We start from the raw sequence: 144,179 nt of genomic DNA, 5'->3' as shown, positions 1-144,179 counted from the left end.
TTGGACGGCTGCAACTGTCAAGAGCTTCTGAAGCTTATGGTTTGACCTTAACAAAGTCCAAATTACAATTCACGATTTAGATATATGCTTCTATATGAATGATTATCTTATATTAAATAAATCTATTACGATATATTTCCTACTTAATATGAAAGTACAAATTGTATCCCTTTAGGAACATCTATTCTATACAAACACCCTCTTAAAGTTCGCATAAAGGAAAACGTTATTCACATCAAGTTGGTGAATAAGCCACCCTCTAATACAAGCAAGAGTGTGATGATTGTTTTAAATATTTATGTTTTGTTCTTTCTACATATATGATAATAATTATTACTAATTTTTTTTTTAAATTGTCCCTACTAAATTCTAAATCTTAAATTTTAAACTAATCAAAGGTCTTAAATTCGTAGCTGTTTGTCAAAAGGAGGTGACTTAATTGAAGTCAAGTTTTTAAAAAGTCAAATTAAATCTTAAAAGCTTATATATAATAATTAATAAATTAAGTTCAAACTTTGTAACAATGATTCAAGTTAGACTATGTCTTAGGAGACTCGCTTGTACCCCTGAATGCCTACTATTTTTGTTCTTAATTATAATATTTTTTTAACTAAATTACACCTTTAAAAGAATTAATTAATTTAGTTAACAACATTAAATGTATCAATAATTTAAATTATTTTTTTAAAATTACATTTAATATCTTTTAAATTAACACTCTCTTTTTTCATATAATCATTTTCAACATAATTAATTATTATTTGGGGGAGGAATATTTATGTATTTAATTATCTTCTATAATCCTAATAAGAGGGAGAGAGAGAAATTCTTTATCCAATTAATTAATTTCCAGTATTTAATATCTTATGTCTAAAAGAATGTTAATTAATTATTAATAATTAATTTCAATGTTAATATTGCCTTGTGATATATCCTTATTTATTTATTTATTAATTTTTTTTAATTTCTATAATATTTTATTCTTTTTTAGTTATATCCTTTAAAAAAGTTAGTAAGATTAATAGCAAATTATTTCAACATTACATGGATAAGAAGAAGAAAAATAAATATATCTTAAAGACTAAAACAAAATAATAAAGAACACATTAAAAAAGAGAAATTTCATAAGAATTATTAAAAAAAAAAAAAAAAACTTATAAAGACCACCCAAAAAATGCGTATACTTCAAAGCACAAAAATATATTAAAGCTTTTTTGCGTTTACTGGGTTTGCTCCCAGCTTGGCACTGGCAGCATCCATGCATCGTGTCTTAAATCTGAAAGTTCCAAAACAATAGCATTTCCACATGATGAGAAATTGCCAAACGGTCAAAATTGGACTGATGCATTATGGAATATTTCCTTTTTATGTATGACGGATGGACATGGACCCCATTCCAAAGAAGAAGACAAACGAATTTGGATTATCTCATTCTCATCCGTTAAGAACATGGCAATATAAAAATTATATATATAAGATCATTATTTGTATAAGTCCTATTAGTTTAATTTAATTTGCATCTTTCTCTTTAACAACATAATATTATCATATTTTTTACTAACACGAGAGAATCCTGATAAAAAAAGTTTACAGCAGTTTTGCTTCTGCCTGAACATTTACGTTGGAGAGCATAACATTTCTTTCTTACTGCTTAGAATATTACACCAGCAAATTGTGGTTAGAACTTAACGTCTCCCTCGACTAAGTTGGCAGACTAACTTGTGAGTTGTACAATAAGTTTGTTTTCTTAATTTTTGGTACAATAATCTCTTTTTTTTTTTTTTTTTTTTAAGTTTTTATTTAAGAATCAGCTCTACACATGACAGTTACGTCATTACACTCCTATAGTAAAAAGAATAAGGATCAATTGTTATTCTAATAACTCATAAAAATCTCTCATTAGAAATGACCTTACAAGTAAAGCAAGAGACCCTTATTGAAGCATTGCCGTAGCAGCCACCACGATTTCTAAGAATCATTGAGCAGTGGGATCATAGAGTGCATGATTAATTGATTACAAGCTTTTAGCCAATTCAACTTTCATTATGATTTGCGTGGTCATGTTAGTCTGATTTCTCCTAGACGAAAGTCATTATAGATATAGGCCAAACACTCCACATAACCGCATGAGCTTTGCAGTTTATATTTGATAATGATTATTCAAACAGTTAGTTAGCTTATCATCAGGACGAGTAAATATTCATGTTGTATTTTGTGTTTTGAATATCAAGTTTACTATACTATTTTTCTTCCGATATTTTATATACTTGACTATCAAGCTGTAGATACTAGATACACATCGTAATGTCCCATGGATTTTTTTTTTATCTATTAGAATTATAACGATAGCAGAAAAATTTATAGACAATTTTAGAACAGCAAAGTACATGACGCCTTGAGTTAAATTTAACAGACAACTCAAAATAAAAGAAATGATTATAGACAGATCTAACATCGAGAAGGCCTATCATAAGTTGGAGGAAGAGAAGGGCAATACTCATTCATGTTGGCATATGGCTTCAAGGTGTTATAGCCAGGAAGTTCCATCTTATATTCACCAAGAATCTGGCAGAATGGAAGCTGGTCATTCTCATTGTTGCACCAACTTGGTAGGCGTGTTTGGTTGTCCTCGAAAATTCTGAGCATGTATGCATCGCGAATCTGCAAATAACAAGACAGAAGCATTAGAAAAAGATATTATAATTCTGAAGGTGAAGGATCACACACATTTTACAGAGACATCATGACTTACAGTGAACTCAGTCACTTGGATGGAACTAGAAATTGAACCAAAAACTCCGGCCTCTTTATACATTGAAAGGATAAAGGCAACACAAGTTGTTGACTTCCCATCACTGTATACCCATTCATCTTGTTCTGGAATGGTGAGTAATTCATCGAAAGGTATCCCACGCTTCTCAGTTTCTACAATAATATCATGCAAATCCAAACCCTGAAGGCAAATAAAAATGAGAGATCCCATTACTAATGAACAAGGCAACTAGATTATAGTTCAGCAAAACATGCCACTCGAGTTTTGATGCTATCCTGAAACTTGATGAGCTGATATTTCAGTGGAATTTGGCCATGAGGAACTATTTAAACATTCAATTTCAGGAAGAGGAACACAAAAAGTTACAAGAAGTTTATTCAAACCAGCATGTCCTATTTATAATCGCAGACATACATCTCACCAAATAAATTTAAAAGGTTAATGAACATGAAAGATTTCACACGTGACCAAAATTTATCATAATACGAAAAAGTCTAGCATTATGTGAAGAAGTCCTCGTAGAACAATTTTGCATTCAATAAGCAAAATGAGTACTGAACAAAAACCAAGGCATGTAGAATTTGTATCTTGAATCTATTGAAATTATAGAACAGCAACAGAAACAAACTTTGAAGTCATTGACAAAACTAAATATCAGAAAATAAGTCCATTTCTGGTTTTGACGGAGTTGGGTTCCCATAAAGTAAAAGAAATCAAAGAAAGACTACTTTTCACTTCATTTGATTGGCGCAGAATTGACGGACTTTTAAGGCCAGTTATTTTATTTTTGTCAAAGAAATAAAGAAAAAGACTACATATAATTAGAGCAAATGGATACTCTTCATCCGACTGAAAGGTTAAACCAGCACCAAGACTTACCTGAGTCCCTAACCGCTTATTCAATGCTTCATTCCACATATTTGCAGAATAATCTGGCTGCAATCTAGTCCACATGGACATGACAGAAATTACCTGCACAGAAAACATGCCATTCAGAATCAGACTTCCATTGCACTCGAGGTCTAAGTCTAAACCTACAAGGACATTTTAATGTGATGCCATTTGAGATATACAGGGGCAAGGTAGAGATTTTTCTCTTCATGCACCGTAGGGTTCAGCATTGTATAAATACATGTAAGCAAGAACCTTTCTCTAGTAAAGGAAAAAGAAAACATGTATATATTACCACCAGAGTAGTAAGTGTAACATCATCAAAATATACAGTACTGTACTGGAAAAACAGCAGGTTTTCCAGACAACTTGCTGGTTCGATTGTACACTCACAAATTATGATACATTTATGATTTAACCACTAACTAACAAGGACAAGTTTACTACCAAGTGAGCATCAAGAGGTGGTGGGTAGTTGTCAGCTACAGTGTCAATCCAACTGAATATCATATTGTGATAACCATATGGCTTGCCAGACATGCTCCGAGCATACTCCCATGCTGCAGTGGTGTTAAATTTTGCACGTATTTCTGGATGCAGGGGAAGCAAGGCTATCTGTGGATTGGAACTATCTTTGAGGGACAATTCCCACCATTCTTCCCATGGAATAACAGCTATTATTTCTTCACCCTGCACAAAAGCATATCATGCTGTTATGATCAATTAAAATATCACTGAGCTGAATCGCCACCACCAACAAGACAACAATCATGAAACAATTACGAAATTCCAGTTCAACCAACATTACATGATTACATGTCCAATGTTATAAGAAAAAACAAAATTATAAAAATTGAATCAGTTTCATACCTTGTCATTCTCGTGCCCTGATTCACCAACCCATAAATTGCCGAATTCATCCTTCAAACAAACTGCTGTATGACCAGCAAATGCACCAGTCACCCACTTTTCTAGTGTCTCAAAACCTCCCCACCTACCCCGGATCTTGGACACGGCCAAGAAGTCTCCAGAATGAACATCCGCAGGATCTATATATGCACGCCAAGGCTGGCTCCGTTTCTCAAATGTAGCCCCCATGTGCTTCTTCAGGAAATCCAGGTTGGCTTTCTGACCCCAACCAGTGTTTGAGAACAAAGGCAAAACATCAATCAGAGAGACCAACGTTCCCAGCATCCCTGATGGCATAAGAAACACAGAAACCCCGTGCTGCTTCACCTGTTCCGTTCAGCAACACATTAAGAACTTTGAAACAGAATACATACAGAACTACTACTACTACTAATAATAATAATAAAATTACATATTCCAACTCTGCAGGGTCTTCCCAGGAGTCAAATTTGATGGTATGTTCTCGCGAAGTGAAGTAGTAGTCCCACGTAACCCTGTAAGGCGTAGCGAAAACGTAAAGATCCATGCAGGTCCAGCTATGTGCAGACTCTGTATTGAGATAGAGAACAGCACCCTGCAAAGATGGGTTGAGTTGAATTCTGGCGGTGTTATTGTAGAAGCATGCCCCTTTCCAGTGAATGGAGCCATTGGTGGGAGAGAGGGACCCAACGAAATAAGGAAGCAAGTCGACGGCACTGTGCAGGTTGTTCATGACCGGCCACGATATCCCACGTGGCAGCACCGGGAGCACGTCGTTTACTCTAAACGGCACCTTCATGCCATGCCCCTCTTTGCACCCCAACGCTAATGCCATCATCACCCATGCCACCACCACCTTAATTGGAGCCATGGAAAATGCACCTGATTGATTCATCGATTTAGGGCTTTGGCCTAAGGGATTATCTTCTTCAGGTGGGACCCACTGGGTATGGCATACGTGGAGAAAGAGAAACTCTTGGTCTTCGTTGACTCCAACCTTGACGGACTCTGCAATTTGATGTACCGTGCTGTCGGGGAAATCTAACTGTGTGAACACTAACCAATCAGATAATGACAACGCATTGAAGTTTGACGGTTATGAAACAACTAAATACTACGTGATTCTCCGGTGAGTTTGTTTTCAACGCTGGCTATTGGATACGTTTCTACCCTATTCCAAATCACTTGCCATGAAATGATTAATATATTCTTCGTGATTGTTAGTTGTTGATATAAGATAAAAATGTTTATGATAAGGAGACATTATTTTGATAGTGTAATAATACATGTATAATAAAATTGTACCTGCGGATACCCCTTCGGTCACGCAACAGGCCGAGAGGGGTACCCGAACCGAAGGAATATACCGTGTGGCACCCCCTCGGTCAGACGATAGGCCGAAGGGTCATACCATGAGGCGTAGGGGGCACCCCTTCGGTCAGGCAATAGGCCGAGAGGGGTGCCCAAGCCGAACACTTGAGGCCGAACACCTCTTCGGCCTCAGGGGAGGCCGAACACCTCTTCGGCCTCAGGGGAGGCCGAACACCCTTTCGGCCTCATACCTAGCCGAGGACTTCAACAAATCGGCCATCAAGGACGAGTCAAACGCCTCGGCATTGACCTAGGCCGAACACCCTCTCGGCCTCATGGGAGGCCGAACACCCTTTCGGCCTTACGCCTAGCCGAGGACTTCGACAAGTAGATCACAAACAACACGTGGCGAGTTAGATACTTATTATGCGCTGATTACCATGACAGATTAAGAGGAGATTAAGACTAATTCAAGGGTCACCCGTCTCCCAAGACTGAAGGCCCACCAGGCCCAATTGTGTCACTATAAATATACAGGTAGTACGACATAAATGGGGTACGTTACTATTCCACCAACATATTTATTGTTCCAAACCGAACACTGACTTGATCGTCGGAGTGCCTTTGCAGGTACCCTCCCCACACTCGGAGTTAGTAATTCGATCGGCACAGAAGACTCGGAAGGATACGAAGGCTGCTAAGGAGGAAGTAAGGAGACAAGTGTTCTTGTGACAGGAACATTTTGGCGCCCACCGTGGGGCCGAAGCTATAACGGTTTTCGACCCCGAAGTTGGAACGGTCTTCGACCCTGGAGCAAGATGGTACTTACGAGAAGTCAGCAAGAGAACGTAGCCACCGAGCACCCTTACGGGATGCCCCGAGGTACTCCCATACGGCGAACCGGTCAGAACGACGGAATGGAAGAATCATACGTGGACCGATCCCAGCAACCTAATCCCTCCTCGGCCCTCGAACAGTTAAGGGCCGAAATGATGGAACTCAGGAGGCTCCGAGAAAAGGACGCTCACGAGTTATCAGCTTTAAGAAGAGAGAACGCCGAGCTTAGGAGCGATAACCGGACGTGGCAGCCCACGCACGACGCGCAAAATCAGTCAACCCGGGAACACGGCGAATCCTCGGGATGGTACAAGGAAGTTAGTATTCCTCGGCCGTCTGGAGTGCCGACCACCGCAACGCAAGATCAACAAAGAAGGCAGGGAAGAACACCATTCACACCGGACATTGCCGGGTCTCGATTACCCGACAATTGGAAAAACTTAACCCTGGAGAAGTATGATGGAACCGCCGACCCTGAAGAGCACCTCGATGCATTCGTCACACAGGTCGGACTGTACACCGATGACGACGCAATCATGTGCAAAGTCTTTCCTACTTCTCTGAAAGGACCCGCACTCAATTGGTTCACTCGGCTTCCACCCGGGACGGTAGATTCTTTCACATCCCTATCTTCCCGCTTTGTGATACAGTTCGCTACAAGCCGACCTCATCAACTCACGTCCATTGCGTTGATCAATATCCGCCAAGAAAAGAAGGAGCCCCTCAGAGCCTTCATGGAAAGGTTCGGAAAGATGACTTTGTCCATTCGAAATCTAGATCCCGCGGTGGCCTTGCACCACCTCACCACAACGCTGCGACCAGGCCCATTCGTGAACAGCTTATGCAAAAAACCACCTAGAGACTTGGATGAGCTTCGACAGAGAGCCACGAAGTACATGCAGATGGAAGAGTTGGCCGAGTTCCGAAACCAGAACCGATCCGACTCCTTTCTAGGAAGGAAGGAAGTTGAGAAGGAACTCAACCCAAAACCACGCCCGAAGGACGTCCTCGACAGGGAAAGAGCCCACAGGGGGCCCCGGTATACGCAGTACACACCGCTCAACGCCACCAGAGCTAAGGTGTTAGAGCAGGCGCTAGCCACAGAAATCCTAGCAGTCCCACGTCGAGCCATGACTCCGCCCCACACGGATAAAACCAAGACATGCCATTTCCACAGGAACAGGGGACACACCACCGAAGAATGCACGGCTCTCCGAGACCGCATTGAGGACCTTGTCAAGTCTGGCCATCTACAGAACTTCACCCAGCTGTCGGGAAGGAAGAGATACCACAACTCTCGGGAAAGGAGAGGAAACAGTGATAGAACACCCCCAAGGCATCGATCTAGGGAAAGAAGCAGGACCCCCGAAAGAAGTGACCGGCAGCCTGAACGAAGTCAACCCAGGAGGGTGATAAATACAATTGCCGGAGGCTTCGCGGGAGGAGGAAGCACGTCCTCCGCCCGAAGAAGGCACTTGAGAGCTATCAAGTCGATAAATGCCGTGGGAAGAGCAACCATTCACATGCCTCCTATCACATTTACCGACCGAGACTTCAAAGGGGTAGACCCGATACAGGATGACCCAATGGTCATCAGTGTCGAAATCAACAATTGCGTGGTTAAGAAGACGTTGGTTGATCAAGGAAGCTCGGCAGACATCTTATATTGGAAAACATTCGAACAGCTCGGCATCCCCGAACAAGAACTAATACCTTATGGTGAGCCCTTAGTCGGATTTTCTGGTGAACGAGTGGATACCAGGGGAACAATCGACCTGTACACCTACTTTGGGGACGACCACCATAGGCGGAGAATCAAAGTCCGATATGTGGTTGTGCACGCCAACACTTCATACAACATTTTGTTAGGCCGGCCATCCTTAAACAAACTCCGGGCCATCGTTTCCACACCTCACTTAGCCATGAAATTTCCCTCGGAAGAGGGAGCGATCATCACCCTCCACGCAGACCAGAAGACGGCGCGAGAGTGTTACTTTGCAAGTTTAAAAGTTCCACCGACGCCGAGTTCTTCCCGAGATGTTAATGTCATCGGAGACACTAGCCAGCGAGACCTAGTCGATGATTTGGAGTTGGACCCGAGAGTGGCAGACGAGGGCAGGGTCGAGCCGATTGAAACAACAATTCCTTTTCAACTCGGGACGAAAGAGGGACAGGTCACATTCCTGAGCTCCCAACTATCCGAAACGGATGCATGTAAGATCAAACAAGTCCTGGTACAGTACGCTGATTTGTTCGCTTGGACTGCCGCCGATATGCCGGGAATTGATCCCAGTTTCCATTGCCATCGGCTATCTGTGTGTAAGGACGCCAAGCCCGTTGCCCAGAAGAAGAGGAAAGTGGGTGGAGAAAGAGCCCGAGCAGTCAAAGAGGAGACAACCAAGTTGTTACAAGCAGGTTTCATCCGGGAGGTCAGGTATTCCACCTGGCTGGCCAACATAGTAATGGTCAAGAAGTCAAACGGCAAGTGGCGGATGTGCACTGACTATACCGACCTCAATAAGGCATGTCCTAAAGACGCATACCCTCTCCCTCACATCGACGCACTAGTCGATGGCGCGGCCGGCCACTTTAGACTAAGCTTCCTGGACGCTTATTCCGGGTATAATCAGATACCCATGTATCCCCCGGACGAAGCCAAAACCGCGTTCATCACTGATTCAGCGAACTATTGTTACAAGGTAATGCCATTCGGCTTAAAAAAACGCGGGGGCAACCTATCAAAGGCTCATGGACAAGATTTTCCGTAACCAGATTGGGACAAGTCTGGAAGTGTACGTAGACGATATGGTGATCAAATCTGCCTCAGGACCCGACCACCTCCGAGACCTACGTTCCATCTTTGACGAAGTACGACGCCATCACATGCGACTGAATCCGGCTAAGTGCACGTTCGGAGTGGCGGGGGGAAAGTTTTTAGGTTTTATGTTGTCACAAAGGGGGATAGAGGCGAACCCTGACAAGTGTCAGGCTATCATCAGCATGAGGAGTCCGATTAATGTCAAAGAAGTACAACGCTTGGCAGGACGAATAGCTTCATTGGCTCGGTTCCTGCCTTGCATGGCAGATAAATCACGACCCATTATGTCCCTTCTAAAGAAAGCCACCAAGTTCAAGTGGACCGACGAGTGCGAATCAGCCTTTAACAGCTTCAAGGCGATACTCGCTACCCCGCCGTTGTTGGTTAAGCCCGACCCCCAGCTGGACATGATCATGTATATATCAGTGTCCGACAGGGCCATCAGCACCGTCTTGGTGCAAGAAAAATCGGAGCAGATGCCGATTTATTTCATCAGCCGAGTACTGCAAGATGCCGAAGTCAGATACCAACACCTTGAGAAAACGGTCCTCGCCCTCGTCCACACCTCTCGACGCCTCAGACACTACTTTCAAAGTCATCGTATGCTCGTCCGAACTGACACTCCCATAACCAAGGTTCTGCGAAAGCCCGAATTAGCAGGACGAATGGTCTCCTGGTCCGTCGAATTGTCACAGTTCGACATCCGATTCGAACCACGAGGGCCCATAAAAGCGCAGAGCTTGGCTGATTTCTTGAACGAATTCACGTTGACGGCGACCCCCGACGCACAACTTTGGACCTTACATGTAGATGGATCGTCGAACCAACAAGGCAGTGGAGCGGGTATCATCTTAGAGGGACCGGGTCACGTAGTTGTCGAGCAGTCACTTCGTTTCGGTTTCAAAGCGTCCAATAACCAGGCTGAATATGAAGCTCTTTTGGCAGGTCTACGACTGGCAAAAGACTTGGGCATCTCAAAATTACAATGTTGGAGTGACTCACAAGTAGTAATAGGGCAGGTTAGCGGCGCCTTCCAGATCAAAGAGCCGACCCTACTGTTATACTCTCATGCGTTCAATAAACTGAAGGCCGATTTCGAAGATGTTCAAGTCAAGCATACGCCTCGGGAACTCAACGTAAGAGCTGATCAATTGGCCAGGCTAGCCAGCAGCAAGAAAGTCAGCCACTTACGAAGTGTGATACAACAGGATTTGCCAAAACCCAGCATCGCCAAACCAGAGTGCTTACAGGTCCAGCCTGAAAGCCCTGACTGGATGACAGGAATAAAGGGGTACTTAACAGCCGGAATATTACCTGATGACCCATTGGAGGCAAAAAAGATGAGGATTACGGCGGCACGATATACCCTGATCGCGGGGGACTTATACAAAAGAGGGTTCTCGACCCCCCTGTTGAAATGTTTAACACCGGACCAGGCGCACTATGTGCTGCGAGAAATTCATGAAGGCGTATGTGGAACTCATTCGGGAGGCCGAACCCTAGCAGCCAAGGTTCTCCGAGCAGGGTACTATTGGCCAACCTTGGTGGCGGACTGTTCGAATTTCATCCAACAATGCAAGCCCTGCCAACAGTACGGACATTTAAATCATCAACCCCCCGAGGGGTTACACTCCATCTCCACCCCTTGGCCGTTCTCCATCTGGGGTATGGACATTCTGGGACCATTTCCACCTGCAAAAGGCCAAGTCAAGTTCCTCGTTGTAGCCGTCGACCACTTCACAAAATGGATCGAAGCGGAGGCATTGGCCACCATCACAGCCAGCAACATACAAAAATTCTTTTGGAAAAGCGTTATTACCCGGTTTGGGATCCCGTACGCCTTGATCACGGACAACGGACTGCAATTCACCGATCGACGTTTCAATGAATTTTTGAACGGATTAGGAATCAAGCACCGAATGACCTCGGTGGAGCACCCCCAGTCCAATGGTCAGGCCGAGGCAGCAAATAAGGTTATCCTTAAAGAGTTGAAACGACGTCTCGGACAGGCTAAAGGAACATGGCCAGACCAGCTACCAGAAATCTTGTGGGCATACCGATGCACGCCTCAGAGTTCAACCAAGGAGACCCCCTTTCGGCTAACCTACGGCACAGATGCAATGATACCCGTTGAGATAGGAGAGCCTTCTCTCAGGCGAACACAATTTAACGAGGGTAGCAACAGGGAAAATCTCAATATTGAGATGGACTTGGTAGACGAAGCTCGAGAGCAAGCATTGGTGAACATGGAGGCCTGTAGAACCAGGTTGTCAAAGAGAATTCGAACCAAGGTAAAACCGAGGGAGTTTCAAGCCGGGGACCTCGTGTGGCGAGTTACCGGTGAAGCAAGGAAGGACAAAGCTCAGGGCAAACTCGCACCTAACTGGGACGGCCCTTTTCGCATAGTGCATAACTTAAAGAACGGTGCCTACAAGTTAGAAGAACTCTCGGGAAAGGCTATTCCCCGAACGTGGAACGCAACGCACTTAAAGCATTATTTTAGTTAACGGATTGTAATTGTTTCGGTGTACTCTTTTCCCTCCTCAGGTTTTACCCTCTTATAAAAATGTGAAGGAGGTTTTTCTGGGAAAGGTTTTTAACGAGGCACCATATCAAATGAAACAAGCCCCTTCTGAATCATTTATCCGTCCAATTTAATTACAAGAGATAAAACAATTCCCTCCCGAGCAACCCGCTCGGCCAAGGTTGAAAACTTAATTCCCTCCCGAGTCATTCACTCGGCCAAGGTTGAAAATTTGATTCCCTCCCGAGTCATTCACTCGGCCAAGGTTGAAAACTTAATTCCCTCCCGAGTCATTCACTCGGCCAAGGTTGAAAATTTGATTCCCTCCCGAGTCATTCACTCGGCCAAGGTTGAAAACTTAATTCCCTCCCGAGTCATTCACTCGGCCAAGGTTGAAAATTTGATTCCCTCCCGAGTCATTCACTCGGCCAAGGTTGAAAACTTAATTCCCTCCCGAGTCATTCACTCGGCCAAGGTTGAAAACGTGATTCCCTCCCGAGTCATTCACTCGGTCAAGGTCGGAAACTTAATTCCCTCCCGAGTCATTCACTCGGCCAAGGTTGAAAACGTGATTCCCTCCCGAGTCATTCACTCGGTCAAGGTCGGAAACTTAATTCCTTCCCGAGTCATTCACTCGGCCAAGGTTGAAAATTTGATTCCCTCCCGAGTCACTCGCTCGGCCAAGATTAAAAACTTGATTCTCTCCCGAGGAGCCTCACTCGGCCAATGTTGAAATCTTATATTAATTTGAAGCAGTCTCGTTCGCTCCAAGGTATACCTCACCCGATTGAAGTAAATCCTATTAGAAAGGTATCCGTGCGAAATCTCCATATAAATACACAAGAGTAAAGGGGAATCATGAATAGGAACTAAAATTTCATTCAAGTTAAAAATGGCACTAACGGCCGGGGGGGTACAATCAGAATTGGCTCGTTCGGTCAAACGAATCAAAAGAAACAAAAAAGTATACCCTACCCCTATACATCATCAACAAAACAGATGTATCAAAATATGGCAGCCAAAAGCCAACTAGTCGGCATTTGTTGTCTGCTCGGTATCATCGTCGTCGTCATTCAGAGTCGTCCCAGGATCTTCGACCGGGGCCGATCGAGGGGGGGCTGCATTGTCCGGCTCAACGTCATCCGGCGCCTCGGCGTAGTCCATGAATTCCCCCTGGAAAAAGTCCTTGCTCAATTCAAAAGAAAAACCAGGGGGAAAATCACCGAAATGGGTTGCCTGCCGAACGGCATGCCAAAAGCCCTCCTCGTGCTCTTTCACGATCTTGCCCTCGCACTCGGCACGGAAGGCAGTCATAACAACTTCAGCCTCAACCTTCGCCTGTTGCTCCCGAACAATGGCCTCTTCGGCCTCCCGAACCCTCGCTTCCTCGGCCGCCACGGCCCGATCCTCCATCTCTGCAAGGGCTTCCTTTAAGCGGGCAACCTCAGCATCGGACGCGGCCTTCTCATTAGAAAGTACTTCTTGCGCCGACAGGGATTGCTGAAGGGCCGCCTGCGTCTCCTCCAAACTCTTTTGAAGGTTGTGCAGATCACCCATCGGCTCCAAGGCCATCTTCCTAAAAATGGCCGTTGCCCTAACATGCAACTCACAGGCCATAGCCCACCGTGCCGAGGGAGACGCCGCGTCAAGCATCGTGTGACCCTGCGCCGATAGCAAATCCGACGACATCATCCTCGCCGGCCGGATCTCTTCCGACAAAAAGTCTTTGGCCACAATGGCTGAAGGGACCGCCAAATCTGACGAAGATCCTTCCACCCTGCGCTGCTTCGGCCGCGGAACTTCTGGCCCGGTTGTGTCAACCCTTCTCTTCCCTTTGTACTTCCTCTTCCTGTTCTTTGGGTCCGGAAGAGCAGTCGTAGGGGGCGTCGGTTGAGGAGCCTCCATCACTTGAGGCTGGGAATCAATCGCGACACTGCGATGATCTTCAGCCGAGAACCCAGCCGGAGCCCTGCTCCTCATTAATTGCCGGTATGACAAGCCCAAACCTTGCTGCGCCATCCAACCTGCAAAAACACACCAAGTCACAAATCAACCTCACAAGCACGATCCAAGATAAGTAAAACAACACATACCCTCTAGCTCAAAACGGGGCCGAGGTGATTTGGGAAGCAGCACCAGAAATCTAGAAGGGATACACTTCGGCAATCCCTTAAGAACACTTAAGGCCGACAATTCATCCTCGGTCATCATATCCTCGGGGAAGTCATCGTACTTCCGAGGCTGACGAGTCCAATAAAAAGGAAAAAGGGACTTCCCATCGGCATCGTAAAAATAATTTCTGCCGGCAACAGGGTCTATGATCACCTTCACAAACCCTGACTTGAAGCCCTTAAAGGACGATGTAAAGGGTGTCAACAGCGGTCGGTCGGGGTTCCGAATCAGAGACAACCACTTCACCGTCTTATTTGACGGACGCGTACAAAAGAAATGCAAAAACAAACCTACAGACGGTTCTACGTAATGGTATTTACATAACACCCGGAACGCTTGTATATAAGCCCACGCATTCGGGTGCAACTGGGTCGGAGCTACGTTTAAAACACGAAGAACCCCCATCTGAAAATCATCAAACGGAAGCGACATCCCTAACTCCCGAAAGAAACATTCGTACATATAAAAGAAATCACCCTGATTTTCCCGCTTCGCAAGGAAAACCAAATCGAGCTCCCCAGGGCCTTCAGCTCGGCATCGTCGAAGCATGATCGGATAAGGGTCCCAGCCTTCCCATCGGCCCAACGTGCAAAGGCTGAGAAGGCGTATCACGGCGGCCCTCTCATGAAAACGGGAGAAGTAGGCCGCCACTTCACCATCAACCCAGTCGTACCCAGGAACCTCACAGGGAGGAAATTTTTGCCTATAATCACCGGGACTCATTTCGGCATCGGGCAGTTCCGACCCAGAAGAACTCCCCGCTTCTACACTACTTTCGGGGACGGACTCATTAAGACCCCTAATTGTCTCCACTTCGGCATTAAACGCCAACATCTCGGCATCCGGATTTTGGGCCGATCCCCCCTCGCTGGCCGAAGACCCTGACGACAATGCAACACCTTCGGTGGCCATTATCACTAAGACCAAAAATATAAAACCAACCTTTTAGAGTGTTCGGCTCAGAGAAGAAAAGCTCGAAGTGATGAAGGGAAAGCACAAGGAAAAGAGTCCCACCTCAACACCTTATATATAATCCGATCACGGCAACCCAAGAGTCTCAACATGAATGCACCTGCACGCCAAACGACACAACCCCAAAACACGAAACCCTAAGGCGGCGGTGGCATGCCACTGTCCAATCGACGCGACTCCCGAAAATGCACGACCCCCCATATTGTAAACCCTAAATATCACCGAACCTCTCTCATCTAAAACCCCTTCGTCTTTCATCCTCGGGCTTGGGGGGGTAGTGTACCTGCGGATACCCCTTCGGTCACGCAACAGGCCGAGAGGGGTACCCGAACCGAAGGAATATACCGTGTGGCACCCCCTCGGTCAGACGATAGGCCGAAGGGTCATACCATGAGGCGTAGGGGGCACCCCTTCGGTCAGGCAATAGGCCGAGAGGGGTGCCCAAGCCGAACACTTGAGGCCGAACACCTCTTCGGCCTCAGGGGAGGCCGAACACCTCTTCGGCCTCAGGGGAGGCCGAACACCCTTTCGGCCTCATACCTAGCCGAGGACTTCAACAAATCGGCCATCAAGGACGAGTCAAACGCCTCGGCATTGACCTAGGCCGAACACCCTCTCGGCCTCATGGGAGGCCGAACACCCTTTCGGCCTTACGCCTAGCCGAGGACTTCGACAAGTAGATCACAAACAACACGTGGCGAGTTAGATACTTATTATGCGCTGATTACCATGACAGATTAAGAGGAGATTAAGACTAATTCAAGGGTCACCCGTCTCCCAAGACTGAAGGCCCACCAGGCCCAATTGTGTCACTATAAATATACAGGTAGTACGACATAAATGGGGTACGTTACTATTCCACCAACATATTTATTGTTCCAAACCGAACACTGACTTGATCGTCGGAGTGCCTTTGCAGGTACCCTCCCCACACTCGGAGTTAGTAATTCGATCGGCACAGAAGACTCGGAAGGATACGAAGGCTGCTAAGGAGGAAGTAAGGAGACAAGTGTTCTTGTGACAGGAACAAAAATTGTATAACTTACATAAAAAATCAAAAACATAATTAAGGTTTATCCTAAATATATTATTTAGTTTAAATAGATTTTATATTAATGTTAGTTATAAATTTAATTCAAATCTTTAAAAATTAATGATTATGTCTTATAATTATCAACATAGAAATTTTAATTTATTACTCATAATTAGAATTGGTGGTAGTATTTATTAATGATAAAAAGATGTAAACATAGAAAGTAACATTGTACACATTCATTTATACATGGATTATTACTCCTCTTGATATTTCGTTTTCTCAAAAGGAACAAAGAGTATAGATAACGTATGTATACTATATTGGGTGAGTTGCAAGCAAAATAACCAATATCACACCATTATATGCTGACACTTCAGAAAAAATAAATATCAAATATATGGTGACACTTAATTAGAAATTGGGAAAGAATTCTAAAATTGTTGTAATACACTTCCTCGCATTATAGGGTGATACTTTTTGAATATTGAAATAAATGGAACACTCCATTAATTAACACTAATAATTTATGTTTATTTCTCTCTTCTTAACACACATATCATCTATTATATTAATTATTTATCTTTCAAAGTGTAGATGTTTCTTGAGTGTTAAAAAAAAACTCTCATTTTGTAAGTTTTCAACATTTAAGATTTTTTTTATATGTAGGATGGCAATAACAAATTTAGAATTTAAAATTTTATACATATTATTAAATTCTTTACTACTAAACTGAAGTTAGTGGTTACATTAAACAATGTAAAATGTTAATGATTTATTAGCAGTGGTTACATTAAACAATAATGTTAATTATTTATTAGCACATATATGCGAGCTTAGAAAATTCTAGCTCAGACAATATTAATTTGTGGCCAATGAATTATGCGTGTTTCCTTATGTGGAGAGTATTTAATATTGGATTTGAGTGCATGCAACAATGTCTAACTTAAATCAAATACAACAACCCTAAGGGAATATCTTCGTCTTCTTCTTTTTGAAAGAACTAAGGGAATGTCTAGCACTAACAAGAAATAATATTTTGAATATAGTGACCCCATAAGTTTGTCAAATTTTTCTTCTTAGGGCATAGTAGACGTCCACGACACGACTTTCTTTTTCTTTCTTACAGCCTATTCAATATTGGTGATTGTTAGTTTTGATTAAATGTATTAGTTTGGTATGTGAAGTTTTGGATGTAGGCAATTAAGGAAAAATGAACTTTTTTTGGTTTTCGCTTGAGTGATTTCATGGATGTAGTTTCTCATTCCAAGACAAATTTTGTTGGCTAAAATTAATGAAGTTGCAGATGTTTTCACTATTGGTAAATTATTTGTTGGCACCGGAATTAGTTGATCGATTTTGTGAAAATGTGAGCAACAATTATAGTTAACCCGTGTTAAATTTGTGGTCCCTATATTTGGTTGTTCGCTTTATTGCATTAAATTATTTTATTTTGGTTAAGTGATTCTTTTTGCCAGCACATATATGACACACATTAATTAATTAAATTAAAAAATCAATTAAATCTTGTTTTGTTTGTTTTCTTATTATGACAAATATTAAGGAGAAAAACTTGGGCATTTTGGAAAGAAAAAAATTGGTTACTAATTCCTCCTTTTTCCACTTAATTGGATGATTGGATCCAAAACCATTAACAAATTATTGTTATTATTAGAATTACCTATGCTTGTTATTGAAGTTATGTTTCGGTCTCATCATTATTATATCAATTTTCTATGTTTGGATATACTTTGTTTTACTTTTCCTTCGAAGTTTCACTTGAGTAAAACTAATACTTCTTGTGCAAGCACCTTATTAATTAGGCTTCTTTCCCACCATAAGTTTTTTTTGTCCATTAAATTAAAGACGAATTTTATTAATAGTATTGCAATTACTATTAATTTAACAAATTTTTACACACAACAAAAATTGAACATAAATTTTTTGCTAAATAAATAATTATTCATTCTCATAACGTGTCAAAACATGGTGCCTAATCATTGTATCAATCCATCAAGTTTAATGAGCTTAATTATAATATTTAATTAGAAAAATAATAAATCATCCAATTGAGACCATAACAAGTGTTACTAGTTTTTCTTACAGTAATATATTTTTTTAGCCACAGATTTTGGTCACTAATGGATATTTAATTTAAAATTTAAATCAAAATTATTCTTTGTTCAATGTAACCGATTATATCACATACCACTCAATTAATAATTGTATCAACTAGCGAGCTATAAAATTCAACATTTTAGTAGACAAAAAGAATGAATTGAAATTATTCCTTGAATTTACATCAATATATCTTAATTAAGTATTTAAGTTTATAATGTCCTCTTTTTTTTTTTTTTGGTAACATAACAATGTCCTCTAGATGTTATGAAAAAGCAAATTAGTACACCTAATATATAAATTAGTTAAAAGACAATACAAAAAGGATGCAGGCCACAAAAGGTCCAAAAAAATGAACCACGGACTCCTAAAAGTGGCCCAAAATATCTACTTTTCTGTATGGTATTATGATGGTATTTTTTTTGGAAAAGAAAAGGTATTGAGAACAAAATTCTCGAATATGATGAATACATCCAAAGTCCATTACCTTAAGAAATATGTTGATTATGTTCGTTTGACCAAAAATTGTTTGCAACCCACAAAGTTGTTCTAGTTCAATAACTGTGCCACAAATAAACCAAAAAATGGAAAGGGATCTTAATGTTTTTCTTTAATCTTTTGGTCAGGGTTCTCACTATTGTTTCTCTTGCTCGTACTAATGAAAATAGGGATTATGTTAGTGACTTTCATGCTTGTGTTGACAAAGGTATGTATGAGTTGGGTTGACCCAATATAGTACTATGTTTTTATATAGCCATAAAAATGGTTAAGAATGAGGTAAATTTTAAATGGTAATTTGGATAAAAATGTTGTTCATGGGTGTTAAAAACACGAATTGATTTGAATTCTTGATGCATTGCACTTTCTTAGAGAATTTTCTATCAAGTTGTCATAAAGGACATATCCGTAGACTCTTATGCAAGTCCCCAAGATCTTCCAAGTGTTAGCGTAAGAATGCAAAAATAATAAGTTTTTAATCCAAAAAAGAGAGAATAAAGAAAGTAGTGCTCAATACTACTAACTATCACTAATTCTCACTCTAGATGGGATACCAACTATTGTGACTATAATTGGCCGAAATAATTAAAATCAATTAATTTTTAAATGTTTGATAATTAAAATTAATTAAAACTACAACAATCGAGTTATAATATCTCATTAAAACCTATAATTAATAAAATAATTATTTTGAATTTATATTTAAATTTAAAATAATTTCATGAATTTAATTAACCTTTTAAAATATTTTAAAATATACAACAATCTCTTACATATTTCAAAAGGTTTAGAAAGACATTATGGATTCTCATATAAGATTTAATGCATCAAATTTGGTGTAACAAGCTATTGAATTGGACCTAAATTGATAAAACTTGACACACTATGTAATGAGGGTAACAAGCTATTAAACCCAAAACACTTGACCTGTATCATAGGTAAACAAATCACCATACATCCTATAATCCTTATTGTTATCACTATGTTGCACTTTCAAATTATACAATATTTGTGAGTGTTTTAAAGATCTCGTTAAGATCCCATACAGGCAATTCCACTTGATACTCGTAGGTGATTTCATCAAGTATATATTACAAATTATATACCACTCATAAGATATATGAAAATCATTAAAATATTTATATGATGTTGTCTTAAACTTCAAAAATATGTGTTTTTTTTAATAAATGAGTCGTATTTCTTTTTATTTCTTTCCCTTTTAATCTCAAAATCTAAAAAGTAGATTTTAGTGACTCCAAATAAAAATGAGATTAGACAAGCTCAAAAAATTATTGGTATATATAGTTACATGTATGACTTTCTTAATTGCACCAACCATTTTTTGTAAGGGTATTCTATCTTATTTTTACTATACTTTTTTATTTATGAATATAATTCACACAATATTTTTAAATTGATAGTTAATGACTAATTTATACTTATTGATATAGATTAGTGTAAGTTAAAAAAATTATGATGTTTATTGAGTTATATTAGGTTTGTTTGTTTAAAATAAAAATATATATAAACAAAAATGTGATTTTTAAAAAGTAATATTTTAAAAATTAGTAAGAGTTTCTTCTTAAAGAAAATAAATTATACTATTTTTTTCTTAAAAACAGTCTAGACAAATACATAAACTTTTTATATTAAAAAGACTTTTTTTAGTTGAAATAAACGCACCATTATATATTACTTGCTTTCCACGATCTTCATTCATTTTCTCGAACTAATTATTCCGTATTTTTACACCATTTTTCCGTTTTTTTTTTATATCATTTAGTTTTCTTGTTTCTTTCTAACATTAATGATTAAAACAGAAAACTTGGACACTGAATAATTTATATATATATATATATATATATATATATATATATATATATATATAGGGTGCATATCAAGTGAGAGAAATTTATTATGAGAGGGTGAGAGGGTTAAAATATAACCCTTAGATTAATCAAGTGAGAAAATTTGGGATTTAATCAAATGAGAGAAAATTAATTTAAGGGTTATAACCCTCTCATAATAAATTCCTCTCACTCCCTATATATATATATATATATATATATAGGTTTCCTCTCCTTTACATACGCATTTTAATTTTTAAGACATTTTTATCGGTATAATTATATCTACTTCAAATTTCTCTCTCTCAACTGCAAAGTACAAATCACTTACTATATATTTTATTATTTTTATTTTAGTTTTATTTTAAATAAATGCGTAAAGACACTGAGTGTCTGTTTTCTCTTAGTCTATAAAGGCAAAGTATTTTTAATGTATCTTTTCATTTTAAATATGAAACTGATCATCCGTTTATTCTCAGAATTTTCTTCTCTTTATTGTGATTATGAACTTTTTAGTTTTAAAAATGTTTTAGTAAAGAAAAGATGCTGAAACGTCTCTTACCTTATGAAAAGAAAGTTGAAACATGTCAATTAAAAAAAACAAAAGTGAAATAAGAGGTAAATATATTTAATATTCTTTTGAATGAAGTTGATCGTGCATAATATTCTTGTCGATAAATTTTCGCTTAATTTGATCATTTCAGGAAAGAAAAAAAAAGGGGGTTTGGCCTTTTTCCTTAATAGCGAAATATTTCTTATAAAACTTATAAACAACATATATTTTCAACAATTTCATTTTAAAAGGTCATTTAGGAGGTCCAATGATATTTATGATCCTACTAAACATCGTTATTCCCATAATATTATAGCATATCTTTGAATTATACTTTCAGAGTCATGTATCTCTTTTAGTGTTTGAAAAGATGATGCTCCCAATTTTTGCTTTCATATTTTACTTCACATAAGCATAGCATGCTTTGATTACCTGTTTGGTAAAGCAAGATCCAAAGCTTAAATTATATTGCTATTGTACAACCAAATAATAAATAAAAAATACTACAGATCACAATCAAATTTGTAAAAGAAGATTCCAAAATCTGAAATGAGCAAATAAAATATACCAGCTATACGGTGAATTGACTGAATTCCTCTTATTTCTTTCTAAGGCCCTTTACAAAAGGCAAACACTGATTGTTATAATATAGCTCAAGAGTCCAAGGTTCTTTGAATATTTGAACCTCATTCAATTCTATGTCGGATCTAATCTAAACAACTTATATGGTTGGAATAATGCATCCAATATAGTGAATTTGAATATATATGAAAATGTGAGCTCTCAAAAAAAAAAGAAAGGAAAATGTTATGATACTAACGCTTAAGTAAGGTCAGGGGTTCGAATATACTGCCTTGTGTATGCAGTCGCGTTAAATTTTGGGGTCAGCTATCCCACCCTTTGAGGTGCCTCCAACGTAGCGAGGAAATTAGTCACTGCTATCGGCGGTAGATACTTCAGGAACGAACAAAAAATAAATAAAGGTTGAACTTAGTAATAAATTATATGTGATTTTAGGAAGCATTAAGTTTAAATTTTTAAAATTAAGTCATGGTTTAGTCTCACATAAAAAAATGAGAAATATTACACTTTTTGTTAGATAATCAATAAAAAATTTTCAATCATTAATAAAGAGTTAGGAACAAAGAGTCATAAATAAATATGTGTGAACAAAGAGTTTTAAAAGAATAATTATGAAGAAAGAATCTTTCACATAAATGAAACGTCATTCTATCTTTATATATAAGGAGTCTTGTGATGAGATTAGTCACCTAGTGCATGAGAGGGAGTCACCACCCATTCAGAGAGGAAAAGGAGGGGGCACTACCTAATGAGAGAAAGAAGGTTACCACCCAATGTGAAAACACTAGTGCAAAAATTGGATTTAAAATCAGAATTTTAAGATCGGTTATAAGGTAATCGATCTTAAAAGTGACGCGGTGACAATTTTATAAATAATATGAACACTTTTAAGATCGGTTAAAATTTAACCGATCTTAAAAGTACTTTTAAGATCGGTTATAAAATAACCGATCTTAAAAGGTATGTCTAACATAACTTTTAAGATCGGTTACAAAAGAACCGATCTTAGAAGTTGTATCAGACAAATAATCGATTTTAAAAGTATCGTCAAAAACCTTTTATATTTCCCTCCATTCTCATTCTCTTTAATCTTTCCTTCCATTCAGTTTTTTACTCTCTCGCGCTCTCATTTTCTAAAGTCTCCAATAAGGTAAATTTCATTCTTGTTTTTGTTTTCGTCTTCTCATGCTCTTCTTGTGTCTCTTTTCGTTTTCTCATGCTCTTCTCTTGTCTCTATTTTCGTTGTAGGTTCATTTTTTGAGCAAATTACGAAACTGGAACGGGTCGTCCTCCTAGCAGAACGACCCGTCCTCCTTATAGAACGGGACGTTCTCCTTGTATAACAGCCTGTTCTGCTAGGAGAACGGGCCGTTCTTCAGGGAGAACGACCCGTACTCATTTAAAAAAACTTGGAACGGCTCGCTTCGGATTTGGAACGGCCCGTTCCAGATTAATTTTTTTTGCAACCCAGAATTTTAAGATCGATTATAAAATAACCGATCTTAAAATTTAACTTTTAAAATCGGTTATTTAACTAATTTTAAAAGTCTAACTTTCAAAATCGACTCTTTTAAAATCAGTTACGGAACCGATTTTAAAAGTTAAAAATAACTGATTTTAAAAGCCTTTTTTCCACTAGTGAAAGGAATGTTTTTGTAATGAGAGGGTTTAAAGTTTGCCCAGAAAAACTTGTAATGTATTTGAATGAATGAATATCTGTTGAGATATTCTCATGAACGTATGCAAGAGGTGTTGAATCACGTTAAACTTGTATCTTCATTATTTTATATTTATGTTATATTTGTCTATGTCCATATACTTCGATCTTCATTGTGCAAGAAGGGAAATTTTCCCCAATAGTGATATTAGAGCATATGTTACGAGTGGTGACTAGTCATATGAGGAGATTTGAAGCTTGATGAAGTTGATGGTGGATTATCTCAGTCCTTGTGTCGAAAGTCTTCTTAACAAAGAGTCAAGTGGTGTCAAAACAAAAGATAATTTCTAAAAATGGATCTTTAGAAATTTTAATTGAGAGGGGGATTATTGACAATTAATCAATCCAAAAATTTTCAATTATAAATAAAGAGTCATAAGTAAAAAGTCATAAACAAATATATGTAAACAAAGAGACATTTAATATCTTAAAGGAGAATCGTCATTTCTTTTACGTGAGGGCAAATTAAAATCAATTAATATCTTTAAGTAAGAAAAATATCTTCCTGAAACAATTGCTTCTATAATCTTTTTCTATATATAATTTTTTATATGTAACCATGTATGAATCCACTATCTGATCTTATTCATACTACTTTAATCCATGTCACAATATAAATCATAATAATTTTAGGAAAAGAAAAGGTTTATCTTCATTTCATTTGATCCAACAACTTATATATATTTATATATATATATATATATATACTTCAAAGTATAAGTTGGTATGTCTAATTAATGCTTTTATTAAGTGGAACACATGACTGATAATGAGAATAACGAGTACAATCAATACGCAGGTGTACTCGGGTCAATCACTACAGTATATCTGTTTCCTCAAAGTGAAAGACTTACTATATATCATTATTATATAATTACTTTTTCTTTCTTTATCTCATATTATATTATTTATCATATTTACACTACAATAAAATAATTTTTTAGTGGTATTTAATATGATTTTTAGTGATAATAAAAATTGTTATAAAATCTTTTAACAGCAATTCCTAATTAGCTATTGTATGCAGTATCGTTAAAATATTTAACGGTCATTATTTTATATGCTAGTAAAGACCTTTATAATGATCGGCAAAAATGTACTCTCTCCATTTTTTATTCATAGTCGTTTAAGGTTTTGCACGAGACTTAAGGAAATGATTAATATTTTAGTTTTCAAAAATATTTATTACTTACTTTCCTATTCTACCCTCTATTTTTTTATAGTATTTCATTGGAAACATATTGCCCTTTTAAATGTAAAATTAACTTTTCATAGGTAGTTGGAGAAAAAATAGGTAGACATTAGAAATAAATAGACATATTGTTCAGTAAACATGCATTAATTATCAAGAGTAAAAATGAGAAAAAAAAATTAATAAGTCATTGATTTTAGTAAAATGACAATGAAAAAAAACGACAAATTCTGACAAAACGACTATGAATAAAAAACGAAGGGAGTAAAACTTTTTGTGGCATTTTTTATTGACATTTAATATCTTTTGTTATTTCCACTAAAAGTTTAAGAAATAATTCATAATGCTCTTTTATTATCTTATTTTTAGTCGACGTGAGACTTATAAGATGAAGGTTGTCTTCTACTTATATATTCTTTAATTTTCTTATTTTTTTACTTAACACTATTGAGTTTATTAATAATGAGTAATCTAGTATCAACTTAGAATAGTAAATTATAGGTTAAACTCAATCCTACAAAACAAACTTGTAAGGTGAGAGTTATCATCTACTTATATACTCTTTAATTATCTTATTTCTAGTTGATGTGAGACTTAAGTTTTTTCCAATAAATATTGTCGTTAATAATAAATTTTGGTATGATGTTAATATATTTTTAATGACCATTATATATTAGTTATTAATATTTTTATTAAATAATAAAATAGAGGTAATCAATTTATTACTGTTAAATAATTGTCAGTAATAATAAGTTTTGTTGTAGTGTTTTTATTAGTTCTTTCTTTTATATTATATTATTACTTTTTTTTTTCCTTCTATTTATACAGCTAAAAAATGAAGTATACGTTAATGATTTTCCCAAATTGAAAGACACTGTCAGATTTATAGCTGTATCATGACTATTAATTAGATTACTGTCTAAGTTAAAAGAATCTTGCAAAATAGGCATGTATATATGAAAGAAGTGGGAAAAAGATCCCTGATTAGACTTGCCACGGTCTAAAGACTTAAAATTTCCACGAGCTAAAGTCAAAAAGCATTCCAAAAAAGTTTAAAGATCTTAAATTGAGAATGGCTATTTACTGGTTTGGTCCCATCTGCCTAAGATTTGTTTGGGAGTTGGCATATGCATATATATCTCCAATAATTTTCTCCCACTAACGTGTTGCTTATGGATAGATTATCTTTGAATAAAATTGCACTCGTTAATAATTGATTCACATTGTACATATAGCAATATTATGGGAGATTTGAAAAAGAGAGTTTCTTCTCTCTGTAGTCCCTATCATTTAAATTGTTCCCGTGAGACAAGATAAGAATTAAGATAGGGCGCGTGAAAATTAAAAAATAAAATAAGATCGATGATGATAAGATTGTAAAATGAAAATGAGAAAAGCGATGATAGATGGAAAGTGGAGACAATCTTAATCATGTTTGGGTGAATAGTTACATGTATGTTTATTTGAGAACATGATGCATATTCCAAGGACACAATGTGGAAGTAAATATTTGCTTCCGGCCGACTAGCTCTCAACATCGAAAACAAATATTAAAAGTTATGTTAGACTTTTCATGTGAATTGAAATAGATACTTTATGTCAATTTTGAACAGTCATATATCTTCGTGATACAGAATGTCCAAACAATTTTAAATAGATAAATTCTTAATACAAGATGTATGTCTTTAATGTCAACTGTTAATACTTGTCTTAATATGGGTTTTAATGTGGTGTTTTAACATCTTGAACGCTTAGATGTTATGTTAGGTGTAATTTTATTCAATATAGAATGTTTATTTTTTAAATTTAGTGTTATTAAACTTGATATAAAATGGGACATACATTTTATGTTAAGTGTGACCTTACTCGACATAAAAATTACATATTTTATGTTGAGTGAGGTTATATCCAATATAAAATGCTATTTTTATGTTTTTCTATTTTTAATTATTCCCAACCTATATACAAAAAGTATAGTTTAGATAGTTTAATATAGTATGAGGTTGACCAATTTAACATAATCCTATATTATAATATATATATATATAATTTATGATAAGCTAAAGTAAAGCATAAACGATAATAATATATATGATAAACTTTTAATCAATTGACATTATCTTAAAGTTAAAATTGACGATATTAATTATCTAGAATCAAGGTCATGAATAATTTAATCTTCATACATATAATGTAAAATAACTACAAATGATTAAAATAGAGTAAACAAGTGCATAAATAATAAAACAAAGAAGTGTTCATAGAAATTCTAAACACCAAGTTACCTATGTAATTTGGTTGACTTCCAACTCTTCATCAGTGAATGGAGTCGAATTTTTAAATATTTACAAATTAAAAATTGAGATAAATTAACTATTAGTCGAGAAATAAATAATAAAATAACAAGTAAATTGATTTAGATGTGTATTATTTCTCCATGAATCCATAATATTGTCGAGGATTGAATATGTTTTTAATTTTTGAACTTTTGTAAAAAAATTTAGTCCTTGAACATTTTTTTCATACTAATTTTAGTTCCTAAACTTTGGTTAATTTTCACTTTTAGTCCTTGAACTTTTTCTTCCATTAACATTTTGGTTTTTAGTGTAAAAAATTTTGTTCATAGAGAAAAACTTCAAGAAGTAAAATCAAATAAAATTTATTAAGGGATTGAAAACAAAAATTGGCAAAAGTTTAAGAACTAAAATCATATTTTATCTTATTCCCAAAAATTATGGTGAGAATGTGCTTCATCACGTAATAACGACACTCATGATTGTTTGGTTGGTGTGGGTACTATAATTTAAATATAAATAGTTAGAATATTGTTTAATTTGTAATTGAATATTAATTAGGTTAATATTTAACTTACATTTGGAGCAATATATATATTGTAGCTTCTTCAAAGATACTAGAGGAAGCCCCCACAACCTCAAATTAGCATCCAAAGCTTTATAATAATGAATGATGATTCAAAATTAATTAAATAATGAGCAACTGCCAAAAACCATTTTAATTTGAAATAGTATCAATTACAACTAACAACTAGCTTAATTTGAATTTGAAATAAAATTAATGTTTTTACTAACAACTTCAAATAAGGTGCTAAGTAAACCTCTTTGCCTCCTAGTCGAAACTGGTATATCAAATATTGTTATGTTTTAGTGTCTTTTATTCTAAACACACTTGATGGTGAATCCATAAAAAATGCATTATATTTCTTGAAAAGATGAAACTTAACTTATATTTTTAATTTTAAAAAGTGATATTGTTGTCTTTTTATGTAATCAAAACTTTCTGTCTAAATTGAGAAAGTTAGATTCCTAACCTCCCTCATGAAAACTTTTGTGAGAAATTAAGATAAAAATAATTTTTAAAAAATAATATATTTTTTTTGAAATCTCTTTTTAATAAAATAAAATAAAATAAAATATCAAACATGAAAAACTGATATTTTCAATCTAAAATTTCCAAAAAAACTAAAAATTTATTCCCTACTATAAACAATCCTTTATATTAAAATAGATAACTTAAATTAAAAGATTTACAGATAAAACTATACTTACTGTGACTATAATATGAGTATCTTTGTTATAACCAGTATCATAGTTACCTTTATCAATTTTATAAGATATATATTGACATAACTTTAAAGAATGACAACTATGACATGTTTTCATTGGCACGCTAATTATTTTTAAGACACATTATTATAATTTTTCTCATATGCTTAAGTTTTAACACACGTAATAGCAGTAAATGTTATTATTAGGAATAGAATATTCTCAGCCATAAAAGAAAGTATATTAATTAGAAAATATGTTACTTTCAAATGGTAGATATATATTCCCAAGAGATTTGGCATGTGAAATTATTAAAATTTAGTTGCATGAGTGATAAGTTATATCAAATTTGTAAGTAATTAATTTAATGTTGTTTAGTCCATTAATAAAAGTATTTTATCCTTGGGACAGGATAGTGCAATCTTTATAGTGACATACAAGTTGATCATTTTTATTAATTAATTACGCTTGATTTAGTAGAGTTGGGATTTGTGTCACCTTAACTTTTTAGATTCAATAATGTTTGTATAAAATCTTTCGATGCCCTCAGACCGTACAAATCACTAATCCTTGTATTATAGTATGATTTTGAATAATATATATACATCAAATAAAACAAAACTCACATTCACAAAGAATATTTAATATTTACTTGAGTTGGCATTTCGAACAATCTCCACTTCAATATTCTAAAAGGGAAACGAAAAAATCCCCCCAATAAACCTGGGCTTAAATTAACAATTTGGGGGTTGTGCAATCTGACAAACAACGTGCCAAATCTTACCCAAAAAATATTACGATGCTAAATCCCAATGGCATCTTACCACAAACAATAATAATATCTTACCACACAATAATAATAATTTTTTTAAGTTTAACCAAATTAGATTTCAAGAACATATTATAATAACACTAGTTAAAAAATAAGAATTACTTTTTTTTATTGGGAATACCTGCATAACATAGAAAGTAACATGATAATATACTAATAATTATTATGATAAAACTTTTTTTTTTTACTATGGTGTTAATTTATCCGTTATAAAATATTTTTTTATGTTGAATAAGTTAACAGTACATAGAAAATGTTGGTTAAATTTTAACTCTAATCTTTCTACGACCAGTATTAACTTATTCGACAAAAAAAATCAATGATAATTGAATCAACATTCTTTATAAAAAAAAAATGGTATTATTAGGATCTAGAGCATACATTTTGTTTGTGTTCTCATCTTCTTCCTCTTCACCCTATTGTTCCAATGACCTCTTTCTCCCAATGCTTGTCCCCATTTCAACTTCCTCCAACTATCAATGACATCCCTAGGTTCAAGCGATCGTAAAGGTATTTCTTCTTCTTATTCAAAACCTCACACTCTCAAGTTGGTTAAATATTGGGTAAAATGTGCGAATGAGAATTGGTTATACACGAGGTACTTGGGTGATGGTTTAAGGTATTTAGTTGGGGTTAATTGGAGTTTTCCAAGAGCTTGATAGTGGTGCTTATTTTGATTTTTGATTTGATGCTTATGTTGGAACTAGTTTGGAGGCCTCATAGTGGTGCTTGTTTTAGTCCTATTAAGACTCATTTGGGAGCTCTTTATGGATTGTGTTGTAAAACAACCACTGTTATAAGTTATGAACATAAGAATTTATCACTTCAGACACTAATTAAATAAATCCAAAATTTATAAATTTTAGGTTTATTTAAGTTGATTATAACTTAATAAAATATAAAGTAGAATTATTATCTTAAAAAGATATATAATAGGTGCACATAATTTACTTAAATAAATCAAAAATAAATTATGATTTTATTTAATTAGAATATGACTTACGATTATTTGTAAAATTTTAATTTATACACTTAGTAATTTTATTTTCAATAAGTTAAAAATATAAAAAAAATATAGAAAATATTAGTTAGTTAATACTAGATGTATTAAAATAATTAAAACATACAAATTATTAGATAATATTAAATTATTAAATAATATACAAATTTTTAGTTATAAAATATTAGACAATAAAAACTCAAATTAGAAATTTAAATGCAATTAAGTTATTTTAATTATCACTAATTTAATTTTTGTGTTCTTGGCATACTTAATTACAAGTATTTATTATATGATTAATTTTATATAAGTTTTAATTAATTAAACATATATGATTTATATTTTTAATTATATCAGATGCCTTATATTATAGTTGTTAGAATTGATTGATTGAGAATCAATCTTAATTTCGTGTTTGAAATTGAATACAATTTATAAAGTATTTGAGATTGAGAGTGTTTACAAGTATACTTGTAAAGTATCGAGCAAAATAATCTTCATGTCTTAGTTATAACCAGCTTAATGTAAATCGACTTATTTATGAAATTTTCTATCTTTATCGATAGAACCATTAATTATTGACACAACTAATTTGTTAGACATTGAAATACCATCTGCATTCATAAAAAGAAAATATCACGTGACGAACCTAAGTACGGAGTGCAAGTTTGAAAATAACATAAGTTTGTGGCTAGTGTTACTGTCTTTGTTTTTTTCCCCCCTCCAAGCTCCCATTTTAATAATTTGAATCCATGGTGCTCAATTTTTTAATTGTCTTTAATTTTTATCATATATTTAGCCAGATTATTTCTTATGTTTTGATCATTTTCAACTCACTAAATGCTTTTATGTTTTATTTAATTGGACATTTCTTTTATTGAGTATTTTTTTCCGCATAATATTTGTGTCTTTATTTTCATTTGTATAATAATAATTTTATTTTTAACTAAATTACTCCCAATAATTCAAAGTCCTAAGTCTGCCATTATTTTATCTTAAAATAGTAAATGATAAAATAAATTATTGAGGATAATATAAACGTTTTAGATAATTTTTTTTATAAATAAAATTGGGATCAACATGACTGTAAATATTGCATTTAGACCACAAAATGTTATACAAGCTTAAAATAAGAAGAAAAAGTTTGTGAATTGTAATGATGAGTTATTGTATCCATTAAGTGTTTAATCTTGAGAATTATTTGAAATGCTAATATCAATAGTTAAGTAAGATAGAATGTGGGAGGGGATATTTGTGAATGACAAATGTGTGAGTTATGATGAAGATGTAAAATTATGTTTGTAAGACTTTAATTGTATTTGAGACTGAGTCTATATATGATATGATATGGTTGTGCGTAATGTGATATGAAATGTTAATTTTTGACTTGATAATGTTGCGTGCAATGTTTAAGACGTTAGTGAATGATGTGAGATGATGATAATGTGTGGTATGTGTTAAGTCTCAATTATACTTCCTTTTAGATAAGACTTATTGAACAATTCCACTCATCCTATGCATCCTTGCAAGATAATTGTTCTCTTTTTGATTCAATTTTTATGCAGATATAGCTAACCCAATTTCATCTAACAATACCTTGATACACATCATTTTTTGTGCAGGTATTGAGTGAAGAGTTGAAAGTTGAAGATCCATTGGATTGGAAATTAAAGGAGCTAAGAAGCAGAAGAAGAGTAACTGCGCTGGGTGCAAGACTACCCGCGTCGGGCTTGAGAAGAACAGAGAGCCACTCTCTCTGTGATGCAGAAATGTGCCGGGCGCAAGAAGACGCGCCGGGCGTGCTCGAGACAGAGAGCAACTCAAACTCTTTGGAAGACGTCGCGCCCGGCTTAAAAGAGAATTGCGTCGAGCGTGTCTTGAGACAGAGAGTAGCCAAACTCTCTGAAAGGTCCTGCGCCGGGCGCAAAGACTAATGCGTCGGGCGTGACAACCCTAATCTAACTCTCCAAGCTCGTATTTGAGCAAACCTTCGAGGTCTTTTCCCTCATTCACACATTGGGCGACTTCTAGGAGCTAAGGAAGGGATTCCCGGTGCTTGGGACCGTTCGTGTGTTGGTCTTTCCTTCGGTTCTTCATTCTCTCTTCCATCTCTATTTTTGTTTCACCCTCATTGTTTTAAGCGATTTTACCAATTATTTTGTGGGGTTAGATGTAACCAACGAAACTCTTATGTAATCTTTACGTTTTTAATGATATATATATGTGTTGTTTCATTCATTATTGTGTATGTTTCTATTCTTAATGCTTGCTTTGGATTGATCCTCCTTTGCTTGATATAGGTTCCATTGGGTATTGGAAAATAACCATTAAAACTAGCTCTGAAACAAATGCCTAGTGGGAAATATATCTAGGAATGGAGCTTGGCCTATTGGTAGTCTTAAACCCTAACCCGTAATGCGAGTGTAGGTATTGGATACTCAAGGATTTGATATTCATTACTTGCACCTAGGCTCTTGCTCTAAGGGATTAGGTTGAGTAAACTTATGAGTTGACTAATCAATGAATGTAACAAGAGATTAAAGATTCATCAGTGTGTAGTTCGGTGATATCTGACCCCACAATCTTACAAAACCATAATACCATTTCTACCCTTTCCACACACAAAACAAATACTTTTATAGTTTAACATTCCAATAGTCATAACCTTTAATTCAAATTTGCATGAAAAACTATGAAAATAGAATTATTCTTTAGTCACGAATAGTCAATAAATGCTTATTTTACCTTCTAGTCCCTGTGGATACGATATAATTTACTACTTGAACGACCGGTATACTTGCCGTGTTTGAGTCCGTTGATAGAATTAAAATGATTTACAATGATATCAAAGGTAGTTTCAACGGAAATCTCAACAGTATGAAATGCTTATGTGTAATGTACATGATAAAGTGTGATGAGAGAAAATCATGAGATGTATGTGTTGATTTGTTTGAGAACCTTATGTGCAACATTTGAGGCATTTGCCATATTTGAGGTGATGTTGGAGATGAGATGAGCAAATCCAAAGGATTGATCTTTTGGAGAAGTCCAAACAGAGGTCTAGCAGCATGATGGTGTTGGTGTTGAACATATGCATTATTATTGTTTGTGATTGGTGAAGTTGTTTGGAGTCCATGGATTCATGCATACTTTCATTTGGGGGTGGTATTAAGTGATCTATACAAAATGATCTTTATTGTCTTCTACCTAGGTCTTGGAGATGTTTTGGTGAGGGCCCTCTAATGAGTATGGGAGGTGATCATGTGTCAATATGATATTTTGACTAGATTATCCTAATAAATCTTCTCTTAGTTAAGAATAGATTAAGTGGGTCATCCAAAAAGTGATAATCTAATCCATGTACTCTTAGGCTATCGTGATTTAGAACGTCTTTGATGATATCGAAAATTAAACCATATGTATATAGAATTAGGAGCATGAGTTGCATGAGTCCTTGAGAAGTGAATGTGGTTAATTTGGGATTTGATGTGTTGAATGTGATATTGGAAATGACTTATGAATGTTTGAGTTGACATGAATGATGTTGTGTGTTGTACTTAGATACTATCCTTATTCTTCATATATATGTGCTTATACATGTGTGAGACATAGTCCCCTCTTATATTTTTATTGTTATTTTTATTGTTTGAAATGAATGTTATGTAAGATCTGATTAAGTAGATGAGGTTGAAACTAAAGAAAATAAAACTTAAGATTTTGATTTTATTTTTATGAATCTTACTTTGATTAGTGTGACTTTGAGACTAAATAATAGTTGTTTTATCTGTCTTTTTGAGGACTATGTTTTAGACTTAGACTTAAAATTTACTTCTTTATTTTTAAAGTTTGTTTGTACTTTCGAATGTGAACTTATTATTTTTTTTAATAATTAATTTTTTTTATATGATTGGTGAGACATGTGAAATCTTTGAGTCACAATTATCATATAGATTTGTAATATATATATATATGGGAATGTTAATGTACTCTCACCTATTTTTTAGTGGGAGTATGTTAGCAACTTACACTAAAATTTTAAGACAAAAAAATCACTAATTTATTTTGATTTGATTAATTTGTATAAAGGATATTATAATAATTTAATTTAATTTTAAATGAAAATAAAATATTTTCTCTCTCTTATTAACTTCATTCTCTATAATATCCTTTAATTAAATGAATTGGAGAATAAAATTAATAAGAGAGAGAAAATATTTTATTTTCATTTAAAATTAAATTAAATTACTATAATATCTTTTATACGAATTAACCAAATTAAAAGAAATGAGTGATTTTTTTGTCCTAAAATTTTGGTGTAAGTTTCTAACATACTCTGACTAAAAAATAAGTGAGAGTACATTAACATTCCCCTATATATATATATATATATATATATAGAACCGTTCTTCATGAAAAAAAAAAAAAACGAAAAATCAAAGAAGCAATACTGTCGCCGGAAAAGCGGTTCTATATGATGCTTCCAATTTTGGGAGCTGCATGAACCGGTTCGGGATTTGACGGCGCGGTTTAGCAAAGCATTGACTTTAGGTCAAGCACACCGACCAATAACTGTGATACATGTCATCTTTTCACACATTCCAAGGATTGACCAAAATATCGTCAATCACACGCGATATATCATTTCTGAAACAATAATAAAAATTAGTAAAAGAGTTTCTGTGATACGGAGAAATCATACTTCGAAGTGGATTTTAGAATCTCAGCTCCATGTCTAAACAATAAAAAAATAACAAGAAGAAAAAGGGACAGTGAAGATTTTGTGATTTCCTTAGAGATTTGCTTTTGCGAAAGGGACTTTTTATTATAGAGCTGATGCACATGGTATAGAAAATCTCTCCTTGTTTTTTTTTTTTCGATAATCAAATTATTATTAAGATACAGGGCATAAGGAATAGAATAGTCTAACTCATAAAAATATCTTTCATGGTTTGTAGAAAGAAAAAAAAAACATTGATAATTAGATTTAAGTTTTATAAATTATGCTTAATTTTTACTTTAAATTTTAAAAATAATATATGTATAGTTAATTGTTTCAATAAACTAATAATTATATCAATTATAATCATATGATAATTTTATTTTCAAGTATTTAATAATTTTACACTTTCAATATAAAAACGTGTAAAATTAACTAACCAGAAATCACTTTAAATATAACCTTTTAATTATTTTTTATAAAATTCAATAATATATGTACAAAAAAAGTTAACAATATTACCATACCCGAAAATTTATAACGAAATGATATTATTAAAAACTTTTTTCACTAAAACTTATCAGTATATTGTAATTAATTTTTTTTCTAATTATGAAAATGATAAGACTTTTTTTCTTTATTATTTACAAATTATTATTATAAGAATATCTTTATATTTAGAAAATATTTTTATAGTCTTGTAGAAAAAATTAATAATAAATATTTTTAAGAGATTTTAATGACTATATTATTAATGTAATTTTTTTTTATATAGTCAACTAATAAGAAATTATTATAGTATAACTTTTAAGATGATTAATAAAAAAATCAAAAAATTTACCCTATATGGTAATTTAGAATTGGATGACACTTTTACTTTGTTGAAATATAACTTATTTTCTCTTTTTAAAATCATAATAAAGATATTAAAGATATATTTATGATATTAAATATTACAATTTTAGCAAAATAGAATTACTTTAAAATTTTTAACCGTCACTCTAAAACTGTTAATTAAAAATATGATATTTTACCAACATCATAATTTTGATATTTTATTATTTTTAACAAGTATGAAAAAAATTTCGTTTCCATTTTCTAAATTTCCCATAAATGCTTTTATCTAGATTGGTGAAATAATATAGTGACGTGACATGATAATTGATAGATGGATAGAAGAACATATCATGTTACATTATTATATCATACTAAGCTCTATTTAAGATCTAAGCACCCACATTACGTTGAGGATTCCTTCTTCTCTGTCTTTGTCTTTCTTTCTCTCTCTGTCTCTGTTCGCTTTTCCTCTGGCCGAAGCAAAAGATGGACTCTAACGGTGTCGTTTCTTGGCCGAGGATGCCGGAGAACATGGACGCTTTCGCTCTCTCACCCGAACAATCCCAAGAGGTTCATGTTTTAGCCGTTGATGACAGCCTCGTTGATCGCAAGGTCATCGAACGTTTACTCAAAGTCCTTGCTTGCAAAGGTTACTTCTACTTCTCTCAAATTATTTATGAAAGAAAAAAAAAAAAGTTTTGGTTTACTTCATTAAAATTTATTTATCATTTTTTAAGTATTTGATGGTAATGAAGAACTTTGTTTAATTAAATTGCAGTTACGGCTGTGGATAGCGGGCTCAGAGCACTGCAATTACTTGGACTATTGGACGAGCAGAAAATGGCTTCTGAAACTTTTGTTGTATGTATCATATGAAATTAATTCAATTTTTCCTAGAATGTTTTTTTTTTTTCACATCTTGATGGAACCATAATGTTTCTAGCAGGGTTTAAAGGTGGATCTAATTATCACAGACTACTGTATGCCAGGAATGACCGGTTATGAACTGCTCAAGAAAATAAAGGTTACAAAATCTAAACAATATTCCTTTATTTTTCCACATTATAATAAACAAAGACTAATTGAGAAGTGTTTACTTGAAACAGGAATCGTCCACTTTTAAGGAAACTCCTGTGGTGATTATGTCTTCTGAAAACGTTTTGCCACGCATAGACAGGTACCATTTTGTTTCCCATTCTTGGGTCTATTATTATTATTATTTATTTTTAATAGTTTTCTGAGAATTGAATTGATTAAACAGAAGAAGAAATAGTGAACAAGGGAAATAATTGAATTTTGGGAAATTGTGCAGATGTTTGGAGGAGGGTGCAGAGGATTTCATAGTGAAGCCAGTGAAGTTATCTGACGTGAAACGTTTGAAGGATTACATGACAACGAAGGAGGTTAGGGGTGAAAGCCAAGACAGGGAAGGGAACAATTACAAAAGGAAGCTACTAGACACCTCTGATGTGTCACCATCATCACCACCGTCCATTTCCTCATCAACACTTCCATCTTCACCCTCCGTGATTGACTCTCCAATCAGACGGCTTAAAATGACCAGCACTGACTGATACTCAAGCAATTTGCGTTTTTCTTTTCTCATTCCTCTAGGCACTACTGCTGCAATATTAATTAATGTCTATCTCTATGTTAGTATATATATATTTTTTCTTTGGATTTGTTGTTTTCGTCTTTGGGGTTCAATCTGCAATTCCTCCCCGTTAATTGTGACGGTTTTTGTTGCGTTCCCCTCTTCTTATCTTTTACTAAGTTATTTTAATTGTTTATATGAAGGTTGGTTAATGGTTAATAAAGTTATTCGCTTATTACTGGAAGAGTACGTGAAAATGATTTGACTTGTGTTAATGGGTAAGAGTAAACAAAAAGATTAAGCTCTTTATGAGTTTGCATGAATGGGTAATCAAAATGAACTGGGAAGTAAAAAGGGGAGAATCGAGTTGGAAGTAAATAATGTGTAGTTTGGCATAGGGAAAGTTAGCAGGCTCAGCAGCAATGATTTGTTTGAAACGGATGGAATAGGAAAATGTTGTGTACCACAAAAGAATGACAATAATTTTGATTTTGGAGAATGCTAAAAAAAGAGATAAAAAATAGTTGTACACGGCGTGTCATGTGAATTATTTGACAATCAGATAACGTGACTGGGATGGAATATAAGTTTGCAAGATCTTGTTGCTGTGAAGAATAACGCGAGAATGGGGATGTGAATTGGATATGTTTTGAAGTGTCTCAATAACGAAGAGGGTAGGAAAGTGTAGTGGGGTCAGAGGGGTTGTCTAGTTGTCTCCAATGAAGGAGGGTTCCTTGCCATAAACCGTTTACTATGCTATATTACCAAACCTTGCCCATGTGGAATTCGAATATTTGGTCATTGCTGCTGGACCAGGGTGAGTAGGGGACACACCCCCTCTTGTACGTTTGGTTCTTTAGTTCTAATCTTTTTCCTATCTCTATTTTTAACTCCTCACCCCTTTTTGGCATCACTTTGTCAACCATATGCCACAATTTACTCCTAAAATTTACATATACAAATATAATGAATTGGGACACTGCTTAGTTATTATACGTTCATATGATATAGATATATCATCCAATTTAGTCAAAAATTTAGGTTGAATTGATCTCATATCCAATTTGGGTGAGTTAAACATAATATTTTAATTAGTTCACCCAAATTAGATTCAAAAGATAAAAACGAACTCTAGATAATTTTATTTTCATCCAGTTTAAAAATAATTGCCATGTCATATCTCTTTGAATCCAAGAATCACATTATCAATGATAATATTTATGTTTAATAAACAAGAATATTTTCCCTGATCATGCAAATATATCTCTTTCCTTAAAGATTATATGAAACACTTATATATAGGACGACCCCATGTATCATTTAACCCTAATTATATAGTTAACATGGATCTCCCTCAGACTTGGTGTTTAAATTTCATTGTAGGTTTCTCCACCGTCCTAGGACAAAGGACATGACTCTCATTGGTGCACTTGCAGGTTCATGTAACAATAATTTCTACTGGATGCATGCAAAAACCTATTGAGCCAGCATATCAATCATAATATGGAGAACATGATTGGTCTATTAGCTAGTGGACCGGGGATATTCGTGACAGTAAAAAAAATTTCAATGTTTCAAATCAAAACTGTTAAAACAAAGAAAAGAACATTTGCACATGAAACATTCAAGGGAAGTTACTGAAGCAAGTGTGACACAGGCACAGTTGTTGATGTGTCTACTGCTCAGCTTGTTTTGGTTCTCTCTCTCTTCCGTGCCATCGCTACATTAGATTGTGTCTCTTTCGGTCTATTCCAATATTCTGTGTTGTGGCACAACACGAAGCTAAACATTATTAATAATGGTCAAGATTCCTATAATTACCAGGGGCTCTCATGACCCAATTGAAGCGTGATCATATGAACATGATTCTTATTATACACTCTTTCAACATCTGTCAGTAATGCAACTCTAATTCAATCTTAAAATTAATAGGGTAGAGAAATTTAATTTTCCACTTTGGCTAGCTTAGTTAGGCACTCTTTCCAAGCTTTGAAGCTTCAGATGCTTTGAATGCTTTTTCGCTTTTGATATCTTTCCGCTCGTGTAATTCCTGAATTGAACTCATCGAAGGTCAAATGAAATTTAGAAAAAGTTAAATGATGTATCCATACCAAAAAAAAATATATATAAATAAATATTCATTTGTTCCTTATAATTTTATAAATTTTACATTTTAATTTTATAGTATCTTTAATATATCATATTTGTTTCTTTTTGATTTTTATTGTCTATTTATTATAAAAACTAAAAAATAAAGTTTATAAAATTATAAAGATTTAAAGAAAACAAAAATAGTTTGTACAATGTGCTTTTATTAAGTACAGGGAATAAAATAAAAAGTTCGCACTATAGAGCCTAGATGAGCATACCAAAAAAAACCAATTAAAGTATCTTGCCATTTTGCTTTATGAATCAAAATGTACTCTCTTTTTCTTTTTATATTTTAATACGTTATTTTCAGCAATGTCCTGTGTATTTAAAATTGAAGTATAATTTACACAAATATCACAAGGGATATATGTGTTTAATTTTGACGCCCTATTACATTGAAATTTAATGCTGTCTACCCATCATATATATGTACCTAATTTAAACAAATAATTAAAAAAAATTAAAGAAACAAAACGAAATTTTAATAATTTTTTTCCAGTAATAAATAGGTGTTTATAAAAGGATGAACATATGAGGTGATGATCTATTTCAGTACGTGGGTTGGGCCTATGTAATTAGGAGTGAAGATTTGCTTGGTCTTATTGGGGTCCATAAAACCCAAAATGCCAGGTATAATAGAAGAAATAACAACCTTTCTGATGGCCATCAATGCAGGGCGGTCCCATAATACAGTGCCCTTAAAATTGTCTTGGTGCCAAGTTTAAATTTAATTATGTTGCTCATGGTTGGAAAAATCATGATACGTAAAATCTGCTATGTTTTGTTTGATTGCCCTACTATGGGACATCTGGGCCATTTAATATTTGTTGTCAATTTGTCATAATTGTAGACGAAAGTTTAGTAATGGACCATATATAGATTCTATTGTCACTTTCTAAAAAGCTTTTTTCGTTGCCTTAAATGGGCTTAGCCAAGATGCTAAACACGAATCATCGTGTTCAAGTTGCCTAATCAAAATGTTGATCATAATCATTCGGATTCACCTATTACTCTTCATGGCAAAAGTACATCTGGTTGAGTCACACGTCATAAAAATTATTAATTAAAAAAACTTGTGGTATATATATATATATATATATATATATATATATATATATGAGAAAGTTTCAAATGAAACTAATATAATTTTTACTATTATGTCAAATTGAACAACAATTTAAAAATAATCAAAGTGTTCATATTTTAACATATTTTGAAATAAATATATTATGTCAATTTTGTTCTATAAGAATGAGGTATTTAATTATTTTGGATTAATATAAAATTATATGTATATATATAGAGAGAGGAGGGTTATAATAACACTGTAACTTTTACTAAGTATTACACCGCTCAATAACTTTATATTAAATGTGAATTTTGTAAATCTAACTGTTAGATTAAAATTTCATATCTCTTAGATCGTATATACAAAATTTTATATTAATCCAAGATGATTTGATACTTTATTTTTATAAAACAAAATTGACATAATATATTCATTTCAAAATACACTAAAATATGAACACTTTGATTACCTTCAAGTTGTTGTTCAATTTTAACAAAATTTGATATACACATATAAGGTGATATTAACTTTCAATTTAACGGTTGAATTTACAAAATTCACAATTAATATAAAATTATTAAACGGTGTAATACTTAGTAAAAGTTACACCGGTGTAATTATAACCCCCCTCATATATATATATATATATATATATATATATATATATTCACTTATTCCAAAAGTAAGTTTTGATATTCTTATGTCATTCAATAACTCATATTGTATATTAATTTTCAACGATTTAATTGTTGAATTAAAAATTATTAATGTGCAGATAAAGTCTATACATTTTTATAAAAATTTAAAAAATTATTTGATATTTCATTTTATTAATTCAAATTAATAAATAATTATAAAATATTTTATCCATTAATTTAAATTTATATAACGAAATATCATATTTGATTTTTAGATTTTTTTAAAATTTATATATATTAAGAATGTGAATTATTAAGTAGAGTAACTAAATATGATTTTTAATTTTTTTAATTCAATTATTAAATTGTTGAAATTCAATGTAGTACATATGTGTGAGAGAGAAGAAGGATCCACTAATTCCAAGAGTAAGTTTTGGTGGACTTACAGTACTCAATAACCCATTACTTATATTCAATTTCAAAATCTAACTATTAATTAAAAGTTTTTAATACATATATCAAATTTACAAAAATTTTAAAAAAAACAAAAAATTATGTGATACTTTGTTTAAGTAATTCAATTGACGGATAATCATAAAAATATTTTATCCATTAATTTGAATTAAAGAAATGAAATTTTATATAATTTTCAATTTTTTAAAAAAATTTATAAACTTAATTTATATATTAAGAATTTTGAATTTAACGATTACGAAGAATGAAAAAGAATGACTTAAATGAAAATATTTACTAATATTAGATGATAAAATAATTATAACCCTTAAATTAAAATTAACGGTCAGGATAACAATGTTGAGTAAAACTTGCACTTGATGACCACTAGTTTTGCTAATTCATTTTGGCTTAAATATATTTTTAATCCCTCAAATTTAAGACATTTATTTTTGGTCCCTCAAATTTAAAACTGTTATTTTTAGTCCTTGTAATTTTTAAAAATATTTTTTTAGTTCCTTAGGTTACTAATAACATATTTGAAAGTGACTAATTAAGACAGTTATGCAATATTAACCGGATTTAATGTGATATTTTCACTAATAGAATTACGAATAGGTAGATTTTATGCAATAATGTTTGATAAATTTCTTAACAAAATTTGAATATAAGGACTAAAATAAGATTTTTTGAAATTACAAGAACTAAAAACAATAATTTTAAATTTGAAGGACCAAAAATAAATTTACCCTAAATTTGAGGGACTAAAAACATATTTAAGTCATTCATTTTTTATTCCTACACTGTCCCCCTCCCAATTGATATGGTTACCACTTACCACTGATACACAAAACTCTTATTGGAGGTGAAATTGACATGGTGACGGTGTGCCAATTTTTTTTGGAGAATGCGATTACCAAATTTTTGGAGAACACTACACTATTACTATCTATTATTTTCTTTTGAAACCAGAACACTACTACAAGAACGCCACTACAGAAAACAGAACGCTTCTTGTTTCCTTCCTACGTCAAGGTAATTCACGTTTCCGAAAACAAAACGCAAGTGCTAATTCATGTTCTATTCCTCTGTCTTTGGTCATGCATGTTTATGGTTACGTGATCATTGTGTTTTTGAGCCGTGTCATGCTAGGTATGTTTCTAATACTCCTGCCTTAGTTTTCTCTTGTCAAAACATAATTTGATCAAAATTTATAAGATTACTCTTCGCAACAAATAAGAGCCAACTTGTTAGCCTCCAAACTAGCCAAGGTGCGACCCGTCAAAGCCAATTCCAATTCTACGGCCTTGCAAAATCCCACGATAAGGGGAAACCTCTAAAGAGTTCCCAGATCACACTTTTCATTCACAAAAATGCTTTCTCCGCCATCTCCAAAAAATTGGCACGTCCCTCACAATGTTAGTGGGAATCGTATCAATTGACAGCTTTTTACCTTAAAACTTTCTAAAAAAAACACACATTCTTTTTAAAAGATTTGAAATAAAATAACACTCTTTAATATGTTCTATAAAAAAAGTTCACACATTTCAAAAACTCAAATAGTATAAAAAGAAAAATAAAATATGAAATAAGTTTGTAATCTTAGCCACAAAATTGACCTTTACAAATCTTTAAAAAAAATCAATTTGTTTAACCATTCCAAAATTTTAAGGTAAAATAAAATAACATTAATTTACTTAATCATTCCAAATTTCCAAAGGTTAACTATATCTTTTATTTTGTAAATTAATGATTATACTATTCAACACTTGATCACAATAATATACTTTTTCTCCATTCCTTTATTGTTTGTTATATCAATAATGTTTGTGTTACAAATAATTTGTACAAAATGATTTCAAATCATTTTTAAGGATTGAAAAGTAAGTGTAAAATACCAATATAGTAAGTTCCATTCAAATTGAACATTAGATTTGTGCAATAAGGACTTTAAATTATCCAGGCTAATCTCGCAAAATAAAATACTTACAAAGATAAACAATTACAAGTATAAAAAAAATGATTATATTTAACAAATTGTGTTTTTAAAAAAATATTAGTACAAATTTATTAAAGACGTCTTTTGATTAAGATTAAACCACAACGCTCGAGTAAAATTATTTAACCTTGATAAAAGAAAGAAAAGATCACGAACAAAAGCAATTAATATATAAAATTCTTTATTTGAAAAATTATCTTGTCATTATTTATATAGTTATTTGTCTTTTTTTTTTTCTAATTTAATTTTTGTGATATGATGCACAATATTCTTGATTATCAAAATATATGCATTGAATGTGGTATTTCATAAAGAGGAAGAAAAAAAGTCTTCTAGTAGAAGATTACCTTCCTATTATTTTTAGGATTTGATTGAGTTTTTTTTTTTTAAAATCTAAAATAATACACCAAGAACATTGAACGTGTCTTTCTTTCAACCAATAAATTTTAGATTTTATCAATTTTTAACAAAAAAAAAAGCTTCTCAAAGATTAAACAAATATCTATTTATTTTTTTTTAAATATTTATTTATACATTGTATATAAACACATAATATTTTTTGTTCAAAATTTTCATTATATAAAAAAGTAATTTCTTTTACCAAGTTGGTGTTTCCAAAGAAAAGTAACTTGCCAAAAAATGTTTTGAACAATTAGTAATGGGTTTGAGTCCCTTAAGCAAGTGGTCAAGGGTTTTAAATCGTGACTTTTGTGTATGGAGAAAACATGTTTGAGAGGGAAAAACTCATCTTTAAGCAAGTAATTTTAGTTTTTAATATTTTAAAAAAATCATTGATTCTATATAATTTTTCATCAGTAATTTTAATTATAGTGTTAAATGGGGTTTGTTGAGTGATGACATGTCCATCTCTTATTCATGTTAGCATGCACTTGCCACATAGACTATATTATCTGACAAAAATTGTCATGCAACAATTAGGTGACAATGTTTTTTTTTTTTTTTAATCAATTTAAAACTAAATTTTGTCCTTAAAAAAATAACAAATTTTGGTTCAATGCCTACTATTTAAATTTTAATTTTAGTTCTTAATTTTTTTATCTAATTCTGGCTTGTTTAAACTTATAATCTCTTTTTTAATTTCCACTTTCACCTGACTCACATTTATCACACAATATCATTTTATCACACAATATCAATTAAACCACTTTTATTAGAGGTGAAGGTAGAAATGAAACACATAGGTTGCTTAAATGATAAATGGGTTATTAAGATCCAAATTTGAAGGACAACGACCCTCAAGTTTGAAGATTCACTTCAACTTCCACTTGGACCCTTTTACTCAATCTTAACTAAGCAGATATGGTCCTATACAACTTGTCATCATCGTCCTTTTGCTGTTCCTCTAATAAGAGGCCTCTCAATTTATATATAACAGGATTGTAGGGATGTTTTTAAACAAAAAAGAAGGTTAATGTTGCAAAAAGAAATGTCAGAAAAATGGTTACTACAACTAGCTAGTTTGTCATGTGTAGGCTAACACGAGCAACCAAGACATTTAACATGTCTTATTATCATGTTTGACGATGTTAATAGACATTTAATTTCACGATTTGAAGTAAAATGATTATCCATTTTAGTTACAAAAGAATGAAAGACACTAGAAAAGTAAATATCACCAAGTTTGATTTTATTACCTTTATTAAGGGTTGTTGGAGAAGGTTTAAATTTATCGGGCTTTGGCGGTTGAGCTTCTTGACCACCCCTAAAAAATTGGAACAATTCAAACCTGATATTGCAACTGGGATAGAGAACTCTCCCACCTATGCTCCCCAACTGTGTCCATGGAAGTATTCCATTAATATTTGTCGAACAGTCTTTACAATCATATCTTGACAAATCTTGCATACACTATCCAAGAGCATGAAGGGTCTGTAAATCATTCAGTTTTGTTGATTACTATCCCATGTTGTGTCTGCCACACTAGCCAACGAATTTTATCGATCTTGGAGAAAAAATAGCAAAGCATGCAATGGCTGTACCAAATTATAGCCATGGATGTGTGCCTAAGTAGTTGCAAAAGTGAGGAAGCTAAAAAGGAAGAAAATATTACAGGAAGCCATGGATTTGCCTCCGCTAATTTTAGAAATTTAATTATATGAAGAATTCTTTGTCTTATCTATGATGATGGTGAGCCGGTGTGCTGCATCTGCATGCACATTTGTGAAAGGAAAAATGTAATGACTTTGTTTTTACTTTAAGAAAGTAAGCCAATATATGATCACTAAAATCAACTAAAGCAAAATAAATAACGAATCGGTGGAAAAGTGTGGCATCTAATAAAGAGGATCAATGATCTAAAGTTTCTTCGAAATAATTGCATAATATGTTGCTCACGTTTTATAATGATGATATTGGAGTATGGGTTCCCTCTTCCGATTACTTCACAACTTATATTAGGGCTTTAAGCAGAGTTCCTCTACTGCTATCTACAGTAAACCTATTAAACTTAGATTATTTGGCTTCTCTGAAAAGACACGGTTGGTTAAAAACTCAAAATCATGTCTTCCTACTAATCAAATATTATTATTATTATTATTATTATTATTATTATTATTATTATTATTATTATTATTATTATTATATATGGAGATAATTGACCCTGAGTTTTCTGGTTTTCTAGACAAAATGAAATATTATTTATGATCTCAACTCATAACCTAAAAGTGTAAATAGACAAATAATTAAATACGGTTGCATAAAAAATGACTATTCATGTGAAACTTTTGTACGGGACTTGGTTATTGACACTACACTAAAGTTAACTTTTTGTATCCATTGTTTTGTCTTTTAGGAGGCATGCGTGTGTGTATACTCCTCGATGAGATTATAACTATAAACTATACATATATATTAGAATATTAAATTAACTATACAACAATTTCAGCATACAACATACACTTATAACTCAATAACATATTCAACTTGATACGTAGATAATACAACTTACTAGCATAGTATATTAATAATACAACTTTTTAATACAACATATGATCAACATAATAACTCACAACACAACTATTTAACAATACAACAACTTAAACAACATTGCAACATAATAACATGTACATAAACTTCACAACATATCAACACAACAACATGATGTGTCATCATATATTTCAATTAAGAGATCTCTTATAATACGAGTGAATAATTTAAGTGGTTTGATTCTATCGAACTAATTTAACAACATGATTTTTTGGTGCTTACTAAATCAATAGCAAATTTGGATATCGAACCACAATACAACATGGTTTCTTAAATTTTTTCACTTAAACTAGGAAAGTCTAGTATTTTTTTTATCAAGGATAGAACAGCTTAGATATGAGTCTAGCATGACCTTAATATACATAACTAAACCTATATAAAATTAGCCCACTAGCTACCCTCCAAATATTGTGCTCCTTCTAATACTTAGTTAAGGATTTCGGCTCCCAACCTTGTACCTTACTCAGTTGGTCACTTCATAAACATATAAGTTGTAGAGGAGAGAGGTCGTTCTTAAGAAATTTAAACTATTATTGTGTGGATCTAAGTTGTAGAAAGTGTGGAAGTTTTGCTCTAAATGGGAAGTTATTTTAAAGTTGTCTCCTCTAGATTTTTAAGTTGTATATAGCATGGTGGACAAGTTGAGTCATACTTGTTAGAAGTGTCTAATGAGTTAGGTAAAGAATTGGGAGCCAAAATTACTAATCGAGTGCTAGAAATGTGCATGGTACCGAGAGGAGATAGTTAGTGGAATAACTCCATAAAAGGCTTAGTTGATGAATGCTAATTTTGTGATAGGCTTACAACAAGTTGTTGAATCTTGACGGTTCTATCGGACTTTCCTAATTTAAGTGATAAAAACCAAAAAACCAAAATAAGTTGTTAAAGTTGTACACCCAATGTTATTCTATACTTGACCTAGAGATGACATGTCAGACATTGTAGTTTAGTAAGATCAAGCTACTTAATATACCCATTATATTGTAAGAGATCTTCAAAGTTGAAAATGTGTGACGATGCATAAGTTCTTTAAGTTAAAAAGTTATTTATGTTGCAAATGTCGAAAAGATTGTTTAAAGTTGTAATTGTTGTTAAGTCATTTGAAGTTAAAGTATTGCATAAGTTGATCAAGTTGCTAAGTTGAATGAAGTTGATTTATATTACAAGTTGTTAAAGTTGTAAAGTCACATAAGTTGAGTTTGAAAAGTGGTATTTGAAAATCAGATTTTGAGTTTAAGAGTCAATTATGTTGAGAGTACATATTAGCATCTTACAACATCCTTCATAAAGATGATTACTACTAATTAATTAAACAAATAATTTATAACTTTTTAAACATGTATTTCACCCTAAATTAATTAATTATTACACATATTTATTTAAAGTGTTTAATATATGTGCTTATTTCAGTTGTTTGAAGCCTAAATTTAATTTTCATAATTATGATAGAGGAATGTTGATAATATTTTTTTATTTTGTGGCTCAATAAGAATGATTATTTTGCTCCTACATATCTTTATGTGCAATGCAAAATAAGAGTCATGTAATTTTTGTATGAAAATGTTTGTGTTAATTTTTTTAATTAAATTTAGCATTTATTAAATTTAGGACCTTTTAGTTGTCATAACTCACACATCTAAAATATATATAAAATTGATAAAAGTGTACACCAAATCAATTATTAGAATATCTTAATTTGTATTATTATGTAATATTTTTTCAGAAAAAATATATAAGACATCAAACTGTCATAACTTGTCTTAAAATCTAACGATTAAGAAGTTACATCTAATTAATCATTTATCTAATATATTGTTTGTTATGATAAATTAATTTTAATTTATTAAATTTTATATTATTATTTTTTCCATTTATATTATTTTATGATTTTTATTTAGAGATGAACCAAAAAATAATAAATTATCACAATTTCTATCCTTAAACCCTAAGACTAAGAGAATGTCATATTCAAATAATCTTGTCAAATATTTTTTGATTTTAACTAAACCAATTTATTGATAGATTATAAAAATTAATTTTAATTAATTTATAATTTATAAAATACTTTATTTAGGAAATCAAGTTGTTACATGATGTACCTTAAGGAATTATAAAATTGAAAAAATGTCACATTTAATGAACTTTTTTTAAAATTTTTATCATAATCTTAGTAAAGTTGTAAAATTTATTTTCACTAGTGTTTATAATTATAAATTATTATATTCTATTATAGTTAAAAACCTTGAATTATCAAGTTGTTATAACTTGTTGGCTAAAAACTTAGAATTAATGGGACGTTACATCCAATTAATTCCTTTTAAAAATTCTTATTAATTACTATTATTTTTTAATTAAATTACAAGAATTGATTTTTAATTATTTTATTGCAAATATGAAACATTTTTAATTATTTAGCATCTCCAGGTAATTTAAGTTCATTTTATTCGTTATTATTATCGAAGTAAGAAGAAAACATAGGCATTACAATAGTCATTTTAAAACATTTTAAATCTTTACTATTCGTTTATTGATTTAGACCCGCCCATTTATTTTTATTATTTTGCTAACCACTTTCCAGTGGTTTTATCATGCACCAAACCTATATAACAAAACTGTATCTTACTTAACACTTAACGTAATGACAGTGATAATAAATTATAACCATTAAAGAATATAAAACTAATTAACAAAATATATAATATCATGTTGTTAACTTGACTTTATGTATGAGAACCATAGAAACTTTCTATTTGACATGCAAATCATAATAAGACAAAAATAACAGAAGAAATAATAGATGGTAAGGCGTAAGCAAGCAATAGTCGTGGTTATGGCTGCTGCAGTCAGAGTGATGAATGTGGTGAGATGAGTCCATAGCGTTGCAAGTTGGGGTGCAGGTGTTGTGAAGGTGTTGCTCCATCATTTCATTGGCATGCATATTTATATTTTTTTTCTGTTCTCTTTTAACTTATAATTGTTTTATTTGTAATAATTTATGATTCATTTTCTTTTTTGTGTATTTATAAATTAAAATAAAAATAGATTTTAAATACAGATGAAAAAAAGATAAAATAAAATATTAAAATTAATATAGTATAAAATAATTAAATGAAATTAATATAAAAAAAAGAAGACAAAATTGAGTTCTCACCCCGTGACATGGAAAGCATTGACAATCTAACATTAATAAAATGTTTCAAAAGAACTGTATTTTAATAATACTCTTGGCAAATCATTTTTTTTTATGTTTAATATTTTTACACGCACGTTGAGAAATTTAATACTGGTATAAAGACTAAAATATTTTTAACTGGAATAATTGAATAATAATTGTTAAGTAGGAGAGGTTAATTAATATTATTTGAAATAGGTAAAATATCAAACATATATTTTGGACAAAAGACAAGGTCTAAATATTAAAAGAAAATTACGGTGCTGAAAGAGAAAGTTAATAAAAGGTCCTATATTGGTCAATTACCCCCTTTTGTTTTAATGTTACTTATCGAACAAAAATTTAGTGGCTTTACAAAAAATTATACATGCGTTCACGAGAAAATGATCAAAATTAATTTCATATTCTTAACCACTTGTAATAACCTTTGCTATATATATTACACATAATTCTTTGAGCAACTCGGACTCACATCCTATAAAAATCAAGAATGTGTTTAGATAAATTGCCTCATAAATGCATTTAGGAAGAAAAAATATAATAAAAAATAGAATATATTTCTTTTAATCTAAAATTAATGTCTAAATAAGTTAAAAATTAAATTTTAAAGAAAGTATTAGGTCCGTTTGTTTAAAATTAATTTCTAAAAGGTACAATAAACATTTTTTTTAATGTATTTGTCTAGAATATTTTAAAAATACAATTTTATGATTTTTCTTAAGAAAAAATTTCTATTTGATTATTAAATAATTATTTTTTGGAAAAGTACATTTTCTAATGTTAAAAAAAATTCATCCAAAGAGGGATTTTATAATTAAATTTATTTAATTTTTCTTTTTTATTTTCTTCTTTTAAGAATATTTACAGAAAAATTTATCTAAATAAACTCTAGAATCTTTCTCCTTCTAAAATTTGTGTATAAGACACTTAAAATTAAAATTTCTATTTCAGAAATCTATCAATTATGTGACAAAATCTTTCAATTATTTTATGTGGGTGATCAACTATTGAATATAAAATTATTATAATAATTTAAAATTTTAAATATTATAATAATTTTTTTAGGTACATGATATAAAAAAAAAGTTACAAACTATATCATTAACTAAAGTTTTTTTTACATTAATAATAAAGATTAAAGATAAATTAAAATAAATTTAACTTTTAAACTTAAATAATAATTATTTTAATATCTATTTTATTTGAGTTGAGTTGAGATACTGATCTAAAAACTAAAATCAGACTCGATGGAAATTAATTGTTTTAAATTACATTTTTAATCCGTCTAAGTCGATAATCTATTAAAATTCACCTTTTTTTTTCTTTCAATTTTATGGATTTGGGTTCGAGTTTCGTATCGAAGTTGACCCCTATGTCCAAACATTCTATTGTGGTTATAAAGTAAAAAGTATGGGCATGAATAATTGGAGAGGCTTTTCTCGTGTACTCACTGAGGGTTCCATTCACATATACCGACTTGTCTGAATTTGACGCTGTCCATTAATAGCAGAATTTACAGGTACACGTTACTTCCGTAACTCAACTTGTTTCAATATCTGAATGATTCCTACATCTTAACGGATAAACTAAGAAAGTCGATGGTCAACGTCATACTTTTTTTTTTTTTTTTTTTTTTAACTATTAATTTGATCTCTTAATTTTTATAAAATGAAATAATGTGATTATTTTCGTCCAATCGAGGCTCCGTGTTTAAAATAAAAATCTCAATTCTTTAATTAAAAAAAATATAATTATCGAACCATTTCTACTTATACTCATATATCATGTTCAATGAGACTCGCATGTATTTTGCTAAATAAAATATTGCTAGAATATGTGTTGCTAATATTTTTTATATAATAAACCTGAATGTTAACTTTGTTTCATTTCACGAGTAAAAAAAAACTTTTTTTAATCTTAGCAAAATAGTCATTTTTTTAAGGGGGAGGGAAACAGTCCTCTTAAATTATTCGTTTCATACGTAAATAAAATACTAATGTTTTAGTAAGTAAAATACACAAAAATAAATGTTAATTGTATAAAACTAAAATTTATAATAAAAATATATAAATAAAAAATATATATAAGTTATATTTAAAATTATATAAATATATTTTTAAATTATATAAATATATATTTTTAAATATATAAAATATATTTTAATTTTATGATAAAAATTTATATTGTAATCTAAAATTATTTTTAATTATTGGCCATTTATTTTTAAAATAATTAAAAAATTTAATTTTATAAACATGAAACAAAAATTAAAATCAATAAGAAGTTAAAAGAGTCACTAAAATCTCTTATATAAAAGAAAAATACTTAAAAAAAATTCATAAAAAATATCTTAGATATATTTTCGTGTTAGATAACTGACCTTAATTAATATAAGGAGAGATTCGAGAAGTTGCTGAAATTATAGTATCTTTAAAATAAAACCATTATAATATGCATATTTTTAAATAATAAACTTTAGATAAATTTCAGAGTCATCAAAATAAATTTAGAATAAAAAAGAAATCAATCTAAACGATTTTATAATTATTTTTTTTAATTTATCGAGTGAAGAAAAGAGATAGATTACGAAGTCAAATATACTCTAACTTTCTCTTTATATATATATATATATATATATATATATATATATCAAGATTAGTATAAGAATGTGTCGATCAAAATATTTGAAAAAATTATAAATTTTTTTACTAGCTTATAAGTTAACTTAATAAAAAAAGATTATTTGATATATAAGTTTATGTTTTAGGAATTTATAACTTATTTTAATAAATTAATTGAAGTAGTTTGACCTATAAATTCTTTTTTCATCCTTGTTAATTTTCTTAAAATCTTTTTTCATCATTTTTAATTTAATTTTTTTTATTTTACATTTACAAGTTACTCTATTATCTAATTTTATTGAGCAATTTTAATTCACTCAACTATCTTGTAAACTTCAAGTTTTTAAGATCTTATAACTTAAAAACTTTCAACTAGTTTTTAAATAAAAAGTCAACTTAGGCTAGTTTTACGGAGAATGTTTCTTAAATATTTAAGAAGTTTATGAACTCATTTGACTAACTTATAAGTTAGTTTACTCATAATGTTTGTTTGGTATAAAAATTTATTTTAGAAACTTAAAACTTATATTTATTAGTTAGTTGAGGAATCTTATAGCCTATACGCTCTCTTTTTTTAATTATTTTCTATCTTTATTAATTTACTTGATTTTTTTTAAATCTTTTTAAATTTAGAAAGTTTTTTATTTATCATGTTATTCTTTTATTTTCATTATCAAATAGATAAATATCATTTTATATTTTTTTAACTTAATTACTAATATTACCAAACATTTTTAATTTGATCAGGGAGTTTGTAAATCTCTAACTTTTCAACTAATTTTTAAGTTAATTTAACAAGCATCCTAAATATTCACGTTTGTTAGGTTAAAGGCATTTTAATGCAAAATGTTGCAACTTCCATCTCAGAAAATTACAGATTATGAAGAAAAAAAAAAAAAACCAAAAAATAGTGAGGATAAAATTGGGCTTGCAATGCAAACTAATAAAGTGAGACCTTGGAAAACAATGAAGCATTAGATTAACAAACAAAAAACATGACCGATATAATAATAATTATGATGACCGTCCACGCAAGGAAAAGAACAGAATCCAATGGAAACTTTTGATGAAAAGCAAAAAGAAATGGGGGAAATGGCCTTTTGTTAGGCCATTACATTGTCCCAACTAAAAGCCAATTTGGTGAGCCACTTTACTCTATTCTCAACATTAAATACTCACAATGGCTCCACCGGGACTATTAAATCACAACTAACTCCTTCAGCCAAAAAGTTCCATAATGGAATTGGTTTCAATTCTGTTTATTTTAAACCTTCATAATCTATACTTTAATAGGAGTTGTTAGTTTCTAAGTTGCACATCAAAACAAAGTCAAAGTTGTGAAGACTGTACGACAAATTCTTTGCAAAAACAAAGCACATTGAATCATGATAGCACCACTTCATACGTGTTTTTTCACTTCACGTTTGACAAAGTAAACCCTTTCCTTTTCGACCCAGCTGCATTGCATGTTCATTTATGACTCACACCAACACCAACTCTTCCTACGAAAGTACCAAATCATCCCTCTATTCCGGGAAGGCCAACAAGAATTAACCGCTTCAACTCTTTTGAAACTGTCAGAAAAACAAAACCAACAAGCTTAAGTTAAGACAAAGAAGGACAAAAAGAACTTGCAGTTATCAATGAACAGAAAAAGTAAATCAGCATATTTGTTTTCAGAATCCTCGTTTCCTCTACTTGCATCATGGCTTTGAATACGATGCTTCAATCATGGCTTCATACGAGCCTTGTTTTTCTTTTACTTCTGCACAGTTTGTCAATACCAACCTGTCATAGCCAGACCAGCAATTTTCCTCCTCAGAACATTGAAACTTTCTATCCAAATGAAACTTCAGCCACAGCACCAGCACAGCCACAACAGCAACCACCACCACCACCACTACCATCCACTAACGTAGCACCTAGCCGCGGTTCATCGAACGGTAAGATGGCGAAGGCTGTGGCTGCAACAGCAGCAACCTCCATAGTTGTATGTGGTTTAGTTTTCATTTTGGTTCAAAGGTGCTTGAGGGCAAGAAAGAGAGAGGAGACAAGAAACACTGCTTCTGGGGGAGATACCCGTGTTGTGCCTCAGGGAAACGTGTTTGAGAGAATTGATGGAAATGTGAAGGGCTTGATTGTTGATGAGGATGGTTTGGATGTGATTTACTGGAGAAAGCTTGAAGGGAAGAACTCTAACAAGGATCTTCATAAGGAGGTCTTGAGTAGTCCCAAAAACAAAGAGAAAGAAGTTAAAGAAGATGGACATGATGAAAATCAAGTGAAAAAGTCTAAGTCCATCCAAGAAATTCCTCTGCTTAGAGGGAAATCTTCAACTTCCCACTTGAACATATCTCCAGAAGAGGATGAGCCATATAGATTTTCACCAATTTCTTCTCCTCCTCCTAGTCTTCCTGCATCAGTTGGGGTTGTTATCAAGGGTGTTCAGAAACCAGACTCTCCAATTCAACCATCAACTCCCCCCCCTCCAATTTCACCATCAACACCATCCTCTACTTCTTTTTCGGCAGTTCCGAAAACGAATAATCCTGCACCATCGCCTCCTCCTCCCCCAATCCCAGCTAGAAGGAGTCCAGTACCACCTCCTCCTCCTCCATCTTCAAAACCACCACCTCCTCCCGTTGAAATGCCAGCAATTAAGCAAAGAAACTCTTCAGGAAAAGGAGTGCCAGAAACCAGCAATGATCAAGTGAAGCTGAAGCCTTTGCATTGGGATAAGGTGAATACTAATAATGCTGATCACTCCATGGTATGGGACAAAGTTGATCGTGGCTCTTTCAGGTAATCCTCATGTGTTAGATTTGGTTAACATGTATTTGATCATTCCAGTTTAGATTTAACTGATCATCCCATGTTTTTTAATACAATACTTCAGGGTTGATCAAGATCTTATGGAGGCTCTCTTCGGTTATGTCGCAACCAACCGAAAATCTCCCAAAGGAAAGAGTCACTCAGCCATTCCAAGCAAGGATGGCTCAGCTCCATCTGCAAAAACTTTCCTTCTTGACCCCAGAAAGTCACAGAACATTGCTATTGTTTTGAAATCTCTTGCAGTCTCACAAAGTGAAATTCTTGATGCACTCACTAATGGTAAGGGCCTCGATGCAGATATCCTTGAAAAGCTTGCTAGAGTTTCCCCAACAGAAGAAGAGCAATCTCTTATCCTTGAATACAAAGGAGACCCAGCAAGACTTGCAGCCGCTGAATCTTTCCTTTATAACATCCTTAAAGCTGTTCCTTCCGCTTTTAAGCGCTTGAATGCCATGCTATTCAGGTTGAACTATGACTCCGAGATTCAAGAAATCAAGGAATCTCTGCAGACCATTGAACTGGGGTGTATGGAGCTTAAAAGCAAGGGACTCTTTGTGAAGCTTCTTGAAGCAGTGCTTAAGGCAGGAAACCGAATGAATGCAGGAACTGCAAGAGGTAATGCTCAAGCTTTCAATTTGGCTTCTCTTAGAAAGCTCTCTGATGTCAAGAGCACCAATGGAAAAACCACATTACTTCACTTTGTGGTTGAAGAAGTAGTCCGTTCTGAGGGAAAACGGGTCGCTCTTAACCGCAATGGCAGTCTGAGCAGTAGCAGCAGCAGGGGAAGCAGCAGCAACGGAAACTATGAGAACAATGCCGCTTCAAATGAACTGATTGAGAGGGAATATGTAACACTAGGATTGCCAATTGTAGGAGGGATCAGTTCTGAGTTCTCCAATGTCAAGAAAGCGGCACAAATAGATTATAGAAATTTGGATGGTTCAATCTCAGCCCTCTCAACCCGGTTAGTTGGAATTCAAGAACTTGATTCCTTGTGTGGAAATGGTGAAGGAGGATATTTTGTGAAAGAAATGGATCACTTTCTTGGAAATGCTGAGGAAGAGTTGAAATTAGTGAGGGAGAAGCAAACAAGTGTGTTGCAGCTTATCAAGAAAACAACACAATATTATCAAGGAGGAGCTTCAAAAGGGACTGCAGAAGACAATCTTCAATTGTTTGTCATAGTGAAGGATTTTCTGGGAATGGTTGACCATGCTTGCATTGAGATTGCACGGGAAATGCAGAAGAGGATGACTCCCAAGCGAATTTCTGGGTAGTCATCATCAGAGGCACCAACACAAATAATTTCTGTGATTTTCAAACTGCTGGAACATAAACACGTCAGATAACTCCAAAATTTATTCAACCTATTTGCTATTGGACGAGGGGGCTGAAGTCCCTTAATTTGAATCAGATTTCTGAAAGATTGGAGTTTTGTTGCATTCAAAGTCTAAAAAAGAGTGTACGAATGGGCTTCAACTCAAAAGCTGGCTATGCTTTCACAATTCAAAAGCTGAAAGCATCTTTATAGCTTCAGCATTTTTCCAGTATTAAATCTCTAAATGTACGTGTCTATATAGTTCTTCAGCAGATTTTAATTCTGGTGTATATCATTGTTGGATTCTTTTAGTATCTTGTCATCAACCAGAACTTTGTCATATTATAATTTTTCTTGTTGTAAATACTCTTGCAATTTGTAATTTTGGGTAAATGGGATTTTATTTAAAAATTTTCAGATAAGATTCCAAACTTGACTTGGTATAGATCACAGGTCACAAAAGAAAGAACAAGTCTAGTGCAAAACAAGAGTTAACTTCATGAGCCAGCAGAAATCACGTCACAAATAATGTTATTTTATTTTATTCGCCAAGAGATCGAATCAGATTACTACCAACCTCTCACCAAATAAGATTTGCTGTCTCAACCAATCCTCTACGAAACAGTAAATTTGGCATACCCATATCCCCAATATTCATAAAATAAATCACAATGGATAACCATTTCAAGAAGTTATTTTCTTTATCTTATTCCTTTTTTGGGTTGGGCGGTTTTCACTTTTCACTGCCAACCATACATGCATTTGTGTACATGCAACAATACTACACATGTGCACAACTCATTCATAAGTCCAGGTTGCGGACTTTTCCTAGTTGTGTAGGTATTATTAGGCATGGCAATCTAACCCGCCCCCGTGGGTACCCGCCCGAACCCGCCCCGATTTGGATGGGGAAAACCCGTGTTTATCGGGTTCGGGTTCGGGTTCGGGTTTTCCCCGATTGATAAAATCGGGGGCGGGGGCGGGGGCGGGGATGTTAATACCCACCCCGCCCCCGTCCCCATACCCGCCCCCGCCCCCGCCCCGCTTAATAATATAATTAAAAAATTATTTTTATATATATAAACCAAAATTATAAATATTTATATGTAAAAATTTATATTATTTTATTTTTCTTTTATTTTTTTTAAATTGTTCATATTTATTTAAAAGAAAAAAAGAAGAAAAAAAAAATAAAAGCGGGGGCGGGGGCGGGGCGGGGAAACCCGAACCCCGCCGGGGGTGAGGATGGGGACCTAGATTTTATCCCCGGCGGGTATCGGGGGCGGGGGCGGGGGGCGGTTTAAATTTGCGGGGGCGGGGGCGGGGGACGTAAAACCCGCCCCCGCCCCGCCCCGTTGCCATGCCTAGGTATTATTAGCTTGAAAACAATGCCGGGGAACCGAAGTTATGGGTTAGAGATTCCATCCCTCTCCCCAATCCACATCCCCATTTTCTCTTGGGTCCCAATAGTACCTCCCTTGATCTCACCCAAAATTAAATACAAAGATCCCACAGAATGGAAATGATGCAAGTGCAAGTGTGCAACCAATTAAAAGAAATGCGTACTTTTCTCACATTAGACATTATAGTTATACAATATTATTTCTCAAAAGAAAAATTTATTATCAATAATTGATGCTTTACTCCCCTTACTCCTTCCTCACATCGTTCATAAGCTCCTATAGTCCTTATAACTAGATAATTGTTCCCCTGTTGCAGACTAAACTAAAATTTCATAGTGTGACTAGAGTTGTAGCTATAAACATTTCCTCTGAACACATAGATCTGACACGCCCACTGATGTATTTAATCTCATCTTCACTTGATTCTACCTCTTAAGGGCCTACCGCCATTTCCCAACCTTGACATCAACCTGCATAAGCATACAAGACAAAATAGCAGTTAATATACCAGACTTTTCTCCATTGTTGACAAAATACAATTTGAATTATTGAGAAAATACTTCCTAACGGAACATAGTAAATACAGTTTTATAATGGGAGTAATCTAAGAAAATTAAATCGGAATGGAAAATAACTCCAATGCCTCTTAGATCTTCCATTATATTTTAGATCTTCCCTTTGTAACACAAGTTACATAATGGCATATTTTAATTGAAGTGACCCCAACCAAGGGGAAAAGACAATTTTTGCTGTACTGAATTTAAGAAAACATAGGGGCATTATTAGACCACTTGATGGAAAAAGAAAAATATTTTAGCAAACACTAATATTCTACGGGTGGTGTAATCATTGAAATGATATTAAATGTGGAATGTGGACCATATGAACTTTCATCATTATCTCTTGTGTGACCCACCACCAACTATGAATCACTATGCTCATTTGGCAGAAAACAGGTTCGCTTTTTAGAGTTAAATAAGACATCTATATTACACTGATGCTCCCTTACTTTCCTATAATCCCCATACTATTAAGTTGTAAAACACAAGTTTTGACTGACTACAATTAAAAAAATATTAAGCATATAGAAAAAAATGCCAGAAAAAAGTCTAACAAACTACTATTCGTATATGAAAATATTTGCTATAGTTAGTCTTCACCCTACTTGTTGACCTGGTAATGATAAAATTTAAAATGCATAACATACCTTCTCTGGATGACTTTTTGATACTTTTTGACCCCGGTGAAAAGCTGGCAAGGGTGTGGCTTTGGATTTATGTTGCATCTTTTCCTCCTATGTCGAACGAAAACAATGCAATGTTAGGACATGCCATTTAAGCATATTATATAAAATACTAATAGCATTAGAGAGCTAATAACTTATGGTAACCCAATCTATACAATTATTGTTTGACTATCTTTAAACAAGAATCTCTAATGCACTATAAAATATATGCAGATACACGTAAGTGATAGCAAGAGAAGAAAAGAGTACCTTTGATTTCAATTGAATATGCGTTCTTTCTACCTCTTTTGCATTAAATTTTTCATCTATTTTTCTTGGAGACTGATTAAAACACAAGAGATGTTTTGTCAGTAAAAATAATACAGTAATTTCAAAATCTGATGAGAACCCCTAATCACAGGGGCTGGATTGTATAGACATGCATCAAGAGTCAGTCCACACCTCTTTTCCTTTCTCTGCTTTAACGTCACATTTTAGGCCATAAGTAGTTCGAACAGCATTCCCACTTCTTTTATCCATACTGTCAACCTTAGGTGACCTATTTAATAATAACTTCAAAAGCATCAGCTTACAAGCAATTGAACTCCTTATACATTCATCAAAATATAGTTCATGGTATATGTTCTGATAACTATAAGGAAGGAAGGCGTCACAATCTCCTGAGTAAGTATGGCTGATGATTTTCATGTTCCCTCAATCACAGAAACCCATTCTCTTCCTTCCCTGCTAATAGCTATCCAACCATGGTTTAAACTTGTTTCATATTTTTACTATATCTAAGTTTTACTTCAATAGATGGTCTTGTTGAGACAGCTCACTTGATAGAGTTATGGGACATGCAAGAAGAGTGTATAGGTTTACACCAAGCAATGCAGTCCACACACCCCTTCCCCCATCCCCTTCCTTGTGGGGTCTCTTTGGGCCCATCTTGGTAGGACTTCCCCCTCAACCCAAAAATAGGGAAAAAAAGATTTACTTCAACATTATAAATTATGATATGGAAAGGAGGGGGAGGCAGGTAAGAAGAGCCTCAGCACAATGATTCAAATTGTTGCCTTGTGACTTCGAGGTCACATGTTTGAGTCAAAGAATCTGCCTCCTGCAAAAGGTCAAGCTGTCTAATATACACACATGGTTGTGCAACACTCACAGTGAGCACTTTACAGCACTGTGCTACCCTTAGAGGGTATTGTGAAAAACCTAAGTCTCACATAGATTAGAGATAAGACAAAAAAAGAATTTATAAGTGTAGGGTAACTTTAATCTAACAAGTCAGTTTTGTAGAATTAAGTTAGACCACACATTCTAAGAGAAGGAAAAGCCTTTGGTATAAGTGTCGTTGCAACATGGAAAACAGAATTATTCTATAATTGGTGTTAAAAGGATGGGGCATAAGTTAATAACTCAATTTTATAGTTAATAGGATAACTTAACAATCTGAAATCAGAAATTGATAGACACTGACAAGCAAAAGCATGTTGCACCAAATCTGGCAGTAGAAGGGAATTCCAGTTGAATACAAAATGAGGGCTGTTTCAATTGTTTTCACAATACTGTCATATGGCTAAATTATATGTAACCGAGAATATTACTGAACAAATCAAGTTATAAGTAAATTATGTAATGTAAAACCATGACTTATTTCAGCTATACAATACTTATCGTTAGATTTCTGAGATTTTTCTTTATTTAAATTTTTTCCCCACAGCCCTTAGGAAGCAAGATCTTGATATCAATGTTGGAAATATTTTATGAAACATTGGTTTATTTCAATGAAAATTGGTTGAACTAAGAAAAGTACAAGAAATAAAGATAGAAACAAGAATTAGAACTAGATACCATAGGAAAATGGTGATCCTTATGAAAGTATGAAACAGTGAACTTCATAATCCAGTCTAGAGGTTCCATTTTTTGTATCAACATGACTCACTCCCTAGTAATCATCAATCCTATATCTAAAATGCTATAGTTTATTCTGTTTTGGTAAATTGTGCGACTTCAGGAAAAGACAAAAATCCAAATGTCCGCTGAAGTGAATGCTTCAATGTTACAAGCTTTCAACAATTGCAAACTACCAATTCTTTCCCTTTTGATTTCATCTACTAGTAAATTTCTGAACTAAAGCTAACAAAGGCGACTTCACTCTTCAGAGGCTAGAATGCAAATCTTCTCCAGTTATATTGGCCAATCTGGTCCAAGAACTGGTGGATTTAATTCCATTGTAAGACAACAAAACAGACAGTTGGTAACCAGTTCAAATGTATTGCTAAGCTGAAAGATGTATGCAGACAGCGACAAGATCTACTGGTGCATCTGCTTTAGATTTTCATATTGCAATGGAATTAAATCTACAAGTTCTTGGACCAGATTAGCCAATACAACTTGAGAAGATTTGCATTTGAGCCTCTAAAGAGCGAAATCTACAAGTTCTTGGACCAGATTAGCCAATACAACTTGAGAAGATTTGCATTTGAGCCTCTAAAGAGCGAAGCCACCTTTGTTAGTTGTAGATCAGAAATTTAATGGTAGATGAAATCAAAAGGGAAAGAATTAGTAGTTTGCAATTGTTTAAAGCTTGGAAGTTGAAGCATGTACTTCGACCGACATTTGGATTTTTGTCTTTTCTTGATGTCGCACAATTTACCAAAACAATATAAACTAGGATCATGAATATGTTAAAGATTATTCTGGCAGGTTAATGGATGTTGTGAACCAATTGCGACTTCTTGGTGAAACATCATTTAGAGACAGAAGGTTGTCAAAAAGATCGTTTCGTTACATGAAAGGTTTGAAGCCAAGATTTCTGCAATTAAAAAGTCTTGTGATTTCCAAACTCTCACAAAGCAAGCTTCATGCAAAGAGTCTCAATGAAAAGTGATGATTTTATTGAAGGTGCCTTTTGAGAAAAGCACAATGGAAGGAATTTGGAAAGTCATGGCCTTTCAATAACAACAAAGAGAAAGTTGAAGGTTCTTCGAGAAAAGGAAATTGCTTGCGTTGTTCTTTTTGCCAAAGAACCAACCATGCTAAAGAAGATTGTTGGCACAAAGATTAACCTCTTTTTCATTGTAATTTTCGGTGAAAAGTATTGCATATTAAAGAACAATCGGAGCATCAACCAAAAAAAAGGCAAATGTGATTGCAAAAAAAATGATGATGAAGATGAGTATTTGTTTATGGCATCTCAAGAACTCAATTCACATAAATTGAATGCTAGACTCATTGACAGTGGCTGCACCAGTCACATGACCAAATGTCTATCATTTTTTACCAATTGAACCAAAAGTCAAGATGAGAAATGGTGAAATTGTGCAAGCTAGAGGAAAAGGAACAATTTCCATATCAACCAAGAAAGGTATGATAATTGTCAAAGATGTTCTTTACATTCCATAATTTGATCAAAATCTTTTTAGTGTTCACCAAATGCTAAGGAATGAATATGGAGCCTCTTTTAAAGAGAATTATTGTTTTATCATGGATGAAATTGATTAAAGATTGTAAAGATTAAGATAATCAAAAACAGTTTTTATTTGAAATTTGATTTAATTGAAGATTATGGTTTTATTCCTAAAATTGATGAGTAATGTTTGATATGACAAATCCCAAAATGGAATTTAAAGAGTTAAATTGCATGACTATGATGACAATGATTTAGGTCAAGAAATTAATGTGCAACAACTTGCTGACATGGTGATTGAAGCACTTCTAAAATTAAGTTTTAGAGTTCATGAAACTAAAGTTTGAAATGTTCATGGCAAATCTTAAGGAGAAGTGTTAGATTTATAAGATTTTCCTTTATTTGAATTTTGAATAAATGTTAGATAGGATATTTATTATTGCAACAACTTTATCTTTTATATTTTGTTTTGATGAGAAAAATTAGAGACTTTAAATTGATTGTAAACCTATACATAAGCATCCTCTTCAATGAATTTTAATAACAATTTTTCATCTTCAATTTTAATTTCAATTTCTCATCAAGATTCAATTTTTCCATATTTATCACAAAATATTTCCACATGATGATTAACTGTTTATGCTTCCTCATTCATATTTATCTATTCTTTCTTCTCACACAAAAAGTCAACAAAAATTTTGTCCCTAAACAGATGATAGTTTTAAGCAAGCAACCATATTCAAAATCAGGTTGAGATAAATTATCAGAATCAAAGAGATTAAGAACAAAGGTACATGAAATACATCAAGGATGTAATAGTATATAAGTGGAAAGCAACCCTCACCTTACAAGCCGGTTTTGTAGGGTTGAGTTAGGCTTAATCCACTATTCTAACATGGTATCAAAGCCATTTAGATCCACTTTAAAAATGGGCCACCTACCATTGATGCATGTCTCATAGGCATGAGGGGGTGTATTGGGAAAAACCCAAGTCCCGCCTATCCTAGATCATTAAAAAGGGTCACCCACCATTTATCCACGTACCAAGCCCAATAATGCTGGACGTGAGGGGGTGTATTGGGAAAAACCCAAGTCCCACATCGACTAGAGATTAGGCAATTGAATAGTATATAAGTGGAAAGCAACCCTCACCTTACAAGTCGGTTTTGTAGGGTTGAGTTAGGCTTAATCCACTATTCTAACAGGATGTGAAATAGATGCTAATAAGAAACACATCAATAATGCAGATTCAAAAACTTACTGTCCATTTCCCATTCGCAAAGCTATAGATGTTGGATTCCTTGGCTCTGCCAACCTTGAAGAAACCTGCTCAAGAAAAATATAAGCAAACATTCCCAAATGAGAGATTTTCTACCGGTACACATAATCATTTATGAACAATAAACAGTTATCCGTGCTTTTCCAAACACCTTTTCTTTTACCAAAGGTTTGTTTTCACCAGAAGTTTTAGGCTGATTGAAATTGTTCTGGAATGTCTTGAATGCTCGTTTGACTATGTCCTTATCCCCCATTTTCTCCATAATTAAAGATTTTCTCATTGTAGTATGCGTAGCAGGAGCAGGATCAGGTATGCTTGGAGCCAAGCTAAGGGACATGTGCAAAGATTTATTTGGAACTTTTCTGTTCTCCACAGTTGAAGTAATTTTCCTCCCAGATATTGATGAAGAGTTTCCTCTTTTAATTGAAGAGGCAGATGCCAATGTTTTGGTGGGAGTCGATGTAGGCTTTGAACTTCTAGGGGTGGAAATTTGGGATGACATAGGCTTAGATGAAAGGAGCACCGATTTCTTCTTCACCTTTGCTGCATTGCTCTCTCTGCTCAGAGGAGTAACCTGTCCAAACTAGATGGTTAAAAATACAATACGGGGTAAAGAAATGGCCAAATTTTATGTGGTGTTAATTATTTTTTAACCACTCAAATTTTCCAATGATCATAAATTTGTTTAATACAAGAATTAATGCATACCTTCTTAGATACCTTTGGATGATCCAATGTCACATCTTTTGCTTCAATTTTCTTTGCAGTATCTTCGTTCACATTGTGTGAAATTTCCTTCACATCTTCAGCTTCAATGTTAGGACTTTCTTCTTTACTTCCTTCTTGCTCAACACAGACAACTTCTTCATGCTTATCTATCCAGGAACTACGTGATTTGCTTTCCAGTTCTACATTCTCACCCTCGACTGATGAATCTTGATAATCTCTTGAAACTGCATCCTCCTCCTCCAAATTACTCACATCAGTCCCAATGATCTCACCAATTGAAGTGATTTCTTGCTTGGCCCCTTCACTAGAACCTTGATTATTGGACATATCAAAGTCTGCATATGTTCCACAAGTGTTACAGCTCAGATTTTCACCATTTTGATATTGTGATCCAGAAGAATCTTTTTCCATCTGCTTCTCTTGAGCCAGCAATTCAGCTTTCCGGGCTGCAATGTTCTTATAATGAGCTTCAAAGTACGCTTTCTTCTGAGCAACTGATCCAGGAGTGGCACACTTCTCAACTTCTTCCAAGTACTTATTTGGTGAGAAAGCAGACCATTTCTCCCAAGACAAGGAATCATTCTCAAATCTACCAAACGAAACAGACACTTGCAAAGCAGGATTGGAAGCCGCTGTCTCCCCCATCTGCTTACATAGCAAAGAGAAAAGGCATAAAAAAAATCCACAAACAAAAACTATGCGCATAAATACACGGAACCAACATAAAGACAATTCACAATAACTCCAAAAGCACAGGAATTCAACAAAAATAAATTGATTTACTGAGGATTCAACAAATCAGATATATTTGAAAGAAAATAATAATAATAAAAAACAAAGAATCAATCTCTAGTGTCAAACAACCTAAAGGATAAATGGGTTTACCTTGTCTTCAAAAATTGGTGCAACAACAGAAAAATTAATACTCAGCCATAGCCCTATATAATCCTCAAAGACACAGAGGCATGTCCTGCAAAGAAGCAGCAGTGGGGGAAATAATTCTGCGGATCTCAATGATAATGGCAAAAGGAGTAAAAATGGTCACAATGGGACAAAAAGAAGACTTGGAAAAAATGCAGTAAATTATGAGTAAAGGCATAAAGGGACATGTGCATGTGGTGTGAGAGTGAGAGAGCACTCATTCTCAGATTCTCTCCTTAACTTCAGTTTCTACCTCACCTTTCCACTGTAAGGGCATCATTTATCTGCTTTTTGTACTTGTGCAAACTCCTAAATGATAGCCCCAATCATCAAAGACAAAGCAAGCAAAAGAGTGAGCAAATTCCAGGGGTTGTAGATCACACCACACCTATATCATACTTCCAAAGACCACTTTAACTTTTAGTGACATTTAAGTACCATTACTTTCCAGTGAGAGCCAAAGTTGAATGAAGCGGAGCAGACAGAGTTGGAGTTCATAAAATAATTGAGAAGGAAAAGCACAAAAAGGAAAGAAACGACTTTTCAGCAAAAGAATAGTTTATTGGAGTGAATGAGATTAGCTGGCACAAACTATGAAGCTTCCACCGAAGATAAAAACAAAGTGTCCAAACTCCAAACCAATTCTCATTTTCCACTCACCAACTAACCAATAACCATACCAATGAGCTACAGCATATGTCTCACTGAAGGGTTCAGAGACAGTGAAAGAGAGAGCCAAGGCGGTGGTGATGATGATGATGATAATGAGATTAGATCAACCAATAACCATGACATGAAATGGAAGGCAAGGCAAGGAAGTAAGGCCCACGTGAACAAAGCTGCACAGTGTGCTAGGAACTGTGTGAACTCTGAAGGATACATACATACATGTGTCATGTGACGGGTCTCTCTACTAGCTGCATTAATTATCAACCTCACTTGGCCACGTGTGGACCCCAACACAATTGGTTTGGTTCAACTAAAAAATGCATGGGACGTACATGTAATTAAGTTACCCAGTTCCAATGCAACGGCGTCGTATCACTCCACAACCCCAAACGACAGCGTTGGCAAAAACAAAATGGCAATATGGGCCCAGGGCCCGAGCCCAATAATGCAATGAAGTTTGTTACGTTGGACTTGACTTCAGTCACAAGTCCTTTTCAGTTGAACCGGACATAGGTACCATCCACCACACCAGTGTGGCTCACTCTCTTATATTACTTGATTGCATTTTCCTTTGGCACTTGCTTTGTCTCCCCCGCATCCTATGCTCTTAAGCTACTCAATAAATAGCCCCACTTACAGATTTCAACTTTGATTAATATCATCATCATACACCTATTACACACACTCTCTCTCTACTGCTGAAATGTGAAATGAAATCCATACCATACACATAGGCATAGTCACATACTAGTACTACTATATAAATATCTATTATTAGGCTTGTTACCTCAAAGGGGTATCTAGAATGAGAACCCATTTTGAGCCTCTTCCTCTGTTATGCTTCATCCTATACCATACACATAACACATACTAGCATATAAAATACCAACCGTTTGGCTTGTTATCCAAAAGGGTATCTAAGATGAGAACCCATTTTGAGCCTCTTAACCATTATTCTTTATTTTATCCCTTGGACCTATGTAAATTAACCCCACCCTAACCTACCTCAACACTACTCCGTTGTAGATGCTAAAAAGATTCAAATTTCAACCATTGGGCCTAAAATTGGCCCATATAACTGGGGTCATGGAATCTGCCTCCTGCCACTTAATTCTATGCCTTTGCGGTCTGCGCTTTATCAATAATGGAGGAATCCAAGCCTATCTGCTGTTTTAGTTTGTATGAATAAATGTAAGGATATGGTGAGTTAATATTGGAAAGAAGAGGATTAAATAAAGAATAGAAACTGGATTTTTTGGTCAAACAATCAGTTATGGTAACTGAGAAGTTAAGAAGAAAAAAGATAGAAAATGAAGATTTAAAAGAAATTGGGAAAAAGTATAAGCAGTTATATTGTGTAAATAAAGAGTAAAATAAATAAATGTGGAAATCGAAATGATTTTTTTTTTTTTTATCATTACAAGGGAGAAAGTCTATTTAAAAAAATATAAAGTAGATAGTTGCTTAAAAGAGTGTTAGAAGCTAAATTTGGATTAGAACAAATAGTAAGAAATTCATGCTCTTTAATCAAGAAATTAGGGATCGAATTTTGATTTTTGTGAATACAAAGAATACTCCAGATAAAAAAAGATATTCAAAGATTAGTTCTTATATTCGACGAGGTATACTCTTTGGTAATGAAAAAAAGTGTAAGAAATTTTTGATATCATGATATTGATGAAAGTATCATGTGACTTTATTAAAGATTAATCTTTTTTAAAAATCGTAACAATTATCTCTCTCAGCATAATTTTCTTTTATCAAATTTAAAACTTGAATTCAAGATCTTGAAACTTAAAGATCAATTGTGGTATTAGTTGAACTAATAAATATTGGTAAAATTTTAGAAAATTACATATTCACAATAAAATAAAATAAAAACAAATAAAAAATATATATGAAAGAGGTATTTATAGAAATAATAAATCAAGAAAATGTAAATAAATATATCTTTTATTATTAATTTAGATTGTTATATATTATATTTATACAAGCTAGCATAATATAAAAAAGACGCTTCTTGCTTTCGTCTATTTTTTTTTTTAATAAATTACTTGAATCAATCTCACTTTTTTTTTCTTCTCACAATTCTCTTTAGTTGCCTCTATTTTTACAGAAAGAAAAATAAGAAATAAAATTAACAGAGGAAATTACATAATAGTGATAATTTATAATAGAGAATTGAGTAATTTAAGAATAATTATAGAAATAAAAATGTCATTAAAAAAAATAAGTACACCAAAATATTATATCGTTATAAACTAAATTCTTTCTCCATCCGCAACTAAAGCGAGGAATGGAGGTGAATACTTTTATTATGTTATCAATATACTATAGTTATTTATTTATTTTTTTTTGTAATCATGTTATCTGGTATACTATTAGGTAGAAATTTGATGTAAGATTATCATGCTTATAATTTATAATTTGAAACAAAAGCGACATATAAACGACCATTAGTTACACAATTTATTTAATCAAAGTATAATCAGATCGTTAGGCTGATTAATGCATGTATTGGGCAAGTATGTTTGTCCCTTTTCAATTTTTTATTTATTTTCATTTTTATTGCTTTCACTTTTTAAAATTAATGAATGCGAAACTGTTTAGTGTCCAAATTGAATATGAAACTTTTTTTTGACAAAATTGAATATGAAATTAACTTAAGCAACTGGATAACTCCAATACATGTTATAAATATTATATATTTATCTTTCATAGACGTTTTTAAAATATTTGGTTACATAACAATCTTAAAAACCTACTTAATAATAATTTAACACTAATAAAAACATATAAATAAATATGTTAAATCTTATAAAAATTAAGTTTAATTTATTTATCATATAAAAATGTTTTTAATATGTGATATAAATTTTTACAAGGCTTAAATATGCTTTTAGTCCCTCAAATTTAGGGTAAATCTATTTTTGATCCCTCAAATTTAAAATTGTTGTTTTTAGTCCTTGTAATTTCAAAAAATCTTAATTTAGTCCTTATATTCAAATTTTGTTAAGAAATTTATCAAACATTATTGCATAAAATCTACTTATTGGTGTCCCTATTGGTGAAAATATCACATTAAATCCGGTTAATATTGCATAACTATCTTAATTAGTCACTTTTAAATATGTTATTGGTGACTTAAGAGACTAAAACAAAATTTTTGAAAATTACAGGGACTAAAAACAACAGTTTTAAATTTGAGGGATCAAAAACAAATTTATCTTAAATTTGAGGGACTAAAAACATATTTAAGCCTTTTTGCAATTTTAATTTTTTTTTATCAACATAAACAATAAATAGAAAGTACAAAAGTTTGACAAATACTAGATAAATGAATAACTCCTCAAAATTTATATTTTATACATACGATAATTTAAATATACATATATATATATATATATATATATTAGAATATAATTTTATTTTTTAAAATATATTATTTTTTAGATAAAAAAATTGTGTATGTGTAAATGGTTTGCTTTCGATTTTTGAACCTGGTGCACTATGTTGGTTGACGTTCTGGAACGGTCCATTCTGAATCCAGAACGACCCGTTTTGGAAGCCAGAACGGCCCGTTCTGGTCTCAAAACGGTCCGTTCTGCTGCATGCGTTGGTGTTAAATAATGCATCTGGAACGGGTCATCTCATATGCAAAATTTACACACCATGAGTGCAACCAGAATGGGCCGTTCCGATTTCAAAATGGGTCGTTCTGGTTTTAGATGCATGAAAAAATTTGACATCCGTATGGCATGTACATAGCTTCCACGTGACATCCACGTGTCCAATAGTTAACTCCGTCTAAATAATTTGGACGGAAACCCGACAATACAACCAATTAATTTATTAAAAAATAAATTAAAATAAAAAATAAAAATAGAATTAAATTAAAACAAATAATTATTATAAGGCACTATGTTTTTAGCCATTTTTTTAATAATTTAAGTCGGGGTGGAAACAGCATTTGAAGAAATGAAGAATCGTTTTGGTAATCTTAAAAATTAAAAGGCAGAATTCAGAATTCAGAAAGAAGCATGCATCTGTTATTGGTGCATGGGACGTACGTAGAAAGCAGTGACTAACATATGAAAAAAAGAAAAAGAGGAAAAAGTGATGAATGTGTACAAGTAGAATTGATGAGGGTAGGGAGTAGCGCTAGCGAAGGAAGAAGGAAGAAGGAAGAAACAAGTCATAAGGGTGCCAGAGGCGATCCAAGGGGCAAGGGCGATGGGAATCAAGCCTGAGCCAAGGCTTGCCCTTGCCACTCCAATGCAACAAGCTAACAGGACCCTCATGCTCATGCAACTCCCTGCAGAGGCCCTCGACGTTATCACCGCCCAAGCCGTGGTGGTTCCAGCGGTGAGGAAGGGGCTCAACCTCACCGCCGAAAACAAGCAAAAAGGGGGGAAGGGAGCCGAGCTCGTAGATCCTGCTGCTCTTCTGGACCCTCATCCACCGTTCAAGCCTCAGGGTGTACCGCCCCTTGCGCCACGTGGCAAGATTCATCACCATCACCCCCGTGTTGAAATAGCATGCCCTTTTCGAGGCCAAGGCGCGCGAGAGAACCGGGCTGCCCCAGAAGCGCCCCGTGAAATACTTGCTCAAGTTCGCGTGGCAGTACTCGGGGGCGGCGATCACGCGCCAAGGGGGGAGCGTCACGCGCCACAGCTTCCCGATGTCGTCCACCACTACGAGGTCCGAGTCCAGGTAGATCACGCGCTCCACGTCCACCAGGATGTCGCCGAGGTAGTTGCGGGCGTAGTTCAGGGGGCGCTCCAGGGCCGGCCGCACCGAGGCCGAGATCAGGCCGGAGACGGCGCCCTCGCGGAAGAGGTGCACGCGGGACTGCCGCCTCAGGGAGGGGAACGTCGACTGGAGGAGCCGCCTCAGTGGGGAGTCGGGGAGGGAGTCCGCGTCGCCGGCGATGAAGTGGAAGAAGAGGTTCTGGGGGCACGTGGCGTGGCGGAGGACGGAGTGGACGGCGGCGATGGTGCCGCGGAGGTAGGCGGCGTCGAGGGTCATGGCGATGTGGAGGAGGGAGGCGTTGTTTGTAGGGGCGGGGCAGTTTTCTCCGTTGCGGTAGTGTGGGGCCTCGGCGAATCGGGGGAGAGAGGGTTCGTTTGCGAGGGAGAGGGAGACGGGTGGGATGAAGAAGAGGAGGAGGAGTAAAACGACGGCGTTTAAGTGGAGCATCGTGTGGGAATGGTTAGAGAATGAGATCCTCCTCCTTCCGAATTTCATCTCAGATGCTGAAACTGATAACGGAGGAGGAGGAGAGTGGTGTCGACACAATCAGTGACTACTTATTACCTTTTTATATCACCTCATTTTCTAAATAATTTTTTTAATGAGTTCAAAAATAGTAATGATATACTTGTACACTAGTACTGGTACTGTTATTGAGACCTAGATTGTCGCCTATTCTTAAATTATTCATTTTTGTAATGACTATTTTAAAAGTTTTGTTATGTAAAAGAAAATTACATCTTTCATATGTGAAAAATTAAATTAAAGAAATGTATCTTTTTTGTAATTAATTAGTATAAAAATAAGTGAAAAAAATTATATTTGTGCACTTTTTACTTTTTAGGAAGAGAATGATCAGAAGGAAGCAAAAACAATATAATGAGACAGGATAAACAACAAACTAAATAAATAAATGAAAATATAAATAAGAAATAAAGTTAGACTTGAATTCTTTTAACAATATTGTAATGTCTTAATTCATTATATTATATGTATAGTTTTTCTTTCATCTCACTTTCATTTATTTTATGTCTTTCCTCATATTTTAGAGTTAATTGTATTTTTAATCTCTATTTTTTTTTTCAATTTCAAATTTTAATCTCTCAAAAAAATATTTGACTGGTTTTAGTCTCCAAAATATTATTTTGTTTTGATTTTTGTTTTTAGTCCCTAAAAAATGTTTATACTAGTTTTAATTCTCCAAAAAATATTTTGTTCTATTTTTAGTCTCTCTTTTTTCTCTTGGCAATTTCTATTTTTAGTTTCTAAAATAAATTGGTCCTGTATTTTTTTATCTCTCTAAAATATAAAATTATTGTTTTTAGTTTGTATTATTACGTGATCATTTTTAAGTATATATTTGTTAAAAGATTAAGTTATGATATCTCACAATTAACACCTTTTAAAATCTCCTAACATGCTTTTGAAAACCAAAATTAACAAAAAAAATGATGGACTAGAAGCAAAGCAAAACAATTTTTTTTGGAGAATAAGAGCAGTCAAATATTTTTCGAGAGACTAAAAATAAAATTAACAAAAAATAATGGACTAAAAATATAATTTTTAGAAAACTAAAACCAATTAAATATTTTTTGAAGAAATAAAAATGAAAATTAATGAAAAAAATGAGAGACTAAAAACTCAATTAACCCCTTTTTTTTTTTTATCACTTCAACCATCGGATCTACCACTCTTTTTATTTATCTTTATTTGCTATGTCTACTATTTTCATATCAATCCACCCATCCAAAAATAGAGTGAAAGAATATCATACCCCATTTTATAACTGTATATTTTAGTGTTTTCTTCCTCCTTATATAACTATTCTAATATATATATATATATATATATATATATATATGATATAATATAGATACATAATTGATTTATTATATATAATCTTATATATATATATATATATATATATATATATATTACATCAATTATAAAACAATCGATGTAATATTTTACATAATGACATTTTTTTAAATAATGTTAATTATGTATTAATTTTTTTTTAAATTTATCATCAAATATAATTAAAGAGAGATATGTATTATAAAACTTATAATAAATCATAATTCAAAAGTTCAATATGACATGTACTTAAAAAGTTCATCAACAATAAAATAAATTCATCAACAACATTACAATAAGTGCATAATAAATTCACAAATAATTTCATAAATAATAATAAAATAAGTACACAATTCAATCACAAATAAATCCAATAAATAAATGAACCACAAATAAAATCCTATAAGATAACATCAATAAGTAAAAATTAAAAATAAAATAAAATTTATTTTAATAAATCAATCAAATGGATCAACTCAACCTATCATTTAACTAATTAGATCGACCAACTATGTAAGTTGAAAGTTAAAAAATACAATCCAATTCAACTCATTTAAATATATTATATGGGTCAATCCATTGAATTTGACCTATTTTAACATATCAACTCTTTAGGTTTAAGATAAGTGGTTGTGCCTAATTATTCTATTATATAGTGTGATACTAATTTTGCGAGAAATTACTATTAAAAATAATAATTTGTTATTGATTTATCAGAAGGTTGTCACGTATCCTCTATAAGTAGAGCACATGCACCGGTATCGTATCTTTGTTATTTAATTGTTTAATTGGATCATCTCCACATTCAGGTACATCAACATCCACTATTTCCTTGCGTAAAAACAAAAGTTGATAATGTTGATGAAGATGAGCCGCAGAACGGGGGGAAAAAAAGTGTAGGACAAGACATCAAAAAATTTCAAATTTCTAAAATTTCTTATCTAAACAAACTATTAGTTATGATGATGCGTGTGGAGAGGATCTTGAAGGAATTGAGACAGACGATTTATCTAAATATGATAGTAATAATCATGATATTAACATGAACCCATTTTGGCCCGTCCCAAATAAGGGAGTTATAATTGAGGAAATAGTGGATCAACCTAAAAGTGGAGATGATCGAATTAAGCAATTAGAGAAAAAGCTTGGTTGAAAGAGAAAGACAGCAAAAGTTTCGATTTCCGATTTCCACTGCTGAGAAAGCTGTGTCTGTCTCTCATGAGGCAAAAGCAAGTAAGAAAACTGAAAAAGAACAAGAATGAAAAAGATACAATAACAATGTATAACCAATCTATTTATGGAGAGCATGTAACAACTTTCTAATAAAATAAACTAATTATCTTTAACAGTTTCATTAAAGATTTAATTTTATAAAAAAAATGCTAAGAATAATTTCTATTTTATGTTTAACGGTATTTTGAAATTTAAATTATAAAACAATTTTGTTTAAGTGATGAAATACAATCATTTTAAAAGTAAATGTCTCCAATTTGTAAACCTTACATTTAAAATCAATCGTATTCGCAACAAACACTGAATATTTCTTGCTTCTCTCAAAATTTACTTCAAAATTAATGTTGATAATAAATTTTACCAAACGAATTACCGTTATATAAAACCAAATAGGCTATCCTACCAACTAAAAATTGTAATCATATTTTGTGCTAAATGATTTTCAATAATATTACAACTGATTCACCATATACAGTTCACGTCTAAATTTCATTATAAATTGTAAGATTTGAAAGTTTCAAACATTTCAGGAGATTAAATAAAAATAATACAATTATTAAAAATAAAATAAACAACAGCATTTCTGTTCTTTTATATAGTCAAACATAAAATGTAAGGAAACAAAGTAGGAAAGGAAAAAAGAAAATTAACATAACCCACAAGTCCACAACCTATATCAACAATTCAATCTGCAATGTACATGCTAAAAAAAATTTAACTGTCCAAAGGAACATGAATTTTTAATAGCCAAAAGATGACTTCAATTGATCACAATCTGGTTGTGAATACCTAAATAAAATAATGGCAAAATTTTGCCACCAATCATGGAAGTTGTGCACAACAAAATACTCCAAATTTGCAGGACATTAGTTGGATGTTTAATCAATTGAGTTAATGCTATGATTGTTAGGTCCTCCAAAATTACAATGCAAAACATTAATTCCGCCTCATTGCTACTGAAGAATCAATTTCATATACAGTTGGGAAAGCTCAACAAATAGGCAGTGATAATCTTCAGAACCTTTTATTCTTTTTCATTATTTTGATTGGTCCGAAACTAGGGAAAAGAAATTCAAAGGAAAAGTTTTCCATCAGGGCAAAGTAGCTCTAACTTCTTTCCTATCAGCACCACAAGCCTGCAATTCAGAAGATCACCAATCAGAGAGTTGAATGTAACAGCTTCAGTAAATCATTTTCATGTAATTCTATAAAGTGTGTTTGTTAGGGTTGTTCACTGAGACTTTAACAACGTATAAATTAAATCAACCATCCACAATTATTTGAGAGATTTTAATTGGTTTCAAATTATTTGTCACTTTAAGAAACTTAGAGAGCATTTAATGGAATGAGAGGGTAACACAATCAAGTGAGCTTATATTTCCTTGAAATTGAGAGTATTTCATGACTTTCTTGATCCTTGTGCAAAGCCTTAATTAAATGACAACTATTTTGAAATGGAAGGAGTAATATTTTCCACAATTTTAAGCAGAAGACTACTGAATCTTTCATATATCATTTAATTTTCTTATAGTTATACTTGAATTCATGTAACATTTGGTAACAAAAAAATGAAGATATATAAAAGAATGAGTAGAGATGAAATTATTACTACCTCGACACCGTAGCCTTTAACATATACATTGGTAAATAAATCAGATGGATCTGGCATTTGACTTTCCTGGAAATCAGAAAAAAAACACAACTGAGCTTGTAAATCGCATTGGACAAAGGAGATGGTAATATGTGGGAAACGAAAATTAGTAGGAGAAGAATAAACAATGAAGATATTGTTTCACCTTTGCTTTGGCAATGGCATCTTCAACTTCTTTTCTTACTTCCTTTTCAATATCCTAAAAGAAGAAAGTGCATAATATTTTAGAATTAAATTCTAATGTTCCATCAAAATTAATATGGTAAGAACTTTGATTTCTTCAAGAAAATACAGAGATTAACATCTTACAGTTACAGCAGCGGAAGACCTCTTTAATTCCTCTAAAACAGACGCACAAGAACAGATATGAAAGAAAAAAGGAAAATGATAGACATAACAGGCTGTTCAAGGGCTTTTCTTCTGCCCTGTCTGAAGGACCCAGACCCTCGCTCAATGTCAAGGACAGAGGATTGAGAAGGTAATAGTAGGTATAATATTTACTGAAAGAAAGGATGATTTACAAGGAGTAATCCCCCCTCGCATGGCCTATAGCTCAATCAAAGAATGCAAAGCAACTTTACCCAGCTTACAGCCAAAAGAGAAAAAAAAATGAAAAACCAATTCACACACCAGCTTCTATGATGTTTTAGGATTTAGAAGTCTTATACATAAAAGTTCTACAACACTACGTCCTTTTGCTTCAATAAGGCCTTTAAACTACTTGGTCCAAACATTCAATCACTGAATTCCTTCCCTCTCCCTTCTTTCCGTGATATTCTTCAATAGAATTCACATCACACACCTTCCTAACTCCTTCCTGGCCCTGCCACATGGGAATTGCGTAATGCTAATAGTGAATTTTCCCTTAAGCCTACAGACTTTCTACACTGCCAGGTTGGCCTTACTAACCTGCATTATTAATACTATGATTGTCTAACATATATACATATCAAGACACTTGTGTGATAAACTAGAAGCTGTTCCAATTGGGCAGAAAATTTATGACACTAAGCAAAAGTTTAAAGAAAATTATAACATTACAATCATGATAGACAAACAGATCATATCATCCAACACAGTAATTACAGGCAGAATAAAGCTCAAGCAAACAGTAACTACCATAATTAAAGTCTACCAACTCACATGGTAGGTAACCAATGCAGGGCCACCAATTCCATGACAACTATTTTAATATAGCCCAAATATTATGAAAGAAATGTACATTTATAATTTCATGAAAATAACTACTGAAATCTAATTATGACCCACATCATAATAAAATAAAAAAAAGCTTAAATATGTCTTTAAACCTGATAAATTGAACAAATTTTAATTTTAGTTATTATAAAAAAAAATCTTTAGTTTTCATCCCTAAAAAAATTGAAATCTTTGTTTTTGGTCCCTACTCTTATATGACACGTGTTAATTGTTTGTGTTTAACCAAAGGTCAACGTCAAATGACGCCCACTAGTGTCTATTGTACTGTGTCAAGATGCATTACTACTAAAAAAAACTCTAGATCCTTCAAATAAATACTGTTTATCATTCTTAAAACAAACAATAGGGACCAAAAACAATTATTTTAAATTTTTGAATGGATGAAAATCAAAGAAAAACATTTTATAGAACTAAAACCAAAAAAATTTCATTTTATAAGCACCAAAAATAATGGTTTTAAATTTTAGAAGGTCGAAAAGAAAAATAATAACCTTTTAGAGACAAAAATCAAAACTCACTCATTTTATAGGGAATAAATTCATATTGAAGTAAAACTGTTTCTATTTATGAACTTGAAAAGTAATATCTTAAGATGTCACAAAAAGAAATATCAGGTTGAAAGAAAGAATATTTAATAAACAAACACATCACATTTTACAATTGAAGTGTGAAGCATGAATACAAACTTTATTCAATCACCTTTAGCTCCTTCTCAGTAGCAATATCATGAGTCAATAGCAGCTTTCTTACTCTCTCAATTGGATCACGCTCCTATAATTAGATTGGACATGAGAAAATAAAATAGAGAATAAACTCCTAAATATTAATTAAATTAATAGGATATTTGCTTATTGTTATAGTAAATACCTGTCTCACACCAGAAATCTCATCACGTGTGCGGTATGTGCTGCCAGGATCAGACATGGAGTGACCATGGTATCTGTATGTGTCCATTTCAAGAATCTGGACAAAATAATTAAGATAGGGAAATCAATCATAATATAACAGAGAATAAACTTCGATAATTTATTAAAAACTAAACAAATTCTGGCAAGTTCTGAAATTTGGGCATTTGTATAATTCAAAAATTCATTTCATCTAGGCAATCATCATAGGTACATGTACATGTACTAAAGGTTAAACAAGAACACAAGGTAATTGACACAGAATAAAGCCAAACAGCCTCTATATAAGAGGATAACTGATAGATACCCATTAGTAGCTAGTTAGGTGTCTTTTAGTGAGGTAGTTAGTTGGATGGGCTGAGAGAGTAGAGAAATAAGGTGCATAGCCTATAAACAAGGTTATCCGTAATTGTTACTAGACAAAGCCAAACATGAATAAATAAATTCTTCCCAAATGTCAGCCGGTAAAATGCTTGGGTAAATTAATCGTAAGATTCGTAACACTACTATTTTCTAGCAAAATTTTTCATTTCCATTAAGGTTCAAACATAGTTGTCAATCACATGCAATAGCACTGCCATGCAGGGAAGCAGAGCAGAGCGGTACCCTGCCTCTCCTCAAAGAGCCATCCCAGAGCACTTGGCTGTCCAGGGTATTTCATGGCCAATAGTGGGCCGAGCGGCCACTTTAATGAGGAGGCATCAATTTCTCTTTTACCCCTGAAACCAGTGTCATTCTCCTCATCAATCTTGTCCCTTTTTTCTTGTATTAGAGCACATGCAGCTTCTTGTTTTCCAGCTTTTGTTCTGCAATGGTCACATTTCTGCTGAAAAGTGATGGTGGAGACAGGAGGTGGCAGCCGATGCCTACTCCCGAAATTGGGGCCACTCTCCACCCCGAAACAGTCATACAATTGAGAAGGATTCTTTTGCTGTTTTCTTTTGATATTAATCATATATTATACTATTATAGAAGTATAAAACTAAAGGTGCTCCATAATATTTAAGAATAAGTAGAAAATATTAATTCGTCACTATGTCTTATATAATAGGGACAAATATATCAAATATAATAATATATAAAGAGAATATATTTACATTAACAAAAAAAACTGTATATCAAATAGAATTAATATAATAATAAGAAATAAATATAATAAGTAGAAAGAGTAAAAAATAATTAAAAATTACTTATATTGGGGTGTCTTAGATAGTAGGTTTGGATCCAACTCAACCCTACAAAACCAGTTTGTAAGATGAGAGTTACAGCCCACTACCCACTGATATACTATTTGTTTGTCTTATTTCTAATTGATGTGAAACTTGATTTTTTATCCAATATACCTTCTCACGTCCAACACTATTAGACTTAGTACGTGAATAAATGATGGTTGACCCTTTTTAGTGCCTGTTTGTTTTATTCAATTACCGAATTCCAAAGCATGTTGAATGGAACTTCTCTCTCATATAGCTTTGGCGTTGAACGGAACATGACGATAATACAAACACACCCTTAATGATCTAGGATAAGTGGGACTAGAGTTTTCCCCAATACACCCCCTCATGTCCAACATTATTGGGCTTGATGTGTGTATCAATGATGGGTGATCCTTTTAGAGTGGATCTAAATAGCTATGATACCATCTTAGATAGTAGGTTTGAACCTAACTCAATCCCACACAAACCAACTTGTAACGTGAGAGTTGTCCTTCACCTATACACTATTAGTTTGCCTTATTTTTAGTCGAAGTAGAACATTTCCCAATAAAGTTGTATGTGTGTGTCCCACTAGGGCAATTTTGGGGGCAGCCATTCTGCACCCTATCCACTACAGACTATTAGTCTATTATCAAACTGGTTAATTCACAGCACATGACAATTCAAATCCTAATGGGCAATGTCAAGGACCAACTCTCCTATTTAAGTTATTAGGTGAAGGCACATGATTGGTTCTATATTCTAACACACACTCACGCAAGAGCCATTAAGGCTTCAAGCATGCGAATTGCAAAAATGTATAGACTAACCCTACCTTGAGCTGAAATTTAGCTTCATATTTAGAAGAATGGGTGTAGTAGGGGATCAAATTCCTTATCAGTTGACTAATACTAAGGGGCCTGTTTGATTCCAGCTTTCAAAAACAAAAAACTTGTTTGACAAGAGTAATTTTTTAAATTTTTTTTCAAAACTAGTATCTCTTTATTTAATTTTTAAAACCAGAACATCTCTAAGTTGTTTTGCTTTTCTACTTTCAGATCTCTATTAGTCATGTTCTTCCCTGTACTTTCACATCTTCCTACATCTCTCCTACTATCTAGAAATTAATTTTTCAAAATTATTTTATATAATTTTTTTAAAAGTAATTATTCAAGTATATCCCAAAAGTCAGGCAAATATTAAAATCGGTTTGAAGAAGCATATGCCCAAGTTATGCGAAACACAAGTTAGAAACTACAAAAGTGTAAAGAATGTACAATGCCCACAGGAGAAAACCAGTATCTTTTGAAAGTGCCTCAACAATGACATTTATAAAGGATAGCATATTAACATCTACAAAATTCTATGACCTAAATCTAGTTTGATTTTTTTTCTGGTTTGATATGGAGATATAACTCCTTCCCACCAGGTCAACTCTTGTAAGGATAAAATAGTACCTCCGGTCGCAACTCCATGTCCAAGCCGAGGATTGAATCCCGGTCTTTGGTTAAGAAGCACAAGTGCCAAACATTTGTGAACCTAGTTTGATGTTAAATAGACATTTCATGGGATGAGGAATTCTACCAAGTATTTGTATGAATCTAGATTATTCATCAGGTCCTAAAACTAATATTATCACCAAACCAATAAAAGAGTCACGGTCAATCCCCTCTAATCTAAATAGTGTTGTCAAGCATTAGTAATTGAAATATCTACGCATAAAATCCATGAAAATAAATTTAAGAGATCTGAGTATAAATGGGAAATAAATTTTCTCACAATGGGACCATTCTTCAAAGCAAACTCCTTTGCAAATTTACTAGCTTGTTTCACAGCAAGAACATCCATGCCATCTACCTGCACAAAGTATAAATATTTGCCTCTAAAATTTCAATAAATGTAGACTGAGATATATTCAATCAGCACATGTATATATCATAGCTATCAATCTAAGATCACAAGCCACCACACTTGAGCTACTGCCAACCAGCAACTACAAAAGTAGTGTAGATAACGGAATGGCTGCTATGCTTAAGTTTTAGACAAACATTAATAATTTACTTATACTATACTATAGATACATACATGGTTAGAAGCAAAAATAAATAAATAAAGACATTGAAAATGATAGACACAACAATAGAAATGGAGGTTGAATTGCATTTTATGTTTTTTTGACAGTTCAAAAGCTTTGCTACGAAAAACCTTCAAAGGGTTGCAGAAAAAAGGTTTTGGCAACAGATGAATGGGATTACTGAGGCTACCCTATTCACCATCAAATGAACTCTCTTCTCATGCATCGTTGATTAGCAACTCTGAAATAACTGCGTGAGAAGTATGCAGATCACTGTTCACTGCCTCGGTGTTAAACAAACTATGACACAGCTTCCAATTGAACCATGTATGAATCAATAGCATCAACTCTGACATCTTTGGTGACATGAATTCAATCCAGAGGTTAGACCAATTGATAGAACACCAAAATGAAAAATAGAAATCCTTCTTACTGAATGAAATAGAACTACATTCGGTACACTACTAAATGCACCTCAACAGAGCCTCAGCTCCTACAACAGTAATATTCCTCTACAGGAACTGTTTGATTCAGAGTAGTCTGACATTTGAAGACATCACCAAAAATTCTTCCACCATTCCGTGAGAGAAAGGCTGCCCATCAGCTGCTCCCAAGATAAATCTAAAATCTTCCTCAAGCAGCAAAACCAATGGACAGTAATATCCATACTAATGAAGGCAAGGTGTAACTTCTCTGCCACCAGTTTTGACTGATGCACCTATAGAAATTTCGCAGAAATAGCAATCCATCCCGAAGGATCACATTCATCAAAATCGGCCAATTTCACCATCATCACTCAAGGGCAGATCCCATTACCAGATTCTAATTCTCTAGCACTTATATCACTCCATGTTGCTTGTTCAATTGAGAAGACAAGATATAATATAATGACTTTATTTTTACATTTTATTCCACAAGATTGATGCCCGACTTCTTCATTCTTAAACCCAACATATCCCAAATGAACACATTGGTTTTGTTCAAAAGCTCCTCATAATTCTTCAATGCCTTAGCTCTGATCTCCATCTCCCAACAAACGCATCCAGCAAGATGGACCAAATTGTTAGTAGCCTTCATTTTCAAATGGAGAGAAAAAAAACAATAACTTTTGGATGTCTCATTTCTACCTTTATTTCCTCTTAATTATCTAACTGAACCTGCTCTTACTAGCTAACTTCCTTAATTGTTCCTAACTCCCCTTTATTCTTCCAAGCCATTTTACCCTTATGTTCTAACACAATCACTATCATCTATCCATCTCACAATCAACAAGTTAATAACAAAACCCATCGCCTAAACACACATTCAAAAATGTGACCAAAGACATAGTTTGGAAATGAAAAAAACATTTTAAAAGAAAATACATGAAACGTGAAGGGTGAAGAAAAAACATAGCACAGGAAAAAATAAAATACACAACAGAGCCTCTCTAAGCATGACATGAACTGAACGGAAACCAAACAGAGAAAATCAACACCAATTAGGCTGCACTGTGATGTGTGAACAGTGTGGCATTGAATATTTAAAACACATTTTCAAAAACCAAACAATAGCCATGAATCTCCCTAACCTTCAATCCAGGGACATAATCCCCACGCTTGTAATAAGAAGGACTCTTAGCAGCTCTCCACTCAGCCGTCCCCATTCCATCTGTCCCACAAACCAAACCAAATAAATCCAAAGCCAAATAAAAAATGGCCCTGTTTGGATAATTTTCTCAATAACCACTTGCAAGATGAAAAAAATAATAAAATCTACCAGGTTAAAATTAACTTACAAAAACAACTTTTGGAAAAATCATCACAGCAAACTTCTATAAATAGCTCATATATAAGCCAACATTAATATGAACTCATGTAATTTCTTCTCTTAAAAATACTTACAGAATAAGCTTATCCAAAATTTCAAGTGAGTGACCAAAAAGCGTGACACTCACAATGATTATTCTCGCAGACCAAAATGGAGGGGAGATCCCAAAGTGCGGAAATGTTAAGCGCCTCGAACAACTGCCCCTGATTGGCAGCACCATCACCGTACATAGAAAACGTAACAGTCTCATCCTTACAATACTTCTGAGCAAAAGCCAAGCCACAACCAAGCGGAACCTGAGCGCCAACAATCCCATGGCCGCCGTAGAAGCCACCCTCTTTCCTATAAAAGTGCATGGAACCGCCCTTCCCCTTGGAGCACCCGTCGCGGCGCCCCATGAGCTCGGAGAACACCTCGAGCAGGGTTCCGCCGCGGCTGAGGAAGGTGCAGTGGTCGCGGTAGGCGGTGATGATGCAGTCCTTGCGCGTGATCGCCGCCTCCATCCCCACCGCGACGGCCTCCTGGCCGTCGTAGAGGTGGCAGAAGCCGCGGATCAGCTTGGACTTGTAGAGCGAGTCGGCAGAGATCTCCATCCGGCGCATGACCGCCATGTCGTGGAAGAAGGAGGAGAGCTCCGCCGCGGAGGTCTCGACGGCGCGGGAGGGCGCATCGCAGTTGTGCGAGGTGAAGGGGAGCGAGGTCTCCACGGTTAGGGGATCGGTGGAGGAGGAGGAGATGGAACGACGTGGTAGCGACAAGTAGGATGAGAGGGGTTTGAGGAGATTATTGGTCGATTGCGATGAGGAGGAAGCAATGCGCGATAGAGCCATTTGGATCTGATGATGCGAATAGAATGAAAATGGAGAATATTAGAAGCAAAGAAGTGGAAATGGGTTGTTAGGTGAAGGAAGGGAAGGTGGGAAAGTGACAGAGAAGGGTGCATTCAGAAATGAAGATGCTATATGGATCCGTATTCTCTGACTCTGGGAAAAGAAAATTATGGTATAAAATGTTCGTAGCTGACTCACGTTTGAATTCCACACACACTGCATTAATGTATCACGTGGATCAATCTAAACCGTTAGATAGAGTTACACTGCAGATTGCACTATTTTGTAGTGCAATGGAAATTTTCATCATAATTTCGTATAGCATATGCATCACAACGGGGCGGAGCTGCAAAGTTAAGCTGCCCGGTATCTATAGGAGGTAAAATTTGGGTATTTATTTTCACTTTTGATGGGATTTGAGTTTTTTGGCCCCGTTTTTATTTTTTTTTAATAAATATGAACAAATTTTAAAAAAAAATTAAAAAAAGTAAAATAATATAAATTTTCACATATAAATATTTCTAATTTTAGTTTATATATATATAAATAATTTTTAATTATATTATTAAGCAGGATTGGGTACAAGGTCGGGAGCGGGTGAGTATTAACATCCCCGTCCCCCCTTCCCTCCCCTGATTTTATCAATCGAGAAAAACTTGAACCTGAATTCGAAGTAAAACTCGATAAACACGAATTTTTCCCGTCCAAATCGGGACATGTTTGAGCAGGTACCTACAGGAACGGGTTAGATTGCCATGTCTAGTAAAACATGTCGTCTAATCGAGCAGAAAACTAGAGACTTAGTTTGGGTGATGTTCTTTAACTAAAATTAGATTTTCGTTTTGCTAACTACTTTGACTTTTAATGTAAATATTTATTGAGGAAAATATTTAATTAAAATTCTGCCTATTATATTAAAGAATAGAGTTAATATATTAGCATTTTTCTGGTTTTTTTAATTAGGTCTTTATATTAAAAATTATATAATTGAGTCTTTGGTTTTTTTTAATAAGAGTTATTTTATGACAAAAGATACAAATCATTTATGACAATTTTATTAATTTTATGTACCCAATTATATAAATCATAGAAAATTTTAAAGATTTAACTATATTCTTTTATTTTAAAGTAAATTACACTCTTCTCTTTAAGAGATATAAAAATTAGACTGTCATTTTTTTTAAGTTAAAAATTATAATCTTTTGACAGATTCCAATATATAACACTTTAATCATTTTAAAAAAAATTCATTTAAATTCCATTAACTTCTATTACAAAAAAAACATTATTAGCAAAATATCATTTTGTTACATATAGATGATGTATGATGAGGTGTGGATGTTGAGAATACGATATAACATTAAAGCATATTGACTAACTTAGGACTTGAGAAGAATAAATTATTTGGAAAAATGAAGATCCCACATAGGGTATCGTAGAGTGGTGCTCAGGTAAATCGTTGTTGGAAAACCCTCATTGAGTAGGCATGTCTCTTGGAGTGATTTTTTGAGGTGTGTTGAGTTTCCTTTAGGTCCTTAGTTAGTGGTTGAGTAAGATAGGAGGTTGAAGGTTACAATCCTTAACCAAGTACTTAGTAAGGTTGTTTGGTTCCTTAAAAATAGCTAGTGGGATAGCTCCACATGTGATTCGATAATGCATGCCAAAGTTATGGTACACCTATACCTAATTGTACCATCCCAATAGTGAAATCAGATTTTCTAGTGTAAATGACAAGATCTAAGAAACCAGAGGAGGGATTGGTATCCCATTTTGCTATGGTCAAGCTAGCACTTTGGGTGCAAAAATGATTGGATTGATTCAGTAGGATTGAGTCACTTAGATTGTTCATGTTATCAAGAGATCTCCGTAGATGAATGTGTGACGACACATTGGTTGAGACATTTAAATATGATGTATGTTGTGGTGTGTTCATATGCATTGTCAAATGTCTTGTGTGAAATGGTTTGGATGAGATACATGTTTGCTTTAGAGTGTCTTAACTTTCATGTATGGTTGTGGTGTGATATTGTATGTTATAGAATTGTTTTCTATACTTACATGTTTTTGAACTCTAACTTACCTTTCTGTTTTCATTGTGGTTTGGATTACGATAATCATACGTTGTATAAGAGCAAATCAGGGCTAAGTTTGAGGAGCTGCTATTAGTAGGTAGTGTGATATTTTTGCTAACGACAGTGCTACTATATGTAACTTGTATAGGTGTTCTCGATCGATACTAGAACATAGGGTTATTTTGAGTTACTATATACATGTGTATGTGCATGTGTACGCGCGCGTGTGTGTGTATGACGCGTTCTCTTATTTAATCTGAAATATTTTAGTAGGTTAGTTTTCATTGTTAGTGGTAGGGATTCTGTTTAGTGTAGCGATCATGACGGGTCGTTACAATTTTTGTGTTAAAATAAATATTTTCCTCAACAATTTCAAATATGTCACACTTTAATAATTTATCTCTTAATTTATATATTGAACTATTATTTTATTTTTTATAAAATTTTTAAAATTAAATATATATTTAAAAATATATTTTTCATTATTAATTTTACAAAATATTTTAAATTCATATATCAAAAATAAAAATAATATATATATATATAAGTATAATAAAATCAAAAAAACATTATTAAAAGATATTTAATCAATATAGTTAATGTAATATTTTTATAAACATTTAAATAAAATAGTATTTTTAATTATATAGTATTAATTATATATATATATATATATATATATTAAAAACTAACATAAGTATCTAAGTATTATTTATTTGATGTTTTTAATAAAATATTTTATAATATATAAATAAATTAACTGCATTCATCCCTCAATCATTATGATGTAATATGGACAAGCTTATGAGAAAGTTTATTTGGGGGGGAAGATGAACATAATAAGAAAATTCACATGATCTCTTGGAAGGAGATTTGCCAACCTAGGGAGGTAGGTGGTTTAAGTATTCGAACCATGCACAACACAAACATTGTGTTCATGATGAAAGCAATTTGGCAAATTTGTACCTAGAAGGAAGCTCTTTCGGTTCAAGTCATTAGGTATAAATATCAATGCGATACGGCTTATATACCAAGTATCTCCAAACCATAAAACTGCTCAAATTTTTGGTTAGGCATTTGTACCTTGGCCTAGTTTTGTTCCACATATCACTTGGCGCCTTGGAGATGGTAAGTTTGTTCTATTTTGGCAAGGTCCTTGGGTATCAAAATTCCCATGTTTGCTTGAGGTGGCCATTAAACCTAGACCAAAAGATTTTCAACATGAGTTTGTTTCTAACTATGTATCTAGTAATGAGAATTGAAATTTGGAGAAACTCAGAGGACTTTTGCCCGAGGAGGTTACCAAGTGTATCTAAGGCCATGCTACACCCTTCGTGAGAATATGGTGGATGAGCTTGCTCGGAGGAATTCCTTGGATGTTTCTTTCTCGATCAAAGAGGCATATAAATCATTAAATGGCAGTGTTGAAAATCAGCCACGATGCATTTTTTCATATAATTGGAAATGGCAAGGACCTGAGCGACTCAAGATATTTTTATGGAAAATTACCCATAATGGACTTCCGACAAACACTACTCATGTTAAGAGAGGTCTATCTTTGGATCATTTTTGCCCTCGGTGCCATCAGGAACCAGAAATAGTTTGTCATGCATTATGGGATTGTTTACTCATTAAAGCGGCTTGGTTGCAGCTCCTTCATGGTCGCACTTATGCCATTTTCTTTGAAGTAAATCTTACAACATGGGTGGAGTTAAACATGGTATATAACTCAAGAGGGAGTGAAGTTTGGAGAGTTATATTCTCTAATGCAGTGTATGAGTTTTGGAGAGCTCATAATGCCTTAGTATTTGAGCAAATCCTCTCTACCACACATGGTCTGGTAGCTTCTATTTGTCAAAGGTGTATAGATATCACTAATGCATTTGCACATTATAAGGGGCTTTCTACCTGTCACCAATCTGATCCTTATGGATCTTCTCATGTTCAATGGATTCCTCCCCCTTTAGGCTCTATCAAACTTAATTGTGATAGTATGGTTAGGGATATAGGTCGAAATGTAGCTTGTGGTGGAATCATCAGAACCATATGGGAGGTTTCCTCCTAGGATATTCTTGTAATTTGGGGCAATGTTTCGTTATACAAGCTAAACTTTGAGATATTGACCATGGCATTCATATGATTAAGGATAGGATTTTCGGGAGATATTATTATAGAATTTGACTCATTCCTTACAATTAAATTTCTAAATGAAGGATACAATGCATCTCATAGTTACGCAACACTAGTGAACTTTATTCTTGAGATTGCTGACATGAATTAGGAGTTAAAGTGTATTCATATCCTCAGGAAAACAAACCAAATTGCTGATTCTATGACAAACCTTAGTTTTTACCCTTATTGAAAGGGTTCATGTGTTTGATCGCCCTTTGCCTAGGATTTACATTTTTCTATATTTGTTGATAGTTCAACTAGTTATTTCTTTTGCGATTCTTAGTTTGGACTCTTAGCCCCTTTTATATACCAAAAAAAAAAAAAAAAAAAAATAGATGCCATCATTTAAAAGAAGTTAAAAAAGTAATTTTGTCAAACTAAACAATTTATATTTATATGTAATTATGTTTTTCTATAACTATCATATTCTGCTAATCTTTTTGTAATTGTCATATTTAAATTATTTAACTTTTAATTTTAGATAAAATTGGTAACAGTGCCTATGAATAAAACTAAAAGTGAAATAGCACAAAAAAATTAAAGATAAAACAAAGCCAAATAACCTTCCCTTTAAACTCATCGTCACATTCACTTTATTTTAAGTTATCCTTTAAACTTTAAATTAAAAATACACATAATCTCTTTTATTTGATAAAATTTTAGTAATTATTTTAAATCATTTTTATATCTCCAACTTGTTTTGAATTCTAATTCTGGACTTATGAATTTGATTACAAAAACAGTATTTCCTTTTATTATCATTTCAATTAAAATTTCAAACGAATTTTATTTTATCAAGAGATGACTTGAATAAGTTGATAATTTGATAAATTTAAAAAGTTAAAAATTTTAAAAATAAATGTTACTAAAAAGACTTGAGTAACTCAAGTTTGTACATGTGTTATAATATAAAAAAGCTAATAATACAAATATTATCCCTTTTTTTATCATCCTTTCTATTAGAAATCCAATGACATTTTATTTTTTGAACAGGTAACTTAGTAAATTGATATATTAAAAAAAAGTTAAAAGAAAACTAAAAAGTAAGCATTATTAAAATGATTTAAGTATCGCTCAGATGTAAGTGTAACCAAAAAAAAAATTAAGTATCTACTGTCGTAATAATAAAAAAATTAACAATGTAAATTTGTTATCATATCTATACCACTGCTATTTGTTACTGTTTTTGGGGTTTCAGTTAAACCAAAGGATTGCCATTTGACTTTTCAGACCAACTGCAAACAGATACTACCAAACATTTTCAGAAACAGATCAGGATATTGTGAGCATTTGAGATATCGCATCGGTGTTTCCAATCTGAGGTACCGGAGTAACGAGCAGAGGGGCAAAAACGACGGGGTAAATCAGTAAAGTGAGAAAATAGAAGAAAAAAAAACAAAAAACCAAAGAATAATCAGAGCTGGTAAGTATCCACTGTCCGCCACGCCAATCCTCCACCTGGGCAAGCTCAAGGATATCGTTAGCATCCCTTCCTCAACCTCGTTAAGGGTCACGGTGAGTCCCTCCTTAAGGAAAAGATGGTGCAAGAAGGATGAGTCTAAAAAGCTTGTTAACTTTTTGGGTAGTGGATTGGCCATGCCGGTTGAGGTTACTTAATGACGTATATGCCATGTGTGGTGAGGGATGAATGGCGATAGATAGATGGATAGGGTTAGAGTGGTGGTGGAGGGGATTATTTGGTTGTGTTGTTAGGGAGTACATATAAAGAAGGGTGGTGGAGGAAAACCAATTTCCATTTGCCGATGTGGTCGACGACGTGGCAGGCAGTGGTGTCGATGCCGAGGCTAAGGGTGGTGGAGAAAAACCAATTTGATTCAAGGTTTAGGGTTTAGGTTTGAGATTTTAAATTAATTTATAATTATATGGACTATTTTGCAATTTTATTTAAATTTAAGAGATAAAAGTTTAAGTATAAAAAATTTACTAGTTGTCACGAAATGATTAGTCTGACGCGAAAAATTTTCTTAAAATAACAAGGCACAGTAGAAATCACCTAAAATATGATACAAAAATACACTCCCCCGGCATTTCATTCCATGTTAAACTATTATTATACGGGAATAAGAAAGACGGGGCACGGGAGCAAATATCAGTATCAAGTGAACCTGGTTCATGCACTGTATTAGAATGTGGAGGCCAATTGCAGCCACCTAATATTTCATAAAATCGATATCCTCAAAAAATTTGTATCCAGCTAAAGGAAGAGAAAAATAAAACTTATTAGGATAACAAAACTATGGATGAATGGAAAGAAAATGTCCTTTAGTTTCACATCACAAATTACCTCTATTTACATGATTGTAACTCATCAGTAACCATGTCAAGGTATACTACAATCTCCGTGCCTCATCTCCCTTCTGTATGCCTTATTTGGTTTGCTGGTATAGAAGATGTGAAGAATGCAAGAAACATGAATTTCAAAGAAACATTCTTTGCTCAACTTCTTGGATGGGACGCCATTTCCATCTGGCACCTCAGCCTGCCATTGATGCATGACCAAAAAACACTGATGGACAACAAAACTGAAATTAATACATAATTTGCTCACAATAATTCGTTAACTTGAAAAAGTACAAACGACAAAGATGTTGAGCAACATGTTGACTTTGATGATCAGAAAATGGTTTTGCTTCAATGAACAAAAAAGTCACATTGGTTTATGGATGTGTATAGATGTGTCTAAAAATTATCACATTGGTTTCTAGATTGTTACCAATAGAAATCAAAGTAAATCGACCAACAAAATCGGAGATCAAAGTAATTGATCCAATAATGCAAAATTCAGTAATAAAAGGACTACCACATACCATCTCGGGCTCAAAATGAATACCGTCATCAAATTGAAAATAATTTGCAGAACCGTTGTACTCTGCTTGAACAAATGATTGAGGACTTTGCCTGTTCATCGCATGAACTGCTTTGCTGCAAGGTTCTCCTTTTTTTTCTTGTTCGATATAAAAAGTCTTCGGTATCTAAAACGTATGAAACCTAACATGCAACATGTTCCCAGGAAAAAAGCAAATAATGGGAATTCAGAAACACAATCCGGACATACACATATCAAATGGATGGCATAAACAAAATAGGAAAAAATGTATTTAGCAGGATTCAGGCAAGAATAGCAGATATATTATAAAATGTGCAGATGTAAATGATTAAATACCTTGGACGAACTGCAAGCTATCTTACACTCTAGACCATTGATAATTTCTAGTCCATCCATGGTCTGGCTTGAAAATTCATCACTACTGGCAAACTTGCGCTTATTCCTGCAAAAGTAAATAAACCAAAATAAATACATATGTTATTAAAGCATTGACATGCTATGGAACCAACAATTCTTACTCATCCAATACCTCTTCAGGTAAATTCCTGATTCCTTTTTGTCAGGGACCACAGATAAGAAGTCATTGTGCAGATAGGCTGAAAAATTAGGGTCCATTGACACAGCAGTCATTTCGGGCTTATCGTATCCATAGTCCATCAGTTGAATAGACATTTGGGTAGGTGCTGGTGACTGCAATGTGTATGAAATAAAACTAAGTTATAGAACATACAAAAGTCCATTTAAAATTTCATTTTAAAGCTCAACATATTAAAATAAAATAAAATAAAATATAAATGCTGAACCAGGTTGAGAAGTGGAACAAATACAAACTTACACATTCAATACGATATATGTTCTCATCTTGAAGAAGAACACGGGCATTTTCATTGTAAACTACATCAACAAATCTTCCAGGTTTTCTCGATTTTTCATATGCATGTAATTGAAGAAGCTTGTTATCCACCTCATCAGTGGAAACAGCTTGAAGCTGGAAGCAAAAGGACAAATTTTCAGGTTTAGAAAGAATATGGAACGGCATGGAAAAGGTAGAGAAATATAGGTTTTTATGATGTTACCTGTTTAACAAGTTTATATATCAGCTTGTCTAATGTGAATAAGACATATGACTGAGTTCCAATAATAGCTCGACAATCATCCTCGAATTTTGTACTATCAGAAGAACCATCCAGTAAATTGTAAAGGGCGTTCATAAACCTGCAGCAAAAAGGTCATCCTCAATCTTGCATAGATAATTAAATATCAAATGCATCTTCAAATTTGGAATAGAATGTAACATTAAGGTATATTTACCTGCCATATTGATCAGTAGAGCATGTATCATTTGAAGCCCTCCACTTCCTTTCAGCAGATGATGAGTTAACCTTCGCAGATTGTATCCTCTCATACAATGTCTGTCAAAATTAGCAAAAGGAAATGCAGGATAAGGAATATATAATAAGGTCTGAATGAAACCACTGGTTAATCTGTAACCATAATGATAATCATAAATATATTCAAATGTGAAAATAAACACATTTGTACCTGATGAAGTCTAAACAGCACATAAAAGGAATCATTTCCATAAAAGACTCGAACAGTCCCTTCTTTCTCATGCAACACTGGGGGAACATGTTTTGCCAGAGGCTTAACAGTTACAAGAAAACGCTCTGAATATGGCAATGAGGCACCATCTCCTTCAACATCATTGGCATCAGCCATTTCTTCAGCTTCACCTTCACTTTCAGCCTTGTTATCATGTTCATGAACCCCATCCATCTCTCGTTCTTCTCGAGAACACTCACCATCAGCAGACTCAGTACCAGAAACATCACCATTTTCAGAAACATTTTCACTGTCCTCCAATGATCTACGGGGACTTTCTTCTCCTTCATCATCAGCATCATTTTCTCCTCCTGCTTCACCACAAACTTCTCCACGTCTATTTTGGTACTGTCGACAAATTGTATTTGTACTATCTTTTCCTTTATGAACTGCCTCCAAACCGTCATGTCCATAAACTGCAAGGTTATTATCCTCTTCAAAGTCTCCGATAGGAGATAACTCACCCTCTTCTCTTTCACTTTTGAAGTATCCAACTGATTCGTCACGATATCTGTTAACTTTAGTGTCCTCAACAATGGCCCCATTTGTGGATGTAACTGGTCTTGTAGAATCAGCACCCTAAGTCAGAGTAAATAATAAAAAACAAAGGACATTGTTGTCAATAGTGTGCACTGTCAGTCCAATACAATATAGAGAATGTGTAACAAAAGCAAAGCAAGTATGAGATGACAAGCAATGAAGGAGGAAGAGTACAACATTGAGCATAAACTGATTTTCTTTTAGGTTTAAATTCCAAGAATTTCTGGCCTTAAAATGGCGCAAGTACATTAACACCTAATCTTCAATTGCATTTAGACACAAAATGTGCCTTGGTATCATGAAATGAAAATTCAAATTAAAAGAAAGCATAAGATGCAAACCAGGCAGTGTTACTGAGAACTTCAGCAGCATGCGGACCACTTGGAACCCAAAAACTAAAGTACAAAGGCAATGGTGCTCTTTATACTCTTTCAAAAAGCCAGTAGTATATGGCTTAACATTCAAGTCAAAGAAAGAATATTGATTAAATTCGAAGATCAAATTCATAGCAGAAAGAAAATCATCTTAATTAATGCAAGATAAAAAGTCATAGGAGAAAGAATCCACTTTGCAATATAGAGGCTTCAGATCTATAAGTCAAGTAACTTTAATTGCTAGTTAAATGTAAAGCAAAATGTCAACCACAAGAATACTTGTTAAAAGGAGAAACAAAGTCTTCTTGTTCATTTAAAGCCATCATATCCTTCGCAAATTCAGACAATATATGTTTTTTTGCACCATTTTCATTGTCTTGTTTGAAATTAGAAGTAAAAACATATAATTAAGACAACTATCTGCCATCAGTAAACTAGAAATTGTGACAACACTGAATATTTAAGGTATTTCACTAGCAGTAAAGGTTATACTTTCCAATGAATAATTGACATTAATGATTTAACTGTTTCTTGCATGTGTAAACTGTACATAAAGGGAGCATTTGGTGCACGAAAAGTTTATAATTTCCTGGAAACTAAGAATGATTTTTGCATAAATTCCTAACAAAATCATTTAGAATTATTCCCATGGGGGAGGTGGGAAACTAACTTTCCAAAGGTAAAAATAAAGTTTTAATGCCGTAAAAATGTCATATTACCTTTATTTACTTTTTTAAATGCAGTAAAAATCCTTAATTCTCGTGACGTTTATAAACATCCTAGAAACATTTATGACTATCAAAACAGATTTTCATGATTCATAGGGATCATGATTTCCAAGATTTATGATTCTCATGAATCATAATTCACAAGCATGAAAATTTTTTCCATATACCAAAAGCCCCTAAAAGTGAGTCAAAATTAATCCTTTTAAGAAGAATAATTTACATGTCCACTATAACTTGAAAATAGACTTATATAAGCTGAAGGAGTAAGCCATACCTCTAATGAAGGTAAATCAAGTCCTCCATCACCAGAAATATTACCAGGTCTTGATGGAGTAGCAGTAAGTCCTTCCAGAAAAGGAAAAAAAAAAAGGTATCTCAGAGTTCCATTCATCATCAGAAAAAAAAAAAGTTAAAAATCAAAGGAAAGGAAACAATTAACAAGGATCACAAATTTGAGATAAATAGCATAGTTAACAATTTTGGATAGTGGCCCAAAAGCCAAAAACCACTATGCTGAAATTTTAAAACATGTTAAACAATTCAGACTACAGGTATATAAATACTCATACAAATATAAAAAATTACCCAAAATTAAAGACATTCTTAATTAATGTTCAGGAGTCAGACTTCTAAACACACAAGTCAATAACAACAAAATTCAAAGAATAATTCAGCCTCTACTAAGGCTTAGAATAACTTAGAAGTCAAAATGCAAAAAACAAAAAAGTTGAAAGGGTCAACACACTGCAACAGAACAGAGGTAGGCAAAGATCAGTGTCATGAAAAGGAATTTAACAAAGCAATGTGTAGCAGGTCATGGCCAGAAAATGCATGTCTTAGCTGGAACTAGTGACCAGGTAGTGTGATAAAGGTATTGCATCAAACAGAGAATGATGTAGGCATTACAAGCTTGGAGATGGGTTTTTCAAAACCATTATTTTGATCAGAAAAGGAAGATATTTTAAAGAACTCCAAAACGAAGGTCAAACAAAAAATAGGGGAGAGGGTGTGGAGCAAAGATGGGTCTTTGGCCCCCACTCATACTTGTGGCTGCAACAGCCATGAATCAGTGCAGTTTCTGACACAACATGTGTGAAGCCAAAACACTCAACCACAGGATTTCTGTGGCACCCAAATGCTGCAGCTCTGAAGTGCCACTATTCCAGCTTTCATAAATGGTACAGTAAATGTTATGGTAATAACAAAAATATTGAAAGAACAGAGATTTTTTTTTATTTATATATAAACCAAGCTATCCCTTAGTTGAAAGCTAAGAACCAATCGCTCAAGGTATTAAGATTCATTTAAAAGATTGACCTCTCCCAACAAGTTTTTTTCCATACACACAAAAGATTGAACCACTAATAGCATGTTTAAGAGACGAAGTTATCTACCAAACATATTAGACATCGTTAGTAGAAAGAGAGAATAATGTGGTGATATGAGATGCGATACACAAACTTAATACACCTACTTATGCTAGTACACCCTTAACAAGATATAACTCCTAACAACAACAACAATAATATTAACAATAATAACACTAATGATAATGAGGGTTTTATTAACATGTGCCAGTTATGCTAGAGGACAAATTAAGCAATAATCATAGCATCTATTACTTATCCTGTTTACTCAAAGAAGAAAACATTTTATATGCTTTGTCGATTTAAAAAATATTAAATGTTTGGTCTTCTTTTAGTAGATTATACTATTGATTTATTAACATGTTTCATAGGGTGTGTGTTAATGTAAACCTAATCTATAAATCTATAACATATAAATCTAATAAAAGGGATATCTCTTTTTCCTGTACAATTTTCTTAAGACTATTTTGTCCAGGTAACTATTTCCAATTCACTCTTTCTCTCCCATCATCTATTTTTTATTTAGTTTTTATTCTCTCTCTTCTCTACTTTTCCATTAATTCTTTTTCCATACCTCACACTCTAATTAACTATCCACTCCATTATCCATATTTTTACTATTTTAATTTTAAAAATAGAGGCACAAAATGCCTCTTTCCCCCTAGTAATGATAATAATTCTAGAAGATGTAACAACCAAGTATTAAGACAAATGCTATAATAAGAATCAATTAGTGTCATCATTCTTGAATGAAGTTGCCAACCTGATGCATTATCCACATTCGTTCTTCTATTACTTTGCTCCATACTTGAGGACAGTGAGATATTAGCATTCACCAACCGTTCAATGGAATGATCTTGCTTCTTCACTCTTGATACGTCATCAGGTATGGATGCATTTACATGCATTTTACCCTGCTGTGTATTACTTCCCAAGGTTTCAGTCTTATGTGCAGAGTGATCTGAATCGAGATACTTATCCTCTTTAACCTTATTATCGCCACTTGTTTGCCACTGTTTGCAGGAACTTGATTGTTCTAAAGAAAAGTTCTCATCCCCACTTCTATTGGTGTTTAAATTCTTATGACTCATTACAGGACTACCATCACCATCGGCAATTGCAGTGCCACTTTTGGCAGAATTATTCTTAGACTTCATAACATCTTCTGTATCTTCAGGACCTTGGGGTCGAGAAGGAACTCCAAGCATGGGTTCTAAAAATGTTGTCCAAATCTTCATAGCTTTATCCAACTGTTCAGTTGTGCACATTTCTCCACAGGAATATTTTATCAGTTGATACAGATCTTCATGAATCTCGAGATCAGGATACACAAATTCCAAATGAGGAATAATAGGTTGTCTGCTTCCAGCAGCAATTGCAAGAAGAACATCATCTTCTTTTCGTTTCTTCTCACTAATTTCTTTAATTTCTGCCAGTAAGACTGCAAAATGCACAGCAAAAGATAGGAGTTAGGAATTAGACCCCAGAAGAATAAAAAATTCTTGTACCATGATCACTACACGTTAGAAAGTTGAAGTTACACTGCACTCAAACAATAATATGCCCACTCATTTTGCATGTGATTGTATGGTGTCTAAAGAAATTATGTTGCCTTCTAATCAATACAACCAAAGCAAATTCATGTCCTGATAAATATGTGCATAGAATTGCTTTCAGACAAAGGCCTCAGGCAAGTAGGGTACAAAAGCATGCAAAAGAAAATAAAATGAGGATGATATCTCACATGGTTAACATTTTTTGCACAATAACAAAATTAATTTATTTAAACACCAAATAGAAAAAAAATTGACAATTCCATCTTTTGCAGGTCAACATAATCTTTTTTACCTTTAGTGCTCAAGCTTTTTGTATCCTGCTGCTTAAAGTAGAAACTTCGGTGATCAAGTGATTTGTGATAGTTCTTTGCATATATTTCAGCCCAAACTTTATTAAAATCAGCACGACACCTTGCCCACTCATCCTGTTTCTGCTTCAAGCGTGTTAATATGACTGGCAAAGCTAAAGATGCATTCTTCTTTAGCACATCCATTACATCAAGCCCATGATCGCCATATAATCGTTCAATGCACCTAAGATTTAGAGCTAAAAGAATACAGCAAAAAAGTCACGTCAGGACATGGAAAACATCAAGAAATTACTTTGTACTGCAAATATGTAACTTGACAAATTTCATCCATCAAATGGAAAGCATGTAACCTGTCAAGTGCTCCTCAATGCGAATCGGACTGTCTCCGTTATTAATCTTATCTAAGAGCTTTTCAACTTGCTCAGTTGCCACATTTACAGACTCTAACAACATATCAAGTTCAAACCTAAAAGCATAAGTTCAAACGAATTGGTTATGTATGTGCAAGCAAAAGATAAACTTTGGGAATCACATTTCTAAACATTCCAGTGACATCAAAAACTAACCAAAAAGTATAATTATGACCACAACCAATAAAATAGGTATTTTAAAGTATAAATAGAAATCAATGATGAGCTCTACCTGTCATCTTCACATCTAAACAAGCTCTCCTCATACTGATTTTTGCGCATGTGTTTAAAGGAATAGTCCTCACTGCCAGAAGTAACAGAAACCCAGTGATCATTCAATACCATTGCACCAAGTTCTGTTCTCTGGCTAGCTGGCGGTATTGGGTACTGTGTGAGAACAGATAGAACATGATATAAACACAATCAGCATGAAAATACTAGAGATTTCATTAGGAAATTCTAAAAACAAAAAGGCAAGTAAAGCAACCATACATTTTTCGGTAGAAGACGGTAACTGGGAGTGCATTGTTCACAATTAGAAAGATCCAGCTCACTAATAGGTTTTGCTGCATACTTATCCTTGCTGGCATACAGAGACATCTTAGGAACTGAAACATCCTTGTTAGCAGTTGCATTTGATTTGTCCCTTTCTCGGCATTCACGATCCCTTTCTTTCATCCTATCATCCCTATCACGATCTCGATCCCTGACCTCTGCATTCATCGGTTTTGGTCCATGTCCTTCATGCAAAAAGGACTCTGATGAATAAATAACAGTCAGCTTTTTGGGCCACAACAAGAAGCTGAAAATGTTCATGTGCGCCCATGCTACATAAATATAAAAAGGGGGATCTATCACAAGATAACAGGAAAAAAACATGTTACTTACTTTTTTTCAGGAGACCAGGAAGGAATCCTTCTGTGCATGACAAACTTGATTAGTAAGAATAAAAAGAAAAGGCTAGATTTAGTAGAAAGTGAAATTTTAGTTTGAAGTTTGAACATTACCATTCTTCTCACATTGAGTCAAAAATTCATCAAATCCCTCCATTATATCAGCATATTTTCCCAGTAAATTGCCCACCTAGAAGAACAAGCCACTAGATGTTAGTAATTACACAAAGTATACTAAAAGAGAACAAATTTCACCCTGTAAAAAGCATAAAAGACCATCCCGCTAGTGTTTCATAAATAGCTACCTACAGAGGGCCAACCACAAAAACAGAGTAAAGCTTCATAGTGTGAAGCATAGAAACGTCTGCCCTTAATGGGCTGAAATTCCGCAACAACCAGAGATATGGCCAATTTGTGAGGTTGAGTTAAGCCCTAAATCCAAATTCTAAGAATATTCTTTGATGATGCATGGATATAGAGTTGCACAAATTTTTCTGATTATATTCTAGGAACACATGAAAGATAAACACAGAAGCAGTAAGTATAGAAAAAGGTCCTTCCTTTGCGTAGTAAATAATCAACATTAAAACAATGAAAAAAGCCAATGGTCATTTAAGAGATACTTCTAGGAAACATGGACACCTCTCCTGTTTGAATTGTCACAATGTCAAACACATTTTCGACACCTCTACAACACTTGTCTAACATGTGACAGACATTTCTCATTAGGTGTCCAATTAAAAAACAAAGTTGTTGGCTTGAAAACTTCTGCCAACACCTCGACACAAGTCGGACTCCTTCAATATTTCTGTATGGATGGATGCATACTAATATTATTTAAAAAATATTCATTTTTTAACTTGTAAAAAACTCAGCTTAAAATATAGTTTAAAATACTGAAAAATGATTCTCACCCTTTTTTTGCGACTTGTTATCATAAAAAAACACTTAGAAGGTTGGTTTAAAAAGGTGAAATTTTGATCTTTTGTCATATATATATGAATAACATAACAAAAAGAGAGAAAAACTCTAATGAAATGAGAGTAGCTCAACAAAAGATCTAAGTAGATGTTATATTCAACTTTTTAAACCAACCTTTTATGTTTTTTCTATTATATATATATATATATATATATATATATATATATATTATCCAACAAGTGATATTTACACATATTTTAATATTATATTAATGTTAAAATAAAGTAATGCGATGATCTAGTGATCTACTAAATAATTTTGTAATCATGTGAAACTTGATATACATGATCTTTAATATGATATCACATAATTCAACAGCTGGATCAATTAAATTTGCATAATACAAAAAAATTATTGAAGATAAAAGATTTGGTGCAAGTCTTTTAGACTTACACCTGGTGTCAACAGATCCTGACTTATATATATGTATATAAATATGTGGTATCCCAATGTCTTATATTTTAAACATTAGCCCTGTCGTGCTTCATAAAATATCATAACCCATTGTTTAATCTTGGTAACATGAAATAACCATGATGATTGGTTCCTGTTACTGTAATGATACTTCAAGCCTATCCAGGAAAAAAAAAAAAAACTGAGCAGGAATTATTTTCTATTTGCCTATAACTACTTCACTTCCATATTTCACCATCAAAATTTTAATTAAAGGTCAAAGTTCAATGCCAGCAAAATTAAATTCGACAGTAGTATTGATTTTGATAAAACCAGAAAAGAAGCTATTAAAAGTTAAATGTATACACCATACCAATGATTGCAATTCATGTCGGGCAATTATTTCCTTGCTGTAGATATTTAGGCACTTCAAAAATTCCTGGTAATCCTCAGGATTCCGTAATTTCTCCTTCACTTTGTCAAGGTAACCAAGCACTGAACTGTACATACCTGAGATGACAGAGTATTGAAATAAAATCTATATCTATATCTACATCTATATTTTATATCTAAACTAATATATAAAGGGGATACCCCTTTTAATAACTACCTTGGTCTCCATATTTGATAGACCATTATATCCTTCTATTACTAAAAAATTTTAAAAAATATATTTATATAACCCAAGACTCAAAAGTTGAACCATCAAACATTAGTTACTTATTTCATTTTTATTTAATTATTATAAAGGTACGAAGTGCCTTGGTCTTGCTAGTTATTAATAAAAGGAATATTCTTTTTAATAAATGTTTTGGTTTCCATTTTTTACATGGACCATTTTAACCCTTTCTCTACCTTAGTATCTCTTTTCTTTTATTCTCTTTTTTGGTGCAATTTTTTTTTCTTTTCTGACACTACTCATGAGTAATTGCTCATTCTTTTATTTATTTATTTTATTCTGAAGCTATTCATGAATAATTGTTCATAAAATTAATTATTTTCTTTTAATACAATGTAGACATGGAGTGCTTTTGTCCTGCTAGTGAAAAAATTACTAGCGGAAATAATGGAACAATGCCATACATTGGAAAAAGGATTTTTCTTCTTACAATTAAAACATGGAAAACAGGTTACAGTTTATATATCCTAACAGCCTTGATTTTAAATATAAAATACATATCATATCTCGTTTATAGATAACCAATCAACAAACAGATGATATTTTTTCTACCTTTTACCATTATAAGTGGCAGAAAAATGAAGATAAATTTTTGCATTAGATAATTACTTTTCAAGGGTTATTGATTTTCTTCTCTTTTATATTAGATTGAAGTATATGTTACCATTGCTATAACATGCATTTATGTTCATAAAATTTGTTTGAGAAGCTAAAAACATTTCTAAATTGAAAATCAAAAGCATTCACATACTCACTTTTCACAGAACTTTTATCTTCACAAGCAGTTGAGATAGGGTGCATGCCAAAATTTTCGTCAGTATCATGCAATGTTTCAGCACCACAGTCTTCAGCTTTACAACCAGATTTCTGCTTGTGAGATAAATTCTCCCTATTACCATCATGATCATAATCTCTATCATCTCTTTCCCGTTGCCTCCTGTCTCTCTCTTCTCTACGGTCCTTTTCCTTCTCACCACGCCTCCTCTGATCCTTATCAGCCCTAATAAAAAATCTGTCAAGTTCTGGATCAGGATGATCAGCACTGAGGTCACGATCACCATGTGAAGCTATGGTTCTTTCTCTCTGGGATAAAAACAAGTTAAATTGCAGTGTAATAACAAGCAATAAAATCACATGGACATAGGATTACAGAGAGAGATAAACCTTTTCAACATGCATTTGCCTCACTGTTGGCATTGCAGAGCTCCTATCACGAAGGAGAGAATTTCGGGCAGAAGCATAATGAGTAGAGGCTGTTCCTGAAGTATCAGGAAGAAAATGAGTAAACTCCTCAAGAAGATCTGCATGGTCCTGGAAAAGTGAAGCAACCTGAAAACATACAAGATATGACTAGAATGAGTGTCTTAAGAATTATAATACCCACTAGAGGAGGAAAAGAAAAAGATCAAACTAACAATTATTCCTAACTGTAACTTGGTAACATAGGCATAGACACTAGAAAGCACAGACCTCCTGGTAAACCTCAGTGATAGACTTTGTTTCTTTTCTGTACATATTTAATATGTCTAGAAATGACTTATAAACACGGTCATTGCCTTGAAAACGATTCTGCATGGGAAGAACCCAATCAATAAGATTCAAAAGTTAAGCTGTCCATACTTGTTGGAAGACAAATAATAGTATTAGCTATTAAATTAACAATGTTTCTACCTTAATCTTGCCCACAAAATTTATGGCTTCTGCAAATTCAACAGGCTTCTTTTGTGTAGGTTGTTCATCTTCCAACGGAAGGGTAATTTCATATCCCTTGGGCAAAAAGGTGTTAAATCCTAAAATTAGATCTTTGTGCCCTTTAAACAGCTCCTTCACTCTTTCTATGACACCTGTTGTATCAATTCTACAAATGAACAAAAGAGAAACAAATCAATTTCAGCTAATAAAATCCAGTTCCTCAAAACTAAGAAAATATAACAGACAAAGCAAAAGAAAAGTCTTGGGAGTTGGGAGAATGTAGTACAACATGTTCAAACCTTTGAGCCTTGAAATCCTTCATGACTTCCAGAAAGTCATCATACTTTTCCCTCTTATCTTGAAACATGTCCTTTACTGCCTTGAGATATGCCAAGGCATCATTAGTGGTTAGTCTCTGACCACCACCACTCATCATCTGTGGCTGCCCCGATCTTCATTACATAAAATTTCAAAAAATTATTCAGACCATAGGAGAAGTTGATGACAAAGTACTTAGCTCATTATCACACCATACAAATGCAAGTCAGTTGAAGAATGTTGAATGTAGCAGAAGTGTTGAGGATCTACTTAGACAATATTGCATCTCAAATGCACTCAGACATTATAAACTGAATACAATGGAGCTCCTGCATAGGTTTTACAATACTTTTCTCCTCTTATTTATCATTCAATATATCTTGATAAAGCCAAGTTTAATATAAACTGCATATGAACGAACATAGCATTCATAAATGACTTGAATGTAGAAAAGTAAAGAGAATTTAGCTCATATAAGTTTCAATTACACCAAAATCTTACAAATAGTAAAGATTAAACAAAATTAACTTGCTAAATAATGCTGATAACTTGAGACATTACAGAATAATCCTTCATCAAAGACTATCTCACCAAGTCAAACCTAAAATGGAAAAGAAAAAAAAGCAATCCAAACCTTCACCAAACACTAAAATTGCAGAACAGATGAGAAATACCAAACAACCGTGCTAGTCCAATAAAACTAAAGATGCAACTGTTTCACGAAAGCAGAAAATAAAATTGTAAAAGAATGAGAACAATCCACGAAAAAAGAAATTGAAGACAAAAAAGGGAGAAAAAAAAATGAACTTACGGTTCTCCTCTAGAAGACACCATAGGCCGTTTGAGTTGTGAACTCGTGTAAACATCATCCCTAGACCTCTTCATTCCTAACAATAACAATATAAAACAAAATAAATAGAGAAGCCAAAAAACACACGCCCAGAATCATGCTTTCAAACTCAGATAGAATAGAAAATCCTAGAAACCCAAGTTACACATTCGAACAAAAGCAACAAGCAGGAAGCAGATCTAACCGATGGGAATTCACAAAGGCATCAATCACAAGCAAGATTTCCAGCCCCAAATTGCACACAGATCACCCCCGTAGAGGCCAATCCTAACAAAGAGAATCAAGAAAGCAAAATTTGCATTACTTCAATGAAAAGCAACGTGACGATAATTTGAAGCACGAAGAGAGGGTTCAAACAAAAATTTACAGAGTGATTGTGAAGTGCGCGAACTGCAGAGTCCCCCGCAACAAGCTTTTCAACAAAACCACGGAGCACACAGAATGATAGATAAGAAACACAAAATGAGAAAGAAAAAAAAAAGCGAAAACAAAAACATTGAATCTTCGAGTAACAACAGAGAACAATCACAACCTCAGATGATAAGAGAGAAGACAAAATCTTTAGCAGCTAAGTTTCTCACTTTGAAAAAAATTCAAAGAAAAAAATCCTTTTTATTTTTCTGGGAGATGAAACTGAATGCGGAGAACGAATGGAAAACATACAAAGGGTGAAGGTGAGAGAGTTCACAATGTGATATGCGTATTTATATATGGGATGTGAATCGGATATAACATAACACACAAACACTGCCCAAACAAATATTAGAGAACCATATTTTGGGCTGTGGTGGGAACCGTATTTTTACGCAAAAAAAAGAAAGCCTAGTAAAATAAAAATAATATATATATATATATACACATTTTTTATTATCAGAAATTCACATTTTTTACTTAGTAACGGAGATAATGCTTCGAAAACTAAAAGGGGAAATATAAATGAAATTCATTAAATAACTATTAAGACGTGCATTATTTAAATATAGGTTTAATGTAAATTTATATAAATATAAATATAGGTTTAATGTAAATTTTACCTAATAAAGAATATTTTGCTGACAGTTTTATTTTATTAAATATTTCTTCTAATTTTGGTTTGTTTACTTTTCTATGTTTTGCTCATTGAAATTAGGGCTAAACAAGATTTTAAGAGAATGGTAATTTGGGAATGGAGATAGGCGGAGTTCATCAGAAGGATAAATTAGTTAGTTAAGGAAAAAAATTTATGTGAGTGCTTGTTGCAAAATTAGGTTTATAGGTTTTTGGGAATTAGGGTTTGGTCTCGCTATGATCTCGTGAATAGTTGGTGGAAAAAATAATTGTGTTTTTTTTTACTCATCTTTGAAAAAAAATATATATTGTCACTGTTAACGATATCCCCGATAATAGAAAAATAAGTAACATACATTTCTAGTTCTTTAAAATATTTTTAATTTTAATTTTATTCTTATCAAAATTTTAATATATTTAATTTTTACATTTATGTAAAATAAAAAATATACATATGTTTCATGTATGATTTATTTGGATAAAATAACGTAAAGAAAAAATACAAATAAAAGTAAAAATTAGTAAATACTTCATACTAATAATATAATTAAAATAAATTAAAATATATGTTTCTTTTAAAATTTAAAAATAAAATAATGTATCTAGTTTTTATACAAACTAAAACCAAAATTCAAAATATTTTGAGAGGTCAACCAAAACGTGTTTTTACATTAGAAAATTATAACATTTTATATATAAGATATTTGTACATCTAAAATTGAACGGCTTGCAATGCAAATTTATACAAGTAAATTAGTGCATTTTATGTTAAAATATACACTTCACTCAATTGGCAAATTTGAATATACCACACTTTTATTTACTTTTACTTTTTTTTAAAAATTATTATTTTTTGTATATTTATACTAATATATAAAGGGAATACTCTTTTCAGTAATTATCTTGGTCTCCATTTTTTTTTACCATTATACCATTTTATTTTAAAAAATTAGAAAAAATATTTTTTAATCAAATTTAAAAACTTGAAACTAACGGATTAATCATAATACCAATTAGATTAATATAATTTTATTTTTTATTTTTTATTTTTATTTTATTTTTAATAGAGGCATGAAGTACCTTGATCCCACTAGTTAATATATAAATCCCACTGATTAATATATAAAGGGATACTCTTTTCAGTAATCACCTTAATCTCCACTTTTTTTTTTACCATTATATCCTTTTATTTTAAAATTTTGAAAAAAAAATATTTTTTAATTAAATTTAAGAACTTGAAATGAATGAATTAATCATAATACCAATTAGATTAATATATTTTTATTATTTAATTTTTTAATAGAGGTACGAAGTGCCTCAACCCCACTAGTAATTATTACCAAAATATATTTTATAGTATTCCCTCACACAAATAATATATCATTTTCGTTTCTTATATTAAAATATCACTCCTACCTTGAGAAATGTAAATATATTATAATTTATTTTATTTTGAATTTTTTATTATATATAATTTTATAATTATAATATCTTTTACACTTTCCTACCGAGAGAAAATTAAAAATTGTACGTCTATCTTTCTTTTATTTTAAAATATACATTTTTTTCCATTAATAGACTTTAAAATATCTTTATTTTATTTTAAAAATAATGAAAATTGTTATGTATTTTTTTTTCAATTTCACACTAATATATTGAGGTTTCGTTTTAAATTAATTTAGTTTGATCGGAAGATAAGTAAAGTTTGGATAATGATTATTTTTGTCAAAGATTAAAGAGTAGTTCGACCTCAAGTTCAGTACATTAATCGCTTGTACTCAATTCGTTGGTTAAAACTGTTATGTATTTTCACCTACTAAAGGAGACTTCTTTATTATAAATTACAAAAAAAAATTATACTTTGATATATATTTATCAAAGTGTTATATTTACTATTCATATTGAGAAATTGGTTCTTGACCAACCAATTTCTCACCTAAGATTTTCATATAATCATCAAGCAAGTTTTTACATTTTACAACTCAATTACTAGCAACGAAAAATATAAACTAAAATTTATCATGCACGAAGTTTCTATATATAAGTGCAAATATATATATGTATATGTATGTATGTATAGGAGAGTAATCAACTCAAAACATAAATATTCTCCAAATGGAACTATAGTATAGATCGTGTACATATATACATAACTACAATAATCCTAACTGAAAGCATAAAAATCCTAGTGTTATTCAAACAACATCTATAGACCAACTATATCAGAGTAGCTTAAAAGGTCAATATTGCCATCATCCAACATGACCTCAACAATGACACATCTTCTTGCCTAATCATGTCATACTCCCATGTAAATATGATCATCTCAATCTTACCACAAGGAAACATGAAAAGGTAATCTCATAGATAATAACATATCAAGTATAGAAGTAAAGTGCAACTATACTACCTATATCAACATATAAATCACAAAAAATAACACATCATGGTTTCAACTTTAACAACGCATAGTATAATTTAATAAGATACTCAATTGTTCAACACAACAATACCTCAACTTAACATTCAATAACCTTTTTAAGGTAACAACTTAACAACATAGATCAACTTTTCAACTCAACAACTTAAAAATAACTTAACAACACAACATAATTAACACATCATATGCACAACACACCAACTATATGCATCATCATATATTCAGCTAAGATATCTTTTACAATATAGGTAAACAATTTAAGTAACTTGATCATACCAAATCAGCTAATAACACGATCTTTTTATACTAGCTAGATCAACAACTAATTTGGATAAAAATGCATAACACAACATGGTTTCTCAAATTTCGTCACTTAAATTAGAAAAGTTTAGCATTTTTGTCAAGGTAGGACAGCTTGGGTGTGAACTTACCTCGACTTTAACATGCATAACTAAGCCTCTTGTGGGATTAGTCTATAGACTACCATCCAAATACTATGCCCAGTCTAATACTTAGTTAGAGATTTTGGCCTTTGACCTTGTACCTTACTTGGTTATGTCACTTTGTACGTGTATGACTTGACATTTCCCTTACACAGATTTATATTGGTTGTTTTCTACACGCATGGCTCAACTTGGCCACCATACGAATCAAAATTTTGGCCATTTATAGATAGTATGGCTCAACTTGGCCCCCACACTACATCAACTAAGATCCTATAAGAAACTCAACATTCCAATTCAAGAGTCAACTTCTCAATAAGGATTTTCAACAATTGGACTGGTAAAACACCACAACACCATATCCTCATAATGAGATATTCAACTAAGGTCCTATAAGAGATTCAACATCTCACTTTAAGAGTCAACTTCTCAATAAGGGTTTTCAACAACTAGGCTGGTAAAGCACCACAACACCATATCTTTACAATGAAATATTCAACTTTTAAAACAACCTCTCATCTAATCGTAAATCGATCAACACAACATCATGCCTTAAATATTCTCAACACAACTACTCAGCACTACACAACATACAACTCTAGCCACATTTCAACATTTAACAACTTTCAATATTGTAAACAGCAATATACATAATCCTAAATCAATGTATAAAGTCCTAACAACATACAACATGTGAGCATTTCTACTTATACACACCATATTCAACATTTAGCCAAATAAACAACACATTATCATTTAGCAATTCACACATGACACCATTATTCCTGCACTTCAAGTCATTGAGACAGAGAGCCTCTAGTTCATCCACCCCTAGCGCCAAACTACCCTTGCTTAGGGCGATTGAGGCAAAGAGTCCATGTATCAATCACATCTAACATAGCAAAACCTATGTCTAACCCCATTTCAGGTGGAGATCCTTTGGCTAACTCATGGTCGGTGTTAAAACATTGGTGCCTGGTGTTGTTTAGACAGAAAGCTACTATCTTCATCATTCATGACGCTACTCAACTAGGACCCAATGTCATCAAGTTAGAGATCTTCAAGGGCATCCACACCTAGTACCATTCAACCCACGTCCAACATGACCAAGTCAAAGAGTTCTCTTCTAACTCACGCTCGACACCACCAATTTTATGCCTAACGAGAGTGAGGCAGAGAGTCTATAACCAACATCACACCCAACATTGAAGTTGTGCCTAATGCGATGATGATTTCTATAGTTATCAGAATCACGAATTTGCTCAATCCACTTGAAGCTTAAAAGACTTCCAACATGCAACTCATGAAAACAACTATATGTTTCACAATCACTTATATTCCAATCAGAAACATGACATGCAACCAACAATTGGCTAGAATCATCGAATTCACCATAATATGTTTCAAGAACACGAAACCTCTATCTCAACTCAATTCAACAACATAATTCAGAAATTCAAGAATGATTTCAAGTAGAGATCAACAACAATAGCACAAAAACAACATATTGTACGCACCCCTTACCCCTAAATCAAACATAAAAGTGGTTGAAAAGAAAAAAATGGAATCCTCCGTGGAACTATGCATGAAATACCACCAGCACCTGATTATGGGCCTTTCGAGCCTTGAATCGCAATGCTACTCCTACACCTAAGCTTATGGAAAGATCTTAGTGTTCTTTAGAGAAATTAGAAGAAAAAAAATGAAGGATCCTGACTCTAGAGCTCTTCTCTCTAACTTCTCTCTAAGTTTTCTGAAAAATGAACTTATGAAGTTCATTTATAAAGAAAGACCTTATATATCTTCCCTTAATAGGTTAAACTTGACTTCCATTCAAAGCATCTCTTAAATGACTAAAACTCATAAAATTTTCTAAATTTCTAGAGTTCTCAACAATTAAACAATTAAATCACAACAACAAATATTATGATAAAACAAACAAAAGCTAACAAAATTCATAGTGTTAGATTCATATTTTCTTTGATTTCTGTAGTGAGATTATTAACCAATAACCGAATTCTTAGCTACAATTTTTTCTTTTCAATTTAGTTTTGTTGTAATATTAATATTTTTTATATAATATATAATTTCCATTTAATTAATTAGCTTAAAATTAGTTAATATATAAATAAATTCATAATTTTAATTTATAACTTAAAAGTTTGGTAAGAAGAGATTATAAATAATTTAAAGATGTATAATTTCATTAAGTAATACAAATTAAAGAGAACACATATATATCAAAAAAGGATTTTGAAAGATCAATTACATTGTTAATCTACTAGAGACAATCAACTTTGTACTTAGAATAACCAGAGGCCTACCAACTAAAGTGTTGATCCTGTTAACTTTTCAAAAGATTTAACAACCTATTCAATTAAAAGGGGAGAGAAGTTGCAAATAAATTGAGATCCAACAAATTTTACTCAAAAGTATTAAACAAAGTCTTAGCATATGCATAAACAAAGACAAACTCTCACCATGTGCTTGAGTTTTACATATGCGATACGTGTTTCCATGGTGCAAGAGATGCTTAACCTAAGAAAGGGTGACTAGCTGGACAATTCATAATAAAACACTTATGTCAAGTATGAATCAACTTCCTCCATACATTTTTTTAATAAAACCTATAGAGGAGACAACTTTATTTTAAAAATAACTTTCTATTTCAAAAGACAATTTTCTTATTGAAGGATTTTATTATATGAGCTTCAGCTCTACTACTTGTCTTGGGCACATAACTCTTTAAGATAGATGCACACGATGAAACCTTACAACTTTAAAGCCTTTTTAAAATAAGGGGCTTCCAATTTAAAACTAATTTTTTCCTCCTTTAAAATAACATATAAAATATGCATGTCAACATGATTATGCTCACATTATCATCTTACATCATTCTTTTTATCTACTTTTCTACTCAACATTCAACATGTAAATATTTCTTCTAAGATAGTTTAGTGCATGTCAGACGAGTTTCTTACAGTTGAAGAAGAGGTTGACTACATGGCCAATATTGGTTTTGCCTAATCCTTTTGAGCCCTTTGAGGTTTTCTATGATGTCTCTCACCAAGGATTGGGTTGTATGTTGATGTAGAATAGACACGTGGTGGCCTATGCTCGAAGGCAACTAATGAATCTTGAGAGGAATTACCCCACTTATGACCTAGAGTTGGCATTTGTGGTGTTTGCTTTAAAGATAAAGAGGCACTATCTTTGTGGAACAAACTTTGATGTATTCAGTGATAACAAGAGTTTGAAGTATTTGTTATATCAAAAGGAGCTCAATATGAGACAAATGCTAATGGATAGAGTTTCTAAAAGATTACAAATTTCTAGTTGATGTATCATTTCAACAAGGCTAATGTGGTTACAGATGCTCTAAGTATGAAATCTATTCATACATCACCTTTGATGTTTAAAAAGTTGGAGCTAGTGGAGAAGTTTAGAGATCTGAACTTAATAGTGATTTCCCTAAATCAATTAGTTGTGATATAACAATTGTAACTAATGAGTTCTTAGAGAAAGTGAGGGAGAAATAGTTGCAAGATCTGTGTTTTATGAAGACTAGAGAGTTTTTGGGCTTTGACAAAGTAGTTAGCTTCAGTGTTGATGATGATGGGATTTCGAGGTTCATGAGTAGAGTTTGTCTTCCTCAAGATTATGAGTTGCTGAATATGGTTTTAGGATAAAGGTCACAAGAGTATACTTAATATGATTCTTAGTATGATTAAGATGTAACAAGACCTAAAAAAAGATGTTATGATGGTCTAATATAGGAAATATTAGAGTACACAGTAACTTGTCTGGCTTGTCAAAAAATAAAGGTCATCAAAAGTTTGATAATTTGTTAGTTTATGGAGATCTTAGAGTGGAATTATGATAGTATAACTATGACACCCTTCTACCATAAAGCATAATGTATAAATATTTTCACAATAAAAGCAATTAAATTAAATGCATTATAAAATACTTAAACATTAACTTATAGTAAAAGGGTTCACAAAACTTAATTCAAAAACTCTTTGGCCAAAATATAAATAAAATTCAACATAAGTACATAATGAGCTACAACTTTTCTGTTTTACAAAATTCCAACATAAAAATGACATAAAGTAAAATTAGCTCCATCTTATAACTAAAGAATGGATGAATCTCTCTAGCCCCAATGTCACACTATCAAAACAAGATCCCGAACAACTATCAAAAAACTAGGCTTCACCTCCATCAAACTATTATTTTTGTACTAGATTTAGTATTGAAAGTGGAAATCAACTCAAACACATAAAAACAAATACAGTGAATGAGAATATATCTTATCTATCTACAACACATATAAGGCATGTGAATAGTATTAAAGATATACATCATAACCATGCATTTATACATACAATTATTTTCACTTTAATTATTCAAAGCCATATTTAACTCAATACATCTATCACTATATATTCATTAATCATCAACATCAACCATTATCTCATTCAATACATCTCAATATAAAATAAAACTCTTGCAAATGCATGTACCTGACTTTATATGCATGCCGTATCAATTTTCTCATCATCACAAACTTAAGGCAACCTAAAAGTCATGGACTGGATCACCACACATTAGGTAACCCTCTTAATCCACTCTCAACTAGGGGATGTCTACCAATATATAGTTGAAACATTATAATCGTACATGGTTACCTTATACCCAACTTAAAGGCTCCCTATCATAACACTCCCAAGGTTTGGTAGATGACCATAGAGATCTTCCTACATAAACTCACACTAACTTGTAAACAAAGCATGAATGTATGGACTCTACAAACAAAAACACACCACAACATATGCAATGACCATTTGGTGATACTTGCCAGATTGTAGACCTAGACATTTCTACAACACACCACTAGGGATGACAAATATACCCGTACCCGCGGGTAATACCCGAACCTGTCTCGACTTTGACGGGGAATACCCGGTTTGACCGGGTACGGGTACGGGTAAAACCCAATATATTAAATCGGGTACGGGTATGTACTTACCCGCCCCGTACCCGTACCCGTCCCCATTCCCATTTTTAATTTAATACTCATTTTCAATTTAATTATATTAAAGAATTTTAATATTTTTTATGTGTGATTATTTATTATAATATGAGATAGAGAAATAACCTAATTATAATTATAATATAATAAAAAAATAATTTAAAAATATTATATTTTTTTACAAAAAAAAATTTGACAGGTACAGGATACCCGATACCCGACGGGGACGGGGATGAGGATGAAAATCACATACTCGACGGGTACGGGTACAGGGACGTGGATGGGTTTGGCTCGCGGGGACGGGGACGAGTATCATGAAACTCGTACCCCACCTGCCCCGTTGCCATCCCTACACACCACACCCTACTTGGATCTCATTATTGTAATCCTTAACTTGAACTTATATGCTCAACATCATTATCATATCTCTTCAATATACATCATCATAATGTCATTCTCATCATCTTGTACATCATCACCTTTCATAATATCATCATCACGCATCACACATTCATTGTTACCATATTAGTATCATAACATCAGTAACACTCATTCACATTACATTACAACTTATACTTGATCTCACATAACTATAGTTCTTCCTTATATGTTTCTCATTTCAGTTACTTTTTATCACAATTACTACTTATTTATTATATTCTTTAACTTTGACACTAATCACTCTTCATAGGCTCCTCCATCACCAATTTTTTCTATAACATAGTTAATTAAAAATGGTATGGTGCTTAGCAAGGTCAAATTCATGCTCGATGTGGTAGTACTTGCTTCCCGTATGGAGAGACTAAGGACCTTTTTGCTTGATTTGCACCCAACTTTGATCTTTTCTTGATGAATGCTGAGGAGTTAAAGACCCCTTTGGACCTAACTCGCCTGATGAGATCCAGATCATGTTTGACATCATCTCTTCTCCAAAATGGCACCTAGTGAGATACCCTGCCAAGCTTAGAAGATTAAAAAACCCCTCTGGCATCTCCACGCCTAGCATGGCTCTCTCCAGGCACAACACTAAGAGTTGCACTCCTTGTGCTTGACTTTATCACAAATTTTACACTTTGCAAAATCATGAGCTTTGTAATTTGGATTCTCCCAATCCATCCAAATCCATCAATTCACCTATTTGTTTCAATTCAATTAATCAAACATTTAAACAACACTCATATAACACTACAATATCACCATATCATTCAAATTTATCCAATCAAGTCAAAACTCAAAATTCATGAATATAACCCTAAACCTCAAAACACATTAATTCATCATCATATTAACTATGTTAGAATATATGCACAAATTTTTACTAAGACATCACAGTACTCACAACTATAAATTCACACATAGGCACCCACATAAATTCAAATAGAGACTTAAGAGGCTTAGGGATCACTTCACTACCTTTACCCCTTATACATGCCCATAGATTTGACAATCCTCACTCTTCCTTATCTCAAGTGACGATTTCGCAGCACAAGCATTCTTCGTAGCGTTAGTCGCTAGTCCATAAACTCTCTAGTGATCTCCTTCAAGTTCTCCTCTACAAGGGCTCCTAGGATTCAAAAAAATGCATAAGGAAAATCGAATCCTTATTTTTGTTTTTAATAAGCCTCTAGGTTAGGCTCAAAGTCCAACACAAAACTCTTTCCTCCACTTACAACCCCTTTTATTTTATTTTAATAAAACACTTATTTATATTATAAACCTAATTAATTGAATTAATTAAGCCTATAATATAATTTTATTAAAATAACTTATTTTATTTTATTTCAAAAAATTGAGATGTTACAATAATTATGAACTTTGTGGTTGATTTGTCTAGATTAGCTAGGAAGAGTCATGTTATCTAGATGATGAAGTGTTTTCACATCTTGCCCATTAACATCAATTGGTTCTTAAAGAAGTTGACTCAGTTGTATATTAGAGAGATAGTACAGTTGTACAAAATGTCTTTTAGTGTTATCTCTTGTTTAAAAGTAGAGGAAGATGTTGGAGATAGATGTGATGATGTTTTGGCTTTTCTTGTGATGATGCAAGGAGTCAAAAAGATCAAGAAAGATTCATGTTGTAGTAATATAGGTCATTTTCTTATTTTTGTATGTCTTGGTTAATTAGATAGGTAGATAGGTTTAGTTTAGGGTTTAGGGTTTAGTTTAGCGAAGTTAATCTCAAATCTTAAAGTTTCTAAGACAAAGACTAAAATGAGTTAAAAAAGATCAAGTTTTCATATACTAAAAACAACCAAGCCATAAAAGATAAAGAGTGAATTAAGTGTAAATGGTAAGAACAAAATACTATGAAGTAATCGATTACAAGAACAGAGAAATCAATAACTTGAACACTTGATTAACTTAATCAATTATATTTTCTATCTCAACTAAACACACCTTTCAATTTTTTTTCATAATTAATTTAATCCTTATTTATACTAATGGAATTTTACTAGCATTACTAGTTAACCTCTTTATATTAATCAAGTGCTTGATTTAATTCAGTTAGCTAAATTACTAATTAATTAGTTATTAGACTTCACTACTAATTAATTTATCACTTATATGTTTTGATTTAGGTCTCTAATAAGTGTTAGATCTAAAACAACTTCTATTTAATTCCTAAGACTCTTCATTAATGTATACTAGTTCAATAAATCTATATTAACTTAATCAAAAATTGAAAAAACTTTTTTATTTTAGTCAAGGTTTTTATTATTCAATTCTTGTGTTTAAACTCATTAAGGGGTTGATTTCTTTTTTAAACAACTATTATTTACCATATTCTAATCAATAAATTTTTGGATGTTACAATATTTATAGTATAGTTTGATTTAGCTTTTAAAATTAAAAGTCATATGAACAAAACATAATATATATATATATATATATATATATATATATATATTATTCAATTCGATATAATTTGAATGTAATATCAAATCTAAAGCAACTCAAAACTAATCCAAACAAATCATAACTAATCTTTTCCAATTTAATTTGAATTATTTTATATTTTTTATATTTTAATTTATTTTTGTGAGTTTCAAAATTATTCCTATAGCCCATTAACTTCTATTTTTATTTCAAACATTTGTACAAGAAATAGAAAATAAATAAAAAAAACTTGAATAGTATTTCTTGTACAAAACTTAAAAATAGGAAACTGATTGAAAACAAGATTACAGTTTTGTAATTTAAAAAATAGTTACAATTAAAAAATTAAATAGACACAATGCAAAATTTAATGACCGAGTTATGTTTAACCTTTAAAAATGACGTTTTCATTACTACAAGTAATAACATAACAAAAACACTTGATAATAATTACATTACAACTTCCTTATAAAAATATATAACAAATCATTCATAATTAATTAGTTATGCATAGTCAATGTCATAAACTCAATTATTTTAGTTCACTATTATTCTCCTTTCTAAATAATCATGTTCAAGAGAATCAAGACACTATTAGACAGTCAATGTCAACGAGATTCAAACCTTAGTACACAACTCAGTAATATATAAATAAAGAACTATGTAATAACATTATCATTATCAAAATTGAATCGTGGCTTAAATTAGAACAATGAGAATATATGGAGTCAAACTCACATATATACAAATATAGACAAAATCAAAGAATCAAATGTATGATCTATGTACGTATACAATAATTTTGAAAAACAAAAGATGATCATTCTTCTCTTATTTGATCAACTTACGCTCTAGAGTCTATAGAGTAACTGCTGCAGGCTTCATGAAGAAAATACTGCATGTAACAATACGGAAGAAATTATATTAGTAAAAAATGTTTAAATCATAAATTAATTTTGTAAAATATAACTATGTAACAATTGTTTGCATATTGTCTCGAGGACAGTAAGTTCATCTGCAAGAATGATATCCCTCATGGATCTCATAATAGTATAGAATTGTATAGCGGTGCAAACCATATGTAACACTCAATGTACTCTAAATAATATGAACAATAATCAGCATTTATTTCTTTATAATTCTAAATACTTATAAATAATCATAAATTGAATTAATTATATAAGTAAATTACCCTACATTAATAGGATATATTACCAATTTATTTGGATCTCTTGACTTCTCCTTTGAGCAAATTGTTAGGTTTTTCTTTGTATGTAACTATTTTGTGGCAACCTCGTATCAGATGGAGGAAGAAAATCGCAGTGACAACCCACGTGATGCTACAAATATGTCAAACAATAACTTTAGAAAAATACAACAAAATTATTTATTATAACATTAAAGTCTAAACATATAAAAGAAAAATATATGTAGAATTAAAAAGGTAAAAATACACGTACCAAATATATATACTGTTGTTGACAATGGCAGAAAGTATTGGAAAGTGAACAAGATTATAACAATCTTCTTCACCAATGTACTCCATAGCAACAAATGAAAAGATTTCATTTGTAATGTGTAACGTAACGTCACTTGGTCGCCTCCCTTGAAAATTTATTTTGATATACCTCAATATGCGGCGCCACAAGTCAGAACCAATGGCTTGGCCAGAAATATCAAGTGCACTGCTGCTCTTTCTTTGGATTCTTAATATTCCACACATTTGTACGTTGAGAAACTTTGCCTTTTTCCTCATGATACTACATGTGTCTAAAAGTATTGTTGGTGTTAGATCATGAAACAAAATTAATATTAAGTGTAGTAAAATGACATACAATAACATCTAATACAATCAAGTTGATTCGTAACGCAACAAGAATACCTATTACACCTTTGAAAATTGACATACCATCACTAATATGTATTTGGAAGAGGTGCATCACCATCAAAAACATCAATCACGACCTTTTTAAGGTTAAGGGACAACGGTTGACTACATAATGTACGTGACTCAATGTTACACATTATCCCCTTAACAACAACTCGGTGAGTTGTGATTGATACTAAAGAATGAATGAACAGACTATCCATCTACCTAATTAATAAAGTAAAAATATACAATAACTTTATAGTGTGTGTACTTCATTATTTAAGCAATTTAGTGCTATTCAGTAAGGTTTAGTAGCTACCTATGGTATATGAGTAGTTGTAGGTTTGCAACTATTTCTAGCACTTGGGCCACCCAAACCTTCTGCCTACGGCTCCTTATTCATTTGCATTTCCATTTCCGTTTCCATTTGCAACTTGGCAATTTGCTTTCCGAGGTTGTCAAAGTCATTCTTGATTTGTTGCTCTTTAGTCATTTGCATTTGCATTTCCATTTGCAACTTGGCCATTTGCTCTTTGATGTCTACGTCCTTCATTTGTTGCGCTTGATCATCTGTAACAGATCGTGACCTTTGTTGCGGTGAAACACAAGTCTTTTGTGTCACTCCAAATCCCACTCCCTTAACACAGCCTGGGTGATCAGGTACATTCAAAGCTCTACCAATAATATCATTGGGATCGTGAGCAACAATTTTCCCTTGTGAGACGGATAGTGATGATGTCTCCTGCCACACACAAAAGTAAATAATTTTAGCGATGTTGATATGAGATTCCATTTGGTACAAAATGCATAGTAGAAAGATAACCACACTAATCAAGTTCAAGTGATATACAGCATCAACATGCTACAAGAATAACTATTTGTGCCATCAGTAAACTAGAAATTGTGACAACACTATATTTAAGGTATTCCACTAAGAGTAACAGTTATACTTTCCTTTAAATAAGGGGTATTTAACTGGTTCCTTGCTTGTGTAAAACTCTATACTAAAGTGCATAAAAAATAATCCTCTTACATAAGCTGAAAAGAGAGTTCAGCCATACCTCTAATGAAGGTAAATTAAGTCCTCCCTCAGTAGGAACATTACCAGGTCTTGATGGAGTAGATGTCAGTCCTTGCAGAATATAAAAAAAAGTATTTCAGAGTTCCATTCATCATCAGAAATAAAACAGTTGGATTTCGGATCAAAAACCACTATAGTGGGATTGCGACTATGTTTAAGATTTATAACATATGTTTAAATAATTTTTACTACACATAAATGCTCACAATATTAAAAAATACCCAAAATTAAAGACATTTGTAATTAATGTTCAAAGGTCAGACTTCTAAACACAAGTACAAAAGTCAAAGAATAAGTTTAAGCCTAGACTAGAGGCTTAAAATAAACTCAGAATGCACAAATAAAAAAGTTAAAAAGATGAGCAACACTGCAAAGGATCAAAGAAGTGTTTGAAGGCATTGTTGCATCAAACAGATAGGTTGTGAGTGTCACTGTGTTGGTACGGAAGAGTATCTGGAGATGGGCTGTCAAGTCAAAACACCACAACAGAATTTCTGTAGCGACCATATGCTGCAACGCTGAAGTGGCACTATTGCCACTATTAATAACTATGATAAATAGTACAGTAAATGTTGTGACTATAGCAAAAACGATGGAAAGAGAGACATATGAATATGATGTTATGACAATGTGGTGATATGAAATGTAATACACAAAAATAATAATAATAATATCAATAACAATTCTAATGAGGTTTTTGTTAACCTGTACCATTGGAGCACATAACGAAGCAATAAAAATAGCATGTATTACTCATTAACTGTTCAAAGAAGGCATTTTATGCATTTTAGATTTCAAAGATATTAAATGCTTGTGTTTTTCTTTTACTACATCCTACTATTGATTTCTTAGCATCCATGGGGAGCATGTTAATGAAATCCTAATGATAATAATCCTACGATGATGTAATAATATTAAGATAAATGAGTATAATAATAATCAAGTAGTGTCATCATTTTTTAATCAAGTTGCCCACCTGATGCATTATACATATTTGTTCTATTGCTTTGCTCCATACCAGAGGACAGTGAGGCATTAGCAATCACTAACTGTTCAATGGAATGATCTTGCTTATTGCCTCTTGAGACTTCATTAGGAATGGATGCATTTATATTCACTTTACCCTGCTGTGTACTACGGCGTAAGGTTTCAGGCTTAAGTGTAGAGCACTCTAAATAAAGATAATTATCCTCCTCAACCATATTATCCTCATTTGTTTTCCGTTCTTTGCAGGAATTAGATTCTTCTAGCAGAACACTCTCATTCCCATTTCTATTAGAGTTCAAACTCTTGGGATTCATTTTGTTAGATCCAACACCAAGACTAACATGACCCTTGGCAATTGCAATACCACTTTTGGCAGAATTATTCTTAGCCTTGACAACACCTTCTGTATCATTAGGTCCATCTTCATGAATCTCCAGATCAGGATACCCAGATTCCATGAGAGGAATAATAGGCTGTCTGTTTACAGCAGAAATTGCAAGAAAATCATTTTCTTTTTGTTTCTTCTCACTGATTTCTTTGATTTCTTCCAATAAGTCTGAAAGCGCACAGCAAAGCAAGGAGTTAGGAGTTACATCTCAGGAGAATAAAAAAAACTCTTGTACCATGATCACCAACTCAAACAATAATACGGCAATCATTTTGTATGTGTTTATCCATGGTTTATGGAAACTATATTGTGTTGTATTCAATACGATCAAAACAAATGCAAGGAAGGGAATACAAATAAGCATATAAAAGACAATCGAAAACACAAGTCACCAAAAAATGGAATGAAAATACGATATGATATCACAAATGGTTAAATATTTTGCAGCCATAAACAAAATAATTAATTTAAAGTAGGTGACAATCTTTTACCTGTAGTGCTCAAGCTTTTTGTATCCTGCTGCTTAAGGTAGTCACTACGGTGATCAAGTGATTTGTGATAGTTCTTTGCATATATTTCAGCCCAGACTATATTAAAATCAGCACGACACCTTGCCAACTCATCCTGTTTCTGCTTCAAGCGGGTTAAAATGACCGGCAAAACTAAAGATGCATTCTTCTTTAGCAAATTCGTTACATCAAGCCCATGTTGACCATAAATTCGTTCAATGCACCTAAAATTTAGAGCTAAAAGAACAAAGCAAAATAGTCATATCAGAAAATGGAAAACATCAAGAAATTACCTTGTACTACATATATGTACTTTTAACAAATTTCATTCGTCAATTGGATAGCACATAACCTGTTAAGTGCTCCTCAACACAAATTGGACTGCATCCCTCAGTTGTATTAGCATTAATTTTTCCCAAGAGCTTTACAACTTCTTCAATTGTCTCAGTTACATATAGTAATAACATATCAAGTTCAACCCTGCTAACATAAGTTAAAATATTGTCAGCAATGTGCAAGCTAAAGATAACCTGTGGAAATAACATCTCTGAAAATTCAAGTGACATCAAAACTAACCAAAAAGTATACATATGACTACAACCGATAAATAGGTATTTTAAAGGATAAATAGATATCAACGGTAAGCTCTAACCTGTCATCTTCACACCTAAATAAGCTTTCCTCATACTGGTTTTTGCACCTGACTTTAAAGGAATTTTCCTCACTAACAGAAGCAACACAAACCCAGTGATCATTTAATACCTCTACAGCATGTTCTGATCTCTGGCTAGCTGGTGGAATTGGGTACTGTGAGAACAAATAGAACATATAAACACAATCAGCATGAAAATATTAAGATTTCATTTGGGAATGCTAAAACCAAAGAGGCAAGTATAGCAACCATACATTTTTTGGTAGAAGACGGTAACTGGGAGTGCATTGTTCACAGTTAGAAAGATCAAGATCACATGTAGGTTTTGCTGCATATTTATCCTCGCTGGCACACAGAGGCATATTAGGAACTGAAAGATCCTTGTCATCAGTTGCATTTGACTTGTCCCTTTCTCCGCATTTGTGATCCATTTTTTTCATCCCGTCACCCCCACAACAATATTGATCACTATTCTCTACCTTCATTGGTTTTGGTCCATGTACTTCATGCAATAAGAACTCTGATGAATAAATATCAGTCAAATCTTTTGATCCACAACATGAAGCTAAAAATGTTCCCGTGAGCCCATGTTACATAAAAATAAAAAGGGAATATATCACAGGATAACAGAGAAAAAAAAAACGTTACTTACTTTTATTCATGACATCAGCAAGGAATCTCTCTGTATGACAGTATGGTTAGAAAGAATACAAAGAAAAACTAGACTTCAAAGAAAGTGAAATTTAGTTTGATGTTGAACATTACCATTCTTATCACACTGTGCTAAAAATTCATTAAATCCCTCCATAAGATCTGCATATTTTCCCAGTAAATTGCCCACCTAGAAGAATAAACCAGCAAACGTTAGCTATTATACAAAGTATACTAAAAGGGAACAAATTTCATCCTGTAAAGAGCATAAAAGACAGTCAGAAAGCTCTTCCTAAAACAGATCAATCATTTCGTAAAAAAATTACTTCATATTATTTACAATATAAATAAAACTATCAGTCTCATTTCTTTCTTAAAATCATTCATAAAGAAGACAATTTTAGTTCATCAAGGGTTTATGTTCCTATGTTTCTACATTAAACATGTTTATATGCCTTATTTAGTTGTAATGGATACTTCATAATTTCTTAAAGATTTATGTATCAACAATAAGTATTGATAAAGTATCAAGAGTATCGAAATCAAATAAAATTTTCATAATGCATCACTATCGGACACGTATCAGATATGGATACATGAAGCAAATTAAAGTATTAGTGTTCCGTAACTCTTCCAACCTTCCCATCCATGCCTCCATTATTGTAGATACTAGATGCTCCTAGGATTGAAGCTTTGATACCAATTGATAGTAACCATACTAGAAATGGTAAAACTGAAGTAATATTGATACCGAATTAGAATAGCATCAAAGGTGTAAACCTTTGTTACAAGATCAACAATAGAAAACAATTTTCTGAAGAAGCACCATCTTCTTCACTCAACCCCTACTCTTTCTAACAAATTCCTTGATACTCCTTTTTGGCCCCCCACCTTCCCTCAAAATAGAATTGTTTTTCTCTCTCCACTCACCACTTGCTACCTATCCATTCTGTTATTCCCCCTTTTAATACCTTCCTCTCCCACGTATTTGCATCTTACCCTTGCCACTATTCTTCTTTATTTGTTAATTCCTAGCTGCAGGCCTAATAAGCTCAACCATGGGTGACCCATCAAAGGTCAATGTTCAATGCCAGCCAAATTATATTCAACATTATTGATTTCAACAAAACCAGAATAGAAGCTAATAAAAGTTAAACGTATAAACCATACCAATGATTGCAATTCTGGTTGGGTAATTATTTCCTTGCTGTAAATAAGTAGGCACTTCAAAAATTCCAGGTAATCCTCAGGATTTCGTAATTTCTCCTCAACCTTTTCAAGGTAACCATGCAAAGGACTACACATACCTGACATGACCAAGTTTAAAAAAATAAAATGACTTGAGGGAAATAAGGAGTTAAAATTAATACCAAACATAATGAAACATTAGACAAAGGAATCATCTTCTCACAAGTAAAACCTGGAAAAGATTTTACAATTTATATAGCCTAAAAGCCTAGATATTAAATACAAAATACAGAGCTTTTCTCAAATTTAGATAATCCTATCAACAAAGATCACATTTTTTTATACATTTTATCATAATTAGTGGCAGAAAAAATGAAGACAATTTCTTCCATAAGATAATTACTTTTCAATTGTCATTGATTTTCTTCCCTTTTATATGAAATTGAAGTAAGTGTTTCTGTCAAGAACCTTCGGGAAACCAAACCACAAAAGCTAGCTAGTGTAGTTGGGGAGCCCAAAGCCCTATAAACCCCACACTAGAATCACATGCTTTCGACGTGGGACTCAAGTCCCATACCTTGCAATTGGATTCTAACAGTTTCCACTGCTAAAATGTGCATTTATGTTCACAAAATTGTTTGAGAAGGTAAAACATTTCTATATTTAAAATTATAAGTATTGATATACTCACTTTCCAAAGAAATTATATCCTCAGAAGCAGATGAGATAGGGTGCATGCCAAAATTTTCATCAGTATCATGCAATTGTTCAGCACTAGAGTCTTCCGCTCTACCACCAGATTTCCGCTTGTGATATAAACACTCCATAATACCATCAAGATTATCCCTTTCCTGCAGTCTCTTGTCTCTCTCTTCTCTATGGTTTTCCTTTGCACCATGACTCCTCTGATCCTTATCAGCCTTCATCAAACACATGTCAACTTCTGAATCAGGATGGGAAGCACTGAGGTCAGGATCTCCATGTGAAGCTACTATGGTCCTTTCTCTCTGGCATAAAGAAGCTAAATGTCAGCTTAATGACCTAATATAAAATCACAGGAACGTAGGAATAAAGAGAGAGATAAACCTTTTTAACATTCTTTTGCATCACTGTTGGCATAGCAGAGCTCTGATCATGAAGGAGAGAAATTTTAACAGCAGCAAAGTGAGTAGAGGCTGTTCCTGATGTATCAGGAAGAGACCGAGTAAACTCCTCAAGAAGATCTGCATGGTCCTGGAAAAGGGCCGCAACCTGGAGAAGTCCAATACAAATTTAAAATGAGTATCTAAAGAATGATAATACCAAACAGAGGGGTAACGGAGAAATGAAATACCAAATAATGAGTTTGCCTAACTATAACTTGATAACATAGGCATAGACACTAAACAGCACAAACCTCCTGGTAAACCTCAGGGAGAGACTTGGTTTTTTTTCTGTACATATTTAATATGTCTAGAAATGACTTATAAACATGGTCATTGCCTTGAAAACGAGTCTGCATGAGAAGAACCCAATCAATCAGATTCAAAAGTTAAACTTTCCATAAGTGTCGGAAGACAAATACAATGTATCAACTATCAAGTTAACTATGATTTTACCTTAATCTTGCCCACAAAATTTATGGCTTCCGCAAATTCAACAGGCTTCTTTTGGGGAGGTTGTTCATCCACCAATGGAAGGGCATTTTCATATCCCTTTGGCAAGAAGACCTTAAATCCCAAAATTAGATCTTCATTACCGTTAAACAATTCTTTCACTCTTTCTATAACACCCATTGTATCAATTCTACAAACGAACAAAGAGAAACAAATCAATTTCAGATCCACGGTCCTTAGAAAATATAACAAGCAAAAGAAAAATATTGGTGTTGGGAGAATGTAGTACATGTTCAAACCTTTGAGCCTTGAAATCCTTCATGACTTCCAGAAAGTCATCATACTTTTCCGTCTTATCTTGAAACTTGTCCTTTACTGTCTTGAGATATGCCAAAGCATCATTTGTGGTTAGTTTCTGCCAACCCCCGCTCGTCATTTGTGGTTTCCCCAAGCTTCATTACATAAATTTCAAAAAATTATTCAGACCATTGTAAATGTCACAATATCACACCAATCACAGACATGTCAGCAGAAGAATGTTGAACGTAGCACAAGACTAGAGGATATACTATAAAAAGATTGAATCTCAATTGGTTTCATACTTTATATAAACTTCATATATTTGAGTTCCTGCTTTTTATTTTTTATTCTCTTCATCTTTTTAAAGCCTTCAAAACATGGCATTCATAAATAAACTGAATGTAGAAAACTATAGAGAATTTAACTTAGGGGTTCCAATTACTCCAATCTCCAAAGTTTAAAGGATAATAAAGATTACACTATACAAAGGGGATATAGGGTAGTTTTGGTGTATATTTTTTTTTTCTATTATAACTACTCAGAAACCTCTCACATTCTATCTCTTGTCTACACTAATATATAAATGCAATACTTCTTCTCATAATCGTTTTTCGTCTCTGTAATTTATGAACGATTATACCCTCAATTATTAAGAAAAAAAATAATTTTAATAATCATCATTAACCACTTGAACAATCACTCACACTATTATGTTATTTTTTTGTTTATTTTACTTTTAAAAATATTTAGAAACACAAAGTGCCTCTTTCCCCCGGTAAGTTTTTAACCGCACACTATTTACTCAACCTCAATTATTTTTATCTTTTATCTTTTATTTTATTTTTATTTTTAAGAAATACACGGAGGCACGAATAATAATATAATAAAATATATAATCTTACTGACAAAATAATCACAAATAATATTATAAAATGTATCATCTAATAATTTAAATTAAAATTATTTTTTAGATAATATATAAATAAATAAAAAATAGGAGTTCGAAAGGGGAGGGAGCTACGGTGCCACAGCCACGACCCTGACTCCAAAGACTATCTCACAAAGTCAAGCCTAACAAAATAAACTTGCCAAATTATGCAGATAAATCGAGAATTACAGAATAATCTTCCAACAAAGACTATCTCAACAAATCAAAACTAATAAATAATAAAAATACCAAACAACCATCGTATAAAAATAAAAATTGAACCTTCATCAGGATCAGACACTAAACTTGCAGAAAAGATGAGAAATACCAAACAACCATCATATAAAAATATAAAAAAATTGAAGATGCAAAAAAAATCATCTACCCGTGTAACCATCAACCCAGAAAATGTTTCACCAACCCAGAGAACAGAAGATGCAACTGTCTCACCAACCCAGAAAATAAAAATTTCGGAGAAACAGAAAAATCAACGAAACAAGATACTGAAGACGAAAAAGAAAAATAAAAAATGAACTTACGGTTCCACACTAGAAGACACCATGGGCAGTTTATCATCATCCCTTGACCTCTTCATCGCTAACAATAACAATGAAGAATAAAATAAATAAATAAATAGATAAATTAAAAAATTAAAAAAAAAACGCCCCCCAAATCATGCTTTGAAACTCAGATGGAATTGAAATGCTAGAAACCCAAATTGCACATTTAAAAAAATCAACAAGTACTAAACAGATATAACCGAAGGGAATTCACAAAGGTATGAAAGACAAGCAAAATTAGAAACAGATCACCCCAGAAGACAACAATGCTAACAAAGAGAAGCAAGAAGGTAAAATTTGCGTTACTTGAAAGCAAAGCAACGTGACGATAATCTGCGGCAGAAAAGAAAGAGGTCGAACACAAATTCACAGTATGAAGGTGAGAGAGTTCACAATGCGCCAATGCGGTAGCTATACTTCTGTCTTCTGCCTGGAAATATGTTGCACAAACAATTTGTAGGTTTCGCAATCTACTTAAATAATATATATATATATATATATATATATATATATATATATATATATATATATATATTTATTTATTTATTTTTCATTTAAATTTGATATCCCGCCTTTTGTTTGAGAAACTTTTTTTCCCCTCATTTTCTAATTTTATTTTTTAAAAATAATTTTCACTTTTATATTTTAAAATACATGATTGATTTGGGATTTTATCTTCTATTTTTGTAAAATAAATATTTTTTTAAAAAAAATATGTTTGATTTAATTATCTTTGTTAAAAATTGTTGACTAAATTGTACTTTTATCTTTTATCTTATTTTTAAATTTTATTTTAAATTTTTTATCTTTTAAAATATTTATTTTATCATTTATCTTTTAAATTTGAATCAATTTAATTTTTTTAAAATAATGTTTATTTTTAATCTTGAGGCATGATTTTAAATTTTTTTATTGATTCAAAAATTAAAATTTGTCTCGTTAAATCTAAATATATGAAAACTATTGAATGAAATTAAAGTTCAAAAGAATTATAAATATGATTAAAAAAATCACATAAAATAAGTCAAAAAAGTAATAACGAAATTTAAAAATATTAATTTTATATTATTTTCTAGTTACTTGTAACACATATTTTCATTATATTTCTAGTTCTTTTAAATTCAAACTAAAATTGAATTTTATAATTTTCATATAACTAAATCTAGTATTATGAGTTTTATGGTTTAAAATGTTTAAAAATTAATTTAAAATCATGTTGAAAAATTGAAAATGATCTTTATTTTATAAAGATTAAATTCATCCAAATACAAAAGATAAAAGGATTAATATCAACATTTTAACAACTAAAATGATTTTTTTTAAAAAGATAAATAAAAAAATAATTTAGTCAAAGTTGTTACATGATAATATTATCATTTATGATCAAAAAGCATATAATAGGGAATTTTTTTATTTTGATCCTTTTATGGAAAAATCAATTTTGTTTTTATAAATTTTTTTGTTTCATTTTCATTTTTATTGTGAGATTGACCATTAAATTTATGAAATAAAAAAAATTATAGAACCAAAATAGAAAATCTACTACAAATGCATAACTCCTTATTGTATAGTGAGAAAACATGTTGAGTGAGCTGCACATGACACCAAATCTGTCATTTATATTGAGAAACAGGTTTAAAGAATCTGCAATTGACAAAACACAAGTTACAGAACTTGCTGCAACACCTTGCCTGATGAAAAAAACCCTCTTTGAAGAAAATAAGGAGGGAACTTCAAAAGATGATCAAAGAAAACCCTATTGAGAAATCGGTTCAGAAAAGGGCCTATAAATCAGAAAATAATATATACATCTTAAACATTCAATAAGTCTCCCATCACCCTCATTCCAGCTCAATCACTTATACAAATGAGTACATTTTATGTGTGCTAGTTAGGAGAAATCTAAGGAAAGTTAATGATAAGGCTAAAGGGAATACTAACAAAATGTCAAACTTTTATAAGTTTAAAATTGTGAGGATTAAAAACCAAACAAAACATTATTCGCAAGAATTTAAAACATTTGTAAACCTTTAAATATTTATTATAAATTTTATATCATAAAACACTTAATATAGTTTTATTAATTTATATTTTAATCAAACTTATTTTTATTTTACTAATAATAAGTAGGATCAAGATACTTTGAGTTTCTATGTATCATATTTAAGGAAAAGATAGAATGTAAAATAACTAAAATAGAAGATAAATAATTAATAACTAAAAGTATACAAATAAAATGTTAAAACAAAAAGTAACCATTTGCTATTACTAAGATAAAATCAGGGTGGTTTACAATGATAAGATATCAACTGGTGAAAACAGGGTGGTTTACAATGATAAGATATCAACTGGTGAAAACTAAAATTTAAAATAGACACTTAGGGTGTGTTTAGTTTTTGGAAAACATATTTTTTATTTTCATTTTCAGAAAAATAATTTTTATTTTTTAATTTTAAAATTTAGAGATTTTACTTTCTCATTAAGACGAGTCATGCGAGTGTCAAGAGAATCAAAACGTTCACCAACATAGAAACGGAGATCTCTAATTTCATTGAGAACATCCGAGAGAAGTGCTGATGAAGGATCTTGAGGAGGTGGTGACTGTCGTATTCGGGATCACGACGGGATGACGCTAACATTTGTTTTTCAATGGAGCCGCCACCAATATTTTATTTTAAGGGAAAAACATTGGAAAACCCTTTAAAAGATAATCTTTAAAATTAAAGTTGGGTTCGGGAGTCGATTACGTGTAGGGAAGGTATTAGCACCCTACAACGCCTGTAAAAACAGTACCTTTAATTAATTGCGCAAAATTATATAAATTTATAAACATTTATTTTATTCCTCAAAAAGGTGTATACATATATATATATATATATATATATATATATATATATATCTTTTTTTTTTAAATATGAGAGATGTTTCTTTTGTATATTTTTTTAATTAAAAAATCATGAGGATTTAGGTTAGCAAATGGTTAATCAATAAACCCTCCCAATAACATGAAAGATAAAATTGTTATTCAATCAATGTTATTGATTTTTATTTGTTGATAATAAAATAGGCTTAAAGGTTAGAACAACAAATAATTATTCTATTAACTTTTATGATTTACATGATATTAAGGGGTAGAAATGTTACGCAATTAATATCATTAAAGCAAAATTATGTTTATATTTTTATATTTTTATCTAAAGAAATAGATTTTGCATAAGGATTCAAGTTAGTAAATGACTAAACAATAAATCCCTCCAATAACGTTAAAAATAGAAATGCTACTTAATTAACGTTATTGGTTGCAACATATCTTTATTTAAAAAAAAAAAACAAATTTGTTAAAGAGAGTTTAAGCTAGCAAATGACTAGTCATTAAACTCTCAGGACCTAATAATGTTAAAGATAAAAATGTTATTCAATTAACATTATTATTGGTCGCATATTAAATATTTTTATAAATAATAATATTAAAGACAACAAATCATATTTACTATGTACAAACAATAAACAAAAATAAATAAATAAACAAAAAATAAATAAACAAATAAATAAATAAATAAAAGAAAAAAAAAGGTTAAGAAAAAAACGATACCAAATGAGTTGAATCTTCGAATATGATGATCAAGAAGGTGTTTTTTGGCTACCTTTTCACACTACAGAGGTGTCTCACAGATCTCAAGAAATACAAAAGAGAGGGGGGAGAGAGAGAAAAAAATTTCGAGCTCTAAAGAGTATTGGACGAAAAATTTTTTGGGCCCTTTAGAAATGAGCTCAAGCAGTCTATTTATAGACTTCAGAAAGGGTCCAGAACGACCCGTTCCAAAATCGGAACGGCCCGTTCTGGATATGGCCATTACGCGTAAATTTAGAACCTGGAACGGCCTGTTCTAAATTCAGAACGGCCCGTTCTAAATTCGGAACGGGCCGTTCTAAAATTAAAACTGCCCATTTTAAATTCGGAACACCCGGTTCCAGATTAGGAATTTTGGTCTTTTTCTTTGACTTGGAACGACCCGTTCCCACTTTGGAACGGCCCGTTCTCAATTAAAGCTGTTGTTCTTTTTTGTAACTTGGAACGGCCCGTTCCGAATTTGGAACGGCCCGTTCTGGGCTACTTAAATTTTTTTTTTTTTGCTTCAAATTTCTTTGTTGTCACCTCCATACTTTGAGAGTTCATCCTCTTCATAGTAGATGTCCATTTCATTATTTTTGTGAGTTCGGATAAAGATGTGAATTAATTTTATCCGGCTACCCAAGACATAAATCCTATTATTGATGGAGTAAGTTCTTGAAAGATTCAATGTTTTTGCTTGAACAGTCCAATGCTAGAATGTAGTGTTGGGATCATCAAGTGCTAGTGCTGGATCAACCGAGTGTTAATGTTGAATGCTTGTGCTGGAGGGGTTGAATGCTTGTGCTTGATCAACCAAACGTCAATGTTTGATGGAGTGGTCGAATGTTTGTGCTGGATCGACCGAATGCTTATGCTGAAATAGGTGAATGCTTGTGCTTGATCAACCGAATGCCAATGCTAAAGTGGTTGAATGCTTGTGCTTGATCAACCGAATGTCAATGTTTGATGGAGTGGTCGAATGCTTGTGCTGGATCGACCAAATGCTTATGCTGAAATAGGTGAATGCTTATGCTTGAACGACTTAATGTCAATGCTGAAGTGGTTGAATGCTTGTGCTTGATCAACCGAATGTCAATGTTTGATGGAGGGGTCGAATGCTTGTGCTTGATGGAATGGTCGAATGCTTGTGCTGGATCGACTGAATGTTGGTGCCAATTCAATCAAATGCTAGTGCTGAATTGATTGAATGTTGATATTGGATCGACCAAATGCTTGTGCTGAATTAGTCGATGGGTCGTGCCAGGTAAATACTGGGCTTATACAAAAGAAATTGTAACTTGTGCCAGGTAAGTACTGGGCTTATACAAAAGAAAATGTAACTGGTGCCAGGTAAGTACTGGGCTTATACAAAAGAAAATGTAACTGGTGCCAGGCAGATACTGGGCTTAAATAAAAAGTCAAATGTGAAGTAGGTGCTTAGCCTAAAAACTCTACGTCATAAGTTCTAGGAAGCAAGAGATGCAAATGAAATGTGATGTGATGCAAAATGTTATGAGACACAACTTTCAAGACTTAAACTTTTGTTTATTTCCCTTTTTGTTTTTGCTTTTGCTTTATTTTTCAGAAATTCCTCATCGTGACACACAACCAAGTATCATGGATGAGTGAGGCCTTTGAACGTTCTTTGACTTGAATGATAGTTGGTTATTCCCTTGGGTTACCCTTAAGCTGTTGTAAGAACTTATGAGTTAAAACAAAGTTATTTTGTTGGTTGCGCTTTTTCCAGAAATTATCAAGCATATTGTGGCTTTTAAAACTCATAAAAATAAATTGTAATGCCTTGAATTTTATTTTTTTAGAAGTAACATGCATTTCCTTTCGGTATATTATCATAAAATGCAAAAGGAATTGGCAACAAAGAGGTAGGATAATTTTATTCAAGAAAGAAATGTGTTTACAAAGGAAGTCATTGTATGACAAGAATGACAAATATATACAATGGTAGGAATGGGAGGTATTTATCATGTGACTGACGCTTTCCAGATGAACAATGCTAGTACTGCACTTCCATAATCTTGATTGCTCGCCAATAAACTTTAGAGGATAATTCAATGCATTTTGCCCCAGTTTTCAGCTCCGCCATGGCTTGCCCCAATTGATACCTCAAAATTGGCATGATACCTATCTGCTAGATTGCTTTTTCGATTTTTTTTTGCCCTAATTTTTGCCTAGATTGCTCTTTCGAGTTTTCAACCTAGCGGGTCGCTCTAACTTTTGCCTAGATCGCCCTTTCGGGTTTTCAATCTATCGAGCATTTTTATTTTTATTTTTATTTTCATATATTTTTTTTAGGCATAATATTTTTTTACTGCATCTGAATTTACAAGATGTAAGAGATCTTTACCATCCATATTTGTGAGGATCAAAGCTCCCCCAGAGAAAACCTTTTTAACTACAAAAGGTCCTTCATAAATTGGTGCCCATTTACCAAGACGATCTTTTTGAACTTGTAGAATTTTCTTAAGCACTAGGTCTCCTTCTCGAAACTCTCTAGGGTGTACTTTCTTTTCAAACGCCTTCTTCAATCTTTTTTGGTATAATTGGCCATGACAAATTGCATTCAACCTTTTCTCCTTAATGAGATTTAGTTGATCCAAACGGGTTTGGACCCACTCTGCTTCTTCTAATTTAGCTTCCATCAATACTCTTAAAGATGGAATTTCAACCTCGATTGGAAGGACTGCTTCCATTCCATAAACTAAGGAAAACGGGGTTGCCCCAGTTGAGGTTCGAACTGAGGTACGATATCCATGTAAGGCAAAGGGTAACATCTCGTGCCAATCTTTGTATGTCACCACCATTTTCTGAATGATCTTCTTGATGTTCTTGTTTGCTGCTTCAACTGCCCCGTTCATCTTTGGGCGGTATGGAGAAGAATTATGGTGCTGAATTTTAAAGTCAACTCATAACTCCGTCACCATCCTGTTGTTCAAGTTAGCTCCATTATCAGTAATGATTCTGCTTGGCACACCGTAATGACAAATTAATTCCCTTTTGATGAACTTTACAACCACATTTTGAGTCACATGGGCATATGAAGCAGTTTCAACCCATTTGGTGAAATAGTCAATAGCAACTAGAATGAAGCGATGTCCATTTGACGCTTTTGGCTCAATAGGGCCAATAACATCCATTCCCCACATCGAAAATGGCCAAGGTGATGATAAAACATTAAGGGAAGTTGGCGGAGCATTGATGTTATCAGCATATGTCTGGCACTTATGACATTTCTTCACGTATTTAAAGCAATCATTCTCCATGGTTAACCAATAATAACCAGCCCTTAAGATTTTCCTTGCCATGGCATGCCCGTTGGTATGAGTGCCAAAAGAGCCTTCATGAACCTCTTTGATAATCTGTTGAGCTTCAACCGCATCTACACATCTAAGCAAAACCATATCAAGATTTCTCTTATACAACACCTCTCCATTTAGAAAGAAACTCATGGCTAGTCTTCTCAAAGTTCTCTTGTCATTCTCTGAAGCATTTGGTGGATATTGTCTGCTTTTGATATACTCTTTAATATCATAGTACCAAGGATTTCCATCTGGCTCTTCTTTCACTGACTGACAATATGCAGGTTGGTCACGACATTGAATCTTTATAAGTGGCATATCTTCATCATTACTCAACATGAACATAGATGACAAGGTGGCTAGTGCATCTGCTAATTGGTTATCCTCTCGAGGGATGTGATTAAAAGTGATTTTCTCAAATTGTCTTATCAATTCCTTAATGTAAGCTTGGTAAGGAATTAATTTTGTGTCTCGAGTTTCTCACTCCTCTTTTAACTGATGAATGACCAAGGCTGAATCACCGTATACCTCAAGTATTTTGGCTTTCGCTTCTATAGCTGCTTGTATCCCCAGAGTACATGCTTCATATTCTTCTATATTATTGGTGCAATAGAAAGATAACCTAGCCGTGATAGGAGTATATTGTTTTTCTGGAGAGATGAGTATCGCTCCAATTCCATGCCCCAACATGTTGGAAGCACCGTCGAACAACATGATCCATTTATCTTCTTGTGGTGACCTTTCTCCATTAAATAGTGTCATTATGTTTTCATCTGGGAATTCACACTGCATTGATTGATAGTCGTCTATAGGCTGATGTGCGAGATAATCTGCCAAAGCACTACCTTTAATTGCCTTCTGGGTCATGTAAGTGATGTCATATTCTGATAAGAGAACTTGCCATCGAGCAATCCTTCCTGTGAGAGCGGGTTTTTCAAAGGTGTACTTGATTGGGTCCATTTTAGACACCAACCATGTTGTATGACTAAGCATATATTGTCTTAGACGATGAGCTGCCCATGCCAAGGCACAACAGGTTCGCTCCAACAATGAATATCGGATCTCATAATCGGTGAATTTCTTACTCAAATAATAGACAACTTGCTCTCTTCTTCCAAAATCATCATGTTGGCCTAAAACACAACCCATAGACCCATCAAGCACTGTTAGATACATAATGAGAGGCCTTCCAGGGACTGGTGGCACTAAAATTGGCGGCCTCTGTAGATATTGTTTTATTCTGTCAAAGGTTGCTTGGCAATCATCATTCCACTTCATTGGTTGATTTTTACGTAACAATTTGAAAATGGGTTCACAAGTAGCTGTTAATTGAGATATGAATTGGGCGATGTAATTCAATCTTCCCAAGAAACCTCGAACTTCTCTTTCTGTGCTAGGTGGTGGCATCTCAAGAATTGCTCGAACCTTGTCGGGATCTACTTCTATCCCTTTTTGACTGACTATAAATCCTAACAATTTACCAGATTTCACGCCAAAAGTACACTTCGATGGATTTAGTCTCAACTTAAACTTTCTTAGCCGCTCAAACAGTTTCTTCATATGGATCACATGATCTTCTTCTTTTCTTGATTTTGCGATCATGTCATCCACATAGACCTCAATCTCGTTATGTATCATGTCATGAAACAAAGTCATCATTGCCCTCTGATATGTTGCCCCAGCATTTTTTAGCCCAAATGGCATAACCTTGTAGCAAAATGTGCCCCACGGTGTGATAAATGTCGTTTTCTCCCTGTCCTCCTCAGCCATCTTGATTTGGTTATATCCTGAGTATCCATCCATGAAAGAAAAGAATGAATGTTGAGCTGTGTTATCTACTAACACACATCAATGTGAGGTAGTGGAAAATCATCCTTCAGACTGGCTCTATTTAAATCTCGATAATCCACACACATACGAACTTTCCCATCTTTCTTAGGAACTGGTACTATATTGGCAACCCATTGTGGATATTTGGAAACAGCTAGAAATCCTGCGTCAATTTGCTTTTTGACCTCTTCTTTAATCTTCAAAGATAATTCTGGTTTCATTCGTCTCAACTTTTGTTTGACGGGAGGACATTTTGGCTTCAACGGTAGCTTGTGTTCCACTATGCTAGTATGAAACCCAAGCATATCCTAATACGACCAAGCGAAGATATCCTTGTAATCATGTAAAAGCCTTATCAGCTTATTACGTTCAGCTTCTTTCATGAGCGTGCCAATCTTGACTTCTTTCTTTTCATCTTCGTTGCCCAGATTAATTGTCTCAGTTAGCTCTTCATGTGGTTGAATCTCTTTGACCTCTTGTGCCACTAATCTTAATAACTTAGGGGAAGGCTCTAAGTCATCCTCTATTTCCTCACAAGTTTGATTAACGGGACAATCAAAATTAATTGATTCAACACTAGCATTGTCACTTTCAAGCGATTTTTTCTCAAATCTGCATTATTTAAAGTTAGGATAAGATTGATAAAGAGATTAAGGAGAAAGGAAAAGGCAAGAGATGAAAGAAGAATGAATGCATTTTATTTAATATTGAAAGGAAATACATGAGCCCTTATTCGATGAAATAAATCTTAAAGCCTTGGGCAGAGCAATAAGATTAGCATTACAAGAAAATTACTTTAAATTTGAATTAAAAACCAACAGGCAGCTTGACAATCTCCTAATTGTTAAGTTCCACGTTCAGTGGACAAGCGTGAACTAGACTAGCATGTTCATTCTCGCAAGAGTCTTGCTCAACAATAGCTATTGAGTTTGGAAACTCAAACCCATCACACCAAAAGCTTTCTCACAAATCACTGAGAGGGACCCCATCTACTCTCCTCAATAGAATTAACTGTCGGCCCTCCATGACCTGGTAGAGGGTTATTCCCAATGTTAGGATTATCCTCTTTAAAGTTTAACCACCCACCCGCATGATAATCACATTTGGCATTAACGTCGTATCCCCTAGGATATGGTGGTTCTATGGGCTTCATTGGGCAACGTACTACTAGTGAATTTTGTAGTAGGAGAGGGAACAACTCAGTATAGGACATAGGGATAGGGTCAAACTCAATTGGTTTCCGATCTTGGGTATTTTGTGACCTCACATGGTTAGAATTTTGGTTCCATGGCTGGGTAGATTGAGGTGGTCGTGCGGTAGGTATTGTGGGTGAAGCTTGCAGAGCTTGATGGATAGATTGTTGAGGATGTGGTGAGACGGCAGTGATATTTGGGTAGACCATGTGAGGGGTATAGAAATAAGGAGGTTGGTTGTTAGGTGACCTAGGGGAGTTGAATGTCACTGCATTTGTATCTCCTTCTTTTTTCTTTCCTGCACCATTTGAAAATTTTCTTGAACCAGCTATTTCAATAGAGTTAACTGCAATCTTCCCATTCCTCATGCCATTCTCAATCCTTTCCCCGATGATGACTATATCAGAGAAATTTGATAAAATATTCCCAATCATTTTATCATAGAACGGTGCTTGTAAAGTATCAATGAACATGGCTACTGCTTCTCTATCAGACAAAGGAGGTTCCACTTGTGCTGCCACTTCTCTCCATCTCTGAGCATATTCCTTAAACGTTTCACCATCTTTTTTAGACATGTTACGTAGTTCAAACCTATCTGGAACCATGCCAAGATTATACTTATATTGTTTAAGGAAAGCATCAGCTAAATCCTTCCAGGAGTGGATATAGGCCCGTTCAAGATGCATATACCAATTCAAAGCTGCCCCAGTTAATGAATCCTGAAAACAATGAATAAGCAACTTATCATTACGAGCATATGCTGCCATCTTTCTGCAATACATGGTTATGTGATTCTTTGGATAGCTTGTTCCTTTATATTTGTCAAATTCAGGCACTTTGAATTTTGGGTGAAACTCTAATATCTGGAACCAAACAAAGATCGATAGCTTCACCGACATCATAACTACCTCCTTCCACTACCTTTAGTCTCTCTTCTAGCATTTGTAACTTCTCGCTAGACTGAACATGCTCAATTCCTGAGGTTGGTTGATATTCCCCAGAAGTTTGGTGAGGATTCCCTTGGTTGATGAAATTAGAATTTTGGGGTTGGTAGGGAATTTGATGTTTATAAGAGGTTGCATTCATGGGTGAAACCTTAGGTTGGGTAGGTTGCATTTGGGTAGGCGGCTGGTTCACCAATGGTTGGTGCTGATCCGGAGGATCCATACTTGTCGGAGGTGTGTAGTTCAGCGGAAGGCCATATGGTGGCCATTGGACCTCTAGAGGGTCAACATGTTGGCTAGGATTGTTAAGATGTATAGTTAATGGTTGCGCTGGGGCTGGGGTAAAGCCAGGTGGATATGCAGAAGAGGTTGACGATTCTCCTCTAGCTACTGGGGGGGTCCCTTCAACATTTTTCACTTTTATAGACTGCAACATCTCTAGAATTTGGGCCATTTGTTCCTTCAGTTGATTGATATCATTTCTCAGTTCTTCGTTGCGTTCCTCCATCTCATCCATGATCTTGGCCTGAGAACGTGTTCTATAACGATGCCGAGGAAACACTTTATTTTTTTTTGCTTTATTACTTTCTAAATACAAAGTGAAATTTATGAGTATAAAAGAGAAGGAAGAAGAAATAAATTTTGGAAAAATTGATTTTGTATTCAAACTGAAGAGCGACTCCCCACATCTCAAAGCTAGAGGCAAAAAACCCCTTAGGTCATACAATGGTTGACACTTATTTCAAGGGAGCATTCACTCCTCAATGGATAAGGTCATCTTACTAGCAATGTAGCAGTACGAACCACATTTTCAAACAAGGATCAATCATCTCAAGATCAAAATGTGATTAACAATCACTCAAGGGAGAATTCTCTCCTCAATAAATGATGTCTACCACAAGTTATAAGTCAAATGTGCTATTATTTTGGCAGATCTTACCTACCCTTTAGAGATCATTTTTTAGCACATTTATCCTAATACTCTTGCTTAACCCTGATACATTGCTAGTATGATTTTGAATCTCCTCCATATTGAATATTATCAATTATTTTAAGGTTTAAAAGGAAAAAAAAATGAGATGAAGACTTAAATTAAATGAAAAGAAGAAAAAAATGAGACAAAGACTTAATTAAAATGTGACTTACTATGCCTCTAATATGCATGTATGCATGACTTTTTATCATTTATCTTTTATTTGTTAAAAAATTATTTTAGGCAAGAAAAGTAACCTAAAAAATGATATTGGATATAAATGTATGATGCATGAATGTATTAACATTTTTTTTTGGTATGAATATATATAAGAAGAGGGATAGAGAGTAGTATAATGTGACCTATTACGGTAAACCTAGGGTAGGAAATTTTTAAGGTTAACACCTTACTTTGGAAGGTCATTAAGTCCACCTATTAGTGCATGGTTTTGTGGGTGGATCTAAAAACTCCTCAAGATTTATTGGTCCCAAGGTTGCCCTTATCATATAAATAAGGACCTAGCGCATGAACCAATCACAAGTAGGGAACATACCCTCTCAATATGATTAACCCATGCTACTAGTAACAACATGAGTAGTGACTCAACAACGGTCAAGTGAGCATCAAGCCCCTCAATAACAGTCATCAAGCCAATTTCTCTTCTATGCTCGCACAGGCTCGAGTATAGAGCCCAAAGTGTGTGAGGTACAAGTGTTAGTGGGTGTGTGGAGTAACAAAATAGAGATGCAAATAAAATAAATAAAACTCTAATTTAAACTTAAATTCAAACAACACATGCGTAGCAAACAAAAATAACAAAACAAATAAATAAAAAAAATAAAATAAAAGGAAAGGGAAAAATAAAAATATTTATAAAGTCATAATTTTGCGCAATTAATTTAATAAGGCCTGACTCTCAAACATCCCCAGTGAAGTCGCCATCTGTCGTAACCGGGATCACGACAGGATGACGCTAACATTTATTTTTCAATGGAGCCGCCACCAATATTTTATTTTAAGGGAAAAATATTGGAAAACCCTTTAAAAGATAATCTTTAAAATTAAAGTTGGGTTCGGGAGTCGATTACGTGTAGGGAAGGTATTAGCACCCTACAACGCCTGTAAAAATAGTACCTTTAATTAATTGTGCAAAATTATATAAATTTATAAACATTTATTTTATTCCTCAAAAAGGTGTATACATATATATATATATATATCTTTTTTTTTTTAAATATGAGAGATGTTTCTTTTGTATATTTTTTTAATTAAAAAATTATGAGGATTTAGGTTAGCAAATGGCTAATCAATAAACCCTCCCAATAACATGAAAGATAAAATTGTTATTCAATCAATGTTATTGATTTTTATTTGTTGATAATAAAATAGGCTTAAAGGTTAGAACAAAAAATAATTATTCTATTAACTTTTATGATTAACATGATATTAAGGGGTAGAAATGTTACGCAATTAATATCATTAAAGCAAAATTATGTTTATATTTTTGTATTTTTATCTAAAGAAATAGATTTTGCATAAGGATTCAAGTTAGTAAATGACTAAACAATAAATCCCTCCAATAACGTTAAAAATAGAAGTGCTACTTAATTAACGTTATTGGTTGCAACATATCTTTATTTATAAAAAAAACAAATTTGTTAAAGAAAGTTTAAGCTAGCAAATGACTAGTCATTAAACTCTCAGGACCTAATAATGTTAAAGATAAAAATGTTATTCAATTAACATTATTATTGGTCGCATATTAAATATTTTTATAAATAATAATATTAAAGACAACAAATCATATTTACTATGTACAAACAATAAACAAAAATAAATAAATAAACAAAAAATAAATAAACAAATAAATAAAATAAATAAATAAATAAAAGAAAAAAAAAGTTAAGAAAAGAACGATACCAAATGAGTTGAATCTTCGAATATGATGATCAAGAAGGTGCTTTTTGGCAACCTTTTCACACTATAGAGGTGTCTCACAGATCTCAAGAAATACAAAAGAGAGGGGGGAGAGAGAGAAAAAATTACGAGCTCTAAAGAGTATTGGACGAAATTTTTTTTGGGCCCCTTAGAAATGAGCTCAAGCAGTCTATTTATAGACTTCAGAAAGGGTCCAGAACGGCCCGTTCCAAAATCAGAACGACCCGTTCTGGATATGACCGTTACGCGTAAATTTAGAACCTGGAACGGCCTGTTCTAAATTCAGAACGGCCCGTTCTAGATACGGCCTTACGCGTAAATTTAGAACCTGGAACGACTCGTTCTAAATTCGGAACGGGCCGTTCTAAAATTGAAACTGCCCGTTCTAAATTCGGAACGCTCGGTTCCAGATTAGGAATTTTGGTCTTTTTCTTTAACTTGGAACGGCCCATTCCTACTTTGGAACGGCCCGTTCTCAATTAAAGCTGTTGTTCTTTTTTGTAACTTGGAACAGCCTGTTCCGAATTCTGAACGGCCCGTTCTAGGCTACTTAAATTTTTTTTTTTGTTTTTTTTGCTTCAAATTTCTTTGTTGTCACCTCCAGTTCATCCTCTTCATAGTAGATGTCCATTTCATTATTTTTGTGAGTTCGGATAAAATTGATTATTCACAGTGACGGAGTTCTATCATCAATGTTAACTGCTTGAAAATCCCACTTCCTGACCTAGGTGTTTTCCAGTGTTTTCTTGTACCCAAAAGAAGCAATTGCATTTGCCCCAATCTCAAAGAATCTCTTAACTGGAACCCATGTTTCATCTTCCGAAGGAACCTTAAAATGTTCCAAAATAGTAGTTATAAAGTGTGGGTATGGAAGAAAAACATTAACCCCCAGTGCCTTTTTTATACGACTCCTAATCAGATGAGCCCAGCTAAACTCCTGGCTAGTGATTAGAGCCCGTATCAAGATTAAGTCTTCTTCTAATGTCTGTGCAAGGTTAGTGGTGCGGGGAATCAGTACCCGAACAATTATATAATGCATGATGCGATAATCAAATTTTATTGATCCAGCCAATAATCGTCCAGTCATGTCAACATCATCCACACAAATCATACTTCGGGCATTGGGATGGGAATATTCTGGTTTCCATGTATCCGGTTCCCTCAAATAGTATACCCTGATCTTTTAATTTTGATAAATCACAGAACAGAGACTGATTTATCACTATTGGAATTTTTTTAACCTCACTCACTACAAGAAAAATCAGCATTATCTACGGAAGAAATCCGTAGATAATGCTGAAAATCCGTAGGTAACTGTTAATTACCTATGGATTACCTACGAAAAAAATCTGTAGGTAATAAGCTCGTAGGTAACGTTATGTACGGAAATTTTCCGTAGGTAACGTTACCTACAGAATTTTCTGTAGGTAAAGTTACCTATGGAATTTTCCTAGGTAACATTACCTACGGAACTTTCTGTAGATAACATTACCTACGAAAAATTCCATAGGTAACGTTACCTACGAATTTTTTTTTAATTTTAATAAATTTATTAATGTAACAACCCTCATATTTGGCCTCTCAATGATGCTATTTCATGACACTTCACATTTTAACATTTTAACGTGTTTTGTCCTTACTGCACATTTTCTGGGAAACTTCCCAGAAGGTCACCCATCCTTGTACTACTCCAGCTCAAGCACGCTTAACTGTGGAGTTATGATGAAATGCGCTACAGAAAAGCTAATGCATGTTATCAGTATAAGTAGTACAAATTAATTCATTTAAGTCATTCTCAACTATACAATCTCATACTTATACTATTTTTGGATCCCTCTCATTTTGGTATGTCCAGACCGCTATAAAAATATAAAAATATATAAATAATTATATTACCAATAATAATAATTATATTATATTTAATTAATCTTTATATATATATATACTTACTTGTATAATTAACAATCTACTTATTTATATTTAAAATTAATATTATGATACAATTTAAATTATTTATTATAAATTTAAAAGTTTAAATAATAATTTATATATATATATAATAATTGGGAGAAAAAGAAAATCTTAAATAATACCTACAGAAAAAATTCCGTAGCTAATATTCCGTAGATAACTAAACATTACTTATGGAAAACATTCCGTAGGTAACTAAAAATTACCTATGAAATTTTTTTTGTAAGTAACTAAATATTACCTACGGAAAAAATTTCGTAGGTAACTAAAATTTAATATTTTAAATAAATTATTAATTAATTAACTTAATATATTTATTCATCTTGAATTTAAGATATAAAATTCAAAAAATATATTTATTCTTGTTTTATTTTCTAATTATCAACCATTAATAAAATACTAATTTAAAATCTTATCAAATTATATTATAATATTTTCATATCAAATTTAAAACCAAATATTAGTATGTTATTTTTTATCATCATTAATTTATAAAAATAAAAAATTTAAATTGATAATTTTTAATAATATTTATTTCATTTCTACATTGTATTAAAAGAAATATATATATAATAAAAATTGTGAGAAAAATAAAATCTTAAATATTATCTACGGAAAAAATTCTGTAGGTAATATTTCGTAGTTAACTAAACATTACCTACGGAAATAATTCCGTAGGTAACTAAAAATTACCTACGGGAAAAATTCTGTAGGTAACTAAAAAATACCTAAGAAAAAAATTTCGTAGGTAATATTCCGTAGATACCTAATTCCGTAGGTAATATTTCGTAGATAACCAAACATTACCTATGGAAAAAATTCTGTAGGTAATATTCCGTAGATAACTAAAAATTACCTACAAAAAAATTTCGTAGGTAATATTCCGTAAATAACTAAATATTACCTACAGAAAAAATTTCGTAAGTAATATTTCGTAGATAATAACAGTTTTTCTTGTAGTGACTATGAAGAACCCCATTCCTGATTTCCAAATTACTGTAAAAGACCCTGACTAATTCTAGATAAACAGGGTTCTTCAGAGACATAAAATCAAGCAACCCAGAATTTTTAAAAATCGTATAACACTCAAATGACTCACCCTCAAAAAAATCAATACTGATATACTTGGGATCAACAATATTTCGCTCTAAAAATAACTGGAAGTACCTATCTCATTGTTCGTCTGTGGAGAACAGAGCGAGAGCACGCGCAGAGTATGGAATAGGATTCGTAGGAGCAGGGGCGTCGTCGGAGGGAGGCTGTTGTCGGCAACCGGCGGTGGTTGAACGTGAGGAAGAACCCTTATGACGTTTTGATGATTCCGCCATTGAGTGATGTAGACACCCAATTTCGTCCGGGGGCATACAAACAACAAGATAGGACATTATAGGGCCCAAAAGCCCAAATCAACTATTTTTAGTGGCCCGGAACGGGCCGTTCCAAAATCGGAACGGGTCGTTCCCAAGTCCGGAACGGGCCGTTCTCGAATTGGAACGGGCCGTTCTGAGGCTTCTAAAAGGCCAAAAAATTATAGGTTGGAACGGGCCGTTCTAGGGTACAAAATAATACATAACGTTCGAATTAGGAACGCGCCGTTCCGAATCCAGAACGGGCCGTTCCGAATCCAGAACGGGCCGTTCCGAATCCAGAACGGGCCGTTCCGAATCCAGAACGGGCCGTTCCGGCCCATATTTAATGCCTATAAATAGAAATCTCGGCCACAATTCTCCAGACCCCAAAAATTTCGTCCAGCACTCCTTAGAGCTCGAAATTTCTCTCTTTTTCTCTCTCTGTCGCAACTCGAAAATTTCTGATCTCGCGACTAATGGTTTAGACGTCCTTTGAAAAATCTCATCAATTAAGGAATGCCCGGACACCAGACTAATCCTTAATTAATGGTTTTGAAAATAGGTTCTATGGAGTCGCCACCAATGTTTTACTCAAAACATTGGAAAAAGAAAAGGTTTTTTTAAAATCCAACAATGGCCTTGATAACCAGAATTGGGTTCGGGAGTCGGTTACGTGTAGGAAAGGTATTAAGCACCCCTACAACGCCCTCAATCGGTACCCTATGATGAAGTTAATGTGATAAGAAATAATAAATTAAATATTAGATCCCCTTTATGAATTACTATTTACATGCTTGAAATTTAAATTACACGATTGACCCTAAAACGTCTACATGATTGCTCTTGTTATAAAAAAAAATAAGAAGTAAAAGAAAGAGAAGAAGATTAAATGAAATACCTCGTGGCAAGCTTTGTTAGATCTTCAAATATGAAAAATATAGGTGCTTTGTGGCAACCTTTCACACTACAATGCCTCACAAAATCTCAAGAAATACAAAAGAGAGGGGGAGAGAGA

General features: G+C 33.1%; 10 protein-coding genes across 23 annotated transcripts; 3 read left to right on the top strand and 7 right to left on the bottom strand.

The window, feature by feature from the left end:
- Window positions 1–2,305: 2,305 nt before the first annotated feature.
- Window positions 2,306–5,638, bottom strand: LOC109790283 (uncharacterized). Its single transcript, XM_020349401.3, has 6 exons — window positions 4,986–5,638; window positions 4,535–4,900; window positions 4,112–4,354; window positions 3,653–3,745; window positions 2,753–2,953; window positions 2,306–2,661 (listed from the first exon to the last, which is right to left on the bottom strand). The coding sequence occupies exons 1-6, from the start codon at window positions 5,445–5,447 to the stop codon at window positions 2,449–2,451; spliced, it is 1,578 nt and encodes a 525-aa protein (XP_020204990.1). The 5' UTR covers window positions 5,448–5,638; the 3' UTR covers window positions 2,306–2,448.
- Window positions 5,639–6,780: 1,142 nt separating this feature from the next.
- LOC145955945 (uncharacterized) lies at window positions 6,781–9,468 on the top strand. The gene has a single exon (XM_083071492.1). It carries the CDS (start codon window positions 6,781–6,783, stop codon window positions 9,466–9,468), a length of 2,688 nt encoding a protein of 895 aa, XP_082927618.1.
- Window positions 9,469–36,066: 26,598 nt separating this feature from the next.
- Window positions 36,067–37,409, top strand: LOC109790790 (two-component response regulator ARR17). Of its 2 annotated transcripts, none has more exons than XM_020350025.3 (5): window positions 36,067–36,324; window positions 36,454–36,536; window positions 36,619–36,699; window positions 36,782–36,852; window positions 36,988–37,409. In XM_020350025.3, exons 1-5 carry the CDS (start codon window positions 36,162–36,164, stop codon window positions 37,247–37,249), a joined length of 660 nt encoding a protein of 219 aa, XP_020205614.1. In that variant the 5' UTR covers window positions 36,067–36,161; the 3' UTR covers window positions 37,250–37,409. The 2 variants fall into 2 exon arrangements, with proteins under 2 accessions (XP_020205614.1, XP_020205615.1); XM_020350026.3 differs by having other exon boundaries at window positions 36,068–36,324; window positions 36,622–36,699.
- A 16,502-nt stretch (window positions 37,410–53,911) lies between these two features.
- Window positions 53,912–56,892, top strand: LOC109790787 (formin-like protein 4). The gene is made up of 2 exons (XM_020350019.3): window positions 53,912–55,180; window positions 55,275–56,892. Exons 1-2 carry the CDS (start codon window positions 54,084–54,086, stop codon window positions 56,485–56,487), a joined length of 2,310 nt encoding a protein of 769 aa, XP_020205608.1. The 5' UTR covers window positions 53,912–54,083; the 3' UTR covers window positions 56,488–56,892.
- Window positions 56,893–58,077: 1,185 nt separating this feature from the next.
- On the bottom strand, window positions 58,078–66,383 carry LOC109790788 (uncharacterized). 4 transcript variants are annotated; one of them, XM_020350022.3, is made up of 9 exons: window positions 65,762–66,379; window positions 65,468–65,552; window positions 64,562–65,227; window positions 64,017–64,427; window positions 63,836–63,900; window positions 59,619–59,715; window positions 59,427–59,498; window positions 59,139–59,225; window positions 58,078–58,401 (listed from the first exon to the last, which is right to left on the bottom strand). In XM_020350022.3, exons 3-9 carry the CDS (start codon window positions 65,225–65,227, stop codon window positions 58,372–58,374), a joined length of 1,428 nt encoding a protein of 475 aa, XP_020205611.1. In that variant the 5' UTR covers window positions 65,468–65,552; window positions 65,762–66,379; the 3' UTR covers window positions 58,078–58,371. The 4 variants fall into 4 exon arrangements, 3 of the variants coding, with proteins under 3 accessions (XP_020205611.1, XP_020205609.1, XP_020205610.1); XM_020350020.3 differs by having other exon boundaries at window positions 64,005–64,427; window positions 65,762–66,376; XM_020350021.3 differs by having other exon boundaries at window positions 64,005–64,427; window positions 66,164–66,376.
- Window positions 66,384–70,141: 3,758 nt separating this feature from the next.
- Window positions 70,142–71,616, bottom strand: LOC109790791 (putative galacturonosyltransferase-like 9). Its single transcript, XM_020350027.3, has one exon. It carries the CDS (start codon window positions 71,417–71,419, stop codon window positions 70,334–70,336), a length of 1,086 nt encoding a protein of 361 aa, XP_020205616.1. The 5' UTR covers window positions 71,420–71,616; the 3' UTR covers window positions 70,142–70,333.
- Window positions 71,617–74,640: 3,024 nt separating this feature from the next.
- Window positions 74,641–83,856, bottom strand: LOC109790789 (pyruvate dehydrogenase E1 component subunit alpha, mitochondrial). Its single transcript, XM_020350024.3, has 8 exons — window positions 82,995–83,856; window positions 82,629–82,708; window positions 80,764–80,841; window positions 77,751–77,846; window positions 77,583–77,654; window positions 75,811–75,864; window positions 75,627–75,692; window positions 74,641–75,150 (listed from the first exon to the last, which is right to left on the bottom strand). Exons 1-8 carry the CDS (start codon window positions 83,695–83,697, stop codon window positions 75,106–75,108), a joined length of 1,194 nt encoding a protein of 397 aa, XP_020205613.1. The 5' UTR covers window positions 83,698–83,856; the 3' UTR covers window positions 74,641–75,105.
- A 6,195-nt stretch (window positions 83,857–90,051) lies between these two features.
- LOC109794202 (paired amphipathic helix protein Sin3-like 4) lies at window positions 90,052–104,186 on the bottom strand. Of its 6 annotated transcripts, none has more exons than XM_083070086.1 (26): window positions 104,016–104,173; window positions 103,851–103,895; window positions 103,668–103,750; window positions 103,445–103,520; window positions 102,615–102,767; window positions 102,295–102,481; window positions 102,094–102,192; window positions 101,788–101,952; window positions 101,379–101,706; window positions 100,318–100,454; window positions 98,685–98,760; window positions 98,566–98,595; window positions 98,170–98,435; window positions 97,910–98,064; window positions 97,618–97,733; window positions 97,249–97,503; window positions 96,164–96,841; window positions 94,308–94,378; window positions 92,332–92,970; window positions 92,101–92,201; window positions 91,866–92,004; window positions 91,625–91,777; window positions 91,319–91,479; window positions 91,126–91,231; window positions 90,770–90,950; window positions 90,052–90,468 (listed from the first exon to the last, which is right to left on the bottom strand). In XM_083070086.1, the coding sequence occupies exons 4-25, from the start codon at window positions 103,516–103,518 to the stop codon at window positions 90,798–90,800; spliced, it is 4,242 nt and encodes a 1,413-aa protein (XP_082926212.1). In that variant the 5' UTR covers window positions 103,519–103,520; window positions 103,668–103,750; window positions 103,851–103,895; window positions 104,016–104,173; the 3' UTR covers window positions 90,052–90,468; window positions 90,770–90,797. The 6 variants fall into 6 exon arrangements, with proteins under 6 accessions (XP_082926212.1, XP_082926214.1, XP_082926213.1 ...); XM_083070088.1 differs by having other exon boundaries at window positions 98,170–98,417; XM_083070087.1 differs by having other exon boundaries at window positions 98,566–98,592.
- Window positions 104,187–115,981: 11,795 nt separating this feature from the next.
- Window positions 115,982–126,487, bottom strand: LOC109792824 (paired amphipathic helix protein Sin3-like 4). Of its 5 annotated transcripts, none has more exons than XM_020352265.3 (20): window positions 126,343–126,487; window positions 126,016–126,073; window positions 124,548–124,700; window positions 124,252–124,438; window positions 124,050–124,148; window positions 123,740–123,904; window positions 123,345–123,660; window positions 122,636–122,772; window positions 121,580–121,655; window positions 121,467–121,496; window positions 121,069–121,334; window positions 120,815–120,969; window positions 120,515–120,645; window positions 120,145–120,399; window positions 119,255–119,821; window positions 118,259–118,329; window positions 117,517–117,939; window positions 116,788–117,097; window positions 116,543–116,667; window positions 115,982–116,222 (listed from the first exon to the last, which is right to left on the bottom strand). In XM_020352265.3, exons 2-17 carry the CDS (start codon window positions 126,069–126,071, stop codon window positions 117,583–117,585), a joined length of 3,021 nt encoding a protein of 1,006 aa, XP_020207854.2. In that variant the 5' UTR covers window positions 126,072–126,073; window positions 126,343–126,487; the 3' UTR covers window positions 115,982–116,222; window positions 116,543–116,667; window positions 116,788–117,097; window positions 117,517–117,582. The 5 variants fall into 5 exon arrangements, with proteins under 5 accessions (XP_020207854.2, XP_020207855.2, XP_020207856.2 ...); XM_020352266.3 differs by having other exon boundaries at window positions 120,515–120,642; XM_020352267.3 differs by having other exon boundaries at window positions 121,069–121,316.
- A 5,471-nt stretch (window positions 126,488–131,958) lies between these two features.
- LOC145955943 (uncharacterized) lies at window positions 131,959–132,525 on the bottom strand. The gene has a single exon (XM_083071491.1). It carries the CDS (start codon window positions 132,523–132,525, stop codon window positions 131,959–131,961), a length of 567 nt encoding a protein of 188 aa, XP_082927617.1.
- Window positions 132,526–144,179: the final 11,654 nt, after the last annotated feature.

The sequence above is a fragment of the Cajanus cajan genome, chromosome 3, assembly GCF_000230855.2.
Source record: "Cajanus cajan strain Asha chromosome 3, NIPB_CcT2T_4, whole genome shotgun sequence".
Classification (NCBI taxonomy): Eukaryota; Viridiplantae; Streptophyta; class Magnoliopsida; order Fabales; family Fabaceae; genus Cajanus; species Cajanus cajan.
Note: the sequence above shows the minus strand (reverse complement) of the source record. Positions and strands in the feature narration are given on the sequence as shown.

Coding starts and splice junctions, on each gene's coding strand:
- LOC109794202 (XM_083070086.1), bottom strand. CDS start 103,518: ATGAAGAGGTCTAGGGATGATGTTTACACGAGTTCACAACTCAAACGG. Junction 102,768..103,444: donor GTGTCTTCTAGAGGAGAACC/GTAAGTTCATTT, acceptor TATGTAATGAAG/ATCGGGGCAGCCACAGATGA. Junction 92,005..92,100: donor TCTACTGATCAATATGGCAG/GTAAATATACCT, acceptor TTTTTGCTGCAG/GTTTATGAACGCCCTTTACA.
- LOC109792824 (XM_020352265.3), bottom strand. CDS start 126,071: ATGAAGAGGTCAAGGGATGATGATAAACTGCCCATGGTGTCTTCTAGT. Junction 123,661..123,739: donor TGCAAAAGAATGTTAAAAAG/GTTTATCTCTCT, acceptor TCTTTATGCCAG/AGAGAAAGGACCATAGTAGC. Junction 121,335..121,466: donor TGCTGATGTCATGAATAAAA/GTAAGTAACGTT, acceptor TTTATTCATCAG/AGTTCTTATTGCATGAAGTA.
- LOC109790283 (XM_020349401.3), bottom strand. CDS start 5,447: ATGAATCAATCAGGTGCATTTTCCATGGCTCCAATTAAGGTGGTGGTG. Junction 4,901..4,985: donor ACCCTGCAGAGTTGGAATAT/GTAATTTTATTA, acceptor TGAACGGAACAG/GTGAAGCAGCACGGGGTTTC. Junction 3,746..4,111: donor CACCTCTTGATGCTCACTTG/GTAGTAAACTTG, acceptor TTTTCTGTGCAG/GTAATTTCTGTCATGTCCAT.
- LOC109790789 (XM_020350024.3), bottom strand. CDS start 83,697: ATGGCTCTATCGCGCATTGCTTCCTCCTCATCGCAATCGACCAATAAT. Junction 77,847..80,763: donor CTTTGAAGAATGGTCCCATT/GTGAGAAAATTT, acceptor TATTTTGTCCAG/ATTCTTGAAATGGACACATA. Junction 75,865..77,582: donor CTACTGAGAAGGAGCTAAAG/GTGATTGAATAA, acceptor TTCTTCTTTTAG/GATATTGAAAAGGAAGTAAG.
- LOC145955943 (XM_083071491.1), bottom strand. CDS start 132,525: ATGAACGGGGCAGTTGAAGCAGCAAACAAGAACATCAAGAAGATCATT.
- LOC109790790 (XM_020350025.3), top strand. CDS start 36,162: ATGGACTCTAACGGTGTCGTTTCTTGGCCGAGGATGCCGGAGAACATG. Junction 36,325..36,453: donor CAAAGTCCTTGCTTGCAAAG/GTTACTTCTACT, acceptor ATTAAATTGCAG/TTACGGCTGTGGATAGCGGG. Junction 36,853..36,987: donor GTTTTGCCACGCATAGACAG/GTACCATTTTGT, acceptor GAAATTGTGCAG/ATGTTTGGAGGAGGGTGCAG.
- LOC109790791 (XM_020350027.3), bottom strand. CDS start 71,419: ATGAAATTCGGAAGGAGGAGGATCTCATTCTCTAACCATTCCCACACG.
- LOC109790788 (XM_020350020.3), bottom strand. CDS start 65,227: ATGGGGGAGACAGCGGCTTCCAATCCTGCTTTGCAAGTGTCTGTTTCG. Junction 59,226..59,426: donor ATATTCAATTGAAATCAAAG/GTACTCTTTTCT, acceptor CGTTCGACATAG/GAGGAAAAGATGCAACATAA. Junction 58,402..59,138: donor CAAAAAGTCATCCAGAGAAG/GTATGTTATGCA, acceptor ATGCTTATGCAG/GTTGATGTCAAGGTTGGGAA.
- LOC145955945 (XM_083071492.1), top strand. CDS start 6,781: ATGGAAGAATCATACGTGGACCGATCCCAGCAACCTAATCCCTCCTCG.
- LOC109790787 (XM_020350019.3), top strand. CDS start 54,084: ATGGCTTTGAATACGATGCTTCAATCATGGCTTCATACGAGCCTTGTT. Junction 55,181..55,274: donor GTTGATCGTGGCTCTTTCAG/GTAATCCTCATG, acceptor ACAATACTTCAG/GGTTGATCAAGATCTTATGG.